General features: G+C 37.5%; 3 protein-coding genes and 1 long non-coding RNA gene across 12 annotated transcripts; 2 read left to right on the top strand and 2 right to left on the bottom strand.

The window, feature by feature from the left end:
• Window positions 1–479: 479 nt before the first annotated feature.
• LOC134475504 (uncharacterized) lies at window positions 480–19,026 on the bottom strand. 3 transcript variants are annotated; one of them, XR_010046655.1, is made up of 6 exons: window positions 18,833–18,918; window positions 14,978–15,029; window positions 14,535–14,675; window positions 13,857–13,904; window positions 10,746–10,968; window positions 480–4,099 (listed from the first exon to the last, which is right to left on the bottom strand). It is a non-coding gene; the product is annotated as an uncharacterized LOC134475504 (long non-coding RNA). The 3 variants fall into 3 exon arrangements; XR_010046654.1 differs by lacking the exon at window positions 480–4,099 and adding an exon at window positions 6,755–7,870 and having other exon boundaries at window positions 18,908–19,026; XR_010046653.1 differs by lacking the exon at window positions 480–4,099 and adding an exon at window positions 6,755–7,870.
• On the top strand, window positions 18,957–54,928 carry Slc25a14 (solute carrier family 25 member 14). 6 transcript variants are annotated; one of them, XR_010046652.1, is made up of 12 exons: window positions 18,968–19,093; window positions 19,225–19,470; window positions 24,610–24,703; window positions 25,856–26,003; window positions 29,180–29,274; window positions 30,863–30,948; window positions 37,187–37,282; window positions 44,577–44,701; window positions 45,503–45,638; window positions 46,714–46,785; window positions 53,141–53,221; window positions 54,477–54,928. XR_010046652.1 is itself a non-coding variant. In XM_005000095.3 (11 exons), exons 2-11 carry the CDS (start codon window positions 19,396–19,398, stop codon window positions 54,516–54,518), a joined length of 978 nt encoding a protein of 325 aa, XP_005000152.1. In that variant the 5' UTR covers window positions 18,968–19,093; window positions 19,225–19,395; the 3' UTR covers window positions 54,519–54,928. The 6 variants fall into 6 exon arrangements, 5 of the variants coding, with proteins under 5 accessions (XP_005000155.1, XP_005000152.1, XP_012997576.1 ...); XM_005000095.3 differs by lacking the exon at window positions 46,714–46,785; XM_013142122.2 differs by lacking the exon at window positions 46,714–46,785 and having other exon boundaries at window positions 19,225–19,461.
• Window positions 54,929–65,182: 10,254 nt separating this feature from the next.
• Gpr119 (G protein-coupled receptor 119) lies at window positions 65,183–66,190 on the bottom strand. Its single transcript, XM_003462242.1, has one exon. It carries the CDS (start codon window positions 66,188–66,190, stop codon window positions 65,183–65,185), a length of 1,008 nt encoding a protein of 335 aa, XP_003462290.1.
• A 13,385-nt stretch (window positions 66,191–79,575) lies between these two features.
• Rbmx2 (RNA binding motif protein X-linked 2) lies at window positions 79,576–91,573 on the top strand. Of its 2 annotated transcripts, XM_003462244.4 has the most exons (6): window positions 79,576–79,773; window positions 79,966–80,081; window positions 81,050–81,101; window positions 87,806–87,935; window positions 89,222–89,396; window positions 89,909–91,573. In XM_003462244.4, the coding sequence occupies exons 1-6, from the start codon at window positions 79,769–79,771 to the stop codon at window positions 90,430–90,432; spliced, it is 1,002 nt and encodes a 333-aa protein (XP_003462292.2). In that variant the 5' UTR covers window positions 79,576–79,768; the 3' UTR covers window positions 90,433–91,573. The 2 variants fall into 2 exon arrangements, with proteins under 2 accessions (XP_003462292.2, XP_063102488.1); XM_063246418.1 differs by lacking the exons at window positions 79,576–79,773; window positions 79,966–80,081 and having other exon boundaries at window positions 81,084–81,254.
• Window positions 91,574–144,179: the final 52,606 nt, after the last annotated feature.

Consider the following 144,179-nt stretch of genomic DNA (forward strand, 5'->3'; position numbering starts at 1 on the left):
AAGGGAAGTTTAATTTCCGGGACTGTTTGTGGCTGGGGCTGGGGGATGACGGTATTCCAGATAAGGAGACACCCTGGCCTCAGGGAGCTTTGTGCAATGCAGACTCTGGAGACTCTGCAGTCTCCTTTGCTTAGGGAGCAGAGTAGGGACCAAGGCATTATCCCAGCTTCCAGGTTCTTACTCTCAGTAGGGGGCTAGCCAGCAGCAAGTGGGAGGTGGCCAAGTTAGGGAAGAAGGTAGCCTGGCAACAGCAGGGCTAGTTGTCAGCCTATTTTCTTTTTTAAGTTTTTTTTTTTTTTTTTTTGTCCCTGGAATTGAAATCATGACCTCGTGCCTGCCAGGCAAGCGCTTACACCACTGAGCGAAATCCTCAGCTCTATTTTATTTTTTTTTATTTTTATTATTTTATTTTATTTTATTTAAGAGGAAAAAGAGAAAAACACAAAACAAAACAAAGCAGTGTAAGGTTACACATAATACAGAACTACAAAAAAAGAAAAACATAACAGTAAGAAATCACCCGTTAATAGATTACATATTATCATCTTGGAAATAGTTGCTCAAATCACAGTATCAAAGAATAGAAAGTAGACATTCAAACAGAGAGACTGCAAACAGCTGTGTTCAATGATCCAAAAACATTAATATAGTCAGCTATTTAACACCCCTAAACACACTTGCTGTTATATCCGTTAGAGCTCTTTTTTTTTTCCTCCCTCTCTTTTTTACAACAAAATTTACACATTTTGGATTTTATTACTCCTTAGTTCTTATTACTTTCTTGGGGGGGGAGAGAATAAAGTCAAATATGGCAAAACAAAGCTGTCAGTCAAAACCAAGGATGGAAATATTTGAAGCTATAGTATATGAAGTTTTATCCAAATATTTCAAGGAAAAAGACAGACACTATGGTAACTACTATTCTTTAAAAAAATTATTTAGTTATTTCTTATGTTTATTTTAATTAAGGGAAAAATTTAAAAAATTAGGATATATAATAGTAACTCTTTTTGATTTCCTATTAACTTGTTTTGAAGTCCTGTAATACTCCCACGATCTTGTTTTGACTGATTAGACTCTGTTCCATTCTGTGTGATAGTATCAAGTTTGAGGGTATAGGCAACTACTTTGAAGGCAATAAGATTCACTAAGATGCCTATTTTATTTTTAATAACGTGTCTTGGACATCCACAGCAGAGCTTTCTAACTGCTGGCACCCTGCTGGGGACGTCTGGTCATCAGAAGCCTCAGATATAGTTACCTGAGATCTGTCAGTTGTGTGGCTGCTGAGCAAGCCAGACGTTTCAAATCTTCCCTGGATGCTGCAGCTTGGCCAGTTGGAAACTGTAATGGCCATTCATTTGGCCTTTGTTTTGCGTGTCGCAGCTACATGGGGCTGAGACTAGTGCCTGATCCTGGTAGCATGGAGGGACACCTGGTCGGGCGCAGGCCCTGGACTCTCCGTGATCAAGCCAGGACTGCCTTGGTAATCTAGTGGAGGATGGGGTGGTTTTGGACATCAGCTCGGCGTCCTGAGTCTTACCCAGCCAATACTTTAAGCTTCAGTGGTCTCTCACTGACTCCTTTTTCTAGTGGCTAAAAAGGAATTCCAGAAGCAGCTCATGGGTGCCAATAGGGATCAGCAGAACTTTAGTGCAGAGAACTTTCTGCAACATCTTGAAATTCTGAGGAGTTTTACAAAAAAAGAAAGGAAAAGGAGAAGAAAGGGAGAAAAGGAGGAAGTCAGTATTTGAAGAGAGGGAAAGAGGAGAGAGTCCTTGTGGAGATAAGGCAGCTTTGAAGTACAGATTTCAGGCTGGAAGGCAGCTTCCCTGAATTGGACATCTGGATTTGTGGATTTAAAACTGTAATGCTAGAGCGGTCCTTTGATTTATCTAGTCAAAAGAAAAACAGTGTAATCATGAGCCACCCTTTGACCTTTATGTGTACTAGACATTGAGGAACTTGGAATTTTTATATAAAAAACTTCCAAAACCCTTTCCTTTGTTCTCAAGACGTAGTTGATATAATTTATTACACTGGAAAGATGTCAGTTATAAGACAGCCAGTTCAGAACTAGATTCAGCCCTTTGTCACTTCTTGGCCTTTTAGCTAAGATCACATGTAGATTCAGCCCTTTAAGTTATGCACATTTATGTTAAAAAGCATTTTTTTTATTTAAAAGGAAAAAAAAAGAAAAACCAAAACAAAACAAGACAAAACAGTGTAAGGGTACAATACAGGACTCCAAAAAAAAAAAAAAATAAGTAAGAAATCACCGGTTAATAGATTACACATTGTCATCTTAGAAATAGTTGCTCAAGTCACAGGATCAAAGCATACAAAGTAGACATTCAAACAGTGAGACTGCAAACAGTTCTGTTCAATGATCCAACAAAAACTCCGTAATATGGTCATCTATCCTAACACACCTAAACACACTTGCAGTTGTAATCTTTAGAGCACTTTTTTCCCTCTTTTTTTTACAACAACATTTACACCTTTTGGGTTTTATTACTCCTTAGTTCTTATTACTTTTTTTTTGGAAGAGAATAAAGTCAAGTATGGCAAAACAAAGCTGTCAGTCAAATCCAAGGATAGACATAGTACATGATGTAAAAACAGAGTACAAGGTTATCAACAATGGTTACCATAATGCCACTTGATTCCTTAAAAAAATTGCCTATATCATTAGGTATAATTAAGTTGAACATTTCTTTTTTGATGTGGGAGAAAATTTAATGTTTTAAAAATATAAGCTGAGATGATTGTGGTGATACATGGCTGTAATCCCAGCACTTTGGGAGGCTGAGGCAGGAGGATAATAAAATGCAGCCCACCCTGGGCAATTTAGAAGTTAGTGAGAATTAGTCTCAAAAATAAGAATAAAAATAAAAATAATAAAGGTCAGGGGACATAGCTCAGTGAGGAAGGTCCCGGATTCAATCCCCCATACACACAGCAGAAAGCAAAGGCTCACTGCCTTTACTCTCACTTATTCATTCATTTATTTATTGCAGTGCTGAGGATGGAACCCAGCAGGGCTTACCAGAAGTGCTCTGTTCACTGAGCTGTATTCCCAGCTCAGCCGGTATTTACAATGGAGTGAATTTTCAAAAATGACTTTTTTTTGGTACCAGGAATCAAACTCAGGACCTTGCGCTTGCCAGGCAGGTTCTGTACCTCTGGCCTAAAAATAACTTTTAAAAGATCATAATTTATAGAAACATTTCAGAAAAAGTGTTCTTTTTTTTGGTACCGAGGATCAAACTCATGACCTTTCAGTTACCAGGCAAGTGTTTGAGCTGCTGAGCTAAATCCCCAATCAGGTGTTCACTTTTAAAATGTCATAAAGAAGGTGTAAAAATAGTGTTTAGCACAATATCTGGAATTTATTAAGCATTCCATAGTGCTCATTTCCTTTTCACTTGTTCCCAAAAAGTTACAACTTGATTTTTACCTAAAAGGATGTTAACAACTTTTGAATTTTTGGTTGCTCTTTGAACAGCACCTGTTTTGAATTTCCACATCCTAAATCAGACGGACCAAGTATCAGTGTGTGTGTGTGTGTGTGTGTGTGTGTGTTAAGGATTGAACCCAGGGCCTTGAGAATGAAAAATCTGTGTTCTGATATTTAGTTATGTTATCAGTTTTTAAAAGCTCAACAAGAGGTCCTGCAAGTCAGAAAAATTAAGCTCTTTAATTAAAAATTGGAATTGTTGTAAAAGCTCACAATATCAAAACATTTTTAGGATTTGGAAATTACTAGGGGAACATTAGGGCAACCTAGGTTCTGACAGAATGCAGATCATTAGTAGAGGGGATGCTTTAGCTTCTGAAATCTTTAGAAGGGACAGGAATATTTACTTCATATGGTAGGTATGAAATCTAAGTGAGCTTATGTATGTCAGAATTAAGCAACATTAGTTTTTTTGTGATGTACTTTTGTTTTCTTTTATTCTAACATTTTTATTTTGAGAACAATAATTGTGAAGTGACTTACCAACATATACTCTCAGCTACTTGGGATGCTGAGACAGGAGGATCACTTGAGCCCAGGAGTTGGAGACTAGCTTTTGTTGTACAACGTAGAATTTTCCTGTTTGGACAACATATCTTTCATGAATAATGGGGGCCTAATGTTTTCCTTTACAATCTGAATGCCTTTTTTCTTGCCTAATTTCACTGGCTAGAGTTTCTTGTATTCTATATAATGCTGCTGAATACATGTGAGTGGTTAAGAGAGAACAGGTTTATTTTGTTTCTGATGTTAGGGGAAAGTGTTCAGTCTGCATTAGTGAGAGGTTAGCAGTATGGTGTTTGTTTGTTTGCTTTTTTTGAGTCGGGGTCTCCCTCTGTAGTTCAGGCTGGCCTTGAGGTCACTATGTAACTCAGGCCGTCCTCGAACTTGCAATGATCCTCCTGCCTTAGCCTCCTTAGCACTGGGATTACAGGTATGTACTACCAAGTCCAGCAGCTATAGGTCCTTTGAAGTAACCCTTCATTTTGAGGAAGATGCCTTCTATTCCTCATTTGCTAAGAGATTTCACCAAGTATGGATGATGCATTTTGTCAAATGTTTCTCTGTGTTTTTAAAGATTGAATTTTTTTCCTTTATTTTGTTAACATGGTGAATTGCAGTGACAGATTTTGATTTTGAATCTACTTTATATTCCTCAAAATCTTTGTAATCATGATAAACTATCTTTTAAAATATGTATGGTTAGATTTAACTTGCTAAAATTTTGTTAAGTTTTAAACAACTTTAGGGGCATTGGTCTTTAGTTTTCTTTGTGATATCTCTGTCTGGCTTTGGTATCAGGGTAATGCTTGATTATAGAATGAGTTAGGAAGCATTATATTTTATATTCTGGAATTGTTTCTACAGAATTGTAATTATTTCTTCCTTAAAGGAGTAAAGTCTAGGCCTAAATTTTCTTTGTGAGGCAATTTAATTCCAAATTCATTTTTGTATAGTTATGAAACTATGTAGATCATTTATTTCTTCTCGAATAAGCTTCGGCAATTTATGTGTTTTTAGAAATTAGTTCATTTGTTCATTTTACTGAAGTTGCTAAATTTACTAGCATAAAGTTGTTAACAATATTTCCTTATTTTAATCTCTGTACTAGTTTTTTTTTTATTTCTACAACAAATTGCTACAGTTTAATGGCTTAGGAAACACATATTATCGCACAGATTCTGCAAGTTAGAAATTTGGAGACAGTCTATGTGGTTTCTCCACTCAAGATCTCTCACTAGGCTGTAATTAGTGTTACCAAGACTAAAATGTCATTTGAAGACTTTTTGGACAAGCCTATATAATTGTTGGCAGGACTCACGTTTTTTGTGGATTGGTGGACTAAGGACCTTATTTACTAGTGGCTGTTGGGCAGAGGTTGTTGTCAGTTACTTGCCACACTGTCCTCCTCTCCAATATAATAGCTTGCTTCATTAAATCCACCAATGGAGACACTGAAGCAAGATGGTTGTCATTATTCTAATCACAGGTGTGATACTTCACTACCTATTGCACTGATTAAAAAAATCAAGTCACCGAGTCAGTGTACATTCAAGGGGAAGAGGATAATACAGGGGCAAAAACACCAGGATAGTGGGATCATTAGAGACTATTATAATTAAGCTCCTAGTATCATTCCTGATATTGTTAATTGTGTCTATGTCCCCCTTTATCAGTCTGGCTAGAGGTTTATCTATTTTATTGACATTCTCAAACAACTAGCTTTTATTATTTTTGTTTTGTGTTTGCTTTCAATGTGTTTTGAATGCTAGACATAAAGGTCAAATGTTATACGATTTTACTTATATGAGGTACTTAGAATAGCCATATTCATACACACTGAAAGTAGAATAGTGGTTACCAGAGACTGCAACAGGAGAAGGGAAGTGATTATCTAGTGGGTTTCTGTTTGAGGTGATGAAAAAGTTCTGGAAATGAATAGGGATGATGGTTGCAAACACGGTGAATATAGAGGACTTAATGTAACTGAATTGTACACTTAAAATAGTAAATTTTTTTTTTAACTTTTTTTTCCCCGGTACCAGGGATGGAACTCACGACTGCCTGCTTGCAAGACAGGCGCTTATGCCGCTGAGCTAAATCCCAGCCCCTAAAATAGTAAATTTTATGTGATGTTTATTTTACCATAAAACAACCATGTCCACAAAAATAAGGAGCCACAGTTTGCCTCTGTCTCATAGAGTGCTGGGCTTAAATGAAATAATTTGAATGAAGTGTTTGACATAGTGCTGGTTCATACAGAAAATTTAAGAAAGAAAGGACAAATGCTTTTCTAATAATTTAGGAGTATTTACAGATGTGTTAGTCTTCTCTAGGGATTGGAAAATGATTTACTTGTTACTGGTGGTGTTGAACAGGAGGCAGAACAGTTTCATGTGCCAAAAAATCATAACAACACTCCTAGGCATAGTATAAAACTGAAGATTCAGATTTAATTAGATCTTGGATGGGGCCTGAGAATATGCATTTCTAACAATTTGCAGTGGCTGCTGCTGCTGCCAATTGGCAACATTTGAGAACCAGGGAGCTGGATGCTTCTTTGGGAGAGATACTTGAGATGTCATGTGATAATTCATGAGGTAGACCTAGATCCTTTGTTTTTCTTTTAAAGTTTGTGATTTCTGTGTCATGGCTTAAATATTTTCTCTTTACAAGATGACACTGTCATTTGAAAATGAGAGGCTTTAAATGATAATGGCCAATGTATCATCATGCTTGCTGTGATGGTCCCTCATCACATGTGGCTATTGAGCGCTTGAAACATATCTGTTCTGAATTGAGATGTGCCATGAGTATAAAATACATGAATATATAGTACAGATGCCTACATTATCTCATTAACAACTTTGTGTTGATTACATGCTGAAATGATAATACTTTGAATACAATGGGTTAAATTTATTATTATTATTTTTTTTGTATCAGGAATTGAACTCAGGACCTTGTGCTTGCCAGGCAGGCACTTATGCTGCTGAGCTATATACCCAGCCCTATTGGGTTAAATTTAAAAATAAAGTTTAAAAAGGACTATGAGTGGAAGGAGATCCTGTAGTATTTAGAGGGTACAAAAGGTTAGAAGATTTTCTTTTTGTTGGTTTTGAATCTCTGGGACAAATATGAAGCTGATAGGAAAGATAAATGGAAAGGGAGCCAGTAGAGTCCAGGAGCAGCAGGGCGCTGGGTGAGGGAGGAAGCCAGGCCTTTGACAAGGTAAAATAAGGTTTATTTTATATTCATACCATTATTTGAAACACAGAAAGACATGAAAATTTTAAGGACAAGAAGATAAATTTAACTTAAAAATGTTAAAGCTGATATCTGGGTAGTAGAGGTAATAAACTGTGCTTTTGTTTTTATCTTTTTGTTTAAATTTTTTTCTTTTATATTTTCCTGCCCTTCTGTAGAGTTTCATAACTTTTAAAATCAGTAGAGTATTACTATGAGCGCAAGAGCAGGAAATTTATTTCCCAATATAGTAAGGCCATGAATTAGAGTAGATGGGCCACTGACTCCAACACATGAAGCCACCCTACAGGAGACTGTGACAGGAACACACACGTCACAACAACTACAGTACTAGCTTGTGTATGTGCATGGTGAGGACTAGAAGGAGGGTCTGAATACCCCCAAGAATGTTTGGATTTCAGGTAATTTGCATTTTCTTGTTTTTACTTTTGTGTATAGTTCGTTTTATAATGACTGCATTTTTCTAGTCAGAAAAAAGACATTCTGAGTTTGAAAATTAGGTATAATCTTCATCACAGAAAGTAAATAGTCTTCTTCTTCTCTGTGTTGATTAAACCTCATCTTAGACTGTCACTCTTGTACCTGGAAGAAGCAAGTGGTCTTGTGGTGAGCTGGAGGGAGTGTGGAGGGGGTCACTTTTCAGGAAACGGGGCAACCTCTGGACCTGAGTGGCCTCTGGCCTATAGCCAGCAAGAAACTGATGGCTTCAGTGTTACAGCCCCAAGGAAATAAATTCTGTAACAATTTGAGCGAGCTTGGAATCAGATTTTTTTCACCAGTCAAGGCTCAAGACAAAAGCAATCTGGTTGATACCTTGATCTGCAGGCTTGTGGGGCCCTAGAGCACAGTGAAGTGATGACTAGACTCCTGACCTACAAAAACTGAGACAGTAGATGTGTGTTGCTTTTGTCAGGCTGTATTTTGGCATGACTTTGCCAGCACCCAATCTGTTTATCAGCAGCAGCACTGTTCTCAGCAAAAACCCACCTCAACACTAGGGCTGTCCTCATCAAACACAGGATATCATAGAAGAGATCAGATAGAGCATGGAATCTTCCAAGCACCAGGCCTTCTGAAGATACCCAAACATTTACACTGGATTCCTCAAAGACTTTGCCCAGTGAGGCACAGAACATTTAGAGAACTTTGATCACTAATGTTTACTAAGGTCTTTCCACCTAATAATGTCCCTTACCTTCTTTGAAACCCTGTAAGGAAGCCCACCTCTCTTTGTTCCATCTGTAGATGACCCTTTTGCCCACAGTCTGCGTGTACCCAGGTATTTAATTGTATACCTTATTGCTTTCACAAAAGCCTGTTGAGTGGTCTCTGCCTTGAGCTATTCTTTACAGTTCTAAGCTGTTGAATCTGTGGCAGTTTTTAACCACAGCAATAGAAATGTAATACATGCTTTTAATAGCAATGCATGAGAATTTGAGATGATTCACTTCCCTCCCAACCTTTTGTACCATTAATCCTTTTCACTCTGGTGGTTCTGGGTGCATATGATTTTAATTTTCTTTATGACTAATAATGAACAATTTTTCATGCTGGCTATTTGAATATGATCTTCTATGAACTGCCTTTCAAATATTTCTCCCATGACAAAATTGTGTCACCTATCTTATTATTATTGAGATTTAGGAGTTCATTATATATTGGACATATGATTTCATGGGGTACATAGATTAAAAATCTCTTTCCTCTGTCTGGAGCTTATCTTTTCACACTTTTAATAATATTTTAATGAAAATTTTAAAATTCTCATTTTTCAAATAAAAAACACATTCTAGGTTTGCATATGGTCCTGGACATTGAACAGAATCCCAGTTCCCACAAGTTGGGAATTTGGTTTTGAAGGAGATTAGAATATGTCACTCCAAAATATGACACATTGATGAAAGTATTATTTTGTGTTAAATGCAATTATCATCTGAAAAGAAAGAATTCCCTACTCTTCTCTTACATATCTAAAAAAAAGCAGGACATAAATTTCCCTTTGAGAAATCCCTCCCCACTCATACCTGGAAGAGGAGGGCAACTCTTACCATGGAAGATGGGGAGTGGACATCAAGATGAATTTACATAAACACTTCATACTAAAATTAGCCTTGCCTTCCATTAGTTCCCCTGTATATTTTCTCTTCACTTCCCCACAATTTTTCATCCCTTGAACCTGAAACCCTCTTTCTTTTTTCATTTTTAAATATTTATTTACTTTCCTCTTCCCTTTTTAAAAAGGGTATCATGGTTTGGATCTTAAATGTCAATTAAAGGGTTATGTGTTGAAGGATTGGTTCAAACATGAGGGCTCTGATCTCATGAACGGATTAACTTATTTATGGATTCAAAACTTAATGGGTTTGGAGAGTTGGATTTTGTTTTAAAAATGAGTGCTCTCTTTGCTTTTGGCCACCATGAAGTTTGCAGCTTTCCTCTACCACATGCTTGTGCTGTGATGTACTACTTCACTACAGGCCTAAAATCAATCTGGCCAAGAGACCATTTACTGAAACCTCTAAAACCAGGAGCCAAAATGTAAGTTTCCTTCATGTAAGTTGTTTTCCTCAACTATTTTGTTACAATGATAGACATGTGACTTACCAAGGAGGGTATATAATTCATTGCTTTGATTTTCCTTTTTCCGTGAACTCCTAAGCATGTAAATATTAATGAAAATTGTCTATTCTCTTGTTAAATTATTTTTATTCAAAATATGATTCAGGGCTACTCTCCTCTTTAGCTATAAGCCCTAAGATAGTAGAAAGTTTTTGCCCTCTGACATCTGGAAGCAGGACAGATAGTGACTGCTGGCAACATCAGAGGCCTCCATGGAGAGATGCAGCAGTGGAAGGGAACAGTGGATGTGAAGGACTGTACTAGCTGGGATTTACCACTTTCTAGGATGTGTTTGACATTATCATTATTGTTGAGTGAGCCACTTTAGCCAAAGTGACATAATTGTTCTAACCAGCTATTCTTTCTGGTATTTCAAGACTGAGATTGCCTAAGGGTAATAGGAAATACTGTGGGCCAGTGCCAAAGAACCAGGGGCTGGACCAACCAGGGAGCAACTTCTCATTCCTAACAAATTGAAGGGGTAGGAACTTGCAACAGACTCAAAAACCCAAAAACCAGCTACACCTGGAAAATATCTCTGAGAAGCAGTCATTTCCTAAAGGCTCCAAATACTAGCAATAAAGCAACTTGCCATACGCAATTACAAGCATCACCCCAAGAATTAAACTAAAAAAGAAAATAAGAACTTAGGATACAACTGCAGACATCCAGTTCACCAAAGGCAAATCCAGGAGACAATGAGGTGGGACAAAAATCACCCACCCAGGGGCTGGGGATTTAGCTCAGTGGCATAAGTGCTTGCCTTGCAAGCAGGCAGTCGTGAGTTCGATCCCCGGTACTGAAATAAAGACCAAAAAAAAAAAAAAAAATCACCCACCTGGCGTCCTCTGAAGTGGTAACAACAAAGAAAATAAATGAGGCTCTAGAAAAAAATCAAATCAGAAATAAGTACAGCGATGTTGTCCACGATGAAAACTTGGTATCTGGTAGCACAGTAACTAAGATTGTGGGAGGTCAGGAAAGTATGCACTATGAAGAGAGGTTGAGGGGTATCAAGCTTGTGGAAGAAAACATTACTGGGATGGATGATATATAAAGACCTATTGAGAGAAAAAAGAAAAGGCAATTAACATTTATTAAGTAAATGCTAAGTTCTTAACTATGCTAGAAGCATTAGAAAATCTTCAGGTAAGGAAACTGATGCTCAGAAAAATTAAGCATATTTTAGAAAGTCACATAGCTAGAAAGTGAAGAAATTTGGCTTCAAATATGTCTTCTGGCAATTCCACCTGTAAGTATACACAGCTCCAAGGCATAACACTATTAATCAGATGCTTATATATGCATACACATATTCATTTAATGACCTACTGTTTATAGATTATTCAGACTTACAAACGAGGCATGCTGTTCAGACTTTTGACCCATTTTTTGGTACAATTCTGTACATCTTGTTTATAGATCCTCAATGTCTTTTTGCACACTTTTTTTTAACCGAGAAACTCATGAACGTGCACTTGCCAGGGAGGCACTGCTGCTGAGCTACATTTCCAGCCACCTTGTTTATAGAGTACTTTTTATATAGTAATTTTTGCTGATTATATTGTACTGTACAGTACTGCAGTTTTATGTTCTGTTTTATGTTGTAGTACTGCATGAGTTATGCAAACAAAAGCAAATTCATCAAGTTCGAGTATTCTTTGATAATCTCTTTGTTTGAATATTGTAATGTACACATGATATACATTTTCTCATTTAACAACCAAGTCATTTAATGACCTAAGCAGTTATGGAGCTGGGTCATTAAATGAATAATATCTGTATTCACAGCAGAACCATTTGTGATAGCCCAAAATTGGAACTAGCCCAAATGTTCATTGATGGGTGAATGGATGAAGAATTTGTGCTACATAAGTGCAATGGGATGACATTTAGCTATAAAAAAGAATGAAAGTACTGATACTTGCTACAGTTTGGATGAACCTCAAAAACATACTAAATGGGGATGGGGATGTAGCTCAGAGGCACAGGTGCCTTCCAGGCAAGCGTGAGGCTGTGAGTTTGAGTCCCAGTTTAAAAAACAAAAAAAATTACTAAGTAAGTGAAGCCAGACACAAAAGTTTGCATATTGTTTCATTCCATTGATATGAGACTTTCAGAATAAGTAAATCCATAGACAGAAAGCACATTGGTGATTGCCAGCAGTACTGGGGAGGGAGGGAAGGGAAGCAGTTTCTTAATGGATATAGGGTTGGAAAATGTTAGGTGATAAAAATGGTGGCAAATGCTGTCAGTGTACTAAATGCCACTAAATTGTCCACTTTAAAATGGTTAACTTTATGTCATCTCACCGTCACCTTAGTTAACTAAAGAAAAAGTTGTTCTTGCTCAAAATATAGTCTTATTTTCATGCAGACCAGTTGTCTTTCTGGAGTCAGTAGAAAATAGAAAGCATACTTTAGTTCAATATAAATTAAAACTTTCTAACAGTTATCTAACAGTACAGTGAGCTGACTTGTGCTATATACTTACACTAGAAGTATTCTACCAAAGTCCAGGCAACTGTCTATGATAAATATTATGGAATTAACTTCCTAGTTTCATTCCAGTGATTAGATTTCTTCATTCTATCCTCTTGAGTAGTTTATATTTTAGAGGGATCAGAGTTCAAGCTTAACATAAGACTGTCAAACACCAGTCTTTGTGGTAGAGATTACAAATGATACAAGGGAACTTATTTTTTCAAAGAATTATTTATTTATTTATTTTTAGTACCAGGGATTGAACTCACAACCTTGCGCTTGCCAAGCAGGAGCTTAGGCCACTGAGTTAAATCCCCGGTGATACAAGGAAATTTATAAGGAAAATGACCAACTTTAAGAGTGTAAGATTTTTTTCTTTACATAATAGATTTGGAAAATGTTGTGAAAATAAACTCTAAGAAAGCAACGAAAATGCAAATGTGTTGAATGTGGCATGTGTTTATAATGTTGCTTCCATGCATGCTATTTTACTCATTTATAATAGAACTTTTAAAATCAGCCATTTGAAAACAAGCTCATTTTAACAAAGTTAATGGGGCTGGGGATTTAGCTCAGCGGCATAAGCGCCTGCCTTGCAAGCGCGTGGCCGTGTGTTCGATCCCCAGTACCGATTAAAAAAAAAAAAAAGAACAAAGTTAACCTAGGTGGTCATGGGGTTAACTGGGGGTGGCAGTGGTTGAGAAGGCAAAAACTGTCCTGTAGAAAACCTAAGAGCGATTTTCCCGTGCAGGGGGCCATCATTCTACAAGGATGTGCAGTAAGCCAAGGCCACAGCTACACATACCATTCACCTTACTGGAGAAAGCATAATCATTTCAAGTAAGAAGCACTTTTAAACTAAGCCCACTTGTTTGGCTGCAAGGGACCACTCTGCTGAGATCTTTTTTTTTTTCTTCATTTAAATAAGCAGGCAGTTGTGAGTTCGATCCCCGGTACCGATAAAAAGGAAAAAGACAAAAAAAAAAAAAAAAGAGAAAAAAAGGCACAGAAAAGAAAAACAAAAAGCAAAAGAGACAAACAAACAACAACAAACCTAATACAATAACAATATAGGTTTTCAAAACAAGATGGTAGGAATTTAACAATGGTTATAATATTGCATACTGTTACCTTTAAAAGAGTTGCTTAGATTACCAGATATAGACATGCAAAATTGATCTAATCATATGAGTATTAATTGTTCTTTTTCAGTAAATAATAGAATTAGTAATATAGTCATCTTAGCTATTTTATGTATGTATATATATATATATATTTTTTTTTCCTTTTCCTTTGCTTCTTTCCTCCTTTTCCCTATCCCAGTTACTTTTCCTTTGAGCAGTTTCTTACACAATATTTATTATAGATTTTGGGTCTTATTTGCTCTTTCAGTTTCTTACACTAGGGAGACAATACGATATTTACACATGTGAATTTATTTCACTTATGAAGTCACATCCACTTACCTATAAAAGTCTTGATGCAATCCTTCTTTATAGCTGAGTAGTACACCACTGTATAAAAATACCACACCGTTTTTATTCATTCCTCATTTGAAGGGTTTTTGGGTTGCTTCCAAAATCTGGCTGTTAAAAATTGTGCTTCTATAAACATGAGTGCACATAATTACTGTGGTATGATGTTTTCAGTTCTTCCGGGAAAATGCTCAGAAGTGGGCTAGCTGGGGCAAATGAAATCTCTAATTTTAGCTTTTTGAGGAACCTCCACACTGTCGGCTAAGATCCAAATGGGAGAAAAATTCACGTTTTGGAATTCATATACATATTTCTTATATTATTTCAATTTTAAGTGAGGAAATTTCTGAAGTTAACAGAGGCCTTCTGGTATTAAAGTTGAGAGCCTGAGTTCAGAAGTCATACCTGAGCTTATTTTACTTTTTATTTGAGACACGGTCTTGCCAAGTAGTCCATGCTGGATTGGAACTCCAGGCTTGGCCTCCTGAGTGCTATGATTCCAGGTGTGTGCCACCACTTCTGGCTCAAACCCGAGTTTGCATCTCAGTGCTGGCACTTATCAAATTATTCTCAACTTTTTATGGTCACATTTTAAAATCTGCCATAAACAGAAAATAATGGTACCTGTCTTACAGAGTAGCTGTGAACATAAAAAACCCTTGGTATTACCTTTGGTATGTGACAAATACTCCATAATGTCAGTTATCATGGTATTGCCTGAAGAAATTTTTTGGGGGGGTACCAGGATAGAACTCTCGACCTCCCACTTGCCAGGTAGGCGCTTAGGCTGCTGAGCTAAATGCCCGGCCTCTGAAAAAAAAAATTTAAAAGTAAAAAAATTGAAAAATGTGAACTAAAATAAGAAAGATCCTTTTGAGAAAAAGAAACTCTAAATTTTGCACATTTAACAAATAAGCGCCAAGTGCCTTACACTGGCTGACTTCCACTTGTAATACAAACAATAAACCAAAAAGCAAATTGAAGACAATCTCAGAAAATGGAAAGACATCCCTTGCTCATGGATAGGAAGAATAAATATTGTGAAAATGGCCATTCTCCCAAAACTCTTATATAGATTCAATGCAATCCCAATAAAAATACCATCAACATACCTCATAGATCTCGAGAAATCAATCCTAAAATTCATCTGGAGTGAGAAGAGACCTAGAATAGCAAAGACAGTTCTAAGCAGCGAAGGCAAGGCAGGAGGCATCACAATCCCTGACTTGAAGTTATACTACAAAGCAACTGTAGTAAAATCAACATGGTACTGGAATAAAAACAGACCTGAAGATCAATGAATAGATTAGAAGATACAACCACAAATACCAACACACTCAACTACCTTATCTTTGATAAAGGAGCCAAACATGTTCACTGGAAGAAGGACAGTCTCTTTAATAAATGGTGTTGGAAAAACTGGCTCTCCATATGCCAAAAACTAAAACTAGACCCATGCCTATCACCATGTAATAAATTACAATCTAAATGGGTCAAAGATCTGAATATTAAAACAGAAATACTAAATCTATTGGAAGACAAATTGGGTAAAAACCTTGAAGATATAGGGGTAGGTAGAGAATTCATGAACAGGACTCAAACGACATGGGAAATACTTCCCAGAATCAATAACTGGGATCATCTCTTATTAAAAAGTTTCTGCACTGTGAAATCTCCAGCATAGTGAAAAGAAAACCCACAAACTGGCAAAAAATCTTAGTGAACTGTCCCTCAGACAAAGGACTTCTGTCTAAAACATAGAATTAAAAACAATCAGACCCCCCCCCCCAAATTCAAAGATCCAACCCAAAAATGGGCATCTGAGATGAATACACACTTTTCAGATGAAGAAATACAAGTGGCAAATAAATACATGAAAACATGTTCATCACCATTACTCATTAGAGAAATGCCAATTAAAGCTACATTGAGATTACATCTCACTCCTGGAAGAATGGCCAGGATCAAGCAAACCACCAACGACAAATGCTGGAGAGGCTGTGGGGAAAAAGGAACTCTCCTGCACTGTTGTTTGTGGGAGTGTAGACTGATGCAACCACTGTGGAGGTCAGTCTGGAGATTTCTCAAAAAGCTGGGATTGGAAGTCCCATTTGTTCCAGCTATTCCACTTCTAGGCATATTCCCAGAAGAACTGAAAGCATCATACCACAGTGATATATGTGCACCCATGTTTATAGCAGCACAATTTGTAATAGCCAGATCTTGGGAACAACCTAAGTGTCCATCAATTGAGGAATGGATAAAAAAAGTTGTGGTATTTTTATACAATGGAGCACTACTCACTTATAAAGAAGGATCACATTGAGATATTTATAAATAAATGGGCGCAGCTTGAGACCCATACTCGTAAGTGAAATAAATGAATGCATGTATGAATACTGAATAGTTTCCCTAGTATAAGAAATGATACAAATACATAAAAGTATGTGGTAATCATGATTCCCCATTATATGGTTTTGAAGCCTTATAAAGTTTTCACTCATTAATTGGAATGGTTTTATTCTGGGCTGTTTGATATTATTGTCTGTGATAATATGCACAGCTATTTTGAAGAAAACAAGACATAATAATAGCTAGTGCTGATTTAATATCATCTTGTTTTGAAGTCCCATCAAATTGTTGTTCTTCTGTCCCCATTGCTTTTATCATGTTGTATCTTATTGGATATTATTATATGTGATAGTATAAAAAATTTTTTATAGGCAAAGAGATAATATAGAAACCATTATTCATTTTCTGTTAGCTGGTTCTAAATACCTTGTAATACTTTCATTCTCTTGAATGGTTTCATACTGTCTTGATATGTTTGATGCTATAGTATACGAAGTTATACTCAAATATTTCAAGGAAAGAGACACTATGGTACCTACTATTAAGTTGGGTTATCTTGTGGTGAAACACTATGTTGCTTAAATTGTTCTGTTCTGATCTGTATTGCTACGTTATTATGACCTCTTTTATGTCAATCTCCCCCCCTTTTTAAAAATTTATTATTATTTTTTAATTAAGAGAAAAATTTAAAAAAATTAGCAGGATATATTATAGTAACTTTTCTGATTTCCTATTAACTTGATTTGAAGCCCCGTATTGCTCTCACATCTTCTTTTGACCTATTTTACTCTATACTGTTCTGTTTGATATTATCCTTTTTTTTTTTTTTTTTGTCTTTTTTTCCTTTTTATCAGTACCGGGGATCGCTGTTTGATATTATCAATTTTGAGGGTATAGGCCACTACTTTGAACACAATAAGATTCACTATGATGCCCATTCTGGTTTGACTATTATCTTCTTTTAAATTTCAGTAATGTTTCCAGTGTTTAGGTTTTATTGGTTTTGTTCTGTACTGCTTCGTTCAACTTTATTATACCTGATGATATAGGCAATTCTTTTTAAGGTAGCAAGGGGCATTACGGTAACCATTGTTGATTATCTTGTATTGTTTTTACATCATGTACTATGTCCATCCTTTGTTTTGACTGACTCTGCTTTGTTTTGTCACATTTGGTTTTATTCTCTTCCAAAAAAAAGTAATAAGAACTGTGGGAGTAATAAAACCCAAAATGTGTAAATGTTATTGCAAAAAAGAGCAGAAAAGAAAGTGCTCTAAAGGACACAACTGCAAGTGTGTTTAGGTGTGTAAGATAGATGATCATATTACTAAGTTTTTGTTGGATCATTGAGTACAGCTGTTTGCAGTCTCACTGTTTGGTGGGATTTTTTTTCTTTTATTGGTACCTGGGATCCAATTTATGACAGCCAGCCTGCTTGCAAGGCAGGTGCTTACGTGGCTGAGCTAAATCCCCAGCCCCAAGTCTCACTGTTTGAATGTCCACTTTGTGTGCTTAATTTTGTAACTTGATCAACTATTTCCAAGATGACAATATGTAATCTATTAACTAGTGATTTCTCAGTTTGTTTTTTTGAAATTCTGAATTACTTGTACACTTTTACTGTTTTGTTTTTTTTCTTTAAATGAAAAACAATAAACCTATTATTACTATCACCTGAGAGCAGCCTTCATGTGAGGATTAGAATTCGGTTGTAGTAGTCAGTATGGAGGTACACACCTGTAACTCCAACACTAGGGAGGCAGAAGCAGGATTGCCATGAGTCCATCTTGGACTACATAGGGAGCTCAAGGCCAATGTCAACTACTCATTAAGATATTGTCTCAAAAATACTAAATTCAGATGTGGCTTATTGGCTAATGGTCTTGTCCTGGCTTTGCGTTTATCAATTCTAGCGGCCCTGGCCACTAAAACCAGGCACTGGGTTCTCATTTTGTCCTAGATTGTGAGGTGTGGATTAAACCCGGTTAGGAAATCTCTTCTTTAGATTCTTTAACTTTCTATGGTCCCAATTTCTGTTTCCAATGTGCTCTGAAGTTTCTGCCTAAACCAACAGCTAGGAGTACAGGACCTGTAAGTTTTCAGTGACTAATCTCTAACTTTGAATAGGCGCCCAGCTTTACTTTCCTATCCTGATTTTCTTTCTGAGCCAAGTGCCTCGCAAAACTAGGTTCAGCCTTTATTCCTCATTTTCTCACTTTCGTTTCAAACATTTTGTGCCGTCTTCCTTTATCTTATCTCTTTTTTTACTCCTGTAACGTGACCCCCGCCCACCCTCCGTGACCCCCGCCCACCCTCAGCGACCTTTGTCCCTGCTAGCCGCCCTTCCCCCCCCCACCCTGCTGCTGGTGCCCCCATTTGCTCCGCCCCTCACGCCGCTCCGCCCGCCCTCACGCCACGCCCCCCTGCGCCCCCTCCCCTAACCCCTCCTTTCGCGCTCCTCACTTTGCTGTCCCTTCAAGCTTGCGCTCCACCAGTCTTGTACGTGCCAGGTGGGTGTGTAACGTGGTAACAAAGCGACACCTTTGCCCTAGCTGGTGAGCACAGAAACTGCAGATGCTGTCAAATTCTCACGCTTTAGTTCCCTTCCCGTATACCTTCCGAAAGTCGGGTTGCCCCTCAGAACTCTGGAACTTATCCTTCCAGGCCCCCGTAGCTTTCCAGAAGCTCACCTTTTGACCTGTGAAGCCGCTTCTTATTTCGCGCCTTCTTTTTAGTTCTCGAAGGGGGCGGAGCCACCGTTGCCCAGGCGACACCTTGGTTACTTCCGCTGGTATCAATGCTTCCGGGTTGGCGGTGCTGTGGCGTTTCCGGCTGTGGGAGCCTCGGCTTTCCAGTCATCTGAGGAGCCCGAACAGGTGAGGGGGAGCTCCTGGACTTCCAGGCTGGGGAGCGGGGGCTGGGCCGCGCCAGGCCGCGCAGGGCCATTCTGGCCTGGTTCCCGGGCTGGGAGGGGCTTAACGGTCCTTTGGTCTCTCTCTCCCCTCAGCCGAGTCCCTTCCCTGTCTTTCACTCTTCTGGCAACGGTGGTTTTACTTCTTCGATTGAGCCCTGCTTCCTCGACCCCCCGGGAGGCTGCCTCCTTCAGGCACCTCTCTTCTCTCCAAGGACTCGCTGTGACAGCTGAGGAACTGGCAAGATCCTGCTACCCAGAGGGTGAATGGGTATCTTTCCTGGAATAATCCTTATTTTTCTAAGGGTGAAGTTTGCGACGGCGGCCGTGATTGTAAGCGGAGTAAGCAAAAACCTCCATTGTATTAGTGTGAGGGATGCTGTTGAAAGATGCTCCCCTTCAGTTTCTCCCCTGCCACTCTTGATGTGAAGGCATTGAAGGCATCTATTAAAATGCAGTTCAGTTACTTGATTGGGATGACAGCTATTATCAACATGAAATAGTTTTCAGTCAGGCTAGAGATGCTTAGAGACGTCATGAACACTAATCTCATCTTCATTCCCTACTGCATTACTTAATGGTGTATTTACCTTTTTGTCTACATTTCAGAAATGTACCCCTGGGCTAGGAGTTTAGCTCAGTGGCATAAGAGCTTGCCTGGCAAGCACGAGGTCGTGAGTTTGATAACCAGTACCCCCCCCCAAATATATATATATATATGGAAAGAAAGAAAGAAGAATGCACCCCTAATCTCTCTACCAACAAGAATCCTTACCTGATTTACTTCACACCATCCTAAGCCAGACTCCCTGCCTCAACTGTTTGTCATCCATTGTATTTGCTCCTTCCATAGTAGCCTAATTTAATACGATGGATTTCCTCCAGTCATTTATCTGTAAAAATTTTATAACACCCCTATGCACCTTGGTTCCAAGTCTTTCAGTATAATCTACTTCTTATGCTGATGTTAGCCAACAAGTGAATTCTCTATTCAAGTTGGTTTTATTTGCTTCTTAGCAGAAACCATATTGATGCTTACCTCTACATTGTGTTTATTTTAACCACACTTGAGTGTCTGTTCATCCTGTCACCTCCCTTACTTGCACCTATTTGGAGTCAGCCTCCCCTCTGTTGTCTCCATAAGCTTTTTTGAATTCTTCAAGATTCTAATGATTGTTTCCCTTCCCATGCTCTCATTGTTCTTATAGGTTATAATACATAGTTTAGAATTTAACTTTTCTCTAATGAGGTACAGTACTTTGCTTTCTCCCACCGGATTATAAGCTCTTAAAAGGCAAGTATCATATTTCATACAACTTTCACCTCTGCTCCATCTCCTTAAATTATCCAGGAAAGCTAATGAGTGGTAAATATTGTTTTGGTGTTAGAATATATTTCTATGTTTTTAAAAATATCATGATTATTGCAGGTGTGAACATTTAGTATGCCTTCAATAAGTATTTGTTGGCTCTTCATTGTTACTTACTGAATGTGAGACTCTAATCCTTCCCCTTAAAGGACAGAGAAGAAAGGCACTCATAGTTTCCTGACTAGATCTTTGGAGTAGTGTAGGGCTATTTAAATTACATCATGGCACATTTTTTACTGTTGGATTATCAAATGTTCTTTAGACCTTCAGAATACATGTCTGCATTTTAAAGATAATTTTTATTGGATTCTTTTACAATAAAAATAGGGTATCAGATTTCTATTTTAACTTACATGACTTTTCTTTTTATCCATATCTGGGGTTTGCCTCTTCCTCCCTCAAATCCATCATTTTAAGAGGGGTTGGGGTATTTTACACCAGTAATTCTCTGTAACCAAAGCAAGAGAAGAGAATTCATAGGCAGAGCCTATCTGGGGAACATGACAGTGTTGTGTACATGGTGTTTAGCATTGACCAGATCCAGAAATTTACTTTTCTGGTTTCTCCCGAATCTTTTTATATAGAAGTTGAATATATAGGTAAAGGAGATCACCCTGGAAAACCAACTATTTAATGGATGTGCACTCAATTCTGTGTAAGCTATTCTTAGGGTTATAAAAATATTGTGAGATATGTCTGCCATCAGGGATCTTACTTGGTTAAGAGGGAAAATAAAAATAACATGGTGCAACTAGAACATAAACCTCATCTAAATGTGTATTTTTATGCCTGAATTTAAAAATAAGTGAAAGTTCAAAAAATATTGCCTGGCTATAAAATGAATTTGGCATAATGCGCATGTGTCCATGTATACAGCCTTACTAAAAAGACTCAGCAGCTTAATTTAATGATTCAGTAGAGTGTTACAGCCCCCTGAAAAACAACTGCTGTTTTCAGAAAACAGCCAGGGAAATTTAGCCTGATAAGAATAAGATTTAGGGGGCTGGAGATTTAGCTCAGCAGCATAAGCCTTGCAAGCAGGCAGTCATGAGTTCGATCCTTGGTACCGATAAAAAGGAAAAAGATAAAAAAAAAAAAGGATAAGAGTTAGGAGAACATGGTAACTTTCTTTAAATACTTGAAGGACTCTCTCACTAGAGAAAAACAATGCATTTGTTTAATATTTGCCTCCAAAGACTGGGTGAAAATAAAAGAAGACAGACATTTGAGCTAGTGTGAGAAAACATTGTTAAAAGTGAAATTCGGTCAAAAATTACACAAGGTTTGTTCACAATGTAGTATTCTTTTCTAAATAGTAAAACAAGTTTAGCTATCAGATACCAGTAGGGGCAGTACTTGATTTAGCCAGTGGTTCCCAGACTTGGATTTTAGGGGTCAGAAATACAGTCAAGCTAATTTTGCCAAGTAATGACACTAAACAAAATCAGATTCCAACTATTATAATTTCATACAAGAAATGTTTTTTTAATGCTCGAGGTATAAGCATAAGAAGTATAAGAAGAGGTATAAGAAGGTATAAGAAGTATATGGTATAAGAGGTATAAGAAGAATATGAGCTAATAATAGGTAGTACTTTAAGTACATTTAATTGAAAAAGGCCCAGATACCTATATTTTTTTCATATCAGCTCAGAATTGTAAATTTCATTAAGGAACCTTTGGTCTAACTGATCTTTCTGCTCCCTGCGATAACTCTGAACCCTCCCTTTCACTGATTCATTATTGCTCCCTGAACTTTGAGCACATTTTCCTTGTTAAAAGGCTAGATAGCATATAATAAAGTCTGATAGAGGCTTTCTCTGAAATTTAAGAGTTGAAAGAAGCAAAAATAAAATTCTGGGGAGATGCATAGGAATTGTCTGCAACATTTAAGAGTATTTCAAGAAAACTTTAAATTTGTTAATAGAGAGTGATTTTTTTCCCCCATAAACTCAGGGAATCTGCCATGGTCCTACTTTTCTGTCTCTATTCTCACACTGCATGTGTCACATTTTATTATTAATTCTAATCTTAAAATGTAGGCATAGCTAAAAATGTTGATGAGGTAGTGTTTAGACTTTCAAACTTACGTTAAGCTGCAGCTGATATTTATATTATCCACTTCTTTTTGCTTTTTGGAATTTCTCTTAATTTTATTTCAAAAGAGCTGTTTTCTACATTCTGTATGTCGTATTCTTGAAAGAACATCTTCACAATTATTTTTCTGGTCTGTAACTAAAACATCCACCTGCATGTTTGATATTTTGTCTAGAAAATTATTCTTTGCTTAGTTACAGATAATTTCTTATGTAGAAACAAAGCAAAACTTTGTCTCTAAGAAGAGATTGTGATTCAGATTTGCTAACCTCAGATTGGCAGTGGGGAGATGGGCAGCAAGTACTGTCTATTAAAATGTAAATTTGGATATTTAAATTTTGAGAAATGATAAAGTGATGGAGCTAAGTGTCACACATATTTCTAGGTGTTTTACATGTATTATTTAATTTTACAACAACCATATGATGCAGTTTTTTTTCTTCTCATAGTCATATAAACATTGAGATGTTAACTTGCCTAAAGTCACAGAACTAGCAAGTGATGGAGGAGGATTTGAATTTAGGTAATCTAACTTTAGAGTCCTCCTTCCTGACCATAAACCACTTGTAGTTGCTCCTGAAATTCAGAAGTGATACTCTGTTTTTTTTTTTTCTTTTTATTGATACCAGGGATCAAACTCACGACCGCCTGCTTGTAAGGCAGGCGCTTATGCCGCTGAGCTAAATCCCCAGCCCCAGAAGTGATACTCTGAATAAAGGATGTTGAAAGGAAATCTGAGAGCCCATTTTTAGAAAAGTTAGTGCTTTCTTCTGGACAAGGATTTAACAGGTGATGCCTAAGGCTTTAGTTCTTAAGTGTGCAAATATTAGCCTTATTTAGAAACTTACAACTTCTCAGGGTGAAGAACACCACCAATCGGAAACTCTGAGAAGAGAGGCTAGCAGTCCATGTTTTTCTTTTGTCTTTTTGATACAGGGTTACACTGTGTGGTTCAGGCTAAACTTAGGCTTACTTTATAGGCACACACTGGTCTTAAACTTGTAAAGATCTGCCTGCCTCAGCCTCCCTGAGTGCTGGGATTATAGGAGTGCGCCACCATGCCCGGCTAGCAGTCCATGTACATTCTAGATGATTGTGGTGCAGTTTGCTAAAAATCTGCTAAAATTGGAAAACCATTGGTCTAGAGGCCAGAGCTATACACAAATCATATCCAAGAGAGAAGGGCTGGGGGTAACAGAAACAGAGAAGAAAACTAAAATGATTGAAGATGATGGTCTAATAGGAGTGGCACATGAAAGGGGAAAAGGAAGCTGGAAACAGAAAAATTATAAAATAACTATTTGTATGTGCTTTAAAAAGGCCAGGGGGAAGAAAAAGGAGATCAATTAGATGGATGCATGTTAAATATTAGAGATATCATTCACATTGCTGTCATTTGTCTGGGGACCAGAAGGAGTACATGAAATACTTCGCTCAGCCTGGGCCTAGGCAGAGCGCATAGTTGTATGTAGCTAGATATAAATCTTAGATGAACTCCAACCCTAAAGTTTAGTGGAGAGATGAGAGGGCTGAAAACACAAGTAGGTAGTGGAGTGAATCTATGCTTAGTGTCCGAATCAAGGTAACTGAATGCCGTGAACTGCTTTTATGAGATGCCTCAGCCTATATAATTTGAATTCTGGGTTGCTTCCCTTGTAATTGTTTAGTTGTATTCTAAGTTAAGTGTGCTGGACCAAGTGAAGTCTCTTCTGTAGGTGGAGATGAGTAAAAACACATTGAAGAAACTAGAGAGAATGAAGGACACAGGTTGATCTTTGAATGAATCACACACATTCCCCTACAGAATGGTAGTAAAGAACAGATTCATGATCACCCAGCACATTAAAATACGATCTCAAAAAAATAAATAAAATAGGATCTTACTTAGTGTCATACCACTTGTGGAATTTTTCCTGCATGTTTTGTTTGTCAGATTTATTGATCTAAATAATTCGCTCAGATGCTAACAAATGGTCCTCACTTGTATGCTTTATTCTGATTTGTGTTTATTTTTAGTACCAGAAAAGTGCCACTGTAAGCCATGAGATGTCTGGTCTGAATTGGAAACCCTTTGTATATGGCGGCCTTGCCTCTATTGTTGCTGAGTTTGGTAAGAATGTGAAAAAAATGACAAGTCCATATTTTATTATATAGATGGCATATGATGCAGTTAATTTTTATGAAAATAGAGACAATGATAAGCTTTCTTTATTTTAAAAATTATTGTCTCAAAGATAAATAATATTTTGGAGAAAGTACTATGAATGGTACAGCAAATGAAGTTAAGGAAACCATTGGTCCAACTTTGAAAACTTTTTTGCTAGTTTAGTAATTTGTTAATTTGCTAGAATTAAGTAAAAATACAGAAGCAGTCAGACCTGTTGGGATTCTCCTGTGTTTCATTGTACTAATGGACTTTCTTTTATGCTGTTAGTTTATAACTCTCTTAGCATCCAAGCTTCTTTTTTAAAGTTCTGTCTTATTTTAGAATAAAACTAGCAAGATTGAATAAGATTCTTCTTTGTTTGATTTTAATTTTGAAATATTTTTAGAATGTAATGTTTTCATCTTCCGGGTTTCCTCTTTCCTAAACTAGTTATAAATGATCACAGTCTACCAAACTGTTTACTTTCTTGGCTATTCTCTGGTATTCTATCTAGGTTAGTTTTAGACCTTAATATATTTCTTGGAATGTACTTTGTCAGTGAAATAACTACTTCTGTGTACTGAAATAAGAAAAAGTCATTTGGTTAACGAAATTTTACCCTCTAAGCATTTTGTTACTATTAGAACTGAATTATCTAAGGAATAAAAAGTAATGGAACCAAACAGAGTATTGTCATTATCTTTTGTTTATTTTTTATAATCAAGTTTTTTTTAAAAAAAACCACAAATGTTTTAGTAGTAGATAAGAGCACCTGGAGCAGCAAACCTATGATTTCCTGTGTTTGTGAAAATTTGAGGACCTTTTAAGATGAGAAGTGGGAAGAGTTGAGCAAGAGACTGATAAAATGCCATATTGAATGTTATAGATGAAAATAAAACATTTAAGTTACTTTGCATTTATATTGTATTAGAATCATCTTAAAGCACTTTGTATATCACATTGGCAGGCATAGGATGGGCCAAATTGTGCTGCCTAGGTACAGTATATTACATTTTACTTTACAACATATAATTCTTGTCCTCTGGCAGTGGTATTCTAGTAGATATCGTCAATCATGAGTTGAAAATACTTAGAAGTGAGTGTGTTCCTTTATAGGAACTTTCCCCGTAGACCTCACCAAAACACGACTTCAAGTACAAGGCCAAAGCATTGATGTTCGCTTTAAAGAGATAAAATATAGAGGAATGTTCCATGCCTTGTTCCGAATCTATAAAGAAGAAGGTGTGTTGGCTCTATATTCAGGGTAAGAATGGATTTTTTTCTTATAAACAGAAAAGCTTCTTAGAGTGTGTATTTCAATTGTATAATAGTTTGTACCTTTATAGCCACCATTTCAACATGTAATTCTGTGTTAAAGGGGTGTCAGTTTTATTTTGCTTGATTACAAGCTTTAAATTTTGTGTTTAGATGGCTGTAAATGATGTGTTGAAATGGATGTATCATTGCAGCTAAGGCTTTCTATTGGTTTATCTTCTTCCACTTTCCTAGGCCATCCTAAATCTAAGCTACGAGTTTATTGCTCAGAGAATGGAAATCGTTTTATCATTAATCTGTGTTAGGTTTATTTAAAAGATAATTTTCTTGAAGAAAAATATCAAGTCATCATCCTGAAGCAAGTGATTCACAGATCATCTGTTTTACCTTGTTCTTCATTAGTATGGATAATCACAAGAGATTTTTTTTCCGTTATCAAGCAATAAAGTAGGAAACACACATATTTAGCCATCATTTATCAATCATATCCATTTAAGCTGCTTTCTATTTATACCTCCTGTATAGTTAGTTCCTTTGCAGGAATCTCAAAGGAGGTATGCATGAAAATGTTTCCAGTTTATGACCTGACTTAAATAGGTTGAGATCGGGGCTGGGGATTTAGCTCAGCAGCATAAGCGCCTGCCTTGCAAGTGTGTAGTCGTAAGTTCATTCCCCGTACCAAAAAAAAAAAAAGAAGAAAGTTTAATAGGTTGAGATCTTGGCTCTAGTACTTCCTTATTGATAATAGTAAAAATATATCTATAGCTGTTAGGCATAGAGGTTAATTGTTTAAAAAAATCTTTGCTGTGGGTTATACCATGTAATTCTTTTTGTATGTTGCTGGATTCAGTTTGTTAATATTTAATATTTTCTTAAAGATGTTTGCATCTAAATTTTTTTCCCTTTTTTGTGGTACTGGAGATTGAGCCCAGAGCCTTTGCAATGAGCTACATCTTTAGTCGTTTTTAAATTTTTAATTTCAAGCAAGGCCCCTGCCAGGCTGGGCTTGAACTTGCGATCCTCTTACTACAGCCTCCCAGAGTGCTGGGACTATAAGTGCTTGCCACCATGACTGAACTCCTGTAGCTTTCCCTTTTTCTACTATTTTTGTCTGGTTTTGGTATTAAGGTAATAACTTAAAGTCATGAGAAACTGAAAGTCATGAGAAACATTCCTACTTTTGTTTTCTGGAAAAGGTTGCATAAGATTGGTATTAATTGTTTAAATGTTTGGTAGGATTCCTCAGTAAAGTCTGGGCCTAAAGATTTTTCTTAAGGAACTTTTAAATTGTGAATATGAATTCTTACTTAAATGTTTCACTTTGACTACTATAACAAAGTGCCATACACTGGGTTGGGTTTTGAGAAGTTCCTTTTTTAGAGTTGCATACTGTTGGGGCTGGGAATTTAACTCAGCAGCTCAAGTGTCTGCCTGGCAAGTGTGAGGTCATGAGTTCGATCCCAAGTATAAAAAAAATAAAAAAGAATCTATATTGGGGCCAGGGATTTAGCTTAGTGGCGTATGTGCCTGTCTGGCAAGCACAAGGTCATGAGTTCGATCCCTGGTACTAAAAAAAAAGAGTTGCATACTGTTAACTTCTTATTTCTGTAGACACTGATCCCTTTGGTTCACTCTGGCAACTGAATTACATCTTAGAGTCCCTCACTTCAGTGTTAGGATTTCAACATGTGACTTTTGTGGGTTGAAGATATAAAAACCTTTTTTTTTCTTTTTCCTTTTTATTGGTACCAGGGATTGAACTCACAACCGCCTGCTTGCAAGGCAGGTGCTTATGCCGCTGAGCTAAATCCCTAGCCCCAAAGATATAAACATTTAATCCATTGCAATAGTTATGAGATTTACTGAGACTATTTACTCAGATTATCTATTTTATCTGGTAGTTGTGATTTTTCAAGCTCATTGGTAGGGCGCTTATCTATATGTGCAAGTCCCTGGGTTCAATTCTTAGTAGTACTAAAAAACAAAACAAAGCAAAAAAAAGAAGCATTTCATCAGGGTCTGGTGGCACACACCTGCAATCCTAGCACTCAGGAAGCTGAGGCAAGAGGATCACTGCAAGTTGGAGGCCAACCTTGGCCATATAGCAAAATCCTGCCAACCAACCAATAAACCAACCGAGCTAGAAAAAAAGCATTACTTCTAAGTTGGATTTATGAACATCATTTATTTATGCTATTCCCTTATACTTTTAATTACTGCAGGATTTGTAGCCCTCTTCCATTTCATTTCAGACATTGGAGATTTTTATCTTTTATCTTTTTCATCATTGTGAGTCTTGCTAGGGGTTCATTAATTTTATTCAGTTTTTTTGGAGAGCCAATTTTAGTTTCTTAAGTTTTTATTTTTGATTTATTGATTTATGCCATTTTTTATTTTCTTCCTTCTGTAAGCTTCAGGCTTATTTTCCTCTTCCTTGTCTAGTTTCTTGAGATAGCAACATGGATTATTGATTTGCGTTTCCTTTGTTTCTACTTTTTTTTTTGTTACTGGGGATTGAACTCTTGACCTTATGCTTGCCAGGTAAGTGCTTGTGCCATTGAGCTAAATCCCCAGCCCACTTTTGTTTCTAATGTAAGCATTTTTTTTCAGTAAATTTCCCTCAGCACTTCTTTGGCTGCATCCTATATATTTTAATAGACTGAATTTAAATTTTCATTTAGACCTATGTGTTTTTAAACTTCTTTTGAGACCTTTTTCTGACCAATGGATTTTTCAGAAGTGGTGTGTTCAATTTTCAAATATTTTCTCACTTTGCCTTATTTCTAGTTTGATTCCATTATGGTTAGAGAATATATTCCGAATTCAATTCATATAAATTTGTTGAGATATGTTTTATGACCCAGGGTATGTGCTATTTTGGTCAATGTTATATGGACACTTTAAAAATGCATATTTTAGGGCTGGGGATTTAGCTCAGCAGCATAAGTGCCTGCCTTGCAAGCAGGTGGTCGTGAGTTTAATCCCCTGTACTGATAAAAAAAATGCATATTTTGCTGTTGATGGGTGGAATGAGATGAGTAACAGAAGTGAGTAGCTGCATAGATACGTATAATCTGCCAATGTACCTTAGTAAAAATGTTTTCTTTTTCTTTTGTTTTCTCTTTCTTTCTTTCTTTCTTTTTTTTTTTTTTTTTTTTTGGGCAGTATTGCTCCTGCTTTGCTAAGACAGGCATCGTATGGCACCATTAAAATTGGAATTTACCAAAGCTTGAAACGATTATTTGTAGAACGTTTAGAAGGTCAGTATACTCCTCTTTTAAGGTGATCCTCAAAAGGATTATTGGAATTGTGCCTGAAGAAATGATGCCTGGAGAATGGAGAATAGTCACTGTAAGGACAAAGTAAGCTTGTACTTACTTGGGACTAATCCTTGCAGAGATGATACATGGATTACTGTGATCTGCTCTTCCAATTTGTCCTTTTCCTATTAATAAGGTTTCTGCCTGATGTGGTGGTGCATGCCTGTAATCCCAGAACTCTAGTGAAGCAGGAGGATTGGAAATTCAACCCCAGTCAGGGAAACTTGGTGACTTAATGAGACTCTGTCTCAAAATTAAAAAAAAAAATGGCTGGGGATATAGCTCAGTCCAAAAGCTCTGAGTTCAATCTGCAGTACCATTAAAAATAAAACAAAACAAAAGAAGAATTCTGATCATCCCAGAGGGAACATACAATAATCATGTCCAGAAAAATTAATGCTGCCCTCACCAGTAAGGCATTTTAAATGATAGAGCATATTCTAGCTACCAATTTTGTGTTTGTTTGGTAGATTAATTTTAGGCGATTACATTCTAGATTCTAAGGTACCTATGGTTACCTCACCCACATTCAGTGTTACCATATATCTCTGTATTTGCTGCTGTAGCATGTCCAGCTTGATATGTACTAAATGATTATTTTACCACAAGGCCTGGGGCTATAGATGGTTGGGAACAGATGGAGAATCTTTTGGTTAGTAATGTCTATGAATGACATTATTGTCCTGAATCAGCTTTTCTGCAGCCTCTTTGAAGATCCTGAAGGTTTCCCTTCCACCTCTTCCTAAAAGAATTTCCTTCCATAAATTCTTAACTTGAGTTTACTTAGCTTCTATTTGTAGGTTCTTCACAGTGAGGAGGAGTGTAGAAGATTGAATTTTTCTTGTAGAACAATATGCTCTTTTAGTTTCTGTGTTGTTTCTTTTAGCTGGTGGCATTGGTTCTAAATTATTGCTTTCTGGAATGAGGTTGAATAGCCCAAGGTCTCTATGCTTGCCTAAAATGCTGAGGCCCTGGGTTTAGTCCCTGGCATTGTGTAAATAAACAAGTCATTGATTTTTCACATTTGACTACAGAAGCCTTGTGTACATAAACACAGGCTAGATAAACTCTAGTGCCAGTCAAAATTAATACTTGGATATTAAGATTTTCTATTAGACATAAGATTTTATCTTAACATTCATTGCTGATTTTTTAGAGTATATGACTATCTATGAAAAGACTTTAAAATTATATACTTTCAGTATTTAAAGCGGTTGAAGAGGAAATATTACATTCTGAATTCATGTGGAATACTTATAGTTGTGTAGAATAGGATATGTTCCTGTGTCTTTTGCAGTTACTTTTTTAGAAATAATAATTTATATTTTATAATTTTTTGTATATTTAGTACAGATTTGTGATCTAGAATTGTTTGAATTTCTTTACTTTTTTACTTTGAGTAGCTTTTGTAGTTTATCCCTGAAGTCCTATTTCTGACCATGATTTTCTCTTCTTCTCATATTTCAGTACTCTGTTCTCAAAAATTAGTGCCTAATAAAAAAACAGAACTTTTCTATCCTTTTTGCAGATGAAACTCTTCTAATTAATATGATCTGTGGGGTAGTGTCAGGAGTGATATCTTCCACTATAGCCAACCCCACTGATGTTCTAAAGGTAAGAGAGATGTCTGCAGTGTGATTTGAGGAAAGCCCACGTTTTAAGTTAGATTTGGGTTTAGATTTCCACTCTGTCCATTGTCAGCTATAAAATCTTGTGTAAATTACTCAATTGCATTAAGTCTTATTTAATTTCTTCATTTGTAAAATGAAGATAATGAAGTTTTTAAAGCATAGTGTTGTTAAGAATCAGAGATACTATGTAAACTGGCTAACATGGTACTTGATAGTAAGTGGTGAATAAATATAGGTAGTAATCAATTTATTATGATACGCGTTAAATTCATTGGTCTTCAAAATGGGGTGTGGGAATATCTATAGGTTATTTTTTAAGGGCTGTGCAGGTTTTTATTTTGGTACTAGGGACTGAACTCAGGACCTTGTGCTTGCCAGACAGGTACTGTGCTGCTGAGCTATAGCTGAGTTATATCCCTGGCCCAGGCTGTGCAATTTTAAAGACATTAGTTTCTTTCTTTCTTTTTGTGCTGGGAAGCAAACTCAAGACCTTCGCTTATGCTACTGAGCTATATCCCTGGCCTGTCATCAGTTTCTAGATCCCTTACTTCCATATGTATTTGTTCCTAAAACAAATGAATCTGCATTTCTAATAAATTTTCCATTTTACTAAAGAAAAGCACAACTCTTACTCATTCCAAATCTTTATATACAGTAATACCCTGGCCTGAAGCGTAAACTGGAGTATCAAACAAGGAATAAATTGAAATACAGTTTTGGGGAGTAGCCTGCATTAATAACTGAGTTACGTTAAGTCTATATTGCCTCTCTCCTTGTCTTATCCATGTTTGTTTGAAAAGTTAGATTTGGCTTATTTTGGGCCTGGGAATTTAGCTCAGTAGCATAATTGCCTCTCTAGCAAGTGTGAAGTCATGAGTTCGATCCTCAGCACCAATAATAATAATAAATAAAATAAAAAACTTTAAAAATGATATATTTTGGCTTGTGTTGGGTAGGATATTCTGAATTAGGATATTCTGAATTTTAATTTTAAAGAAAAAGAAACCACAGGAAATACAAAAATGCAAACAAAAAAAAAACAAACAACAAAATATAAAACCCCCAAAAATAGCGATATAGGATTTCAAGACAAAACGATAGGAATTTAACAGTGGTTGTTATATTGCATATTGTTATCTTCAAAAGAGTTGCTTGGGGGCTGGAGGTTTAGCACAGCAGCATAAGTACCTGCTTGGCAAACGCAAAGTCATGAGTTCGATCCCCAGCACCACAAAAAAATAGAGTTGCTCAGATTAGCAGATATTGGCATGAAAAATTGATCAAACAATATGAGCACTAACTGTTCCTTTCCTTGAACTAATAGAATTAGTAGTAAAATTATCTGAGCTACCTTATGTGTGTGTGTGTGTGTTTCTGTGTGTATATATATATATATTTTTCCTTTTCCTTTCCTTCTTTTCCCCTTTTTCCTATCCTATCCCTATCCTGGTGGTCTTCATTTATAGAAATATAAATGCATTTCTTCATTTTTGAAGAAAGTTTTGGCAAGTCGTAGAATGAAACACTATCAACGTTCATCTTACTTTATCTCATAAAATGATATTATTTACTAATGTTTAAGAACTAAATATATGACTAAAATATGTTTGAAGAGAGGTTCCTAAGGTTTGAAAAATTGTTTCGGGGGCAGTATAGAAGAAAAAAGAAAAAGGACTCATGCTTTATTTTATAGCTGATGTAACTAACAGGTGGCTCGGTTAGTGAAGAAGATACCTACAATTCAGAGTTTTGAGAACAGTTAAAAAACAGCACACATGAGATAAACCACTGATGGTTCATGGAGAAAAGATGTGAGAAACAATATTTCTGAATTAAAGTGAGAGCAGTTTAAGTACAGAGCTTTTATATCTACTTTAAATTTACAAAGAATCTATTGATGAAGATAATGGACTGTATCCTAAAACTCTAGAATATTTTGAAGTAATGTGTTTGTTAAAATGTGCTTTTGAAGAAAAAGGATATTTAACTCTCTGAAACTTCTTTGTTATTCAATTGGATCCTAGATTTAATCAACTAAATGACTCACTTCAATTTCTTGTCCCTCTGACCTTTCTGACAAAATTAGAAGCATTGACCAATGCTTCAATCTACTTTTTCCTTTCTTGTACCTTAGTGTAGGACTAAGTGATGCTGAGCAGAAGAAAAGACAATTTTAGATAGGGACTATGCTAATATGATTTATAAAAGCAGTTAGGCTGTTTGGAAGATAGGTGTGATGGCATATGCCTATGATTCCAGCACTGGGGAGGCTGAGGTCAAGTTTGAGATTAATCTACTACATAGTGAGGCCCTGTCTCAAAAATATTGGGCTGTTTGGTCCTTTCACTTATCCTTGGCCAGGTTTTTCCTATCCTTAAGGACATCTTTAAGCCTTCCTTTTGTTACTGTTTCTCTCAGCAGATAGTCTTACTTCCTGTAGATTCACCTACCTCTCAACTTTGTCTTTTGCATTTTTCATCTATAAGTTTATTTATACTTATTTATACTTGTCTGTGCCATGTCTGTACTATAGTGATTCTCAAAAAGTATTTTTCTAGATCTGAAACAACATTACCTGGGAACATGTTCTCAAATATCCCATGCTTACTGGAATCAGAAAGTGTGAGGTAGGGCCCAGCATTGTGTGTTTTGGCAAGCTCTCTAGATTATTTCCATACGTGATCAAACTTGAAGTCATAGATTTGTTCTGATTTTATTCATTGCTGTTTCATTAGCCACCTTTCTTTATCTGCAGCATCTTTCTAATAATTAGCTCCCCTCAAATGATAAATGTGTTAAGGTCTATCTGTTCTAAAATAATTTCTCCTAATCCTCTGACCTCCTCAAAATACTACCTCTCTCTTTTCTCCCTTTATCTATATTTCACAAAAAGAGTACTTCTCATCTTCTACTCCCTCTATAACCTGCTGTAATCATGACTGCTGTTTGCTTGAAATGACTTTCCCTAGGGTTAGCAGCTGTGTCCACATTATCCAATCCAATGGATATTTTATTTAAGTTATTCATTTTTGAGACAGTATCTCACTATGTAGCCCAGGCTGGGCTCAAACTTGTAGCATTTCTCCTGCCTCTTCCTCCCCAGTGCTGGAATTACTGGCATGAGCTCTATACCTGGCCAAGTGGACGTTTTAGTTCTCAACTTGTTTTAACTAACTTCCACTGCTTAAAATTCTTTTATTTTTGATCCTTTTGCTATGTTTCATTTGTGGACATTTTTTTTACTGTGCACACCTTAAATCTTTCTTTTCTCTAACCCAAAGTTTCAGTCTTAATTTTCTTCCTATACTTTCTCCCTGGTTGGCCCTTTGTTTTTCATTTTCATTTGTTTTGTTTCCTTGAAGTACTGGGAATTGAACCCTCATCCTTTGCATTGCTCTACCCCCTTAATACATTTTTAATCTTTAAATTTTGTGATAGGGTATCACTAAGTTGTGGCTTGAACTTGAAGTCCTCCTGGCCTTATACCTCTAGAGTGCTGGGATAATAAGCATGAACCACCATGTGCGGCTGGCCATTTTCATTTAAGACTTTAGCACTCACTCTGTTGTTTAAGGTATAGGCTAAGCTGTAAAAAAGAGACTCTATAAAACATAAAGCTTCAAACAAGATAGATCATTTGCCTCTCATGTAACAGGGTCGAGTAGTTTGTGATAGTGGGTGGGCCTAGTCCACCTATTCATCTAGGTCCAAGTTTCCTTCATTTTTGCTGCACTGCCATCTTCTAGAGCAGGGCTGACAAACTACCATGTTGGAGCCAAATCTAACCTGTCTGTGGTAAGTAAACTTTTATTGGCGCATAATCATACTATTTCTGTATTGCCCGTGTTGCTGTTGTGTTTCTGTGACAGAAACAAATAGTTGTGACAGAAGCTTGTAAACCCTATGAAGACTGGTATATTTTATTATCTGGTTCTTTACAGAAAGTTTGTTGGTCCCTGCCCCGTGGTACTGTTTTAATCTGTTTACTTGAAATTGGACCACTAGCACTTCTATTCTAGCCCATGGGAAGACAGAGTCAGGAGAAAGCAATTTTTGTTCTGTCAAAAATAAAATCCAATTGAAGTTTGCTATACACTAAGGGAGTACAGATCATGAGCCAGAGACTTCAGACCAAATAGTACAAAGTTCACCTTACAGCAGTCACAGCACATTTGTAATGCATAAAGGAGAAAGTACAGCCATCCCTCAATATCCACAACAGGATAGGTTCCAGGACCTTGACCTCTCCACATATGAAAATCTTTGGATGCCCAAATTCAAGATTATAGCAGATGGTACAGTATTTGTATATGTATTTTTTTTTTTTGGTGCCCAGAATTGAACTCAGGACCTTACATTTGCCAGGCAGGCACTTGTGCCGCTGAGCTATATATCCCTGGCTTATATGTTATGCTATCCTCATGTATACTTTAAGTCATTTCTAGATTTCTACTTACAATGCCTAATATATTATAAATGCAATATAGTTATTATACTCTGTTCCAAGAATGGCAGGGAAAAAGTCTATCAGTGTTCAACACAAATGCAAAATTTTCCTGAATATTTTCAATCAGTGGTTGTTTGTGCAGATACATAACTGTTGATATGGATGACTTGACTATCTTTTGTTCTTTTTTGAATGTCTGTTATACATTGTTATTCTTGTTAAGGCAGTCTGAGCTGTTTAAGCTGATATTTCTATACTTGACTGGTTTCATTTTATTGAATCATGCTGACAAGGATGTAAAGCTTTGTTTTGTGTTTATGGGTAGTAATAGTATCTTGGAAAAATTAGAATAATTTAAGTTTTGTATGATAGGTAGTTGGTCTTGGGGTGTTTCTCAACTATGACCTTTTTTATTAGCAATTTAAACCTTTATGTAGGTTTCAATAAACAATTTCAAACATACACAAAAATAGAGAAAAGTATAATATGACAAACATTCTGTATAAAATCATTTATATTCACTTGCCTTCCTCCATAGAAATTACTTCCTTGAAGAAATCTACTTACCATAGGGTAGTTTTGATTTGTCTTTAAGATAGTTTACATCTTGATTTAACTGGATTTAGGTTTTTACTTTAAAACTCTTTGTAGTAGTGATTGACCTCTTGCATAAGATCATGCTGGTAGTGCTTTACATAATAAGGACCTTTATTGAAACCTATAAAATTAAAGTTGGGCTTCATAAAAACAAAAGGTCAGGCCTAAATTTGGGCCACTAGTTGTTGTGGTGTTTTTTCCCCTTTCTTCTTTTGTGGTACTGGGAATTGGACCCAGGGTCTTTGCACTGAGCTTCATTTCCAACCCTTTTTATTTTTATTTTGAGACATTTTCATGCTAATTCATTAAGTTGCCTAGACTGGGTTTGAAGTTGAGATCCTCCTGCATCAGGCTCTCAGAATGTCGGGGGCCACTACTATTTAATGATTAAGTACAGTGATTCTGTATATGTGGATTCTATGGGAAGAGACTCTGTGGCTATTTAATGCTATATTTTCTTGCAACACTCAAAGGCCACTTGACTAAATATAGTGTCATGCTTTTTATAAATAAAACTAAATTTAAGGTCTTTTGAGCATAAAATTACATGAGAAAACATTTTAACTTTTTATAATTATGTAGCGAATGTATGTTCAATGTAGAGAGAAATGAAGAGCAGAACAAAAACACAAGAGAAACTTGTAACCTTACCATTCAGAAATGATTCACTCTCAGTTTTGGGTGTGTATGTTTGTTCATTCAGCCTCCTTGCTGTGTTTATGGATATTTTAAAATTTACATGTTTTTAATAAAATATACACATACTGCTTTGTCACAGTTTTCCTATTTAGTAGTTAATCTTTTTTATATTTTCTAATGCCAATAAATATTGTACAAGAATATTTTATGGTTCTATCACATTTTTCCTTAAATGGATGTGTCATTTATGTAACCAATTTGTTATTTTCTATACTCACTGAATACTAGTTCTTTTCCCCAAATTTTCTTCCATCTTTATAAATGAACTTAGTACGCAGAATGTGAGGCAAATGAAAATCAACTTTAAAAGCTACTCTTTGACAAGCATTATTTCCGTATTCAGTTTACCTCACTAATTTCATCAGAATAGCAGATATTTTTCTGAGAATTCTCAAATGGTTTTATCCTAACTTTAAATGAATGAAACATTTAATTTTGGTTCTTTCTGTCTAAACAAAATGTTCACTTCTTATTTTAGATCCGAATGCAAGCTCAAGGAAGCTTGTTCCAAGGGAGCATGATTGGAAGCTTCATTGATATATACCAACAAGAGGGTACCCGGGGTCTGTGGAGGGTGAGTACTCCTTCTGGTATTGTTCTATCTTCTTGAGTCCCCAGAATTTGCAAAGAATATTTTTATATGAACCATAAAAACGTGAATTCTAATTCCTAAAACGAGGTAAGAAGCTCCTCATCACCTGTGAAAGAATCAAAAGGTTATATCAATGGTTTTTATGTCTGCTTAATATTGGGAGATGATATAGTGGGAAGTTATTGTGTTGAGATAGCCATTCTGATTTGCACAATTGCATAGTGAATTTAGCTCATGTGTGTACTTTTTGCCAGTTTTGTGCTAACATAGTAATGTTTGTCTGTGATGCTCTCTGTAGTGTTTATGTTCAAACATTGTTATCTAAAATTTTTGTAGGGTATTGGGGGTTGAACCTAGAGCTTCACTTGTGCTAGGCAAGCACTGTACAACTGTGTTGTACCCCTGGCTCAAAACAACTTCTTTAACTTTATGAAAAGCAAATGATGTACTAAAAATATTAACAGTATAAAGAAAATTTTAAAATATCAGTAATACAACCACCCAGAGATAATTACTGTTAACATTTTGTCATATTATGTTTCAGTCTTCTATTTATACTTTGCTATAGCATTGTGGCTATACCTTTTTAATTCATTCTAGTCACAGAATTCTGTAATAGTAAGTAAGACTAATGGAATATCAAGAGAGTGGAATGGGAAGTCCATTAATATACTTCTGAATAACAATGAGAGCTTTGTTGTTTTTCTTCCTTTGTCGTTTTCCATGACTACTTATAAAAAATCCAAACATAGGGGGCTGGGGATTTAGCTCAGCGACATAAGCGCCTGCCTTGCAAGCAGGCAGTCGTGAGTTCAATCCCTGGTACCGATAAAAAGACAAAAAAGAAAAAAAAAATCCAAACATAAAAGTTGAAAGAATTGAACCATGAACACTACTTACTCATGATCTAGATTAAATTACTGGTAAAGCTTGGTATTATTTTTGTGTGTATATACATATATACATACTTGTTTTGCTAACCTGTATGAAAATAAGTTATAGACATTATGGCACTGTCCCTAATACTTCATTATTCAGAATATAAGAATAAGAACATTCTCTGGTATAATAACAATACCAGTATTACATGTAAAAAATTAACAGTAAATACTTAATATTCAGTTCATATAATTTCCTGTATTGATGAGACCGAGCTAGTTTTCTTATAGAATGTTTCTGTGTATGATTAACTTGTCCCTCTATTCCCTGCGTTATACATTGAAAGTTGAGACCATTGGCTTGATTATATTTATGTTAAACTTTTTGGTGGAAAGCTTCATAGGTGACACTATGTATTTCATGCTGCATCACAGCAAGAGGTGCACAGTGTTAGATTACTCCATGATTAAATTTAATTACTCAATAAGATGAGCTCCACCAGGTCTTATTGTGTAAAAATGTTCATAATTAGCAAGTAATCTGTAGGGTGTTACTCTACAATATGTCTGCATCCTAATACCTAATAACCGAACATAATTGCTTTTATGATGTAGGCTACTTACATGATTCAGGTATATAGTAAGAAGAAGCAAAGTACAGTGTGCTACGTGTCCTTTTTGAGACAAGATAACCTTTTACCTAATGATCATATCACCCAGAAATGATTCTTGAGGTTTGTTTTTTGATAACAGCAGTGTGTACTTTGTTGATTAGTCTAATTCAGGGATGGCGAACCTTTTAAGCTTTCAACCATAACAAGCAGCCAGTTGTGGCACAAGTGCCATAGGTTCACCACCACTGGTGAAACCAGAAAGCAGAACTAACTAGAATTTTTTTTTTGTATAAATAGAGTGAAACCAGAAAGCATAATTAACTAGAATTTTTTTTTAAATAAATAGATACCAAGAGACAAAAATAAGGCAATAAATAGACTTGACGATGTTATCAGTGGAGAACAGCTATTTTATTTTTATTTATTTATTTTTAAATTTTATTTATTTATTTGTTTGTTTTGGCTTTTGGAGGGTTTTGGAGACAGGGTTTCATTATATAGCCCAGGCTGGCCTCGAACTCGGCAATCCTCCAGCCTCAGCCTCCCGAGGGCTGTGATTACAGGTGTGTCCCACCATACCTGGCTTTTAATTTTAATTCCACACATAAAAATAATTTTAAATGTACACATAAAAATCTACCCTCTGAACCATTTTAAGTGTGCAGTTGAATACCCTTAAATACATTCACATTGTTGTGCAACCAGTCTCTGTAACTCTTCATTTTGTAAAAGTGAAACTCTAGAGCAGTTAAACAGTAACTCCCAGTTTCCCCTTTTCCCTCAGGCTCTGGAAATTCCCATTCTAGTCTCTGTCTCTATGAATTTGACTAGTCTAGATATCTCTCTAAGTGGAATCATATGGTATATGGCTTGTATGGGATTTCACAGTATGAGGTCCCCAAGCTTCATCCAGGTGGTAGCATGTGTCAAGATTTCCTTTCTTTTTACGAGTGAATAATGTTCCATTATAAGTATATACCACATTTTGTTTATGTATTCAACTATTGATAACACCTGGGTAGCTTCAACGTTTTGGCTATTGTGAATAACACTGCTGTGTACTTAGATGTACAAATATCTCTTTGAGAACCTGCTCTCAATTTGAGGGGTTATATACCCAGAAGTGAAATTACTGGGTAATGTGATAATCCTATGTTTAATTTTTTGAGGAACTGAACATAGCTGTTTTTATGATATAGGCTACTTATATGTTCTAAGCATGTAACATAAAGAAACAAAGTATGTATTCTTTTTTTTTTTTCTTTTTTTTGTCTTTTTCGTTTTTTTATCAGTACCAGGGATCGAACTCACGACTGCCTGCTTGCAAGGCAGGCGCTTATGCCGCTGAGCTAAATCCCCAGCCCCCAAAGTATGTATTCTTTAGAGACAGACATTTTATTTCCCTATTGAAAATATAGGACTATTTCTTATTTCAACAAGGAAATATTTTTGTTTTTCTTTAGACACTGTTTTATTTTTATACTTTTTATTTTATTTTTTGAGATAGGGCCTTGCTATTCTCTTCAGGCTGACCTTGAATTCACTCTGTAGCCCAGGTAGGCTTCAAACTTACAGTGGTGTGAGTGCTGGGATCATAGATGTGTGCCATACCCAACTTATCTTCTTGCTTCAATATTAGCATGAGTACTGGATACATTTCACTTTCTTAACTCCATTGAAAGGGAAAACAGCAAGAATACAATAACAAAGTACAATGGGTACTGACTTGAGAGTTGGAGAGACAGTTGTAAGGAACTGGAGAGCACTTGGCCTGTTGAAAAAGGATAGTTGCTCCTCAGCTCTGGCCTGTTGCTGCTATATGCTGGTGGGGAGCCAGGTGTGGCCATATTTTTTGACCTGTCAAGAGAAGCAGGAAACCTGCATTTCTATGTGAAATATTCTGAGTTTTTGCACATTTGCCAGCTAATTCTTTTAGAAATATTATGTTAGCCATTCAAAACAGATCTGCAGCCTGAATTTGGCTTGTGAGCCCCCATTTGAGTCCTTAATATTCACTAAAGTAGTCTTGTGGGAAGGTTATCATTTTTTAACAGAGTGAAAGGAGGTGGAGGAGTCTGAGAAGTAGGCAGTATTTCTCCTGATCGGCGAAGCAAGCATCTCCTTTATAAATGTACTGTATAAATCGAGTGTAGAAATTTAAATTTAGTTTAGGGGTTGAACACTTTTAATATGAGTTATCTCAGGAGTTATCACTATGGTATGTTATTTTCAATTTTTAAAGTTTGTTTTCATTTGTCCCCTATTTTATTGTGGGATAAGTGACAAAAATTGTGCATACTTAAGCAGTATGGTGTTCAATTTTAATGATATTTAAGCAGTTATTTAATTAAAACACTCACAAAAATGTAAAAAAAAACCAGAAATGCATAAAAATGAGCAGTAACACATGATATCCTAATCTCAGAAAAGACTTTTAATGTATTTGTTTCTAATCCTTTCTAAAAATTTGGTTCATATAAATATATGTATACAATCATATATAATTCATATCTTATGTCTTAGTTACTTTTCCTCATTAGTGAGGAAACCTCCACAATTAAAGGAGAAACGATTTGTTTAGTCCAGTTTGTAGAGGTTTGAGTTCGTAGCTGGCTGGCTCCAAGGCAGGGTGCAATGGCAGAGGGGCATCATGGAAGAGGAACAGTTCATAGTGGGCAGAAGGCAGCAAAGCAGCGAAGTAGAAAAGCAGGAGCAAGTGACAACAGTAGCCTTCTTTCGGTCTCTTATATTCTGTCCAGGCTACATTCCCTTAGGGGAAGTAGCGCTCACACACAATATAGGCCTTCCCATTATTTACACCCAGAACTATGCCAAACCAATCAGTGGACTAATTTAGTAATCATATACCTTTGACCCCAGCATCACACAACCCCAGCATCACACACTCTATATCCAGTTACCACTGAAAATCTCCACCTATACCTACACGAGGCTTTGAGGGGATATCTAAATCTAGATACAAGCCATAACATCTTGCCTTTTTTTTCATACTGGCATTGAATCCTAGGGCCTTTGCACTAGCTAAATTCCCAGCCCTAATTATTTATTTATTTATTTTTGATTTTAAGACAGGGTTTTGGTAAGGTCACTGAATTCCCGAGGTTAGGCTCAGACTTGCAGTTCTCCTGCTTCAGGTTTCCAGAATGCTGGGACTACAGGTGTATGCCAATATGTCTAGCTTGTCTTGCATTCTTCTGTGTTATCTCAATAATTCTCTTTTATCTTTTATATTCTTCAAAAATATGTCTTTTAACACTCTAGCAAACCTGTGCTGTTATGTGAGCCATGATGGGAACATTGTAAGCACACCTTTGGTAATGTTATCTTAAGAAGATCTGTAGTGGAAGTACTACTTTCCCTTGGCCCTTCCATGGTTGTTTCATACCTTTGCTGTCCCCCTAGTATGTGTCCCTTCTGCATATTCTACAGCTCTGTGAATTAAACTTGGAAGATCTCTCCTCACTGATTTTTGCTTCATTATTTTACTCTTCATAATAACTTTATTGGGATCAATCACATACCACGAAACTCACCATTTTTACAGTATACAATTTAAAGGATTTTAGTATATTCATAGACTTGTATATAATCATTATCATGTTCAAGTTAAAAATATTTTCATTACCAAAAAAGCCCCCTAACCTTTAGTAGTCATTTCCCCTTTTCCCCAGTCCTCCTGCCCCAGAGAACCACTGTATAACTTTCTGCCTCTATGGATTTGCCTATTTTAGGTATTTCATGTAAATGGAGTCACACGATATTATAACTTGTACATAGATGTTTCCCCAAAGACTCATGTGGTTGGTCATAGATGGGGCTTTTAAGAGGTGGCTGGATCAGATCTAGGGTTGTAATGCTGGGATTCACTCATGGTGCAAAGCTAGGATTAAGGCTGCCCTACCCTGGGTGTCAGTGCTACCTGCCCTAAGTGTGGGTACCCTGGATAGGATGTGGGACAGAAAGTAGGTTTCTTGTGGTTTGTTGCTTGCTTCTAGCCACTTTGCTTCTTTACTACTTTGCTGCCTTCTGCCTGCCGTGAACTGCTCCTCCTCTGTGATGCCCCTCTGTAGTGCTGCCCTACCTTGGAGCCAGCCAACTGTGAACTGAAACCTCTATGAACAGTGAGCTAAATAACCTTTAAACACAGGTGTTGATTATTTTGTCTCAACAATGAGAAAAGTAACTAAGACATATGATATGTAGTGTTTTGTGGCTTAGTCATTAGTATTCTTTTTTCAAGGTTAGTCCATGTTATAGCATGTATCAGTACTTCATTTCATTCTTTCTTTTTGGTTTTGTTGTGCTGGAGATGAAACCTGGGGCTTGTGTATGCTAGGCAAGTACTCTATCACTGAGCTACAACCCCAGCCTCAGTACTTCACAGTTTAGTGGCTGAATAATGATTCAGCTGTATGGTTATGTTACTGGGTTTGAGGATGCTGAAGTCTCCTTTTTGAGGTGGTTTCTCTAGGTTCCTTCTGTCCTGAATGAATTGGTTAAGACAAATGCAAATGGTGATAAGGTTTTACATTTATTAAAGATAGGGAAAGTAAACAACCTCTGCAGAACATATTTGAGCCAAGTGTGAGAAGTACGCTCTACAGGAGCGATTGCGTTACAGTGAGAGAACATAGTAGTAAAATGCAGTGTGGACCACCCTTTTCATATCTCCCATGCCTCAGGCTGAGGTCAGGTCTAGGCCATTCTATCAAAAGCTGCTTGAGTTCCTGAGAAAAGTCCATGTGCAGGGCTTTGGGAACTGTTCTGTGCATGTGTCTTGTGATTTTGTAATTAACATGTCTACACATTTCCCCAGCCAGCTTTTCCAATGTCCAAATTTCTCTCAATTATACCATGTTTTGTTTTTCTTTCATTGGTTATTTTATACCTTTTGGCCATTATGCCTAATGCTGCTATGAATATTGTTTTTTCCTTTTTTAAAGAAAATATTTTCAGATCTTTAGGGCATATACCTCAGTATGGAATTACTGGGTCATATGGTAATTTTATTTTTAACTGTTTTCAGGAAATACCAAAATGTTGGACTGGGGATATAGCTGAGTGGCACAAGTGCCTCTCTGCCTGGCAAGTGTGAGGTCATGAGTTCGATCCCAGTTAAACCAGAAAAAAAAAAAAAGCCAAAATGTTTTCCATAATGGGTCCTCTGTTTTTACATTCCCAAATTCTTCACATCTTCATCAACACTATTTTACTTTAAAAAAATTATTGTCACTAGTAAGTGTAAAATAGTATGTCATTGTGGTTATGATTTGCATTTCTCTAATGACTTTCCATATGCTTATTGGCCATTCATATGTCTTCTGTGGGGCAAATGTCTTGAGACTTTTTGCTCATTTTTGATTGGATTGTTTTGTCTTTTTATTGGATTATAAGAGTTCTTTATTCTGAATATTAGTTCCTTATTAGATACATGATTTGCAAATACTTTTTTCTATTGTGTGGTTTGTCTTTACTTTCTGGATAATGTGTTTTTAATCACAAAAGTTTTTAATTATAATGAAGACAAATTTATCTCTTTCTTTTGCTTCTAATGCTATAAGCGTTATATCCATGATATTATTTTTAGTACAGCAAGTGAATTGGGTATTTATAAGTGTTCAAGTTATAGTCATTGATTTGAATGATCTCTATATTTCAGACTTGGATTTTTCTTGCACCTTTGAACTCTCAAGCTATATTTGTTCACTTTAATGCTTATGTCACTCTATTTCCTTAATGTCTAATGTCACTTGTGTTTTGTAGGGTGTGGTCCCAACTGCTCAGCGTGCTGCTATTGTTGTAGGAGTAGAGCTACCAGTCTATGATATTACCAAGAAGCACCTAATACTGTCAGGAATGATGGGTGACACAATTTTGACTCATTTTGTGTAAGTAGGATGGGATGTGCTCATTCTATTTTTCTGGAAATTTGAGCACAAAATGCCTCTTCTATTGACATACTCAGATGGAACTGATAATTGATAACTCATAAGTATATGGCCTTCCTACCCTTGCCACTCCTTTACAAGCAATTCAAATCTTTTGAACATTTTATACTTCACACAGATTCCAAATGTTATGGGTACTTTGATACTTGGAAGCAGTGTGTAATACAGTAGTCTACACTATGTCTCTAGGATTTGTACTTATTTAAACATGACTTTATATATATTCAGCACATCTGTTACTAGCTTTGGTTAATTTCATATCAGAAAATAAACTTTTATCAGTGGGAATCAGAAAAAAATGGAGAAATTTTTGAGCACAGTTTTGGCTGAAGACTGTTGCTAATCTCATCTTCTATTTTTTTTATCTTCTATTTTCTTTATCATGTAATTGTTACAATATTTTGCTACTCAAGCGCATTTGTTATATGATTCTGTGCTTTGAAAACTTTATGTAACTAATAGATGATACATGAGACTGCCTACTTCAGGATCTTGTTAGTATTAAAATTTGTCTTGTTTAAAAAAAAGAGGCCAAGTTCAGATTGAAAAACTGAAGAGGCAATCTTTGTGTCATGTCTCTTTAGAAAAAATTTCTCTTTAGATTTTAATGCAAAGGCAAGTGTCAGGGTTTATCTGATAGGTCTGAGTTAGTATACTTTTATGTTTCTATTTAATTTCTATTTAAGTTGGGCAGAAGTTGGAAGTGGGGGTGATCTGTTTTCTTAAAGTTTACATCTTCAGTTCCAGCTTTACATGTGGCTTGGCTGGGGCTCTGGCGTCTAATCCAGTTGATGTGGTACGAACTCGCATGATGAACCAGAGGGCAATTGTAGGACATGTGGACCTCTACAAGGGTACTTTGGATGGCATTTTGAAGGTATGCATATTGTGGATTTTGGTTACATTTCTAGTTTTCTTTGATGTCTCAGACCTCTCTTCAGTCCTTATTCTTAGTTGCTGTATAGCATTCTGAAGATGAAAGAACCATTATGTGTATTTTTAGTAGTCTCTCAGAGTTATCCTCAGGTAGAAATGTGTCTCTTTGGTAACCTGATTCACAGTAGTCCTTAGTATTTATTATTCCAATTTAAGTGCTTGAGAATGCAGGATGCTTTTATTAATAGCTTCACGTAGAATTATCAGCAAAGAAAAGCTTAATACAGCTTGTATTTTTCCACTTTCAATAAGATAAAGATCCCATGAGAGAAAGCATGTCACTTAAAAACTAAAACCCTGGTACTTGAGAGTTGTTCTGTTTTTCACAGTTCGCTTTGAAAGTTTCTGTTACTATGTTTTTAGGAAGCCAAATATAAATGTATTATATAATTTGATGATACTACTATAGAAACAAATTTGGGCTAAAATATGACAGTGTTGTTTAGTTTCTCTGCTGTTATCAGTCTCATTGAACAACTGTTTATTATATATCAAGAGCCATTTTAGTAGCTGCAGAGAAATTATAGCTATTGCAAAAGTGCCGTAGGTGTACAAATAGATAATACAAACAGGTAAGTCATAAGCTCGGGTCTATGGGATGAAATTATAACCTAATTTGGAAGTTTGAAAGACTCCCTGTAGATGGTGGTAAATTGAATAATAATTCACATCCATTGAGTAATTTGCTATGTGTTGGGATCTGTCCTGATGAAGCTTATACGTATAGTATTCACTCATTCATTTAGTCCTCACCATTACCCCATGGGTAGATGCTGAAGGGCTGCAGGATTCAGTAACCTGCTCAAGGTTTCACAGTAAGAAGGAATACTAAGAGTAGACTCAAACCCTTTGTCTTTTAGCTGACCTTCTACACTGTGATGCCTTCCTCAATTTGACTGATTAGGGTTGGCTAGTTTATAAAGGGTATTGAATGTTATACTAAGATGCTTGAACTTTTTAAATGTGATGACAAATACTGAAATATTTCAATCAGGCCAGATTTGTATTTTCAATAGATCACTCTGGCTTTCTGAAGATGAGTTCTACGACAGTAATTCTCAAACTTGGATGCATATTGGAATCAGTTGGTAAATTTTTACGGTTCATTTATTTACCTTAGCCAATCAACACAGAATCTAGTGTGTAAGAGCCAGGTGTCAATATTTTTAAAACTTCACAGGTGATTGCAGTGTTGATCCAACATAGAAGACCATTAATCTAAGGGGATGGAACTGTGGTTCTTAAAATGCCTCAGAATAACCTGGAGGGTTTATAAAAATTTCATTAGCTGTGCCCCATCTCCAGATTCTGATTCAGTAAGTCTTCACCCTTCTAACAAGTTCCCAGGCAGTAGTGATGCTGCCAGGTGGAGACGACTTTGAGAATCTTTGCTAGAGATAGAGAAGCTGATTGGGAATGCTTTTATTAGTAATCTGGGAAGGAAATGATGAAAACCTGAACTTCAGCATGATCATGAGGATGTAGAAGATGGGGCAAACTTCAGAAAAATTTAGTTCAGTAAGTCAGTAAGACTTTATTTAGATAGTATGGAGAGTCATGGGAGAAGGGAGATGTTAAAGATAACTTCAGGGCTTTGAATTTGTTGACCAAATGTTGACTCATTGACAGAAATATCACAAGATGAGGAACAGGTTTTGTGGGAGACATTGTAGTTTTCACCTGACACTGAACTTTTGGTTCAGTGTGCATGAGGAATGGCCAGTGAATACATATGGATATATTAGCCCTAAATTGGGAAAGTTTGTGGATGTAGATAAGAGCCTGGGACATTAGCATGTGGATGGTACATGACCCAGGGAGAGTGGTATAGAAATTCACGTTTTTGTCTTTTCAGCACACTAAAGTAGTATACAACTCTTTCCAGGAATAGTGACCCCAGGGACTATACTGGTAGTTGGTAAAAGTCCCTCTTGGTATTTTGGCATGCTCCCCCTCCATTTGACAGTTGCTAGGGTAGAGGGAAGAGTAGTGTGCCTAGGAAAAATACTGGGAACACCAGTTTTAAGGGTTTGGAGGTGAAGACCCCAGGAAGTCTAAAGATTGATAGTTCAAAAGATATGAAGAAACTTTGGAGAGAGTGGGATCATGGAAGACAAGGGAGTAATGAGTTTCAAGAAGGAATGAAAGTTACTTAATTATTTTGGTTTTTGAGACAGGATCTTGCCATTTATGTAGTTCAGGCTGTCCCCAGACTCACTGTGTAGCCCACGCTACAATTCATGGCAATCCCGCTGCTTCAGCCTCCTGAGTGCTGGGATTACAGGTGTGTACTACCACGCCTGGCACTAAATGGTTAATGTCATTAGGTATAAACAATTTCAGTATGTTATAACGACCTCAAGGCGTATGTTGGATTTGATATTTTCTAAGGGGTGTTTGTTAGTTGGATTTGTAAATGCCAGATTGCTGTGCACTAAAGATTATTTACCACATTCATGATGGCTTGAACCACAGGTAGTAGAAGTGGTATAGTCATGCATGCAGCAGTGATGCATGTACCACCAATGGTTCAAGCTGCCCAGCAGCTTGAACATTCATATGTTATGAATTACACCCCCATCCATTATGAATGTTATTCGTTCAGTATAAAATATTTGTGTCTTACATAATAGGCATTGTTCTATTTTGGTATGGATACACTGATGAACAAAGTCCTTGCCTTTTGACCCTTAAAATTTTTTTCAGCACTGAAGTTTTTACTCAGGGCCTTGTGCATGGTAGGCAAGCTTTCTACCACTGAGCTATATCACCACCTGACACTTAAATTCTAATAGTAGGGTATAAACACATAGGAAGTAAAGGTAAACTAGACAAATATAAATTACTCTTTAAAGAAATTTGACTAAGAGATACAAGGAACAATATATATAATCACTAGTATTTATTGAACGATTATTCTATGCCAGGCACTCTATATAGAGTATATCCTTTAACTCCTACAGCAGTTCTAAGGAAATATGTTGTGTTTTCCATTTTATAAATGAGGAAACTTTGTATTAGAGTAAATAACTTACCCATTGTCATACAACTAATAAATTGCCAGTCTAAGATTTAGTCCAGGGTCTGATTACAAAATTTGTACTTAAAACCACTATGCCATACTGTATCTTTAGAAATGTGTTTTATCTTGGTAGAAAACATTAAGTACTTATATTTGCTCATTAGTTTACTTGTTATTAAAGTTCTTTAAAATGACTTTTATTTTGTCATTATATATGATAGCATCATACATTATTATTTTGGATTTCATTTTTAAGAGTCTCAAAAAACTTCACTGAATGGAGAATGAATCCATCTCTAATATAACAAAGAACAGCTACAGATATCATCCTGTTACCCCATCTAAAACACTTTACTGGCTTCTCATTGATCCAAGTCCCTCTGTGACCATCTTCTACTTCTTCAGCCTTATTTCTACCACCTTTACTCTCCATTCTAGACTTACTTGAATGATTATCAGCCTTTGACTTTTTTATGCCCCAGGTGTTCACCAGTGCCATAAATTTGTTAGATACTGCCTAGAACACTCTAAATATGTCTGTTACTCAGCTACCACCTACTCTTTCTTCAGATATCACTGCTTTTTCACAAAGGCTTTCTCTAGGTTATGCATGTAAGGATTCTTGTAGTTCTACTGTTGTAGTATTTTTTTACATTTTAAAAGCACATCTTTTTTGAGGCTTATTTCACATATCAACTCAATCCATTCAAAGTACCACTTAGTACACTTAGTATTTTAGTATACAAGTCATATACAGTTATTACTCATAATTTTAGAACATGAAAATGACCTCAAAAATAATCTCTTTGTCCTTTACCTATCACTTCTTAGCACCCATCTATCCTGTCCTAAGAAACAACTAACATACTTTCTATCTCTAGATTTGCCCATTCTAGATACTTTGTGTAAACAGAATTATGCAGTGTATGACCTTATTTTGTGGGGATTTTTGTTGTTTGTTTTTTGAGACAGGGTCTTGCTCTATAGTTCAGACTGGCCTTGAACCTTGAACGCATTATGTAGCCTAGGCTGGCCTCAAACTCTCAGTGGTCCTCCTGCCTCAGCTGTCAATTGCTGGGATTACAGGCATGCACTATCATGCCTGACTATATAACCTTTTGGACTGGTTTGCATTATTTATTTATTTTTGCAGTACTGAAGATTGAACTCAGGGTCTTTCTACTGAGCTACATCCCCAGCTTTTTAAAATTTTATTTTGAGACAGTTTCTTCCTAAATCTCTAAGTTTCTCAGGCTGGAACTGAATTTGTGAGCCTCCTGTGTAAGCACTAATTCTGTTGATGTCTATACAGTAGAGTCTAAATTCCATGGAAATAGAGCTATAGTATCTTGTTGGTCATTTATCCACAACAAGTGATTTATTAAATGAACAAATCTATATCACTTCATGAATATTCTGTTGTTTATATTTTAATATAAAGAAAATTCTCATTTTTTTTGCTCAACCATCTCCAGCAAAAATATACCCTCCAGTCTTAATGTTTTGAAGAAGTTGATCACTGGGATAAGAGATTTCTACAGATTCAGATAGGTCACAGACTCAACACATATTGACCAGAAAGTTTAATGTGCTCAACATACTGTGAGGTGGTGGGGATGTACTGGTGAACAAGACTGGTCTGTTGGATGAAATCACACTCTAGTTGAGGGAGACAAAGAATACAAAGAATATATGTATAAGTCATGTATGTTATAATTTCCCATTCTTTTTTTTTTTAATCAGTACCAGGGATCGAATTCATGACTGCGCACTTGCAAGGCAGGTGCTTATGCCACTGAGCTAAATCCAAGCCCCCAATTTTTTTCCCATTCTTTTTTTTTAGTATGCTGTAATTTCACACAGAAGGAAATCCTATCATGAAAACCTAGTAATAGTATTAAATTAGTCAGTGGTAGGTTTTGTAATCTCAAATAATGAGTATTGTAATCCAGGTATTGTGGATCCCTTTTCCAATTTTCCTCACAATCCAAAAAGTTGTATTTGTAATCCCATTGAGATATTATTGGAATCCCAACAAGTTAATTCCAATCTACCACCTCCAGTGCAACCCATGACTGAGAGTAAATACACCAAGACATATTCAAAGTTAAGGGCAACCAAGGGGTCCTAAGCGCAATCCATGTGAGGATATGCAGACAAAGGCCCTGATCTAAGGTCTCTTACAGAATTGTCTTGTGAAGAAAGGAATGGCTTGAAGATGAATGTTAGTAAAGATGGTGGGAATTATGTGAGTAACTTGAGCTGGCTAGCCAGATAGGGAGAAAAGCATCTCTGCAAAATGCAGAGACAAAGATATGCAGAAGGATCAATCTGCATATTTCAATTAAGGTAGCAACTGAATTGTTTTAGAAGGCTGTTGCTTCACTTTCTTATATGTAAACTTTTGTGCCCTGGGGAATCATAGCCTCTTTATTTGGAGGCTCCTACCCAATTGACATTCCTGGAGCTTACTGGCTCTGCCATCCTGCTGTGCTCATATCTTTTACAGAGAGCACTATGCTAGGAAACAAGAGACTGTCTGATGGCTTTAGTGATTACATACCAATACCTCAGGCTAGCCTTATTTGCAATGCTAAGAGTCAGTTGAAGAGAGAAGGAAATACCATAATTAGCTTTGTATGTATCAGGATATGGAAATAAGCCTTGATATAATTAATGTTGCAGAAATTGTTCTGCGTTGCTCGCTCAAATTGTCTCCTACAGTAAGAAACTGTGAAGATCGTGTGAGGATGTGATTTTTAAACTGAGATGTACCTGAGAAGGAGGTAGTTGTATGGAGAACTTGAAGCAAAGGATTTCATCAAGAAGGAGCAGGTCATAAAGGGCCTGAGCAGGGAATGAACTTGGCATATTCAAAGGTTAGAAAAAAGACTCCTATGGCTGAGTGTGGTGGATAAAGGAGAAATTAGTAGGATGTGAAAGTGGAGAGGTGGAGTAAATCATGTAGAATCATAGAGGTTATTTTGGAGAATTCGCAATTAGAATGAAATCTACCAGGAAGCCCCCAGAGCTTGTAGCAGAAAAATGACATGATCTGACTTAGAATTTTAAAAACTGTTATGGCTTCTAGGTAGAAATTTTAGAACAATTAGGAGTTTATTACAGTGCTGCAGGTAACAGATGATGGGATTGGTTCTCATGTAGTCCTCAAACCATTTACATAAAATAGACAAGGCACTGCACAAAATTTATAATGATGAGACAGAGTCATGGAAGGAGAATGACTTGTCCAACTCCTTATTACCTTCCCTTGTGTTGGCTCTCTTTGTAGCGCTTATTTCTGGGTCATATATGTTACATATATGATTCACACTTAGAATAAAATCTAGGCTGGGGATTTGCTCAGTGGCACAAGCACCTGCCTGGCAAGTGCAAGGTTTGATCCCTGGTACCAAAACAACCAACCACCTAAACGAACAAACAATGAAATCTACCGGAAGGCCTCTGAGAGCTTGTAGAAGGAATGTGACATGATCCAACTTATAATTTTAAAAATTATTCTGGCAAAAAAATTAAAATTGTTCAGGCTTCTAGGTAGAGATTTTAGAACAATGAGTTTGCTGTGGTACTTCTGGCAAGAGGTTATGGGACTAGATTGTACCTCTGAAATCCCTTGTCATTTAAAAGTTTATGATTCTAGGAAATATATAGTATAATATTTGCCTGTCAGCCTCACTAACTATATACTGTATGCGGGCAAGGACTATATAAATGATCTGTCATGTAACAGATTATCCCCAAACTTAGTGCCTTAAAACAGTCAGTCATTATTTTGCAGTTTCTATGGGTCAGGAATTAAGAAGCGGCTTAGATGAATGATTCTAGCACATATGTCTGCTGGGCTTAAGTCTTCTAAAGGCTTGATTGGGCCTAGGTTATCTGCTTTAAAGATAATACGTCCTTGTTGGCTGGAAGCATCAGCTCCTTACCACATAGGCCGTTCTTCATGACACAGCTGAGTTTCTCTAGAGTGAAGGATCCAGGAGAAAACTAGATAAATGCCCTATAATATATAAATTATCGTAGCAATGGAAATGACATATGTTCATAACTGCCTTATTTTGTTCTGGTGACTAATCTTGATACGTTGTATGATGGCATGAATAACTGGAGATACAGTTCATTAGGAGCTATCTTGGAGACTGGTTAGTGCAGGTATTCTCTCTGTTTTGTTAATGTTGTAGCCCCACCATCAGAAGGAGTGTCTTGCATATGGTGGGTGCTCAGGAACTATTTGTTGTGTAAGTGAGTAGATAGATTTAGACTACATATAAATTTAGAGTATATCTTTAGAAAACGAGCACTCATAGAGCCATAAGTTACTGGGGCAAAGTGGAAGATGGTTGTCAAATGTAAAGAGAAAGAGTAATTCACTTTATTTTTGGTTGTCTTTCTCTCAGATGTGGAAGCATGAGGGCTTTTTTGCACTCTATAGAGGATTTTGGCCAAACTGGCTTCGACTTGGACCGTGGAACATCATTGTATCCTTTTAGGACATGAGAATAAGGTAGATGTTTCCAAATCCCAGGTAATTCCAGGTTATGGAAAGGAAAATTTCATTATTAAAGCTTTTAGTCAAGTAAGAAATTATCCCATTGGGGATTGTTGAGGATAAAAGTAAATAATCAGCCTTTAATTGTAGGCTAACACAAGCTGAAGGGAGTAAAACAGATGTGCCAAACTGTCCTCTTTTCTTCTTTGAAACAAAATGATAGTGGCAGGGGGTAAAGGGATATAAGGGGGGGTGATGGGATGGATGGATATGATCAAAATTGTTATATACATGCAAGAAAATGCTACAGCAAAACCAAGTATTTTGTTTTATATATATATATACCAAATGACAAAACACATCCAATGTGGAGGGGGCAAAGAAGTCGGGTGCTGTGACTCAAGTGTGTAATCCCAGCACTATGGGAGGCTGGGAGGCTCTTAAATTCAAACTAAAACTGCTAAACAACTCAGTGACTCAGCAGACTCTCTCTCAGATCATTTGCCAGAGGGAAGGGACCAACAGATAGAGGGAGAGGTGGAGGAGATGAAAAAAGAATTAAGATGAGTTATGTACATGTATCAACTGTGCACAAGGAGTGTAATCATTATGTGCTGTGCATGTACTAATAAAAAAATTGAAAAAGACTGAGGATATAGCTCAGTGTGAAGGTCCTGGGTTCAATCCCTAGTATCCCCTCCCCCTCAAAAAAAAGAAAAAAAAGAAAGAAAACTGATAGGAGTTGTGCTTATGGGTTAGTCTCCTTTAGCTGTGTTTGAGTGCCTCCTATATGCAGAGCCATGTAATGCATACTGTGTGTGGTGTTGTGTGTAAATTCGTGAGTACTAAAGGTTTGAAATTAATTCCCTGTCCTTGTGGGATCTCTAGGCAGACAGATAATAGTCTCTTTCCCAACCTTTTTGGAATTCGTCTGACATGTAACCACTACTCAAGCACTAAACTACATGGATATTCTTGGATATTGTATGCATGTGTTTGCTCACACTGAAAACTATTAGTTTTAAGCTCTTTATATTGCTGGATGACAATGACCATAGTAAGCACTTGGTAGTCACTCAGCACATTTGATTTGACAAGTGGTATTTTTCAAAAAGACTTTTAAGCCAATGAAACTTAGGGTAGTGCAAGCTAAATACCTTAATTTAATAGAATGTAATACACAATTTAGAACTGAGTTTGCCTTTCAGTATCAATTCAGACATTTTCCATGACTTACTCCTCAGTTTTTTATTACATATGAGCAGCTCAAGAGGCTCCAGATCTAAGAACTGGATATATGAGAGCCCAGTTCCATCAGCCTTTCTACTCTTTCTCTTTATTCTTCTTTAAAAGTTCTAATGTATTTTGACAAAGTTGTGTTTACCAAAGCAGTGGTCTCCCAAGTCCTCCTGATAGAAGAACAGTAAGGTGACTCAGTGTTGCTCATGCATTTGTGTTATCATGTTAACTTTTCCCTGAGAGGAAGTGTTAACATTGAAACTCTAGTGCCAGATTGGTATCTTCCATGAAGATGGATACTGATGGGTAACATTCAGAATGGCCTTCTTTCTAAATGTGGGCGAAATGTAGTTGGTTGGCCCTAGATCTGGGTAAAAGGAAAAGACCTAGGCTTCTGGACAATTATTGGAATGTGTGTTATAGACCTTGGTTCTCATTAAAGTATTTATTGTCAGAATCACTTTGACTTTGTCTTTATTATTTTCCCCTTTGCCAACTCTTTTAAGTCACAGTTCCACCAACGTGATTAAGAGAAGGTGACCATGAAATTGGTCCTAGTCTCTTCAAGTATACATTTTGAGGATAGAATAATTGCATTGTGCTTTCCTATTGTCATTTATTGACATGACATTTACTTCAAAACATCAGGCAAGTGGTTCTTTCCTAAGCATGAATAAATAAGCAGCCGGCCATTTGAAAGTTTCTGAAGATAAAATGGTAAGATCCAGGTGAAAGATTTTAGCTACTTTCTTGTACTAGGACAGTGCCTGGCACATTGTAGGCATCAAATTTTGGTGGAATGAATAGTTTAAATTATCTTTATCCATTCATTCATTTATTTGTTCATTTATTATGTGCTCATTATTTCCTAGAGGCTGAAATATTAAAATGCATAAAACAAGGCTGAGTGTGGTGGCACACATCTGTAATCCCAGAATTTGGGAGGTTGAGGCAGGAGGATTGACATGGTTTTAGTCCACCTTGAGCTACATAGCAAGACCCTGTCTCAAAAAGAAAAAAATCACAAAATGCATAAAACAGTATTTATTTTAAGCTCACATTATAGTGGGGAAACAGATATGTAAGTAAAGTATTACAGTGGGTTTTAAGTACCGTGTGAGAAATAAAGTGTTGTAGCAGCAGATAGGAATAACAGCCTTCCCTAAGAGAATTTGCCAAAATTGCATAGCAGAGGTGACACTGAGCCAAGTTAAGGTAAGAGTGGATGTTATGTGCAAAAGGCATTTTTCATTTTCATAAATGTTTAACAACATGTACATATCTTTACAGAATCATACAGAATGGTTTCACCACCCTAAGAATCCTCTGTGCTTTTCTTTGTTCCTCTCTCATAATCTCAGGCAAACACAGAGCCTTTTACTATCTCTATAGTTTTATGTTTTTCGTAGTGTCATATTGCTAGAATCCTCTAGTAGCATTTTCAAATTGGCTTCTTTTGCTTAGTTATATGCACTTAAGATTCCTCCATGTCTTCTCATGGCTTGGCAGCTCATTTCATTTTAGCTGTGAGTAACTATCTTACATGTGCCATAATTTATTTATCCATCCATCTACCAGAGGACATCTTTGTCCCTTCCAAGTTTGGGCAAGCAAATTCTTTTGTTTTTTGCTTTTCAAAACAGGGTCTTGCTGTAGTTTATGGTAACCATGAACTCACTATGTAGCCCAGGCTGGTCTCAAACTCACGGCAATCCTTTTGTCTCAGTTTCCCAAGTGCTGGGATTACATGTGTACCACCATGCCCAACTGGACAAGCAGTTCTGAATAAATCTGCTATAAACATTTATATGCAGATTTTTGTGTGGACATTTAGATGAATACTAGGGAGCATATTTACTAGATGGTAAGATATATTTAATTTTATAATAAACTTCCAAACCATCTCCCAAATATAATTTTATGTTCCTAGGAGCAAAGAACAAGAGTTCTTGTTTTTCCACCTCCTGTCTGACTTTTGGTGTTGTCATTATTTTTGGATTTCAGTCCTTTTGTAGTGGCATCTCATTGTTTATTATTATATTTGTTTTTAAATGCTTACTACTTGTATCAAATACCCTATTTAATCCCAAATAGATAAGCAAAAGATAAACTATTTTTCTACATGATACAGCCTGAAAAATAGTTTCTTGGAGTTCATATATATTGTAAATTGGCTGTTGTTCACCTCAATTTACATATTAAGGGAAACTTTGTGTTTTCTTCTCCCTTTGTCTAAATAACTTTCCTCAAAATTTCATATACTGTGTCACAGTTGATAATGACGTATTGTATTTGTGTGATTATTTGATTAATGCTATATCTCATCAGTCTGTTGAGAAAGATAAGAATTATCAGTTTTGTTCACTGCTCGGTTCATAGTACCTAGCATAATTACATGCACTCAGTAAATGCAGTGGTACCTTAGTTCATGAACTTAATTTGTCCGTGATCTTGGAAAAGATGGCCACATTTGTATTTGTGTGGGAAAGATGGCTGTGGTCGTGTTTGTCACCTGGTATAGAGTTTGCAAGCAAAGTCAAAATTTTGTCAAACACTTGTTTGTGAACCAAATTGTGTTCATGAACCAAGATACCACTGTATTTGTTATATGAATAAATTACTTGATTTGTAGCCAAAGGACTGGATACATTGCCTAAAAAGATAAAGGTTCAGCAAATACTATGGGATTTATATTGAATTAAATTTAAATTACTGGGTAGATTATTGTGTGCAAAGGATTATATCAAGCCTGAGCCACTAGAAGGGCTATATTGCTCTGGCTTTACATACTATCCATATGCTGATGACTTCCTAATGTACACTCCCAGACTACTCCTCCGCCCTGAACTCTGTAATTGTGTGCCTTTGTTAAATTTTAATAGGCACATCAGACTTAACATGTGCAAAACAAAATTCTTGATTTGTCCCCTAAAAAGTGTTTTAGTGATTTAGGCCTTCAAGTAATCCTTACCTCTGTTCTGTCTCTCACAACCCACATCCTATTCCCTAGCAAGTCATATTTGAAGGGATGAAGTGATCAAAATCATTATGCTGAAAAAGAGTAAGTCTGTAGGCTACAAGGTGGAAAAACTCTCAGCCCTCCTCCATTTTTTGAGAGGCTGGAAACAAGTCAGGTAATAATAGCTAAGGTTGGCAATGGAAGCACAATCTTTATTCCCAGCTACTTGAGAGGCTGAGGTAGAGGATTCCTTGAACCCGGAAGTTGGGAGCTAGCCTGAGCAACATAGTGAGACCCATTCTCAGGAAAAAAAATTAAAAACAAATGATAACTACTGATAATATGGCTCTAATTAGGTGCCAGGTACTGTTATATAAGATAATACTTATAATAAGGATATTATTATGTTTATATATATTATGTTTATAAAATGGTCTAAATCCTTACTTCTACCCCTAGGAGTTAGACACTATTCTAATTTTTCGGATGAGAAGCACAGAAAGGTAATGATTGGGTTCTACAAAGTAGCAGTCTGGCTCGTGAGCCCTTGTGTGTAATCACAATGCTAGAGATGGACTGACATACCTTGTCCTGAATTGCTAAAGTTTGTAGCAGGTGAGCACTAAAGAATATTGATTTCATTCCCCTATCTTTATAGCACCCCAAGAAAAAGAAGGTCAGTAGTTTTTGTGCTTTGTCACGGTTTGACACATACCTGTTTCACCGGATTTAGATTATTTTCCTGGTGGCCTGTGACTGAATATATTATTTCCCTGCTTTCTACTGCTTTTTTCTTATTCCATTGTCGGGCCCTTTTTTTCTGTTTGACCTCCTTCATCACTCCCTCACCCCTTTTCCTCTAGTTTAATTGACTACAATTCACCAGGGCTAGCACAGCAAGATTCAGAAAGGTTCTTGCTGTCAGACACAGCACATCAGAACCACACGCACTTGTTCCTTTTGATCATTAGACCTGTGGTATATATTCCACTAGCCTGAAATTTAGCAGTTTGGACACAGGCCTAGATTTGTTGCCCTCTTGCTGCTAAAGCAAATAAGTATTTTGATTTTAAGCAAACTTGTAGAACAAATGATTAAATTAGTAAGAACTTGATTATAATTATTTTGTGTTCACTATAGCATGTTGCTTAAGGTTTTGTTTTTGCCTAGTCAGGATATTACATATAAATTAAAGTAATAAAATTGCTTCTTTTAGTCAGATATCTTTATGTCACCTCAGTTAGAATGGCCATTCTTCAATAATCTTAATCCTAAGATTTCACTGCAAAGGGTATTTCTCCTCTATTAGGGTCTCAGTATAGGAATCCAGTTGTATTTTGAGCTGTGCCTCACTGATCAGTGCTCTTTATGTATCCTTGTCTCCCGAATTTAGTAAGTAGGAAAAACAATGTAATGAGTTTATTGTATAAGGTTACTAAAGAATTTGATAATCTTAAAGTCGTAGTTAGAGTTTTGTATAAGAAATGTTTGGGGGCTGGGGATTTAGCTCAGCGGCATAAGCACCTGCCTTCAAGCAGGCAGTCGTGAGTTCGATCCCCGGTACCGATAAAAAGGAAAAAGACAAAAAAGAAATGTTTGGATTATGAGTGTTATGCCCCCGCTCTTTTAACCCCTGAAATAACATCCTAGCCATTCTGCCATAATTTCTTGGTTTCTGTATCTCACTTTCCCCTGCCCCTTTGGCACTGGGGATTGAGCTCAGTGAGCATTGAGCTGCATCCCCAGCCCTTATTTTATTTTCAGACAGGATCTGGCAAAGTTCCCCAGCTTGGCCTCAACTTGTTATTTTCCTGCTTCAGCCTCCTGAGTAGCTAGGATTTTGCCTTTTTTAAAAAATAACCTTTGAGATGATACTACAGCTGTTCAGTTTTCTATCAAAATGTTTTAAAAGTTTTTTAGTAATTCAATAGACAAATCTGTAAAAATACTACAGGTGGTAAATGCACATTGAAGACAGCGTGACATTTTACTATGTTCTTTCAGTGTGTTTATCAGCTTTTTAATGCCTTAATAGCAATACAATTGAGACAGAACTGAAACTGATAGGGATTTATTATGGTAAAACTCTGAAAATAAATGAGAACTGTGATTAAATCATGGAATTATTGGGCCACATACTGAATAACAGTTACAGAAGCCTCAAGCTCTTGGCCCTCCGTTCTGATCTTAGTTCTTCCAGAGTGAATGCTGCCTGCTCCATTCTGTAGAAAGGGTTTCAGAAGAACAGCAACTGCTTTGTGCATTAAAACAGGCTCTCAAGCCCTCAGCAGCTGTATCAGTCGTTTCTAGGGTTCTTCATAAAAGAGCTCTTTGAGCCCAATGGCTGATTACAGTCCTAACAGCTTGCAAATCCAGTGAACATATGGCTGGGTAGTAGCATGTTAAGCAGTCATGCACTTTCATGGCACAGTTCACCCATTAGGTTGAGCACATCTTTGATTCAGCAGACTGCGGGACTATGGCTTCAAGGCTTCAGCTGCATCAAGAACTGTTTCCAGGCTCCATGTGTAAATGTTTTACCCTCATGCCCACTCAGCATTTTCTGATACTGCACAAAGAAACTACCTCAGAAAATTTAAAGGGTGGAAACATTGAAATTGCTATCAGGATATGGCACAGTGCTGTATCAATGATGTAGTTGTACCATGAGGTATTTCTTGAGAGCTTGTTTGTAGTTTTTAGCAGGGAAGCACAGCTACTTTATATACTTGTCCAAAGAACAGTCCTTGATCAAAGAAGGTTCTCTTCAATCTAGGGAGCAGCTTCAGGAGGGATGCACCTGGAACAGTGAGGGAGGAAGGGGTAGCCTGCCCCACTGGCTAGATCTGCTGAATCAGCCTGACGATCAGTAATGTGACAGTCATTGCAGCCAGATCCCCTCATATCCATGAGGTGAGGTGCTTTCTTAAACTGCTGTATTCTGTTAGATATTTTAATTTGTCAGAAACAGAAGGACAACACTAGTAGTAGGGCCTAACAAAAGATTTCACCTTGTTAAAATAACCAATTAACTTCCTCTATATGGTTTATGCTTTCAGGAATTCATATGCTTTTATTTCTTGGAGATGTTTCAGTGTAGCCTGTTGATATATGGTTCATTTATGACTTCTCTTTTATCTCAAGGAAACATTACACTTCAAGAAATCTTAGCAGAAGTCAGAATCAAAATTCTCATAAATGTTTAATGTCCCTTCATCTAGTAATATTGCTTTGGAGAATTTACCCTTAAGGAATTTGACATAGACATGTCAAAGATTTATATACAGGGTATTTATGGTGGTGTTATAACAATGAGAAGTTAGAAATAACCTCAATTTTCGCACAACCATTGGGAAGTTTTTTTTGTACTAGGAGTTGGACTCAGGACATTGTGCTTGCCAGGTAGGTACTGTGCCACTGAACTGTATCCCTAGCCCTGGGAAATTGTTCAGATATTACATGTTTGTTGAAAAAACATGCAACCATTACAAGTTATGATTTTGAAGAAGACTTAATGACATAGGGAAACATTGCACAGTATAATTTTAAGTGTAAAAAAGACAAAGGGGAATAACTGTCATTTCTGGTTAATTACGGGTACTTTTGGAATTTTTCATATTTTAAAAATTTTCTAAAATGAATAAAACTTGTTTTTATAATAGTAAAGAAATAATAAACCTCATTATACATTAATGTGTGTCTCTAAAAGAAATGCCATAAAAGATAGGACAGTTTTAGCACCTAGCTCTCAAATACTTGTGGGATAGGTAAGTGGATGGATGATTAGACAAATGAATGGTAGGTGACATTTTTAGGTACCATCATTGACTTTAAAAGACTGCAGAAATAACAAATGAGGATTTATTAATTAAAAGAAGATTCCAGACCCACCAGCAGTTTTTGAAGGATAATGTGAAAGATACTGAAGGCAACGTAAAACTGAGTGCCTGGTGAAAGACAAGGAGTTATGGTTTGTGCTTGAGTCCATTGCTATTCTTTTTGCCCAAGTATTGATACCATGTTTCCTCTTATTTTGCATGCCTTTGAAATCTCTATCATGCCTGCTCTTTTTGTTGGTCTCTATTCAGTTTGGCCAAAGACTAAAGTTGGTGAAAATTAAATCTGGGTCATGAGTTCAATTCCTATTTGAACCAGTTAATACGAGTTCATCTAAGGAAAAGGTATCCCAAGGCTAACTGGCTGGCCAGCTCCCAGAGATGGGCTTATTGGTCATGCAGGAAAGTGTTGGTAGGTCAAAGCAGCCTGCCTCTAACACTTACAAAAGTATTGACTTTTGTACAAGTATTGTACAAGGGCCTATGTGATCTTAGGTTCTTTAGAGTAGTCCTGAAACTGAGGTGTGATATGTATAACTAGCTACATAGGATTTAATATCTAACTTAGTATTGTCATAGTTTTTATAGCAAATCCATGCTAAGTTGCTCATGGAAACTATCAGTGGAACAGATTGACCTATATTGTATCCTACAGTGTATTAATATCTTGGATATTTTGATCAATTGCTGAACAGTATCTGTCTTCTTTGCAAGTCTATCAGAAGACACTCTGGATGCATGAGTAGATCCTTTTCAATGCAGTTCCTTATCTGCGAAGGAGCCTGTGTCAAAGAAAGCCATTAAATCTTTGCATAGAATATGTATCTCTGCTCTTGACAGCTTTTTTTGTACCAGGGATCAAATTCATGACTTGGTGCTTGCCAGGCAGGTGCTTATGCCACTGAGGTAAATCACCAGCTCTTGGCAGCTTATTAAACAGTGTTCTTCATTGTGGTTACTCTTTTTTTTTTTTGTCTTTTTTTTTTTTTTCCTTTTTATCGGTACCAGGGATCGAACTCACGACTGCCTGCTTGCAAGGCAGGCGCTTATGCCACTGAGCTAAATCCCCAGCCCCCATTGTGGTTACTCTTAAGCTCAAATGTCTGATATTAGTGGCAGTGCTTTATTTGTGTCTGCTCTGTGTTGATACTCCTGAGATATTAGATTTACTATTTGTCTTTTTCTATCTGAGTTATCACTTATTACTCATTCTGTAAAACCTTACTCAGAAGTTGAATAATTCAAAGTTATGAGAAAATTGTCTTTGTCTTGTGGATCATAATATTTAAATATGATGGACTCCCTTAAATGGGTCAGATGGCTATTTTATTTAGGATGTTTAAGGAAGAAAACTAACATTTTTCTGGACACCTACAGTTTTCTGTATAGTTTAGTAGGCATTCTCACATACATTACCAATATATGGTAATCACTCTTACCCAAATTTAACAGATGAGGAATTTAGTTTTGAGACTACAAATAACTGAATCATGATGTCAACCCTTGTCTGTTGAACTTCAAAGCCTGTGATTTTTCTGCACATACTGACTCCTGGAAGAGCAGCATTTCTCAGTCAGACTGAACCTAATAACACACTTTTCACCTAGCCATTCCCCCTTTTCTCCTATAACATTAAAACTCTTTAATATTTCATTGTAAATTGATAATAATTGTACATATGTAGGGGATACAATGTGATTTTTGATATGTGTAGAATGATTAAATAAGGCCAATTAAGCAAACTGCATTACATTTTGCTTCTGTTACCTTAGCAAGATGCATCCTTTGCAGCAGGCCAGGAATTAGGCTTTGAATGACCAATAAGAAGGTGCATTGGTTTGAGCCTGCTTTGTCAAAAATCCTGTTGTTATTTGTATTTTACCAAGTTCCCTGTAACTCATAACTCAGTATAGTGAAAGCAAACATGAAAGTTTACCAAAAGAAGGATGATGTGGGGAATAGATGAATGAGAAACAGACTATTAGATGGAGAGTAAAGATAGAAGGGCATTTTCAAGAGTACAGAAACTCAAAGGGTAGTCATTATCTACTGAATGGCTGATGAAAGAAAGCTGAAAGCTAATCTAAGACTAGAGGAAAATTCAGAAAACTCAAGAACAAAGTGTCATAGTATGGTGGTGGTCTTTTTAGAGGAGGATGGCTAGATTCCACCCAGGTTCTGAATACTTGAGATTTGATTGAAACATTTTGAGAGCCTCTTGAAATTAGCCATTATAGAAATATTGAAGGATTAACCTTCTAAGATTGTTTCAGCACCAAAATTCCAGTTAAATTAATCTGCATTGTTTTAGTTTCTTCTTGCCCTCTTTTGCTGTCAATGTAGCTTTCTGAGGAGATAATTCAATTTAGGACCTTGAAAGTCAAAATCACTAAGAATCCACTGTGGAAATCAGGAGGTCGAGAAAAGGGTTACACGGAAGCTCAGGAAAGCAGAATGTGGTCCCTGGATTTCTCCCCTATTTGTTCTTGAATTTTCCTGTCAGGGCTTTCAGAGGAAGCCCACCTGCCAATATTGACATTATCTGTACCCCACAGAAATTAAGATGAGGCACCTGCTCCCCAGGTGATCGCTTATGAAATTTTGGTGGCATCTTCTTGTGCAACTGAGTTTCTTAGGAAAATGCAACTTTGGGAACAAATGGAATAAAGTATAGCTCTGAGGAGCAGACTGGTCTGAATCTGGAGAGCTTGGCAGTACCTGCCGTGGTCTACCTCTTTTCCCGCTTTCTTCCCTTGTAGTGTCTCAGAATGTGTGAGTTAGCACTGTCCTCACCAGTAGCTACAAGTAACATACCAGCAACTGAAGGGAAGGGGCACAGGAGAGTGGAAAAACATGATAGGCTAGGAGATTAATAGCAGGCTCTTCTGCCCCAAAGAGTCCATATTATTTTGAATCCCTGAGCCCATGAGGTGTGGGAAAAGACAAGCTTTAGAGTCTTAACTCTATACAAAATACTTGATTCACATTAGGGAAGGCAGAAGGTAGAAGAACTTATATTACTGAAGCAATTTTTATGGTAAATCATTATAATATACAGTTACAAAGAAAATAACAATTGTGCAGTGTGGTCTTGTTTGGGAACAACTAGCTGTATGTGGCTATTGAACTTTTAAAGTATGGCTAGTTTCAGTTGAGATGTTCTGTCAGAGCAAAATATATACCAGATTTCAAAGATTTAATATAAAAAGGTGTAATTTTTAATATTGATCATATGTTGAAGTGATAATAGCTTGGATATATTGGGTTAAGTAAAGGATTAACATTAATCTTTAAGGGAATGGAAATTTTAACTACTCTGATTAGATCAGTACATATTATACACATGTATTGAAATATCACATTGTACCCCTGTATATGTACAATTAAAATTATTAAAAATTGAATCCTGAGACTAAAAAACATTAATTTTTGTATACTTCCTTTTTAACATGGCTACTAGAACATTAAAAATTATGTATGTAGCTTGCATTATATTTGTATTGGGCAGTATTGCTCTGAAATATTAAAAAATAGGATTAGAAGCTAAGTATAGTGGTTTATCGCTCTAATCGCAGCACTTGGGAGGCTGAAACAGGAGGATTGGGAGTTCAGAACATACCAAGTTCAAGCCCAGCCTGGGACTCTGCCTCAAAAAAATATGTTTTTTAGTAGTAATTATCTTTCTTTATACCTGGTCAAAATAAGGGCAGGGAGTGGTGACTTGCAAATAGACAAACTGATTAGAGAAGAAAATCAGGACCTTGTCTCAGTTACCCTTGGTTCCGGGGGTGAGGAGGTGGGGAGGTGGGGTGCTCAATTGCCTGAGGCCAGTTATTTCATTCCTCTAGCTCTGTCTCCTACTTGGGGCCCAGAGGGGAAGGCAAAAGCACTTTGAAACTTCTCCTTCCTTACCATCTTAGCCATCAAGCTCCAAGTGGGAGATAGTGACAATGTGACAGGAACTTTCCCTGGGCCTCTCTGGATGCCCATTCCTGGCTAGGAAGAGAAGAAGGAATGAAGTGAGCCCCTTCTTCACTCCCAGGGCCATGTGACAGAGCTGTTGTCGCACTTCCTTCTGCCGATAGGCATAGATGAGTGGGTTGAACAGGGAGTTGCCTACTCCAAGCAGCCACAGGTACTTTTCCAGCACCGTGTAGAGGTTGCACTCTTGGCAGGCCAGCTGCACAATGCTAGTGATAAAGAAGGGAGACCAGGATAAAGTGAAGCTCCCGATGAGAACAGACACGGTGCGGATAGCCTTGAAGTCGGTGGGATACCGTGGGGGCTGGTAAGCTCCAACCATGGCTCTTGTGTGTTCCATTTTTCTGATCTGCTGGGTATGCATGGAGGCAATCTTGAGCATGTCACAGTAAAAGAAGATGAAGAGGAACGTGGCTGGGAAGAAGCCAACGCAGGACAACATCAGCACAAATCTTGGGTGAAATACAGCAAAGAAAGTACAGACCTTGTGGTAGGTGGTTTGCTGAAATATGGAGACTCCAAATGGCAGGAAGCCAATGAGGTAAGACAGCAACCACAGGCCGACAAGGCAGGCCGCAGCCACGAGCCCATTCATGATCTGAAAGTAACGAAGGGGTTGCTTAATGGCAAGGTACCTGTCCAAGGCAATCAGCATGATCGTGAGCACAGAGGCAGCTGCAGAAGAAGTGATAAATGCCATTCGAAGGCTGCATAGAGTCTTCTGTGTGGGCTGAACAGAGCTGAAGAGCTCATCTGAGATGAGGCCCGAGATAGCCACACCAATGAAGATGTCAGCCACAGCCAAATTCAAGGTGAAGCAGAGACCAACACCATCACTTTTGTGGATTGACAACAGCACAGCCACAACCACTAGTGCATTCACGGCAATGATGAGGAAGGCCAGGACAGCAAGGACCACTCCAAATGAGGCAGATGACTCCATGTCTTGAAGAGGCAGGACTTCCACTTACCAGGGCATGCTGGCTCTTCAGCTCAAATTCTGGGCTGTGGGAGAAAGAGATTTAGAGTCATAGTACCATTCTGGGCTTCACTGGCAGTCCAGGCTGGCAGCTCATCATCTTTGGGATCCTGATGCCTTTAAGAATTACTGTCTCTTTTTCAGTTCTCAGCCTCTTGTCTCTCTAGCTTTCTGAAGTCAGAATCCTAGAACTTCCCCTGGGCCCTGAGCTAGTCCCTCCCCCTCCAACAGCAAGTTACTAGACGACTCTTAAGTACCTGGCACATGCTGTCTCCAGGCCCTTCTCCCTTCACTGAAGCTTCAAGAGTTTTGGAGGCATGGATGCATTCAAAAGCTTGCCTGGATGACAGAGATATAATTGACTAATTACACTTTTACTTCCCCCATAGCTTGATATTAAATTTCCATTTCTTTTATTCCTAAACCTCAAGTGTCAGTTTAATAACTGATGTAGCTTAATTAAGCATTTGCTTAATAAATAAACCTCAGTTACTATTATGACTGCTTTTAATCAAGCAAATGATCATAATCAGTTGAAGTGGGAAATGAGCTATTTGAGGGGCCCAGCATTAGCACCCTTTAAGGGTATTACCACACATTTAAGCTGTTTCTTTTTTTTTTATTTTGCAGTAATGGGGATTAAACCCAGGACTTTGATACTGAGCTACATCCCTAGCCCTTTTTATTTTTTATTTTGAAACACAGTCTCATTAAGTGGCCCTGGCTGGGCTGAAGGCTGTGATTCTTTTGCCTCAGCCTCCCAGAATCCTGGCATAGCAATTGTATACCACCATGCCCTGCTCCATGCTTTCTTTAGGCCTATGTTTATGTGTCAAAGAGTGTGGACTTGAAACTTATTGAATTTCTTGAATTAATACTTTCCATCACACTTGGAAAGTTTTATGCCATAGTTTCTTCAAAAATGAAGGGTTTTTATTCTGGGGATTGAACCCACAACCTTTGTATTGAGCTACATTTTTCTGTCTCCTCCCCCCTTTTTTTGGTACAGGGGATCAAATTCACAACCTTGCGCTTGCCAGGCAGGCACTTACACCGCCAAGCTAAATCCCCAGCCCCCTTCTATTCCCTTTTTTAAAAACTTTGAGATCTTATTAAATTGCCCAGGATGAGTTCGAACTTTTGATCCTCCTAGAGTGCTGGGATTATAGGCAGGCATTACCACACACCTGTTTAAAACTGTTTCTTGTTTTTCTCTTTCTAGAACCTCAAATACTAGTTCTCTCCAAGAGAATATGTTGTTCTCTTGTTTCTTAATCTGTTGACACTCCATTCATTGAGGATGCAAAAGGACAGGAAAGACTCAGTAGATAATCTAGAGCTCACTGGCTGTCAAGCTGTTGTCTTTTGCCTAAACTCTTTGGGAACTGTTTATACACCATGGTGGTCTGTGTCTCTGGTTAGTGAGTAGTGGCTGGTAGGCTTGCCTTTTTTTATACTGTAGACCCAAGATTCTCTCTAAGGAGAAGAGGAAGAGGAGATGGGCTTTACTTAGGAAAGTGTGTAGTTTGGCAGTGGAATTTTCCAGGGATAGAGCTCATGCAGGTTACACCAAAGGGTGGCAGTATTGCTGAATCAGGTAAGATGCGGACAGGGTGAGCAGCTGTGGAAGTGACTCCAATTTAGGTTATACATCCATTTGCTTGAGTACACTAGGGCTAACCTTTTGCCTTCTACTCTCATCTTGGATACCAAGAAGAGAGGGGTGGGGAGAAGGGTGGTTAGAAGGTTATTTACTCAGTTCAGGTGAGAGCACAAATGGGGGAGATTAGTGTTTTAAGTGATAAGAGTGCAGAGCCAAGGTTCAGAGCTAGAGGCAAATAGTATTATATTTCAGGATGTTCTGACAGTTTGAGAGAGCCTTGGCAGATGTGTCTCCCACAAAGGCTCAGAAAAGCTGGGTTATAGGGACTCAGTATGCTAGTAGCCAGCTTGACAACAGTTACTCTTTGGGACATTCCTGTAGTAGGTTGATTTCGGTTGTTTAGAACCTGTCCTGGACTTAAGGTGTGCTTTTGTTTCCTCAGCTTTTGATTCCATCCATAGCCATTCTTAAGCCTATGTTCAAGCTTGCAAGAGCATTAGTGTCACCTGTAAGGCTTATTAAAACCCAGCTTCACAGGCCCCACCCTACAGTTTCAGATTCAGTAGATCTCAGTGGTTCCCTAAATCTGCATTTCTAACAAATTTCCTACTGCTGCTGTTGGTGCTGGATAGGAGACCAGCTGGGTTCTTAACCTAAGCTGTACATCACTTCTATTTTCTGTCTTTTAAGGAACACCTAAACTGACTAATCTAAGTGGTCTTAAAAGATAATGATCTTGTCATTGAACATATGCAAGCAGATGGTGTATGCCCATCTGTCAAAATGGTTTTAGAGGGAATTTCTACAGCAGTACAGAGCATTAATATTGCTATTGATTTGCCTTTCAGTCCTTATGCAGTCTTAAAAAGTTAATTTAGTTTTTCAGAAAAAGTCTCACTGTACAATTCAGGTTGGTCTTGAACTCATTATATAACCAAGGCTTGCCTCAAATTCTTGATTTTTTTTTGCTTCAGAGTGCCAGGATTACAGGCATGGGCCACCACACCTAGGTTCCTGCAGTCTGTTTTTGATGGGTCCTGGCAGTCTTTTCCCTCCCTGATCTTTCTCCTTTGTTTCTTTTTCATTTGTTTGTTTGTTTTTGGTACTGGGAATCGAACTCATGCTTGCCAGGCAGGTGCTGTGCCACTGAGCTAAATCCCCAGCCCTTTCCTATCCTTCTTATCTACTCTTACCTCTGTGTTCCCTTAGTTTTTTACATTCCCTTTCCTGTAACACTACCACTATCATGTCACATCTGTGTGTCCTGGGAGTGTGCTAATGTTGAGAGGTCAAGGCCACAGGGAACGTGACTTGTCCTTGGAGGATTGGTGGTTGGTCTTTACAGTTCTGCTCAACTGGAGTAGGGTGAGGGCTGGTGGGGTCTTCAGAGTAGAACATCTGAAAAAGCAAACAAACTGGCTTGAGAAAGAGAAGGAAAATATAAAATGAAAGGGATTGTTCTCTAGTCAGAATATCTCACAAGCTGGGCATGGTGGCAAATGTCTGCAGTTCCAGCACTCCAGAAGGCTGGGAAAAGAGCATCAGAAGTTCCAGCTCATCCTGGGCAATTTATCAAGTTAGAAAGATCTTGTGTTTAAAGAAATGTAAAAAGGACTATGGATATAGCTCAGTGCAAAAGGCCTTAGTTTAATCACTGGCACAAAACAAACACACACTATTTCACAAACATATTAAAGCCTGGTAATTGTGGGCTGTCACTAGGGATGCAGCAGGACAGTTCATCACCCTAAGGGCACAGGATACAGGAGCAGAGGTCTCAGTAGGAGGAGGGGTGGAGGAGAGGACAAGACAGGTTAAAACAGAGGCTGCCATTAGACCCAGGGCCCTAGGAAAGGAGCTCTAGGAAGGCAGCTGGGATAAGCCATACCTCACTCTGTTGTGCCTAAGGCAGCTGCCTACCTCCAACCATTTAGCTGCCTCTTGCCCAAGAACAAGGAAAGCAGTGATAGTTCATATCTTTCTGAATGACTAGACTGGTACATACTTTACCATGAAATAATAGGCAGCAGTGTGAAAAAATTGGTATAGGTTTATATGTACTGACATAGACTTCCAAGACATATTGTTGATTGACAGATAAGGTCACAAATCAGTATGTAGTGGCTTGGTCCACTTGAGGAAACAACTTCCGAAATCCAAATATCTGTAATATAAATGCATAGAATGCATAGAAAGGAGATTGTACACAAAGAATGAATAACTTCGAGAATTGGTGGGGAATGAAGAGTAACAGTGTACTTTGTTTTTTTTCCCACAATGTACTTTGAATACTTCTTGTTATACAGTTTCACAGTGAGAATGTGTTTGTGTAATTTCAGAAGGAAAACTTTCTTCCCAACTTCCTGAATGTCAACATACAGATACATTATATAAACATATATATTTTATATGTATGACATATATATATATATATATACACTGTATATGTGTGATATATGTACAGCATATATTTGGTTCCTTTTGCTCATATTGATTTTACCTGCCTCTACTGCAATTGCAGAGAGAGAGGTGAGTGTAAATTTAGAGAAATGGTAGGGCAAGGCAGGTGCTGAGAAATACAGTATTTGAGGCTTTAGTCTGTTCTTGGAATGGGAGGTATTTGAGGAAATAGCACTAGACTTCTGGGTCATCAGGGCCTCCTTGTAGCAATGATGAGACCAGTTAACAGTTAATGGGGCCTTTGGTGCAGAGGCTATAATAAATATACAACATGGATTTACATAATTAATCCTCATGATAATTCTATAAGGTAAGTGCTATTAATGCCCCAATTTTACTCATGAAATTAACTCACACAAAGAGGGTGACGTACTTGCCTAAGGCTGACTAGCTTTTGAAAGAGAATGTGGGATATTTGCAGACAGGCCAGCGGTTTGCGTGGGACCTGTGGAGAGCCATCAGAAGTTTTTCCTGCCTTACATCAACCACAGAGACTACGTGTTGTCCCCCTTTCTTGCCAGTTTGTATTGTTGTGCCTTTGCATGGCTAACAGTCTTTTCAAAGGTTTCTGGGCCAAGAATAAGTAAAAGTGTTTCTTTGCTGATAAAGTCTAGTGATCACAGAAAATAAGAATCATTTTATAATTAGAAGGGTCTTTGTAAGAGGGAATTGGGAGACCTGAGTGAACTGTATTGGCAATGTGACAACAGAAACCATAGGTTGGAGTGATACAAAGAAGGGGTCATCAGCTAAGGACTGCAGGTAGCTGGGTGCAAGGCAGGGTGGCATGGCTGTGGGGCAGCTGTTAATGGCCACTGCAAACAGCAATGCATCAACCAGCAAGAGAAAAAAAAAGACATGCCTTCTTCCTGCCCTTACACTGTATACTGGCTCCACCCCTGGGTGGGTGTAGCTCTTACACCATCAATCCCAGTGCTAGACAACAAAGCAATCACAAATGCTAGATTCAGCCATGTCCATGATTAAATGAGACTTGATGAGGCCACCAACATAAACCATGACATCAGTGAAACTGACTTCAGACTTTTGATATCAAGAACTGGAAGATAATACATCTGTGTCCTTCTGAGCCACTAAGTACTTTGTCCCACAAGCAATAAAAACTTAGCCAGGCATGGTGGTACACACCTGTATTTCTAGCACTCTGAAAGGCTGAGGCAGGAGGCTTTCAAATTGGGAAACTTAGTGAGACCCCATCTCAAAAAAGAAAAAGGGGAGAGAGAGAGAGAGACAGAGATAAGGAGAGAGAAAGGGAGAAAGAGAGAGAGACTGGGCCTATAATTCCAGCATCTGGGAGGCAGACAGAAGAGGATGGTAATTTGAGTCCAGCTTGGGCAATTTAGAAACTTAGGGAAACTCTGTCTCAAAACAAAACAATTAAAAAATAAAAAATAAAAAGAGTTTAGAGAGCTGGTGACAAAGTTTAATACAAAGGCCCTGGGTTCAATCTCCTATACCACAAGTCTCCAGTAACACACACACACACACACACACACACACACACACACACACAGAAAATATAATAAACTAATACAAGGGTTTAGAGGGCTATAATGAAAAAAAGTTAAGAAAAAACTGGATCCTGCCAATCGGGACTCAAAACCTTCTTTCCCCTTTAAAGAATATATTTATATTGTTGGAACTGGTATGCCAAAATACTTCTCTATTCTTCAGAGCAGGAGATGGATAATAAAGCATGCACATTTTTGGTGACTGTCTGTAGCTTATGGAATGGGATGGGGTGAGAGAAGAAAATATTCAATTAATATTTCTTGTTTTTTTCATTGAATATCTTTCTTAAAGTGTATTCAAGAAAGACTGTACTCAAGAGACCATTTTAACCTGATTTTTTTTTTTTTTTTGGTACCAGGCGTCAAACTCATGACCATGTGCTTGTCAGGCAGGCGCTTATACTGCTGAGATAAATCCCCAGCCCTTAACCTGAATTTTTTTATAGTAGTATGACAGTGACATTTGCTACTGTCAGACAGATATTTCTAATGTCTTCCTAAGAAAGAACCATTTTAGTTCATTAAGGGGTTACAGATGGAATGGTGGCCTGTAGCAATGGCTGGGAGTATTTGGAATTTGCGAAGACTGTTATTAAAGTCCTTGGAGAGGTGATCTTTTCACGATCTGATAACTTGAAAATCCCACCACAAAGAAATTAATTGACACTAATTTAAATTGCCATGATTCTATAGCTAGAAAGTGGTGAAACTGGGATTGAACCCTGGTCAGCCAAGACTCTGAGGCTAACTCTGGCATCAGCTTTCTCCAGGATGTAAGACTGCTGACCAGATATAGAATGAAAGTTGAATAGTATAATATGGGAGACAATTTGAGTGACTCCCCTTGAATGTAGAACAACTGCTGCAACTTTGATTATATGAAGACGTATTTCCTTATACTGATAAGTTTACAGTTGACTATGATATTCCTTCTTTCTTCAATTGGCTCTAAGCATTGCAAATAAGGCTAGCCTGAGGTACTGGTATGTAATCTCTCTCTTTTTTTTTTATTGGTACTAGGGATCGAACTCATGACCATGTGCTTGCAAAGCAGGCGCTTATGCTGCTGAGTTAAATCCCCAGCCCAGATATGTAATCTCTAAAGCCATCAGACAGTCTCTGGTTTCCTGGCATAGTGCTCTCTGTAAAAGATATGAGCACAGTGGGATGGCAGAGCCAGTAAGCTCCAGGAATGTCAACTGGGTAGGAGCCTCCAAATAAAGAGGCTATGATTCCCCAGGGCACAAAAGTTTACATATGAGAAACTGAAGCAACAGCCTCCTGAAACAATTCAGTTGCTACCTTAATTGAAATATGCAGATTGATCCTTCTGTATATCTTTATCTCTGCATTTTGCAGAGATGCTTTTCTCCCTACCTGGCTAGCCAGCTCAAGTTACTCACATAATTCCCACCATCCTTACTGTCATTCATCTTTGAGCCACCCCCTTCTTCACAAGATAATAAATTCTGGAAGAGGCCTTGGATCAGGGACTTTGTCCACATATCCTCACTTGGATTGGGCTTAGGACCCCTTGGTTGCCCTTAACTTTGGACATGTCTTGGTGTCTTTACTCTCAGTGATGGGTTGCATTGTAGGTGTTAGATTAGAGTTAACTTGCTGGGATTCCAATAATATCTCAATGGGATTACAAATATAACTTTTTGAATTGTGAGGAAAACTGGAAAAGGGATTACGATACTTCGATAACTGTACTTGGTATTTGGGATTACAATAGTATAAGCCTATGACTTTGTTTTGTTTTTGTTTTTTGAGACAGGGTCTTGTTATGTAGTCCAGGCTAACCTTGAATTCACTATGTATACCAGGCTGGCCTTGAATTTATGACAATCCTCTTACCTCAGCCTTGTGAGTGCTGGAATTACAGGCATATGCCACCATGCCAGGCTAATCCAATGGATTTGAAAAATCTATGCCCAACCTCATGAAGGATACCAATCCTTACTCAAGAAGAATGCTGATAGCTTCATATAGTCATCATGACCTGAGCCAAGCAAGCCTACCCTGTGCTTCCTTTCCCAAGGCTTAGTTTGCTCCTTAGTTTGTCTCTCCGAGCCTCAGCTCTGTTTTTTACAGTACCATGTCTCATTTATCTGGTTCCCTTCCTCCTTGGCCCACCCACTCTTTTTTCCTAATTTGCGAACTCTTTCCTACTCCCTGGATTAATGTTTTGCCTGGTCCTCCTGGGAAGTAGGCTATTCCATCCTACAGACCACCCCAGGAAAAGCAACAGAGAGACCCCAGGACCACTGGCTCACGGCAGTGAAAGTGAGAGGATAGTAAAAGCTGCCCTTGTAAGGGATCTTTTGGAGAACAGAGGTTGGGCATTTGTCAGTGGCTTGGAGCTTGTTCTGCTTAGGTGAAACTGTGATGACCATTGAAGTCCTGCCCTAGGCAGAGTTTGTACTATCCCATGAACATGCCTTTTCACTCATTTTCAGTTAAATTGGCCCTGCAGTATTTCTCATCTCACCTGCTCTGATCATTCCATTCAGTTTTGTCTGGCACACATGTTCTTTAGGCCTGCATGCCAGTGAATGAGGACTTCACATTATGAATTTAGAGAAAATGTGATTTGTGATCACAGGTGGCTCTACTTGATGAGAGCCATCTGCTCCCCTAGAAAAAAATTTGTCCTCTTTCCCTGTCTTCCCTGGGCCTGGATTCTGCTTTTTAATCGGCTCATTAAGAATCTTGGCAGCTTTTGAAATTTCTGCTATTTGAGGTGTAGAAAATTGCTGATTGAGTTTGGGTAGTAGAGGAAAGGTAAACAATGACAATGAGGTGGTAAATACAAATACACACACACACACACACACACACACACACACACACAAACATTTCTCCCCCTCATGTGTCTTCTAAAAGGCGTAATCATCCCTGGGAACAACTTGTCCTATTCTTCCTCAAGAGTTAGGCTTCTCTGTCCAGCCCCTTATGATTCTAAATAAGCATCAACTTGCTGACTCCAATAGCTCATACTAATTCTCTTGTGACAGCTGCTTGCTAAACTTTGCAAACTGCACTTAATTATCTGTAGGTGACAGTATTCATGGGTATTATTTAAAAGCAGTGACTCTTAGCTGTTATTTTTGAAACAACACTCTTAGAATTGATGTAAGCTATACACCTTCTTGAAAATGCTCATAAATTCAGACATCATACAAACAAATTAAGGGTATGAAACTCATGCATGGACCCCAAGTTAATATCCTCTCTGTTAACACAATGCATCATTTCTTATTCTCTTTCTAACTTCAGCCAATCTATAATTAAGAAACAGTCCTGTATACCAATATCTTTAGGCTTTTTAACTAAAGGAAAGTGGGGCCTACAGCTACCCTTTTAGACTTGTATTTTGCTTCCTCAGACAGCATTACCCCCATGTCTCCAATGGGAGAGCAGGTAAATTCAGATAGCATGCACATGAGAGTTATAGGTCATCTTGAGTTAACTTGCCTGATGGTGAATTGTATTGAGTCAGTTGAAATGAGTAGGTGAAAACATTAAAAAATTAAAGGTGGTTCTGCCAAAAAACCCTTTTGTTTAGTATTTGACAATAATAACCACCTTCCACTCTCCTTTTTGCACACACTTTCTCTGGATTCTGCATTTTTCTCTGTCATCCTCCTCCTCAGTCTTCTTTATGGACTCGACAGTCACTCTGAGTCATCGGTTGGACAATGGAATTTATTTTTTCCCTCCCAAATCAGTCTTCCTGCCTTTCTTTACTTGGCAAAGATCATTATGACCCAATTAGTCTCTCAAAACAGAACCTCAGCCTCATTTCAGATGTTTCCTTACTACACATATTTACTTTAATCATGTCCCTGAAAATATATTGAATGCCCTGAAATATATTGATTTTAGCCTGCCCATCACAGCCAATAGGTCTCCTAACAATGATATAGGGAAATTGAAATTCCCAACCTATTACATGTCCAGTACGAGCTTGTGTTCTCTAAAATTGAATGAATTTTAGGAACAATGGAGGTTAAGCACAGAATATATTTATTGGGAGAAAGAAAGCTTCTGTCTGAGAGACAGAAGGAATCCCGAGTATGTTGCCAAAGACTGTCTTTTTAGGGACTTTTATAGAGCAAAACCACAAGGTGAGATGAGTCCAAGGTGGGGAAAACATGGAAACATGCATGGTGGGCACGAGGTGAGACAGAACTATACTCAACCGATAAGATTAATTGCTTGGGTAAAATTGACTAAATCAGGAACAAATGGGGAAGTGAGTCATGTAGCAAGTGGGCATGCTTAAAGAGCAGGGACTCTTCCCATAGAGAGTTGGAATGGTGACTCCTGGCTTCCTCGGGATGATAGAGACCTATTTAGAATATCCTAGGATGTGGGTACACTTGTTTGATCTTTTGTCTTGAGGCCTGGCCCACAGTGGGAGGTATCTGTCTCCTCCCAATTTTGCAAGGTATCTGGTTTTCTGCACTGGCTCCTTCAAGAACCTATCCCTGTCTGACTGCCTATAATATTTTTATCTAACTCAGTTGCCTGTAACAAGACTTGTGCTCCTTTAATCCATCCTCTACATTGCTTCAAAAGTGCTCAACATGAAAACTGACTTTTGTCATTCACAGGCTCAAGGATATCGCCCTTCATATCACCCTTAAGGCAAGCCACCATCATCTGTTGCATGCATTAATTCATCTTTCTACTTACACCCTAGGCATCCCTGCATTTCTATTCCTGTTACCAACCTGGTAGCTAGGATGATCCTGCTAAAATGAAAGCCTGATCAAAGTCTTTGGTGACTTCCTATTTCATGTGGAGTAAAATCTAAAGTCTTTACCTAACACATCATGGCCCAGTCTGCTCTCCTTATTCCATTAATTTGGAATTATGTTCAAGAGTGCAGACTTCTGAGCAATGCTATTGGATTCAAATTCCGGCTTTAATTTTACCAGCTATATAACTTAGGGTAAGCGACTTAAAGTCCCTGTGCTTCTGTTTCCTAACCTGCGGAATGGAGATAACCATACCTGCTTCACAGTGTTGCTTTCAGAATTCAATGAATCGGTGTATATAAAGTACCTAGAATAGTGCTTTGCCTTCTCCTCTCCAGCCACACTGGTTTTCTTACTATCTCTTAAACATAGTCCTGTTGCAGGATATGTGTACTTAATGTTCCCTCTGCCTGTAATACTTTTCTCCCAGATATTCCTGTGGTTTGGTCCCTCTTCTTGCATATCTCTGCCTCAGATCACTTTGAAAGGCTGCCTTTTAATTTCCATGCTCCCTTTGTAAAATAGTAACATCTCACTAATCTATCCCTTTTTCCTACTTCATTTTTTCCTATACCACTTCCCGATATTGTATGTATACTTATATGTTTATTTTCCTTCCCCAACAAGAATATAAGCCCTGTGAGAATAGAAATTTTGCTTGTTCTGATGTATGGTGTTACATCCCCAGCACCTAGAATAGCATCTGACACTTCATAGCTGCTCATTAAAAACTTGTTTCATGAATGAGTAAAAGACAGAAGCAAGAAAACAAAAAGACATAAACACTCTATCAAGATAATGTGACAATTAAAATATAAGTGCTATCTGGATAAAGGTAAGAATATTCTAATAGTATAGACAGGAACTAAAGGAAAAGAAAGTTATCTCCTATCTTCATCTATTTCCCAGAGGTAACAACACACTTGCAGGGCTGGAGATTTAGTTCAGTGGCATAAGCACCTGCCCAGCAAGTGTGCGGTTGCCAGTTCGATCCCCAATACCACAAAACACACACACACACACACACCTGCATGCACTTTATATTTCATTAGCTAATAAGCATATTGGTTATATGCTATGGGTTCAGGAAGTGTTTCAGGTTTGAGGTACTGAGAACATATAAATGGAAAGCTTTTATTTGCCAAGATCTTACTTCTATGTAGAGAACATAAAGGAGATTTTTGTGCTGCAGAATTTGGAAGTAGGAGTTATTGTCAGGAAATGGAAAGGTTAGAAAAGGTTTCTTGCACTAGGTATGACTCGATGCAGATTTGGAGTTTAGGCAGGTTTCGATCAATGTAGGGAGATGGCTCAGAAATAAGGGGCAAGGTGATGAAAGGGGCTCTCAGGGAATGTATACACTTGTAGCCTGGCTGAAGTTAAAGCTTGCTGTAGTGAAATAATGAGAGAAGAGACTGGAGAGTTGGGGCCGGTGGCAGGGGTAAGAGTACTAAAAGAGCCAGGAGACATCTGACATGACACATATTAGGATTGTGACCAGAAGACATGCATTTTATAGATACTGCCTCAGTGCAATTGTTGGACTTGGGTGATTAGGTGAATATTTTGAGGTGAGGAAAAGCAAAGACTGAGATATGATACCCATGTTTTTGAGCTGGGAAACCAGAGGAAGGTGATTGTATTTCCCAAAATAGAGGAGTTAGCAGGGAGGGGAGTGTTTTGTGGGGTGGTAAGTGCAAAGCGAAGATAACATTGGCTAGACTAACGGTTCAGCCTTTCTTTGATTATAGAGGTAGCCTTTGACTTCCTCAGCACTGCACATAAAAGCTAGGATTAAATGCTGCACACAATAGGTACTGAGTGGATGTTATTAGTGAAGACAACTAATAGCCACTTTAGATGGGAAACCCTGTTTCTCTTCTCAGATGTTAGGCTCACAGAGCCCTCTATCCTTATCCCTTTCAACTAGACGTACATATTACTTTATCTTCTAATTCCTACTAATTGAAGTGCATCTGTGAAGAATCTGACTTCCTTATTGTTTTGGTTACTTTTCTCTCGTTGCTGAGACAAAACATCTGAGGCCCAAAATGAAGGAAGTAAAGATTTATTTAGCTCACAGTTCTTGGAGATTTTGGTCCATAATCAACTGGCCTCAAGGCAGGGTGGCATGACATAGGGGCAACACAAACATGTAGTTTAAAGAAATCTGGGAATTTACAAAAAACAAAACAAAACAAAACCTTGTTATTTTTCATTTTAAATTCCTCAGAATTTAAATTCTTCACTTATTAAGGAGCAGGAATTTAAATTATTAATAATTAATGATGAAATTAAATTATTAAATTCCTTAATAACAGGAATTTAAATTCCTCACTTATTAAGGAGCAGGCACTTAGTAGGGAGCAACTACACCTCCCTTTAGTAGGGAGTGGGATGCATTCCATGCCACCCAAGGAAGTATGCTCTTTGTCCTAAATCCTAATTCACTGTCTATTCTTAATTTTCATCAATGTGGTGCGTCACCTAACTGTATCTCAGGCCTTCACTAGCTAGATTTTCATAAAGCAACTAAATCTAATTTCTACATTGTGATGAGGGACAACAAAAGATTTACCCTTTCACCCATCTTCTTCACTTTTCTGCCCACTTCCCTTTGAAACAGTGTCTCACTATGCTATTCAGGCTGGCCTCAAACTCTAGGAGATTCTCCTGTCTCAGCCTCTCGAATGCTTAGATTGCAGGCACCTGCTACCATGCCCGGCTTGCTCTAATTTCTGCACAGAGGTTTGATGGGACTGTGTGAGCAACTGACTGGGAGTGAAAGTCCCAGTGGAGCTTGAGATTGGAAGCGCTGGCTGTAACTTAAAGTTGCCGCTTTAAGCATTCTTTTCAGTTTTCATTGTGTAAACTAAACTAAACTAAACTAATCAACGTCAGGGATTTGCCAGGAACTTAGGCAATAACTCATACCCTTGCCTCTTATCACAGCACAGAGTTGTGAGAGCGTAGGGAGAAATTCTCTCTAGCGAAGGGGCAAGGGCCAGCAAGCAAGAAAAACCGCTTTGGTGCTTCTGCGCAGGCGCCCTTCCTGGCGGCGACTGAGCTCTTTCCGCTTCACTTCCGCAGACGTCAGTGGGCGGTGCGGAGGTCGTACCGCGCCTGCGCTGCGCAGCCTAGACCGGAAGCTGAGCGCCGAACGCGAACCTGCGCAAAGATGAAGTAAGGTTTCAGTTTGTCGCTGAGGAAGGGGGAGTGGGCCACAGGGGGTAGCCCGCAAGGGGTTGGGTGGTAGAGTGTCTAATGGGCGAGGGAAGGTAGCGGCTTGGAAACCACAGCATCTCCTTCCCTAGTTTTGCTTTCTTCCCTCAGGCGGGCCTGTCTTACTTGCCCGCTTCTCTGACCCCTGTATAGCCCTTTAACTAAGGTGAAGCTGATTAACGAGCTGAATGAGCGAGAGGTCCAGCTTGGGGTGGCGGAGAAGGTATCCTGGCATTCTGAGTACAAAGACAGCGCCTGGATCTTTCTAGGTAAGGTCCACATCTTTCTCCAGCAGTGCTCCCAAGTCTCTCCTAGACTGCTTCAAGTTATTTGGAGCTCCCGCCCATCATTTCTCCCTACATTTATCACGCACTTTTGTATCCTGTCTGCCCGTGAATCCATCCGCCCCCCCCCGGCCTTTTGGCCTGTTTTAGTGTGCTGTCCCTACCAGTCAGCGCTCCTGGAAGTTACTGTTTGCTGTTCACCATGCTAAGAGTCTCTCTACTTGGTTTCCAGAGACTTGTCATCTCTCTCTCACCCACTCACCCATTATACAGCTAAGGAAAACGAGGTGCAGAGGAGTTAATGGACTTCCCTCGCGTTACACAGCCAAAACTAGGGGGTTGTACAACTCATGGTCTTAGCCACTATCCTGATTACTACAGACTGCCTTTTCCCATCCCTCTTTCCGCAGAATTTATTTTTCTCTTTCACTTAGCTCCTGCTTTCCATTTATGGCCACATTGCTATCCCGATATTCACTTTCACAACCAGTAATTCTGCCATTTGTTTAGAGAGGTTATTGCGCCCATCACATAATGTTATAATTAATTCTTAAATCAGTCCTGAGAAGCAAATATACTAATATCCCCATTTTACAGAGAAGAGGAAAATTTGGAGAAATTATCTCCTATGAAATACTTAACAGTTGTCTTTATGATCTTTAATTTATGTTCAGAGGGAGTTTGTAATAACATAAACTGTTATATTTGTATTTGTCCATAGGAGTTTGGATATGAGGACTGAATAAGATTTCTTTGGTTAGTGGTAAACCCAGCCCTTCTACTCAGTTAACCATTTTTTTGTATATTACTGACATCTTATATGTACTTCTGTCATTGCATCAGACTGATTTCTGTGAGGGCAAGGCTTGTGGCATATTTAGTACTCTCAGTGCACAGTATATGCTAGACATTCAATTAATACTTATTGAATGATAATGTATTTTCTTTTCTAGGAGGGCTTCCTTATGAACTGACTGAAGGAGATGTCATCTGTGTCTTCTCACAGTAAGTTCTGCCAAGCAGCAACACAGACTGGAATCCAAAAACCAATGCAGCACTTTTTCCCAGGACAAACTTCCAAAGCCTGATCTTTACCTGCAGGATTTCTATGTCTTCTGGTCTTTTGAGCTCTAACCAGAATCTCCCATACAAAACAGCGTAAGACATTCCAGCTCTTCTCTTTCAGCTAGTAGCTCTGAACTTTTCCAAACTTCCCACAAGCCGTTGGCGAAGGCTCTTAAACCACATGGTCAATCATAGCAGCAAGCCCACTTCTCTGGTACCAAATTCTGTATTGGTTACTTTTCTCTCACTGCTTTGACAAAATACCCAACACCCAAAATTCAGGAAGTAAAGGTTTATTTAGCTACTGTTTGTGGAGGTTTCAGTTCATAATCGACTGGCTCCAAGGCAGGGTGGTGTGGCACAAAGGGAAACTGTTCAGGGCAACACAAGACACCAAAAGAAGGATAGCAAGCCTCTTTTCCTCCCTTACATTAAAAGCAAGCTACCCAACACCAGGGTGGATGTAACACCCATACCATCCCTTTGCCCATCTCTTGCACAGGATGAGGATATTTACAATGTGAGCACCCTGGCATCCTGCTGAGACATTTAATTAAACTTCTAAACTTCTTAAATTAACACAATGCATTGATGGATGTATCATTACACCAGATGTCCTGGAAATTTCCTTTATAGCAAAAGAAAAAAACTGCTTTCTGGTCCTTTAACTGTGATATAAATATTTTTCTCCTAGTTGGTGATTTATATTCTGACTTGGTTTATTGGGATTTCTTTGCTGAGCAAAGTTTTAAAAAATTTTTATTCATATATTTTAGTAGGTAAAATTGAACTTCTTAGGGGAGTATATAGCTCTATGAGTTGTAATTCTTGTATAGATTTGTCTAATCACCACCACAATTAGAGTGAAAAACAGTTCTGTTACCCCCAAACTCCCTTATGCTTGCTCTTTATAGTTTCCCCTCAGTATTTTATTTTTATGTGCGTCTATTTATCTTTCATTGCTTCTAGATTTTGAGTTATGATTAGAGGATATTTTTCCCTATCTACCCATTTGTATTCTTGTACCTGTATGACTTCAGTTTTGTACATTGAAGTCTCTAATCTATTCTGTTGTACATTGTAAGGCTTGGATCCAGTTTTATAGTTTTTTGTTTTGTTTTGTTCTTTTGTTTTTTTCAGACAGGTTCCTGTTGATGTAGTTCAGGCTGGCCTTGAGCTTACTGTGTAGCCCATGGCGGCCTTGAAGTTGCAGCTAGGGTCAGGGGTCAGCTCTCCCTCAGCCTCAGGCCTGTGCCACCATGCCTGGTTTATAATTCTCCAAATGGCTATCCAGTTGCCCTAACTACGTGCCAACTTTATCATACACTAAATTTTTTCCTACATACAGTACTTCAGTTTCTCAGCATTTTGTTCTGTTAGTCAGTCATTTTATTTGTCAGTACCACACTAGTTATTTAGAGAAGTTTTTCAGTATATTTAATATTGTATATGGTAGAATTATACTTACTATTCTTTATTAAGTTTTCCCAGAGATTTCTACATGTTCATTTTTTCTACAAAAATTTAGAATCAACTTACTTAGCTCCAGGAGAAAAACAAACATTTTTATTAGGGCTATATTAAATTTATTTATTAACTTGTGGGAAGATCTTGCTATCTTTATGATACTGAGTTACCCAATCCAAGAACAAGTGATGTCTTTATATTTGTTCAAATTTATGTTTGTGTCTTTCAGGAGTTTTAAAAATGCTTACTATATATAGAGTTTATACATTGCTTGTTGTTAAGTCCATTTCTAAACATGTTATCTTTTTTGTTGCTATTTTGAATAGGATTTTCCTTCTATTATAGCTTTTGCTTATTTTTTGTATGTAAGAGGGTATTGATTTTTAACTATGTCCTTTATTAAATTTTTAGTTTGTTTTTATTAATGTTTTTAAACAATAAAATTCGTGGTTGTGTTGGCACACATCTATGATTCCAGTATTCTGGGAGACTGAGGGAGAAGGATGGCAAAGTGCCAGTCCAGCCTGCATAATTTATTGACTTAGTAAGACCCTGTCTCAAAATTTAAAAAAAAGGACTGGGGATGTAGTTTAGTGAAAAGCTCTGGATTTATTCCTCAATACCCGCCCCCCCATACACAAAGCAAAAACAAAATCAAAACCAAAACGAACAAAAAACAATAAAATTGCTTATTTTTGTACAGAGACCTGAATTCAGGATCTTGTGCTTGCCAGGAAGACACTGTGCCGCTGAGCCATATCCCTGGCCCTGAAATTCTTTAAAGTTACTGATTTTTCTGAGTATGGCTTCAGTCAGTCACCTCTCATAAATTTTCCTATATGTTTTTCTGATTTTTGTTCTGAGTAGTCTGCCATCAATTTTTTTGTTTATTTTGTTTCATTGTTTCATCTAGTTGTTAGCAGGGAGAGTAGATTTCCAGTTCTAGTTAGGAGGGTGTTTTTTGTTTCAAATATTATTTTCAGCTTTATAACATAATTTGAGAACATAGTTTTTTCAATTGGAGGGTTTATTAAGATTTACTTTGAGACATAATCATAATGTATAGTCAGTTTTAATGTTTTCTGAATTCTTCAAAAGAGATACTTATATCCTTGTAGGGTTAACAGTATTAATATTTTTTTTTATTTAAGGAGAAAAAAAACCAGTAAAAGGGTAAAAGTTATACAGAATTTCAGAAAAAATAAACAGTAGGAAATCACTAGTTAATAGATTACATATTGTTATCTTAGGAATAGTTGTTCAAGTTACAAAATTAAAGCATATAAAGTGGACTTTCAAACAGTGAGACTGGAAACAGTTTTTTTCAGTGATCCAACAAAACTCAGTAATATGGTTATCTGTCTTATACACTTAAATATATATGCAGTTATATTCTTTAGAGCACTTTCTTTTCCTTTTTTTTTTGTACAATGACAATTACACATTTTGGGTTTTATTACTCCCACAGTTCTTATCACTTTTTTTGAAGAGAGTAAAACCAAATGTGACATAACAGAGCAGAGTCAGTCAAATCAAAAAGATGGATATAATAGATAATGTAAAAACAAAATACTAGGTGATCAACAATGGTTACCATACTGCCTCTTGCTATCTTAAAAAGAATTCCCTATATCATCAGTTATAATAAAATTGAACAAAATAGTAAAGAATAAAACCAAAACATTGGAGACATTACAGGACTTTAAAAGAAGATAATAGTCAACCGGAATGGGCGTCATAATGAATCTTATTGTCTTCACAGTTTTGCCTATACTTTTGAACTTGGTACTATCAAGCAAAGCAGAATAGAGGAAAATCAGTCAAAGCAAGATGGTGAGGGCTATACAGGGTTTCAAATCAAGTTACTATAATGTATTCTGCAATTTTTTTAAATTTTTCCCTTAATTAAAAAGATAAAAATAAAAAGTAAATAATTAAAAAAGGAGATTTAGATAAAAGAGGGCATAACAACAAAACAGCGCAGGTCAAAGCATAACCATTTAAGCAAAATAGTGTTTCATCACAAGATATCCTGACATAAAAGTAGTTATCATAGTGTCTCTTTCCTTGAAATCTTTGAGTATAACTTTGTATACTGTAGCACCAAACATATCAAGACAATGTAAAACCATTGAAGAGAATGACAGTATTACAGGGTATTTAGAACCAACTATCAGAAAATGAACAATGGTTTCTGTATAATCTCCTTGTCTATAAAAGTTTTTGCTTATATTATCACATATAATAAAATCCAGTAAGATACAACCTGTTAAGACCGATGGAGACCGAAGAATAAAAGCTTGATGGGACTTCAAAGCAAGATGATACTAAATCAGCACCAACTATTATGATGTCTTGTTTTCTCCAAAATAGCTGTTCCTACCATCCAATCTTCTCTGCCTCATTTCTGTTGAGCTCTTTTTCTGTCGTTTGTTGTCAGTTTGTCTTCTTCATTTTGCTTTCTGCTCCATTCATTGTGGCCTCTCTGCCACTGTTTCTGGAGTCTTGGTATTTTCCTTTTTTAGAATATCCTGCAGTGGGGCTGGGGATTTAGCTCAGCGGCATAAGCGCCTGCCTTGCAAGCAGGCAGTCATGAGTTTGATCCCTGGTACCGATAAAAACGAAAACGAAAAAGACCAAAAAAAATTTTAAAAAAAGAATATCCTGCAGTATTCTCTGTAGAGTTAAATTGGTGGTTGCAAATTCCCCTAGTTCCTCTTTATCTTGGAAGCACCTTGTTTTTCCGTCAATTTCTAGGGACAGTTGTGTAGGATATATCAATGTTGGTTGGAGGTTGTTATCTTTCAAAGCTTGAATTATTTCCCCCCACGCTCTTCGTGATTTGATGGTTTGTGCCGAGAAGTCTGCTGTAATTCTGATGGGTGTTCCCTTGTAAGTGATCTGTTTCTTGTCTCTGACAGCTTTTAGTATTCTGTTCTTATATTGGATTTCTGGAATTTTGATTATTATATGTCTGGGTGTAGCTCTGTTTGGGTTGTAGTTGGCTGGGGTCCTGTATGCCTCATCCATCTGAGTATCTTTACCTTTTGCTAAATTAGGGAAATTCTCTTGGATTATTTCTGTGAATAGCTTTTGTAGTCCATTTGTTTGTGTCTTTTATGTTCTTAATTCTTAAGTTATAGATCCTTTTATCGTCTTCTAGCCTTTGTATTATTACTGTTTGTTTTCTTATTTTTAAGAAGTTTTTCATTTCATGCTCCCACATTACAAATCTGCCCTCCAGTTCAGATAACCTATCCTTAGTTTCTTTCAAGCTGTTATGCCAGCTTTCGATAGAGTTTTTAGTTTGTTGGTAATCTCTTTGAACCTGCTTCACGTATTCTATGTTTTCTCTATTTTCTCCATCAAACAATTCTCCCCTTTTTTTCTGTTCTTCCATTCCACCATCTGTTCTTTCTTGGGCGGTGTTTAGCATTTCTCTTTACTTATATCTTGCTTTATTTATTAAATACTTCATTTTTAAACTCATCTAAGAGGCTCTGGAGATAGCGCTTTATGTTTATTGGTGCCATGTCTGATGTTACATGTTTTCTGTCTTTCTTTGCGTTTCCCTTTCCTGGATCAGTGTTCTCAGGCTTGGGGACTGAGGACCCTTTCTTGTTGCTTCCTCTTCCCATACTTTTTGTTCCTTCCTACAAGCGAATGTAGGAGGCCCGATTTTTTTCTCTTTATCGGTTACAGTTTGTTTGAATTGCGCAGGCTAGGTGTTCCTGCCCACTGCAGTGTACTAGGCAGACACAGACCTGGGCAGCCTCTGCTGGGCCCACCCCTCCATCTCAACGTACCAAAGGCTTCACTGCTAGAGTGCACCTTCAGGCGCTGGGACCTGGTTTAGGCTAGCCTACTGGGTCTTAGTCAGCGGCGTCATGCAGGCCAGGCACGCCCCACCAATCCCGCTTGAGAGGGGAATATGCGACTAATGTCACTGCAGAGTCCTTTTCCAGCAAGTCTGCCCGGTCCCAGTATGTCCTTTGCTGGAGCCTCCTACTCTGTGAAAGGGTCCCCGTCCACTCACTCGCTGCAAGTCAATGTAGGGTTCCCTGCTAGTCCCGCTCTCAACTCCATTCACAGATTCCCACTCTCAGAGCTTTCATGCGTCTCTCTCCCTGCCCAGCAGATTTGGACGCAGCAGTGGCAGCAGGAAAGTCAAATCGCAGCTTCCAGTGGCACAGGTTCCAGCTTCCGTGCTGAGATTTTATCTGTTCCTGTTATAGCACCAGGATTGGATTTCCAGTTAGTTTCTCTTAGCTTAGTTCATTCCTGAGTCGGCAGGGTGTATCTCCCCTTGCTTAGGACTCCTCTTACCGCACCATTCCTGAATTTTAAGTGGGGTATCTCAGAGAGCCTCTGTAGCTGCCGCTATCTGTCTGCCATATTCTTCCAGAAGTCCCAGTATCAGTATATTTACTAATGTGACAATATTTGTGTTAATAAAATTATTTATTTTATATTTTATAAGTTTATCTTTCTATGGTCTTATTTCTGAGTGTCAAGTTACCTCATACTATTTCTCTTCATATTTCTAATAGTGTTTTTAATTAAAAGTTTTGATTTCTTAACTGTAACGAAGGTTCATGAATTATGCCCTTTTATGTATTAGAACCTTTTTTAGTGTAAAATAATTCTCTTAGTCCCACTTAATATTTTTAATTTTGCCATGAATGTATCCCCTGTATGCTCACAAACTGGGAATTGAATGGAGGACCTTTGCTCTGAGCTATATCCCCAGATTCCTAGTCCTCTTTTTTTCTTTGGTGCTGAGAATTGAACTCACAACCTTGTGCTTACAAGTCAGGAGCTGTGCACTGTGCTGCTGAGTTATATCCTGTCCCCCCACCCAACCATTTTTGGTACTGAAAATCAAACTTGTGCTTACCAGGCCTCCCCGTCCTTTTTTAAAATTTTAATTTTTTATTTTGAGAGAGGGTCTGGCTAAATTGCCCAGGCTGGGCTCAAACCTGTGATCCTCCTGCCTTAGGCTTGAAGTTGTTTTTGTTCTTAATGTTGTTTTTGCTGATTTAGTTTTTTTAGTTTCAACTTTTCTATGTTATTTTGTTCTGGAAGAGTCTTCTGTATAGACTTTGTTATTTGAATATTTATCATCCAATCTGAAAGTTTGTACAATTTAAATCATTTGTGTCTTTTTAATAAAATAGGTATGGGGAAATTGTTAATATTAATCTTGTACGAGATAAGAAAACTGGGAAATCCAAAGGATTCTGTTTCCTCTGTTATGAAGACCAGAGAAGCACAATTCTGGCCGTTGACAATTTTAATGGAATTAAGGTAAGTGTGTTTATAATGCAGAATTTGGCTAGCCTTTTCCTGTGCATAGGAGTTAGGTCTTCCCAGGTGTAGGGACAGTGCTGATCATGGGTGTGGTGTGAGGCCTGCAGAGATATGGAGATAAACGCATTGGGAAATGATTCCAGAAAATAATTCAGTTTCCTTATGGGCTTTCCTGGGTTTGTTTCTTTTCCTCATCTGTTATCAAACCATCTTCCCAGAGTACCTTTCTCCCCACCTACCATGCAGGCCTCCATTTTTTACCTTTCCCTTTTCCATTCACATCTCTAGTGTACTAGGGAATGAAGAGACTAGCAAATACCTCTCTTCTATTTTGTCCTATGCCAGGCAACCTAGGAATTCAGTGGCCTTGTGAGTTAGGACATAGCCATGTGTGTCTGTTGTGTCATTCCTGTGACGTAGCATATTGAGCCCTGGAAATTCTCTAAAATCATCAGAGACAAATTCTACAAAAGTAAGTCATTCTCAAATTTTAAGGGAGCCAGCAGTTAATAGTCAAAGAAAAAATATTTTTCAAAAAGGAATAGGGTAGATGACAGAAGTTTCTCAGGTTTAAAAAAGGTAAGAATAAAAATTTAGTTTTGCATTGGGACAATAACAACTAAACATTTCAGATTTCAGATGGGTTTGCCTATGGAGTAAGTCTGTATCTACTTGCAAATATTTATGTGAAGGGTTAATTTTGTTGTTTACTTGGAGAATCGCAGTTTACAGGTAGGAATCAGTTTGAACTATGTACCAGTATGGTGGGGGTAGAGCAAACTGCGAGGAGTTTAGAAAAAAGAAAGTAATCTGTTTTCAACCCACCCCCCAACTGTTGGTCTCACATTGCCTTTTCCTAATTACTGTCTTGAAAAAGCAGCTGTAACTGAGGCAGATTTCAGGAATTCTGTGTAGATGTCAGATTTTTCTAGGGCATATTTTACTGTAAACTGTTACAGGTTGAGGGTAATTCATTGTTTTTGCTTCTAAATTATCAATCTGTCTTGATCCTTGTATTTGAGAGTAGTCCTTCCCAGATTTTTTAACTTCATGGCACACACACAGCCTGTTGGTATTTGCATGGCCCCACCTGACTGCCTTGAATGTATTAATAGCTAGATATGTATCCTTTGACACACCAGGTGAGCAGGTCTGCTTTACTGGTTTCCAGAGAAACAGCATGGAGATAATGGATATGGTTCAAACTATGGTTCTCCATAGCTTGGGTTCGGATAGCTTGATGTGAGGATTCTCTTTGCTGAAGGGTTGCCCATCTTCCTTAGATTAAAGGGAGAACTATCCGCGTGGACCATGTGTCCAACTATCGGGCTCCTAAGGAATCAGATGAAATGGATGATGTGACCAGACAGCTCCAGGAGAAGGGCTGTGGGGCTCACACACCCCCACCAAGTTCGTCTGAGGGCTCTGAAGATGACAAACCCACAAAGAGTAAAAAAGGTAAAGTGTTACTATTCAAGAGGCGATTCCAGGCAGTCTTAGTATCTACCCTTCCTAGTATTCATGCATACTATTGATGATCAACTCGTAAGTGCAAAAGGGGAAGATGCGGGGGTCCTTCTTTTAAATGGGAGAGGGAGATGTCAGGAAAGACTAGTAGTTTAGGTAGAAGTATGTCCCCTGAAATTGATACGTTTAAATTTTTAATACCCACTGTCTCAGAAGGTATTTGGAGATAGGATCTTTAGAGAAGTAATTCAGGGTGGGGATTGCCTTGTGTACTGACTTAACATGCCAGAGCTGATGGACACTCAAGTTGGCTTCTCAGAGGCCTGTGACCATGTCACACTGCTGCTGGGGCTGTTTTCCTCATGCATATTTTCTATCTGCTAGCATGAGAACATTTTGAATTATGACACCTTGGTTTGACATGATGTACTCAGAGAAGAAAGGTACTTTTTAGGCAATTCTTTTTGTTGTTTGCTTATTTCTTGCCCTCTTTGTGTTTCCAGACAAAAAAGAAAAAAAGAAAAAAAAGAAAGAGAAGACTAACCAGGAGGAACAGGCAAGGCAACCACCTTCCTCTTCACCTCCCAGAAGCAGAATGGTAAAGGAAAAGGATGACTTTGGCCCTAAGAAGTATAGCAGCAAGACCCTGGAGAGAGAGAGGGTTCAGAATCCGGAGTCCAGAGTGGGGAGGAAGCAGTACCCAGGCTCCCTTGAGGTCAGCACTTCCTGCCATGGTAGAGCAGAGGACCCAGAGAAAGTGCCAAGAAAGGAGAAACTGAGGCATGAGCACAAGTTCTCGAGCAGGAGGGAAGTGAGAGAAGACAAGAACAGGGATCGAGACAGAGGGCGAAGCTCAGATACACATTCCAGCCGGCGCAGCGGGTATTCTGAAGGGCACAGACATAGAAGTAGAAGTAGGAGTCGAGGTAAATCCCATACACATAGAAAGGTCCATCACTCTCAGGATCGGGAGGAGCAGGAGCGAGAGCGAGAATCCTCTAATCCCAGAGACCGCAGGCGTCACTGAAGTCTCCTTTACCTGCCCAGTTGATTTAAATATGTAAGGAAGTTCAGTGCTGCTGTTAATATTTCTATATATAATGAATTCTTTTAATCTCATGCATAGATTCATTGAGAGAGCTGTAGTTTCAACAGCCATACATCTGAATTTTTTTTTTACTCTGAGCAGTTGTCCCTGGGAATACCCCGGGAACTTTAGAGTATGTGTCCTAAATTCTGGTTTGTAAACATGGCACTTGAACCCATAGACCCTAGTTTTAGATGAAATTACCAGGAAAGGGAAAACACTAGAATTCTAGTCTTTATGTTAGATGTTTAGAACTGAACAATAGAACCTTTCCAGTTAGTAAGGAAGTGTGGCTTACTAGGTTCAGGTTCTTTCATGTGGCTGTGATAAGATCTTAAGAACAGCCAGTTCCCAACCCTTTTGAAAACAGTTTTTTATTAAAAATAAAAGGCAGAATGAAACCAAAAACAAATAGAAGAAAATAATAAAGACCAGAAAATGCAATCCCTTGTCAATCTGTCAGCATCATTTTTCATATAGATTACATTTTGATTCTTACATTTCTGTAAAAATACAAAAGACTCAGAATAGTCTAAATAACTTTGATAAAGGAACAAAACTAAAGCTTTAACCCACCGCAGTCCCACAACTTAGCACAAAGTTACACCAATGATGAGAAAACTGCATTGATACAAAGATAGACAAACTACCAGAGTACCAGTGTAAAATCCAAAAATAGATACCCACATAACAGACAATTGATTTCTGGCAAAGTTGTAAAAGCAATTAAGTGGAGAAAGGATTGTACCCTCAAATATACTGGAAGAGCTGGATATCCACATGCAGAAAAAAGTATAGCACATCAAAAATTTCTTAAAACATTCAAAAGTCAACTCAAAATGGCTCACAGTGGGTTAAAGTGAAGGCAGGTATGGCCTGAGTCATTGGCTGAAGTCATTCTGGGACAAAATTGAAAACAGTTTCTAAATGTTTTTTTTTTCATATTGTGTGTGTGTGTGTGTGTGTGTGTGTGTGTGTGTGTGTGTGTGTATTTTGTTTCTGGTTGATATATTTGCATTTTTACTTTTGGTTTATTTATTGATGTGAAATTTGTCTAAATAAAAGTAACCATTTTAATCAATTCAGTGGTATTTGTTTTGTCAATAGTATAAAATCACCACCTCCATCTAGTTCCAAAACATTACATCATTCCCACCTTATGCCCATTAAGCAATAACTCCCCATTCCCTCTATCAATCTGCTTTTGTTTTCATGATTTACTTATTCTGGGCATTTAAGTGAAACCCTACAATAGTGGCCTTTTGTGTCTAGTTCTTTCACATAGTAGAATGTTTTCAGTGTTAAGCCACATTGTGACATGTGTCAATACTTTATTCCTTTTTATGAGCACGTAACATCTGCATTGTACACCAGAAAGTGGTGCCCTGGATTATGAACTTGATTTATGATTTTGGAAGAGATGTCTGCATCTGTGTTTGTGTAGGGAAAATAGATGGCTGTGGTTGTGTTTGTCACCCAATGCAGTTTGTGAATGGGGAAGCAAAATTTCCCTGAACGCTTTTGTTTATGAATCAAATTGTGAACAGAAGCATTTGTCATCCGGGGTATTACTATGCTGCATTTTGTTGATAGGTGGACATTTGAGTTGTTTACACCTTTAAGGCAGAAAGAGGAAAAGTCGTACTGTGTAATCCAGTTCTAAGTCTGGTTCAGCAAAGCAAATGTGCCTGTTGGGAGAGGCAGTGCATGCTGGGCCGTGAGCGCCCTCTCATGTTCTTTGTGAGTGTCTTAAACTGCAAGACTCATCTGTTTCCTAATACTGAGCTATTACAGAGTCAAACAGCAGCGAAGTAGGGCCAGGAGACCCGTGTGACTGCTATTTAGCTATTCACTTCCCAGGGTGAAGCCACTGGCTCATTGCCTGAGAAGTTCCAGGCTCTTGACCCCAGATTCCTCAGCTTCGGTGCAGCTCCTACCCATGTAGCATACATCTGAACCTGTTGCGTTGCTGTGGGACTTGGGGGCAGGAAAGCTGAAGAAACTATGTGGATGCCAAAATTTGCTATGCTAAAATAAACTGACTTGTTCTAACCCATGCAGACTGTCTACTTTCTATATTTGGAAAACAAATGGCAAGTTTACTCTGCCATCCTTTGTGAGGTTTGGAATCTTCTCTGGCCCAAAGTTGCCTGTTAAGGGAGTCCCATGTCTTGCAGAAATGGTCTGCCTTAGTGACTACTACACTGAGAGATGCCCATGGGAAGTCTGGGCTTGTTGAAGATGCAGTGATACGTGCTGGTTTTCAGCCTTGTTGGATTTCGGCTATAGCTCAGAAGGGTTGGATTGCAGAGTTCAACAGCTATGGCCAGCAATCATGCTGTCTGTAGTGAGAGATCCTGGAGGCACTGATACAATCTACAGTAGGTCCAGCCTGAGACAAGCCATTAACCTTTGGCTTTTGTTAACCTTTGGGAACAGTGAATGTTTCCTTGTTTATTTCATAGGTACACTTCATAGAGAGCAGTTTGAGTTCATTGGCGGCTAATTTCCAGTGACCTGAAAATAAACAGCTACATGGAATGAAATACAAAGATTGCTTTTTTTTTTTTAGTTCTTAGCATACCTGATTTATTGATGGGGCCTAATTACTGCATGAGTCTGTCTGTTCTGCTTCCTCTAACCTACTGGAGCACTTACCTTGTAAATACCTGTCTTGGCAATTTATGAACTCATTGACTCTTAAATTGTCAGTCATCCTTATCTGGTACAGACCGTCCCTTCTGTAAACATGTTTTGAAGCTCTTAGAAAGGAATAACCTGATCATCATCTAAATGATGTTTTAGTGAAGTGTAAACAGCTCTGCACGGCTGTTATGACCAAAGAGTAAGTCTTGATGCTTCCTGATATTTCATCTGAAAATGTAAACTGAGAAGACATAATTTTGGGTGTGATTATTTGCACTATGAAGGATTTAACCTATACTTTTTCCTTTACTAAATAAGTGACTCCTGACTTCTGCAAGTGTTACTGGAAACTGCACTGTAAAAGAGATGATAAAAATAGGCTCTATTTCTTTCAGTAGGAAATAATCAACAGTTACATTTGTGATAAGCATTGGGCATCAATATATTAAGCATGACGAGTAGTATATCATCCAAGATATACTGATCCCCGAATGAATCACTAAAAATAAGCCTTTAAGGCTTTCATTCTTGTGTTTTGATTGCTTTTATACTATTTTGATGTGTATTAACTTATTGTGTGTGAAGGTATGGACAATTATTTTGAAGAAAATTAGGCATATTATGGTAGCCACTGTTGATTTCCGGCTGCCTTTTTCTGAAATCCTGTATTACTTGCATTGTTTTACTCTGTTTTACTTTGTTCTGTTTTGGTTTGCTTTGTTTTGTTTTATTCTCTTTAAAGAAACGCTGAAATCATATACCAGGTTCTCTAAAGGGCTAAAACCTTATGACACATGCTAATTATGTTACTATAAGGCATTTGTCAAACAGATGTGGAACTGTTGTATATTTAATCTCAAGCCAGTATGCTCTCTATAAGGAATATCGGAAAAAATTGGGTAGTTTTTACCAGCTTAGAATTTAGAAAGGTATTTTGGGAGTGATTGAAGATGATCTACCTTTTTTAAAGAAGCTGTTTAAAGAAGTGTTATGATAATGCTTTCTTTTCTCTTGTGCCACATGAGCAGCTGACTCATTTGATACCCATTTCACTTCAGATTTGGATTATAATTTGCTTAAATGGTGTTGGTGATTATGATTGTCAAGAGGAAAGCGGTTATTGTCAAGCAACTAGCAACAATAACAAACACTCCATATTAAAATCCCTAAGTGTTTAGATTTTTATTAGCATATTATACTACATAATTGGTAAAATTTACTATCGTAATGATGAGTGCACACCTGACTTTGTATACTGTTTTTCACTTATATGTGCATTTCTATGTATTCATGTTGTCATGCTATGACCATATAGCATTCTTTCCTAGTATACAATACCAGTCTCCTACTTTAATTGTTTTAATTTTTCATTGTAATAAAAGTTATTTTTATGGAGGTTTTTATATAGTCCTTTAAAATTTTTCCTTTCCTTTTTAAGGTTTCTGTGGACTATGTTCCCTAAAATGGGGTGACCAGCTCCAAAATTACAGATCCATAGCTTGCCTTATTGTCATATTACTTTTCAGAAATACCAAATTTGTAGAACTGTCAGCACTATAGAGCTCCAGTGTGATTTTTTTCAACCATTGTGGGGAGCCTTGGATTGTATAATTTTATTCCTTTTTTTCCTCTGAAAGGTATATTTTGATACCTTCAGGTTAATCTAATTTGTATTTGCTTTCTTTGCAGGCCAGCTGTGCATTGTTACTTACAGTGCTTTAGTGTAGTCCTTTGTATTTAAATGGTACTTTTTTGTGGGGCCAGGGGTCAGACCTGGGGCCTCAGGCATGCTAAGCAAGTGCTCTCCCAGTAAGCTATATCTCCAGGCCCTGACTTGCATTTTTAATATATTTTGGTGAACAGGATTTGAATAGCTGCAGTAAGTACATTTCCTCCTTATTCAGTTGCTCACCTTTGGATATTTGTTTATTATGGAAAAAGCATTTTGTAAAGGAGGGCTGGCTGACTTTATTCAAAGCTATAATTATGCAAGTAGAAACAAGTGCCACCAGGGTATAGTGGCTGTCAAAGAATACTTATGTTGTCTATCTCATCCCATTCTCTATTCCTTGCCTGTTTTCTGGACAGATGTTAATATACTTTTTATTCCACTGACTGTCTTAGCAAGGATACTCAATCCATTAGCCATAGAGGTTGCTTCTGGAGAACAGAGTAGCATCTGGCTGAGGGAACTTTGATGGGAAAAGGGTTACTTTTCACTGTATCTTTTTGTACTTTGAGGTTTTGTACTGGGTGACTGTTACTAATAAAAATGAATTAATGCCATATAGAAGATCAGTGTCATTATTGTGTGCCTTTATTAAAAATGAGTTTATAAGTTATGCTGCTGCATGTAATGAACTTCAGTGTGTGAGGGCAGGTAGGAGTATGTGAACAGATGAAGACAGTCAAATTTGGAGGTAGGTGATAATTGGGTGACAGAGATGCCTGCCACTTTATTTACTAAAGTTCAGTTCACCTAACATTTATAGAATGCAGGTACAGCACAAAGAAAATTTACTCACCTACAACATTACCCTGAGGCATTTTAGATAAGGCTGGGATGTTCCTCTGACCTGGCTTGTTGGATAAAAGGCTCTGAGAATAGCTGGTTGAGTTTTCATTCTCATGTTTCCTGAGTGGCTGGAGGGAGGCCAGAACAGTTTCAGCACCAGAGTGGTGGTTTTGTGCTGAGTGGTGGAAGCCATTCCTAGCTAAGCAATGTTCGAGGTCCCCTGGAGAACGCAGGTTCTGGTTTTCTCTTTGTGATTACTTGACTTGGGTGTTTTAGATGGGGCCTATCTTTTTTCATTAATTGTATTTTGGCAATTATGGGATAAGAGGTATGGCTCAAAAACCCAAATTTGCACTGGGTGTGGTGGTGTGCACCTATAATCCCAGCACTCAGGACCCGCTGAGGCAGAAGGATCACTTTGAGTTCAAGGCCAGCCTGGGCTACAAAGTGAGCTCTAGGCCAGCATGAACTGCATAGTGAAATCCTGTCTCAAAAAGACAAGCAAATAAAAAATAATTCAAGCTTTCCCCTGGTTATGTGATCGGTATACATGTTTTAAATGGGCCAAGAGTATGCTTGGAGAATTCAAAACCACTCTGAAGAGTTACATGTGTGCACTGACTTAGATGTTTGGGGATAGACCTTGGAAATGAACTTTCAGGGAACCCCTCACCTTACTTGAATTGGCTTGTACCCATGAAGCCATGGATTGGCTAGATCTTCATTGTAAAATGAGAGAGCCACTAGGTGCATGTAGCTATTAAAATTGAAATAAAAACGTTATATTTGCTTAATTGCACAAATGACTCAGTAGGCAAATGTGGCTTGTGACTGTTAGATTAGACTCCATATGTAGACCAATGCCACCATCACAGAACAGCCTGTTAGCACTGAACTGGGTTGTTCAGATGTGGCACAATCTAATGTAGCTGTGATCCCATTTGTGACAGCCTCTTTTGACGCTTTTTATTTCTACCTAAACCCACCGATCTTTTGAGATTTGGGTTAATTCTAGCTCTTCCAGGAAACTTTTGCTGGCCACTCTATCTCATAGCAGTGACTATCTTTGGGATCACCTTGAACCTCCATAGTACTTCAGGACACACTGCCTTATTGGTATCACACTTTTGTCAGGCGATCTTCCCAGTAAAGCTGCAGGGCCCTCAAGAGCAGAACTTAAAACCCCTTAGGAGATGGGTCTATATGTGAGGGATCTATGTGTTAGCCAAAGCATTAATTAAGGTCTCCTTGTCTTCAGTATAAGAATCAACAACTAGGACAGACACCATGTCACACTTCAAAACTATTTTTAGAGGTAGGTCAACATTGTTTCAGGTTTAGCAGTTTCAACTTTTGTCTTAGTAGGGGTCAGGATAAGAAATGTTTAGAAATACTGGCATTAGCTCTTAACACCTTTGGCAGAGCTGATGATGCCTTCATCACTTCAGAACCTTGATTGAAAGTACTGAGTTTAGGGTCATGAACCATCTGAAAGAGAAACATAGACATTTATTAGACTTTCTGATTGAGTCTCTCATGTTAGATCATTGATAAGTTAGGATTCAGCAGCATTTACAGAGTAACTTGAGATTTTGAAATGATTTTACTTTGTTTGCTCCACTTGATATCCCCATGCATGAAGCAAAAGAAGTCAGCACAGTCAGATGCCTTATCTAAGGTTAGATGGGTAGAAAGTGGCCCAATTGATACTAGGGTGGCTTGTACAACCTGGTGCTTTTTGAACCAATTATGTAGAGTCTGTCTCCTTCATCCTAGCATATAGCTGTCAAAAAGTACTGAGTTTAGGAAAAAAATAACTTTCAACTGTGCGGTGTAGGTATCTACTTCAGAATTTCCAGGTAAAAACAGCAGTGCAACTTGGGCCTGCTGGCTCACACTTATAATTCCAGCACTTAGAAAGTTGAGGCAGGAGGGTTGCTGTGAGTTCAAGTCCACCCTGAATTACATAGTGAGACTCTGTCTCAAAAACAAACAAACAAACAAAAAAAACCAAGACAGAAACCCAGCAGCACATTGAAAAAATCCATAATTTTTCAGCCAGTTAGGGAAAATTTTCAGCTGATTGACCCTAAGTGATCTGTTTGCTGTGTGAGCTATAAAGGACTTGTGTGACCAATAAGAGTTTCCATTTGGACTCATTTTTCTGCGCCACTTGTTTTGTGCATTGGGCTTTTAAAAGCATACCCTAGTTTACATTAGCAAAATGATTACTGTATCTATAAAAACAGAAATGAGCACTTATCTATGTTGCTGATGCATCAGGACAGGATGTGCTATCACAAGAAATGACACAGGGTAATAAAATACATGCTTTGTTCTTTCCAGCAAAAGGCAAAGTTCTCTTACATCTCTTGTGGCTAGTTGGTTTTTATCTTCTCCAGAAAGATAATCTTGGCGACCTCAAGAATCTAGGGTGCAAGCTAACAGTTGATAATTTACCCTCTAAATAAAAGGAAAACTTTAATTTTTCAAATTAGTAATGCAGTACTTAGAATGTGCATGGTGGTTTAAAAAGAAGAATGAGTTAGAAATAAATGAAGAAAAAGCCCAAATCTACAAAGGACTTGTAGACAAGGGACTAAAAAGGGAGCTCTACAGTCTGAAAAAGCAAGACAAGACTTATTGATAAGATTGAGGCATGCATTACAAGGTTATATTCTGAAAATCTCACTGGAGTGGGAAGAAAACATTTTTTGGAGTCAGTTTGTCACACTTCTTAGTATAGGCCAGCTTCAAACTTGTGATCCTCCTGCTTCGACTTCCTGAATGCTGGGATTATGAGTGTGTGCCACCATGTCCAACTTGAAGCTTTTCTTTTGAAATTTGGGGATCTTGTTAAAAATGCAGGTCCATGCACCCTATTTCCAGGAGATGCTAAGCAGGCAGGTCTAAGGATGGGCCAGGATTCCACACTGTTAATAAACATCCTGAAAGACATTTGAGACACTGCCCCTAATGCACAGTCACTATGTGATTCTGCATATTGCTTCAGATTGGCAGGTGGCTGTTATCCTAGGATCTCAGAACACATGAAGATTATCCTGAGAAGCACAGTAACCCTTTGGATACTTCCTCCTATTCCTTTCAAAGCCAAACTGCTGAAAAGAGAAATCAAGTGGTAGGTGTGGTATTCACAGCATGCAGAAAGTAGGTGAGTTAGGCATTATGTTAAAATGAAACCTGCTTGGTGAAACCAATTCTCTTTGATGCAGATATCCCAATGCTGCTTTTACTGGTTCCTAAGCAGAAAGGTGGAGTTTGTTTGGTCGACACTTGTCACTGTGAAGAGATATGTTCCTAGGATGTGGATGGTTGAAGTGAATGGGCCATAATGCACACTAAGGGCTAGGGAATGACACTTCATAATCTGAACTGATTTAGCTTCCCAGTAAGATTGTAGATTTCCATGTGCTGGTCCAGAAGGTTTTTTTCTTGTGGGTTTTCATAAGCAGGCATCACTGTAATTCTAAATAAATTCTTCTCTGTGGGGTTATTTATTTATTTAGCTATTTTGGGGATCTCAGCACAAAGTTGGTCATTGGTGTATTCCCCCAACACTCCTTGTCATGGAGAAGAAATAAGTGATTTGACTTTGTAACTACTATCTAATGAGTTCTTGTACTGTGCAGAATGCAGGGTTGGGGACGAGGTGTGTCCCTGCCAAACTAAAGATACAGAAGCATGTGATTTTACTGCTTGGTTGGTTGTGCAATTGGAAACACAGCTGAGATCTTTTCTCCTTGCCAATAAACTCCACAGGCTCTCCTTGGTCACTGTCCAACTCTGGGAAGCAGCAGTGACTAGATATGGCCCTGAACCGGCAGGAAGAAGATGTATGGGATGAAAACCACTCACCCTGTGTCTTTTGAGTCCCAGCTCTGCCATTTGCTAGCTGGCTGTGCAACCTTAGGAAGATCATGTCCCTTCTTTTTTCTCTTCTGTAAAATGGGATGCAACTTTCTGTGGGAGCACAGAATAGTAAGCTATTTCACTTCTGAGACTGTTTCCTCATCAATAAAATGGAGATAATGCTTCATAGGGGATACGGGAGAAAAGTGCTTAACAGAATGCTTGACGCACAGCTAATATCTAATAAATGTTCTGCTACTTGTTTCTCCTCTGCTGTGAGAGGTTCAAGTCAGAGAACTGCATAACAACCTGCAAATCACACTGTGTGTTCACAGTGAGTAACATTATCTCAGCAACGCACTGGGGGCAAGTGGTGGCATTGCAAGACAGGGGTCACTCACTCCGGGGGGTGAGCAGGTAAAATATCTGTATTCAAAATGCTCTAACTCAGCTGTATTACACAATGGTATGTTTCCTGAAATAGGGTTGTAAACTGCCAAGACAAAAGGAAAACAAAGGCTATCATAGTCCTCTGCCCTTTGTTGAATGGAAACCTTCAAGGGGTAGAGCACTACTATAGCATTGTGCCCAGTAATTGCTTTGCTTTGCAGTCTCAACGAATCATTCTCTGGGGCTTGGTTATTCCTAGGCTCAACTTTCCCTCTCATCATTTTCACTAATTATGATACCCAGCATTGGCCTCGGACTTGGATGCAGACTGAGGCTCCCTCTATAGGATTACGTGAAGCACTCAGCAGTCTCAGGTCGCAAAATATGTCAGTCATGCCTGACCCCTTCCCACTGGGGATTAGAGTAAATAAAACAGTATGGATCTTCTCTAAGAGAAGGGAAGGATGGGAGTGGGAAGGTCTTAAAGGGAGTAGGAGTAAAGGAATGTCTGTTTATCTGCCCAAATTCCTTTATTTGTCTTTGTGGTGCTGGGGATCCAACCCAGGGCCTCATGCATGCTAGGTAAGCATTCTACCACCGAGCTGCATCAGCAGCTCTGCCCAATTTCCTTTTAAAAGATTCTCAACAACTGTGGGATTTGGAGCCAGACAGTGACAGGCTGGGGTTGCAGGAGCAGGGAGGTGGCGGTAAGGTGTGGAGACTGGCTCAGGCCCTGGCTTTCCTCTGTGCAGTTTTACCACTTCTTGGAATGCAGACGCAGTATGGCTCCACAAGACACAAAATGGACTGGGGTTTAATGTGACCCAAGACCATTTAAAGGTGATACAGAATAGAGAGGAACATGTCACTTCAGCCCTCATGAAAGATTTCTTAGGGAGAAGGAAGGAGAGCCTTTCTGGTGTTGCGTTGAGGAATTGCTCTGACTACAAAAGCAGCTTATAAAGAAGCAGTCCTCGGGGCACTGGAAAACAGTTGGAATTAGCACTCATCTCCCTCAAGCAGGGCTGCTTCCTTGGAAGCCTCTGTTCCTCTCTGGTCCTACCACGCTTCTTTCTGCGTGTCGCTAGAAGGGCCAAATGTCTCACTCTCTTTTTCCTTTTCCCCAGAGGCTGTGGGAACAGAGCAAATGAGTGAACTGTACTAAGGGCTACTCTGTGTGCTTAGACCCCAAGGAGACAACTTTGAGGAAGGTATTTTTAGGTATTTGGAGCCACCTCCAGGTGAGAGAGATTGGCACATGGCAATGGTGAGCAAAGTTCCCGAGGAACTCCTGGAACCCCAAATCCCACAATTGGGTCCTTATTTTACCTTGGCATCCAGGGTGTTTCTGTCAGGGTCCCACTGCATTGCAATGAGGAGCCAGTGAAAACTACTTACCGTAGTAAGTAGTTTTGCTTGACTGTGGATCTAGGTCTGTCATACTTTCTGTCATAAAAACACAATATTAGCCAAGAGTTATTTTGGAGACATGTATAAATTACTGGAACAAAAATAACATCCATCAATACTTCCATCAAAATCATAGCAATTAGGTACACAGAAAAAGCTGAAAGAAGTGAGATTCACAGAAAGCTGGGCACAGGTCTTGGCTCTTTCCTCCAACACTGGGAAGGACAGAGTGATGCAGTAGAAAGAATATAGGCCAGAGTGCCGAGAGAGGTGGGATCTGCGGCTGGCTAGCTAGCACCATTGCAATCACTCAAACTCACTGTATCTTTGTTCATGTGAAAAATGAGAGATTAGGCTGTAGATGATTTCCAAGAGCCGCTCCAATTCTCAATTGTAAATAGTTTAAAAATTAGTATCTTGGTCTTTCTTATATCCTAGGCCTCAAAGCCTTTTCTTCCAGATATTTCTGTGTCTGACTCCTTGTCATTAAGATCAAATGTTTCTAGGCTTGAACCAAATAAACTAATCTAGCTGCCACTCTCTACCGTGTTTACTCTTTGTTTTATTTCATACTCATTCATGGATTCCATACTTATTTACTAGTACATATTTCTACTGTGGCAGTGAAGTTTCAAGGTTTCAGTTTATTTTATTTTATTTTGATTAATTTATTTTTTGGGGTATTGAAGATTGAACTCACAACCTAGCATTTGCCAAGCAGGCACTTACGCTGCTGAGCTAAACCCCCAGCATTTTTTTTTATTTTAATGAGAGAAAAGTAAACAAAAATAAAAATAATACAGGATTTCAAAACAGGATAATAAGAAATTAACAATGGTTAATATATTGCATATTGTTGTCTTCAAAGTGGTCACTCAGATTACCAGTTATAGCATGCAAAATTGATCAACCAATATAAGCACCAACCAATCCCTTCAATGAGCTAAAAGAAATTACTAGTATAATTGCGTTAGCTATTATATATAGATTTTTTCTTTTCTTTTCCCTACCTTTATTTCTCCTTTCATCCCAGTTATTCATTCCTTGTGAGCAGTTTCTTGCCCTTTCTCAATATCTAATGCAGATTTTGTATCTTATTTATTCTTTTAGTTTCTTGCACTAAGGAGACAAGACGATGCTTACACATGCGTGTTTGATTTATTTCACTTATGAATATGGTCTCTAGCTGCATCCATTTACTATAAAAGCCTCAAGTTTGTCGAGGTTTCAGCTTTAACGATGGTGCTCAGGGAAGGCTTTCACTTAAAAGATGACATTTGAGTAAAGATTTGAAGGAGCTGGAGCGTGAACTGTGCAATATATCTGGGAGGAGAATCTTCCAAGCAAACTAGCAAGTGCCCAGCCTCCATGAAAGGAGTGGGCTTTGTCCGTGTGGCTTTGAGTGGAGTGATTAAGAGGGACCAAAAAGAGAGATGGTCAGAGAGGTCATGGGGAGAGGGAGTGGTGTCCAGACCTTAAGTGCCTTATAAGCCTTTGTAAGGGCTATAGTTTTACCCTAGGTGAAATGGGAATTTCTTCTTGGTATATGGAATTTTTGTGCATATGTATCCCTTGCTCCTCCCACATTTCAAGTACCATGAGAGCAAGGACTGTTTGTCCTACTCACAACTATATTCCCAGCACTTAGAATGGTGACCAGCACAGAGAATGTACTCAGTGAATATGAATATGTGCTGAATGAATGAATGGGTTGTGCAGGTACAGTATTACCAAATGATATAGGAACCAACCATGCCTTAGTTAAGCAGTGAAGTAGAAGAAAACACTGACATTGGGTTCAAGTTTAGGAGACTTGGAATTTATCCTCGGATTCATTACTATGTGACCTGGACAACGCTTCCTCACTCTGAATCTTATCTTCTTCATCTCCAGGATGAGAGAGTTGTACAAAATGTTTTCTTTTAGACTATAACAGTGCTTGTTTCCATGCCCATGTGTGTGGTGTTAGAAAATATATGGAGGTTTAATATTTAGCTTTAAAAGCTTTTTTATATATTTTAGAAGAGATATGCTAGGTATACCAAGTAAGCATACATTCTTGATGGTTACATCTTAGTAGTATAGGCTCTGGTTACCATATATTGATATGACAAATCTTTACTTGCTGATTAGTTTTCACAAGAGCACAGTAAATAAATAAAGACTCATAATATCTTATCATTTACCATGTCATTAATCATTAGCAAAATCACCCAAGTCAATTAAATCTTAGTAGTGACTCAGAAAAACCTAACTACCTGCTTCATGTTAACTAGGTAACTGATCTAGTACTTCCCCAAGTAAGTCATCCTATTGAAAAATCCAATATTAACTTCAGGTTTGATAACAGGAACATATATCAATGCAATGAAAAAAGAAAGTCTCCCTTTAAATACTAACTTGTTTAAGAAAAATTATCAAGCCAACGTTCTGTTAATTTGGCACTGGGAACTGAGAGACAATCATCTTCATCACTGTTAAAATTAAAAGAAAAAATGTAGTTTTCTGTGTATTTAATATACGAAAGAATACTGGTTAAGTTAAAAAAAAGTCTGTCAAAGTCATAATTCATATAGAAGCACACCTGAAATGGTTATGTATGTGAGTTCTCAAATCAAATGAAAATGATTCCTACACTGATCGAAAATTTCCTGCATTACCAGTCCTGTAAATGAAAATCAGAATGAGGAGAGAAAGGGCCGATAGTGCGCCAAGAGTAATTGTCCTACAACAGCATCAGGAGAAAACTTAACTTCACAGTGTCAAGTGGGAAAGAACGTAGATACGAACAAGTCAATTTTTCTTCTTATACTTGGCTTCTCTTTATGAAACAAAGTGCTACTCTTCCCTCCATTTGTGAATTCTTACTAATGTTAAATGTAATTTTAGACATGTTTTGGCCATTTGAATAAAAAATATTAACCACATGGCAAGTCTACAAAGCACTTTGATCCTTCCTGCCCCCTTTGCTCCTAGAGACTCTCCCAACTTAGATGGGCTTCTTAATTGACTATTATTCATCCTTAAAGGCTTAACCCAAATTTTACTGCTTTTGGGAATTCTCTGAAGGCTCTGGCTTGCACCATTTCTTCTACTCTTGGAATTCTTCTGACAGTGGTACTTAGGGGAACTAAGTGGGACTCCAAGGGCAAGCCGTTAGTGCAGGGAGTATTGTTGACCCAGCTTTGAGAAGCTAACACATTAAAGACCTAACCTAACTGCATTAACTCGATACTAAAAAACAGAAAAAGTAGAGGCCAGATAAATAGGAATGGGAGAGAAGGTGGGAAAGGAAGTTCAGGGAGGTAACCACAGCTGGGATCCAGGGAAGTAATCCAGGGAAGATTGAGACCTAAACATTGGTTTCCTTATAGCTTAATTCAAGGGTCTAATTATTTCCACAAGCATAATTTCTTTTCAAATTTCTATTTTCTTGGCCAAAGCTTTAACTGTACCTTAAATATAAAGATGAATCCTCTTCATCATTTGAGGAGAAACTCATAATTTGGTGCAAGAAGAATTGTAGTGGTTATGTGGTAGATCTCATTTCTTCTACCTGGAAAAGTATAAATGGAATTTTACACAAAGTAGGGTTTGAAGTTAATCAAGTAAAATGTCACATTTCCTTTTTTATCTGCACTTCCTCTTAGACAAAAGGCACAGAAGCAATCCTTTGTTATCCATATAGCCAATATTTCTGACTAGGCACACTGTTTGGCCAGGAAATCTCAAATGGCTTCTCAATAAATAGAGCAGAGTGGTCTAGTGATCTCCTGAAGTGACCAGAGTTATATTTCTGTGATGTCTTCTCTAGTTCACTGTTGTTTCTAGCTTAGTTAACCTGGGTGCCATTGCAACTGGATACTCTCAGAAATTCTCTCACTAGAAAACCCTAAATTATGTGTAGTCTCTAAATACATGGTATGATATAACCTTTTGGGTAGGGACAACCCAAGGAGTCAGTGAAGCCTAGACCATCACTAAAGAGAAATGGAACCAGGCACAGGAGCTGCCCGTCGTGGTGATTGGGAGATTCATAGGCTGACAGTAAGAGGAATATTCAACGAAGTTTAACAAACGCACTGCATTTCAGAAAATTGGCAAAATAGTTTTAAAGGAAAAAATTTGGCTAGGTGAATTGGACAAAGGTCACATAGTAAGTGGTGGAGCCAAAATTCTGACCTAAGTTGGCTGAATTTGCATGTTTCTTTTGATTTCCTCCAGCCCATCTTCTGTCTTATCCCACTGGCATGGGATTTCTGTGTGCCAAACTTATATAGTGAGTATTTACCAGCCAGTGAACAAGATAGAGTGAAATCTATCATTTAAAATAATTTGCTTGCATCTCCCCTAAGTGGTTTCTATTTTCTGTTTTTCTTGTGCTAGCATTTAATTTAGGTCTCTTTCCATGATCTATTTTCTTTTCCCCTGCACTAACAGCTTCATCTGTTAATCACTTCACATTTACAGCAAGCAAATATCAGAATTGGGAGAAATGGACTGAATCCAGTTTACTGCTCTTTTCTTCCTACCCAAGGTACTTTCTTAAGAAACTCTCTACTTATGCTTCAGAAATCTCATCACTAATAGTCACATTTCCCACCTACATTAGATTGTGTCCTTTCCTCCTGTGAGGTAGAATCTATGCAGGTTGCAGATCTTGAAGTGGACATACAAGCATCAGATTCTGTCCCCTGGCTTCGGATTGTTTCAGTACTTTTTGTAGAACTAGATTCGGGGTAACAGCATTTGCTTAATGATAGCCTGTCCACAGTGCTCTTGCTCACTGATGACTTGAGGGAAGTCGGTATGTTTGCACTGTGCTTTTTGTCTTTTCTGACTGGGTCTTTAAATGGGCCTTCTGGAAAGCCTTCTTTAATAACCTCTTGCAAAACAACTTTGTCTTTATCTGAAATATGCCTCACTTCTACCTTATTTTCTGACTCTTTTTGATCAATATTAGGAGCTACCAATTGATCTTTTTTTCTTTTGTGTATCTTTTAATAGTTCCACTTTAGTAATAACAGGTTTTGCTGCCTGGAATTGAAGAGACAAAACAATTGCTACAGTGATTTCTCTGTGGTTCAATTTTAATAAGACAGTTTCCATGTGATTTCTAGCTCCAACCTAGTAAATTATCTTCAAATTCTATTTACTTACATATTGGTGATGTACTTGAAACAAAAATAAATGAACACATTAAGCATTATTCACATATATATGAGCATAAATTTATATTTATATATATTTTTAAATTTTATTTAAAGAAAGAATAAACAAAACAGAAAAAGGGTAGAAATAATACATAATTTCAAGGAAAAAATAAACAGTAAGAAATCGCTAGTTGATAATTACATATTGTCCTATTACACATAGTTGTTCAAGTTACAAAAGTGAAGCATACAAAGTAGACATTTCAAACAGCGAGACGACAAACAGTTCAGTTCAGCTATCCAACAAAAACTGAGTAATATGGTTATCAATTCTTTACACTTAAACATACATGCAGTACCCATATCTTCATTTATGTTGAGATTAAACAAACCAAAGCAGGCTAAAATCTCTCTGAACAAAGAATAATAGTATTGCTGGATTTTACATTATGATACTACGGGGTCAGCACTGGGTACTGTAGTGTCTCTTTTTCTTCAAAGTAGTTGTTCATTTCATCATGCATTATAAGATCAGTTCTCATAAACTGTTTATAAGTTCTATACATGCATGAGCCTCTACATGTATTTCTATTCTTTCTATATTAGAGGGAGAAACAAAACAAGGAAGACAAAACAAAACATATTCCTACAAACACATGAAATGAAAAAGTCATATAAAATCACAGTACAAGGTGTTCTACAATGGTTACTGTGTTGTCTCTTGTTATCCTCAATAGAATTGTCCATATCATCAGGCATAGTATAATTGAATATAGCAATACATACTAATATTAATAAAAACAAACATTATAGATAGTATAAAACTGCAAAGGCAGGTAATAATCAAACCAGAATGGGTATCGTAGTGAATCTTCCGTATAGTTGCCTATACTCTCAGACTTGATAATATCAGTCATATCAGTTTTGAATAAAATCCATCGATACCAAACAGCAATCTAACAAAACAGATTCAACTAAGATCAGTCATGGTAAAACAGTATAAGTTATACAGGGCTTCAGATTAAGTTAATAGGGAATTAAGCATGATTACTGTACTATATCCTGCTATTTTTGAGATAGCTGTCTGTGCCCTCAGATCTAGTGCAAATAGACAAACTGGGACAGAATATAATCTCTTTAAACAGAGCAGTGTGAGTAACTGGGTTTTAAATCCTTTTTTAAAAATTTTTCAGTGTCTCCTGAGATCCATGCCATGTTGGAACTTAGGACTCTGGGAAGCCAAGCAAGCACCTCCCCTCCCTGGTAAGCGGAGGCAGGGTGGCAGACTGCAGTCCTTCCAGGGGGAGAACCAGCAGTGTCTCCTGAGATCCACCGCCATGTTGGAACTGAGGACGCTGTGAAACCAATGATCATCTTGCCTCCCTGCTAAGCAATAGTGAACCTACTGCTACATGGCCTAGAGTCAAATATCCCACTTCCCCTATCCTCCTTCTCCCCACCTCCCCGCCCATTAGCAAATGGGAACCAGAAATCTGAGTGTCTCCTGGCATGTTGACCATAGCAAATAAGGGGGACTTCCTTCTACCATTTCTTTGAAGGCAAATAATTTTATTACTGTTTTACTCTTTTCTGATTAATGGTACTGCTCTATTCAATATTCTGTTTTGATAAGGTCTATATTTTTAATATTTTTTTTGTATTTTGTATTTTTACTGGTACTAGGGTTCGAATTGATGACTGCCTGCTTGCAAGGCAGGCGCTTATGCCCCTGAGCTAAATCCCCAGCCCCTTGATAAGTTCTATAGTGTTCTCTAGTTCATCTCATTTTGATATACATGATTGAAAGAACAACTATTGTGAAGATAACGAAATATACTGTGATACCAAAACACAACAGAACAAGTCAGAATAAAGCCAACTAAGATCATAAAGTGAAATTGGTACAGAACTTCACAGCAGGTTACCAGGATAACAGTAATAGGTATCACAGTATATTTTGTTATCTTCACAATAGTTGTTCTTTCAATCACATATATCAAAATAAAATGAAATACAGAACATTATAGAACTTATCAAAATAGAATATTGAATAGAGCAGTACCATTAATCAGAACAAAGTAAAACAGTAATAAAAATATTTGCCTTCAAAGAGATGGTAGAAGGAAGTCCCCCTTATTTACTACAGTCAACCTCCCGAGAGATGCTCAGATCTCTGGTTACCCCCTTTGAGGGGCAGGGGAAGTGGGATGTTTGACTCTAGGCCATGCACCAGTAGGTTCACTATTGCTTAGCAGGGAGGCAGGCTGGTTGCAGGTTTTAAATCCTGATACACTATTAACAATATCCTCTGCCTTCTTTTCTTAATTGTTCCTCCCCTTTCACTCCCACAGGGTTCACTGTGCATTTTTGGGTTCCACCAACTCCCTCAGTTTTTAGATTGACGGGACAACCTGCTATTTACCTAAGTGGTTCTGAACTTTCTCCCCTCTGGACTTGATCTCAAGTTGTATTCCTTTACCTACAAAACCTGTCTTTCCAACTTATTTGCAGGTGCTGGTACAAGTTGCCTCTATTATTCTCTGGTTCCCTGTCATATAGACCATTGTTTTCTCATATTTGATTTTCAGTCTGTAAATCCTTTTTCAGGTTAATTGTATTTCCTATATAGAGCAACTTGGTGGACCCTGCTTCCTGATCTACTCTGCCTGTGATTCTCTTTTTTTTTTTTTTTTAGTGTGTCAAGGACATCTATATTAGAGATTATAGCCAACCTTCTTGCCTCATTTCTGTATGCTCTTTTTCTGTCATTAGTTGTCTGCTTTTCTCCTTCATTCCACTTCCTGCTCCATTCATTGAGGCCCCTCTGCCACTGTTCCTGAAATCCTGGTACTTTTTTCTCTCTAGAATGTCCTTCAGTATTCTCTGTAGGGTTGGATTGGTGGTTGCGAATTCCCCCAGTTTCTCTTAGTTTTGGAAGCATCTTGTTTCTCCATTAATTTCTAGAGACAGTTTTTCAGGGTACACCTATCTGGGCTGGAGGTTACTTTCTTTCAGGGCTTGGAATACTTTGCTCCAAGCTCTGCTTGATTTGATGGTCTGTGTCGAGAAGTCTGCTGTAATTTTTTTTTTTTTTTTGGTCTTTTTCCTTTTTATCGGTACCGGGGATCGAACTCACGACTGCCTGCTTGCAAGGCAGGCGCTTATGCCATTGAGCTAAATCCCCAGCCCCGAAGTCTGCTGTAATTTTGACGGGTTTTCCTTTATAGGTGATCTGTTTCTTTTCTCTGACAGTTTTTAATATTCTGTTCTTATATTGAATTTCTGGGATCTTGATTATTATATGTCTGGGTGTAGCTCTGTTTTGGTTGTAGATAGATGGAGTTCTGTTTGCCTCATACATCTGGATATCATTTCCTTTTTCTGTGCTTGGGAAGTTTTCCTTAATTATTTCTGTGAATAGCCTTTGTAGTTCCTTTGTTTTCACTCCTGCTTCTTCATTCACATTCTTTATTCTTAAGTTATAGATCATCTTGTCATTTTGTAGCCTTTGTGTTTTTATTGCCTGTTTCCTTCTTATTTCTAAGAGATTTTTCCTTTCATGATCACACATTGCAAACCTGTCTTCAAGTTTTGATAGTCTATCCTTAGTTTCTTTCAAGCAGTTTTGCCAATTTCTATGGAGTTTTTTTTTTTTTTATTTCCTGGTAATCTCTTTGAACCTGCTTCATGTATTCTAGGTTTTCTTTATATTCTTCATTGAATGTTTCTTTCCTCTTTTTGTGTTCCTCCATCCTTTCATCTGTGTCTTCTTGAGACATTCTTAACATTTCTTTTATTAATCTACTTATATCTTGCTTTACTTGATTAAATATTTCACATTTGAATTTGTCTATGAGGTCCTGAAGATATCTCTTTATGTCCACTGATGCTGTGTCTGATATTGCATGTTTGCTGCCCTCAGTCTCTTTTGCATTTATGTCTCCTGGATCAATGTTCTCAGGGCTGGGGGCTGGGACTTTTTCTTGTTCCTTTCTCTTGTCATGTTTTTGATTTCTTCCAAACAGTTGTATAGAAGAGGTCCCAGCCCTTTTCCTTGTTGATTATGGTTCTTCTGAAGCATACTGGCTAGGGTTTTCTGCCCTCTCCAGTTTGCTATTGGTCACTGAGGTGCAAGTAGGGGTTCCTTACGCTGGCCCCTTGCCTCTGGGTCAGTCAGCCAGCGTGGACCTTCACTGCACTAGTGTGCGGCTCTTATAAGGAATTGGTTTGGGGTGACTTATTGGATGCCAGCCAGAGGCGTGACCCAGGCCAAGCATATCCCACCAATCTGGTCTGGGAAGGGAACAACTGACTGAAGTCACTGCTGTTCTTTGTTTCTGCCCATCCTGCCAGATTCCAACATGTCATCCAGTTGGTTGCCCCTTTCCCGTGGGAGGGTCTTATCCTAGCACTCAACGTGGGTAATGCAGGTCCTTTACCAGCTCCGTTCTCTGTTGGGCTTGTCAACCTCTGAGTTCAGCACCACTGCAGTTCCAGTGCCTCACAGCAACAGGAGTTCAAAGAGTTTGGGTGGCTCGGCATGTCATAGCCACGTGAGTTCGGGCACTGTGGTGATGGCACCGTGGCGGCTAATCTTAGCTGCTCCAGTGGTAGCCCCAGGACTGCATGTCTGGCCAGTTCTTTTTTCCTTTAGCTTCTTCCTGGGTCAAGAGGATCCATCTCCCTCTGTCTGGACCTCACCATGATGTTTTATTCCGGCATCTGAATTGTCTGTTTCAGGGAGCCTCTGTATTCTGCTGCTTTCTATCTGCCATCTTTTTGAGGTCTCATTATATTTATATATTTAATTCACGTATCATTCCAGCCCAAAGAGCACCAACTGAGGTTCTTTATTTTGCTTCAATGTTTTCTTTTTACTTTTTAAGAAATAAAAACTCCACATATATTTCAATTAATTATATTTTTACCACTTAACTTGGAACATTATTTTTGAGACAAGGTCTGTGTAGCTCAGACAAGCCTTGAACTCACGGTATAGCCCAGACTGGCCTTGAACTTCCTGCCTCAATTTCCCAAGTACCGAGATTACAGACATGCACCACCATACCCATACCTTGAAACTGTTATAGCACTCTTATTTATGATTAACATGTTATTCTGAACCAAGTAACAATCTGAATACAGACATCTTCAGAAAAAGACAAAGCATTTATATTTTTACTGGTACATGCTTACAATACAAAAGAATTACATACTTGTTGGGGAGATGGTACATGTACGTAACACATTTTAATTCCTTTTACATCCCCTTTCCCTCCTCATGACTTAAATTTTTAAAAATGATAAATAACAGCCAAAACTGTGAAGGACTTTGAATAATAGCTCTCTTCTCTTGAATATATTTTCTAAAGAAACTCTAAAGGGTAAAGCTTCATCTTTCCTCATCTCCCTAGTCAAATGTCACTTTCTATTTTACAATGTTAAAAGCAGCTGAAGGGAAAAAAGCATCTGAAGGAAAAGTGTTGAAATAATTGACTTCCATTTCTGTACCCTTTACTGATGCCACAGAACCTATAAATTGAGTTATCAATCTTAGATCTGAACACTTCTTTGTAACACAGCAGATTAGTTTTGAAATGTCTGTTGTGCAAAATAAAATGAAAGGGAGAAGTCTGGAAGAAATGGAAACAATCCATTTTGATTATCTGTGCTGATGGAGGGAGACAGAAGTTCAAAGGATTAAAAATAATCATTTTGTATGGCTTTGAAATTTGTCACCATATGGGCCATTAACATGCATGCATCTTGTGTGTGGGAGATTTGGGTACCTCAAAGAGGAAAATGAAAGCCTGCTGGTGATTCAGAACTCAAGACTAACCTCCAAATTGTCTGTTTCTCTAAGCTCATGTACTATTGTTTCAAAAACCTCCTCCTTCATTCTGAGGATGGAAAGGGCCTTGCTATCCAAATCACTGAAACCATCTGTTCTAGCTGAGCTGCCTATGTCAAGTTACTTCCCTTAAGACAGTTTTTGCTCCTGTTAGGACTGGCAGGGGTAGTTGCTTTGAATTAAATATTTTCCTCCAAATTCTTCTATGCTGTAAACAGATAGTGGAAGTATTAATAAAGGATGCAAGTAAAATTAAAAAAAAAACTAACAACAGATAACCATGAATAAGAACTGTGACAGTTTGACCTATGATTAAGTAGAGTTGGCATAGCATTCTACAGTTTAGTTACACAGGTCTGTGTCCAAGGAATCACTTTTAAATGAAGAGTTTCTAGTAATTACTAATGCAAATTTGAGTACCCAGAGAGAAAAAGATCCTTTAATGCTGGAAAGAACCTTCATCTGGTCCAAGAAACAAAAGATCAAGGGCTGGGAATTTAGCTCAGTGGCATAAGCGCCTACCTGGCAAGCATGGGGTCATGAGTTTGATCCCTGGTACTAAAAAAAAGAGAAAGATCAGGAGATTCCATTAGTGCCTTGGATCACAACAATTTCCATATTTGGGACTGAAAATGTATCCATTGATGTACTTAGCTCTGAGACTTATTTTAGTAGGTTGGAAAATATGCTAAGAAAAACGTATCCCTAGGCTTATGCTCCAGCAGGCTGACTTCATAGAATTTTACGTAGTTTTTGTTGTTGATTTGGGTTTTTTTTTTTTTTGGATTGCTGGGGGTGGAACCCAGAGTTTCACACATACTAGGCAACTTCTTTACCACAGAGCTACACCCCCAGACCAAACTACTTAGTTTTTTTTTTTTTTTTTTTTTTTTTTGGTACCGCGCATCGAACTCACAACCTTGTGCTTGCCAGGCAGGTGCTTGTGCCGCTGAGCTAAATCCCTGGCCAAAACTGCTTAGTTTTTAAATCACAGGTTCCAACCCTAATATGAATGTAGCACTGTCAGTGCAAGAGGCTCATTCATACCAAGAGGCTTGTTTTTTATGGTCTTGGAGATTGAATCAAGGGCCTTCTCACTGAGCTATGGCCCCATAGTTTCTATTTTTTTGTTTTGAGACAGGGTTTCACTAAGTCTCTAAATTTCCCAGGCTGGGCTGGATCCTCCTGCTTCAGGCTCCCAGCCTCGCAGAGTGCTAACATGCTTCGTTCCAAGAAGCTTTGCTATAAAATGAGAGTGTTGGGCTAGATCATCCTAAGTTTGTTTCTAGGCAAAGTCCTCTTTAATGAAGGTGATTAAGAACAGTAAAATTTAGAGTTTGAAGTTTAATGTTTGTTGTTGAGTGTTGCTACGTAAAAACAGAACTGCTGCAGTTTGTGGATTTAAATGTCTACTGGAGGCTGATTTAGTTGATCTTCTAACTGGCCCATTTATACCCCTATTGTACTAAGATAATGTATGTCCATTATACAGGACTAAAGGAAGCTGGGCTTGGTGGTGCACGCCTTCATCCTAGCATTTGGGAGGTTGAGGCAAGAGGATCACCATGCATTCAAGGCTAGCCTTGGCCACATAGTGAGTTCAAGGTCAACCTGAACTACATAGCGAGACTCTATCTTAAAAAGCAAGCAAACAGGGGAGAACATGGCGGACAGATAACAGCATCTACCGGAGGCTCTCTGAAAAACTAGGCTCAGAAGCCAGGTATGGTGCGGACTAAAGAGACATAAGCAGGTGGAGTTATGCTCTGCTGACTCAGGAACGAACTCGGCTGAGAGAAACCAACTTGGAATGCAGTCCTGGTGCTAAAACAGGAACAGAAAAGTCTCGCTGCTGAGGCTGGACCCTGCGCCATTGGAAGCCTCGATTTGGGTTTCCCGCCGCGCGGCGGCTACATCTACATCAGCTCGGCAAGGAGAGAGACGCGCGGAAACTCTGAGAACGTGAGTCTGCGAACGGAGTCGAAAACAGGACGGGCAGGGAGGCATGTTCTGATTTGTGGCGAGGTGAGTGAGAGAAACTGACACTCCACCACAGTTTGACTCCAGCGGACTTTCTGGGCCCGAGCAGTCCTGCGGGAGCAGGGCGCGCTGGCGACTCCAGCCACACATTCCCCTCTCGGGCGGGATTGGTGAAAAGTGCCTGGCCTGCGTGATGCTGTCGGCGGACCCCGTAGGCTGGCCCAACCCAGATCGCAGAGCCTGACGGAGGCCGGGAGGGGCGGGCCCCCGCGTAGGCTGCCTGGTGCGCAGCGGTGAGTGGGATCACCTAACCGGCGCAATTAGATCAGACTGTGGCTGACAGGGAGAGAAGCTGGGCCTCTCATATAAGCTTGCATATATAAGGAACAGAGAATATGGGAAGAGGCAGCAACAAGAAAGGCTCCTCGGCCCCCAATTCTGAGAAACAGGCAATAGCGGACACCTCACCAATACACATAAAGCACCATATAGAGAACCTCATAGACCAATTCAGGAATGAAGTTATCAACGACCTGAAGCTAGAAGTATGCAAAATAGTTAGAGAAATGCTAAGCCCCACCCAAGAAAAAACAGATGGTGGAATGGAAGAACAGAAAAAGAGGGGAGAATTGTTTGATGGAGAAAACAGGGAAAGCATAGAATACGTGAAGCAGGTTCAAAGGGACTACCAAGATACCAAGAAGTCTATAGAAGACTGGCATAACAGCTTGAAAGAAACTAAGGACAGACTATCTGAACTGGAGGGCAGAATTGTAATATGGGAGAATGAAATGAAAAACTTCTTAAAAATAACAAAGAAACAAACAGCAATAATACAAAGACAAGAAGATGATAAGAGGAGCCATAGCTTAAGGATTAAGAACATAAAAGAAGAAGTAGGGACACAAACAAATGAACTACAAAAGCTACTCACAGAAATAATCCTGGAGAATTTTCCTAATTTAGCAAAAGGTAAAGATACTCAGATGTATGAGGCATACAGGACCCCAGCTACCTACAACCCAAACAGAGCAACACCCAGGCATATAATAATAAAAATTCCAGAAATTCAATACAAGAACAGAATATTAAAAGCTGTAAGAGACAAGAAACAGACCACTTACAAGGGAGCACCCATCAGAATTACAGCAGATTTCTCTGCACAAACCATCAAATCACGAAGAGCGTGGGGGGAAATAATTCAAGCTTTGAAAGATAATAATCTCCAGCCAAGATTGAGATATCCTGCACAACTGTCCCTGGAAATTGATGGGAAAACAAGGTGCTTCCAGGATAAAGAGGAACTGGGGGAATTTGCAACCACCAATTCAACTCTACAGAGAGTATTGCAGGATATTCTAAAAAAAGAAAAATACAAAGAATCCAGAAATAGTGGAGGCCACGACTAATGGAGCAGAGAACAAAGTGAAGAAGACAAACTGACAGCTACTGACAGAATAAGAGCTCAACAGAAATGAGACAGAGAAGATTGGATGATAGGAACAGCTATTTTGGAGAAAATGACATCTTAGTAGGTAATACTGATTTAGTATCATCTTGTTTTGAAGTCTCATCTAGCTTTTGTCCTTCTGTCTCCAATGGTCTAAATAGGTTGTATCTTACTGGATTTTATTATGTATAATAGTATAAGCAAAAACCTTTTAAAGACAAGGAGATTATACAGAAAACATTATTCATTTTCTGTTAGTCGATTCTAAATACTCTGTAATGCTGTCATTCTCTTAAATGGTTTTACATTGTTTTGATATACTTAATGCTACAGTATACGAAGTTGTACTCAAGGATTTCAAGGAAAGAGACAATATGGTAACTACTTTTAGGTCAGGATTATCTGGTGGTGAAACACTATTCTGCTTAAATGGTTATGTTTTGATCTGTGCTGTTTCGTTGTTACGCCCTCTTTTATCTCAATCTCCACTCCATTATTTACTTTTTTAATACTTTTTTTAAAAATTTTTATCCTTTTAATTAAAGGAAAAAAATAGCAGGATATATTATAGTAACCCACTTTGACTTTCCATTACCTCGATTTAAAGCCCTGTATTACTCTCACCATCTGGTTTTTAACTGATGTTCCCCTATTCTGTTTTGCTGGATAGTATCAGGTTCGAAAATTTAGGCATCAGCTGTGAAGATAATGAGATTCATTATAACGCCCATTCTCGTTGACTTTTATCTACTTTTGAAGACCTACAATGTCTCCAATGGTTTGGCTTTGTCGGTTTTGTTCTTTACTGTTTTGTTCAATTGTATTATAACTAATGGTATAGGCAATTCTATTAGAGATAGCGGGAGGCATTATAGTAACCATTGTTGATCACCTTGTATTATGTTTTCACATTATCTATTATGTCCACCCTTTTGACTTGACCGATTCTGTTCTGTTATGTCACATTTGGTTTTACTCTCTTCCAAAAAAAGTAATAAGAACCGTGAGAGCAATGAAACCCAAAATGTGTAATAGTCATTGTACAAAAGAGAGGAAAAGAAAGTGCTCTAAACTATATAACTGCATGCATATTTAAGTGTATAAGATAGAATATGATATCACAGAGTTTTATTGGATCATTGAACAGAACTGTTTGCAGTATCATTGATGGAATGTCCACTCTACAAGCTTTAATTTTGTGACTTGAACAATTATTTCTAAGATGACAGTATGTAATCCATTAACTAGTGATTTCCTACTGTTCATTTTTTTTCTGCAAATCTGTATAACTTGTACCCTTTCTCTGCTTTTTTTTCTTTTCTCCTTAAATAAAATTAAAAAAAAAAAAAAGAAAAAAAAAAGATCAACAAAATCAAAAAAAAAAAAAAAAAAAAAAAAAAAAAAAAGCAAGCAAACAAACAAACAAACGGCCAAAAAATAAAACTGAGGGAAACCAGGTAGGCTAGTGCATGCCTGTAATTCCAGCAGTCTGGGAGGCTGAGGCAGGAGGATTATAATTTCCAGACCCCAGGCTGACCAACTTAATGACATAGCAAGACCTTGTCTCAAGATGAAAAATACAACTAGGGATAGGGATGTAGTTCAGTGAAAAGCCCAGGATACAAAAACAACACAAACAAGCAAAGAAAGAAGACCTCCAAACCCTGGAAATTGGGAAACACTGCGTTTCTTCTGAGTTACCATATGAAGACTATTTATAATTCCCCTCAGTCAGATATGCTGTAAAGGGCATATTCTTATGTTCCTACATCCCAAGAAATGGTAGGTCAATTGGTTTGACTAATGAAAAACAGTTTTCACATTTACCCTGAGCCATGGAGCTGAATGAGGAAGTCTTAGGAAGATAAAGGACTATACTGAATGAATCACGACTGTTTAATTCTGTTGGACTAGGCAAGAGAAAATTGATTATATTTTATAAACACAGTTCATAGACCCGTCCAAGGAAGGCAGTCACAGGAAAACTACCAAGTCTCACTAGCCATTCATTGCCTTCACTACTTCCTTTTTGCACTTAATTCTAATGACTTTACATTCAGTTGTCCAGATGTGTCCAGTGAATACATCTTAGTTTCCTCCTCTTTTTGAAAGTAGATGAGTCTGAGGAGTAACTCCAGTATACCCACTTACTAACGCACTTCTTAGTGCTTCTACACCATGTCCAGTCTTAGCTAAGCATTCCACTTGGAGTTGTACAGAGACTTCATTTTTATAGAAATGACCCCCAAGTATTCAGCGACAATGTTTGGATAAATATTGATTGGGTGCTTCCTGTGGTGAGGAATTGTTTTACCTGGAAGCTCTTCTTCAATTAAATCTTGATCAGTTGCTAATTTCTCTAGTTTGGACTCCATTTTAAAGTGATGCTCCCATATCTTTTCAACAATTTGACTGACATCCAGATCACCAAAGAAATTAGCATGTAAATCTTTTGAGCCACACTAATTCTCTGACTTACCAACATCTGAGTTGTGAACTTTCATAGATAGGAACAGATCTCTCATTAATGAGCATTCAGAAATGTGAGCAAATCGCAGAAATAGCTCAAGTGCCTGACAGACATTGTCAGAGTTGTGCTGTTTTGTGCTCAGGGTACAGTGTGACGTTGCACAGCAATGCAGTGCTCAGAGCCCAGAATGTCCGGAAGGAAGAGGAAAAGCAGTGGTGATGTGCTAGGAAGTGCAAAGCAATAGCCATGGAAGTGAAAGTGAAATTAATTGGAGATTGGACCGAGGTGAAAAGACGGTAGACATCACTCATTCTTGTAACATGAATAGTTCAATCATTGGCACAGTTCTAAAGAACAAGGACAAGATCATGGAACACATGAAATCTGGTGCCAGTGTAGTCAACAGCAATATGCAAAAAGCGTGGTAAAGTGATAGAAGAGATAGAGAAACTGCTCAGTGTGTGGACGCAGGATCAGCATCAGCGTTGAGTCCCACTCAGCTTAATACTTATTTGAAAAAAAGAAGCTAAAAAGCCTGTTTGAAGACTTAAAGAAAAAAATGTTTAGCAGGCTGCATCTTTTACCTGAGACTACTTTGCTGGACTTTCGAGTGAATTCAACTTATAAACATTCTTCCGGAACAGAACGTATTTGTAAGTTGGGAACTTACTATACAGCATTTGTTTCTAATGGAAACTTAAAACATTACTAATAATCAAAGAAGCCACATTATTAGGGAAGAAGAAGTTTGTACTTTTTATATCGTAATAAGGTTCTTTATGTGTTCCACCTTGTAGTACATAATTATACACAGAATCAACAAGCTGAGAAACACATTTCTGTGCTTTCCATACTTAAGTGTTCATCAAGATTAGCAGCTATGACACAATTGTTATTTCTGAGATTTCAGCTGTCACAGACTGTTAAATGAGACGCAATTTAACTCAGGCTTTGGTAAGTTTTTAGCATCTCTGCCTGAGACATTTGGCAACTTCACTAGTCAAAAACAAGGCCAATGTTTCATCTAAAAATGTGGCCTTTAACAGCATCCTTTCTGGGTGAAGTCTTCATTGTTTTTGGATTTTTAAAAAATTTTATTTTAAAGAGGATAAAATTAAACATAACAAAGCACAACAAAACAGATCAGAAGAAAACAATGTAAGAGACACAGATTTCAAAGCAAGACAACAGGAGATCTTCACTGTCTATCACATTGTTTATTGTTTTCTTCTAAATAGTTGTCCATATCTTCACACACAATGAATTCATACAAAAAAAATAGTATTAAACTGATCAGAACAGGATGATGAAGGCATTTTAGGTCAAGACCAGACAATAGGGTATTCAACAATGGCTGCCATAATGTCTCTCATTTTCTTCAAAATAGCTATCCATACCTTCAAGTATGTTGAAATTAAACAATACAAAACAGACTAACATCACTCTGAACAAAGAATAATAGTATTGCTGGATTTCACAGCATGATGTAACGGGATCAGCACTGGGTACCTTAGTGTCCCTTTTTCTTCAAAGTAGCAGTTCATATCATCGTGCATTATATAGTTGATTCTCATAAACTGTTTAGGAGAAGTCCTACTCATGCATGCGTCTCTACCTGAATACCTATTCTTTCTGTATTAGAGGGAAGAACAAAACAAAACAAAAAATTCCTAGAAAAACATGAAACAAAAAAGACAAATAAATAACAATAGCAAAGAACCCAAAAACACTGACAATATAGGCCTTCAAAACAAGGTGGTATGAGCATAACTAGGGTTGTTATTTTACATAATGATCTTCAGGAGTTCCTCAGATCACTATATAATAATATACGCAATTGTTCCAACCCTATGAATGTTAACTATTTTGTTCCAAGAACTTATAGCATTTGTAGCACAATCATGTTAGCTATCCCAAGTTTGTTTATATAATTTTAGATATTTTTTGTTTTCCCTTCTTTTTTCTTTTTCCTCATTTTCCCTGAGATGATATTTTCCCCCTTTAAGCAGATTTTTATCTTTTCACTGTATTTATTGAGTTTTTTGTATCTTATGGTCTCTACTCCCACCAACAGTGCAGAGTTCCTTTTTCCCTGCAGCCTCTCCAGCATTTGTTGTTGTTGGTTTTCTTGATCCTGGCCATTCTTTCAGGAGTGAGATGGTATCTCAGTGTGGTTTTAATTTGCATTTCTCTAATGAGTAATGATGATGAACATTTTTTCATGTATGTATTTGCCACTTGTGTTTCTTCATCTGAGAAGTGTGTATTCATCTCAGATGCCCATTTTTGGATTGGATCTTTGAATTTTGGGGGATCTAATTTTTTTTAGTACTTTATATGTTCTACACAGAAGTCCTGAAGGCTTCTTTTTTTGACTTGTTTATCAATAATCTTAATCACTTTTCCTGTAATTTTGACAGCTTCCAGAACTAATTCTGAACTTGATGGTTCTTTCTCCACTTTAGGTGGAAATTCTGAACTGAAAATTTCCTTCACTATTAAAAACCCTGTTACATCTGAGAAGACACTGCTATCACCTATTAAATCCTTATATACTGCAATATGTGAACCAGAATGCATTATAACAGTGTTGCAAACAAAGCACTTTTTCAGTAGGTTCACAGTCTGCTAAAGATATAGCACATGATTCTTTGGCCTGTGGTGTAAATTTAATCTGACTTTAGACATATATTCTTGCAATGAATCTAATATTTTTGTGGCTATTTTTTACATTTCTTCATTTACAGACCTTTTGGGTTCCTTACATACATTTGGAAAAATAGATAAAAGCTTTGAAAAACTTACAATAATTTTTTCTATTGGTTGAAAGGCAGTTTGCAAGCCCAGGGTGGCTGATGCTAAGGAAGCTCAGTGGTTTGAACAACAGTTCCATGGATATTTTTAACAGCACTGTCAATTTCTACACATTGATGTGGACTTAGCTCTCCAGAAAAACAGTTTTGCAACTGACAACCACTTCTTGCACAAATCAATTAACTTTGGTTTTTGGAAAGTCTGCAACCCTTGGTGATACAATTTTGTATGCTCTTTTGAGGCTCAAATTGTAGCAAGATGTTAATATAAATAGTCTGAACCACTAGTTGAATTATTCCATCATCATTAAGATGCAAGGATTCTACATATTGTATGTTCATCTTTGGAGACCTGTCATAATTGTACTAACTGACTTCATTTGAAAATAATCCAGTTCTGTGTAAAAAGCTTCAGATATTTCTGCTTTAGTGTTGGCTATTATTGAGAAAATTTTTGACAAGAGAGACTACACTTTGTGGAAATTCTTGAGGCACTATTTTCGTATATGGGCAAGATGTCTGGCATTCTTTGCAAGATGTTTGGGGAACCTTTTGAACTTTTCTCAAAAACTTAGAGGCAAGGGTTCTGAACTTGGAACTTCATTGCAAAGTAAATTTAGCAGCTGCTGATAAAGTTCTTCAGTTACTGTCTCTTGCTGCCTTTTTGCTAAAGTTTCACGGTTACTATATCTGTCCTTACAGATACAGTCTTGAAGTCTATATTCCTGCAAAATATCACAGGCAGAGGAATGAACAACTTTGTACTGATGAAGGTTTATCAATTGATAGTGTTTGGGGGCATTAATGGTACATGACCTAAAGAGCGTGTGGTAGTTGCAAGTGGTATTTTATGCATGGATGGTATTTTATACAGAATTATCATTTTAGTGTCAGGTGATGCTTTACTCACACATCTCTGTTTCTGCTTGAGAGGTACTTTATGAACTGATGACACTTTATTTACAGACAGAAAGGGCTGATTTCCCTGATATGGGTTTAATATTTTAATTCATGCATCTTTAACAGGGTATCAATCAGTTTCATAGCCATGTATATGTTATTGGTCGCATTTTGATATGTGTCATCTATGACTGGTTGGGGAAATAAAAAAATAGATTTGTTAACTCTTTCAGAGATAAATGCTTCTAAAATATTTGCAGGCAAAATTCCAAGATTCTCTCCTGGTGAATTCTGAGGACTGACTGGCCTACTGGGCTTACTTTTAATCTCTTTAACCTTTTACTTCTCATTTTCTTCCTTGGGAGCAACAACATCTTAGCTGCCTACATTTGTTGAAGCAGACTGTACCAAATTCTTATCATCCTCTAGAGTTACATATGCTTCTGTATCAGACTTTAGGAGTTTGAATCATCTGTTGGTTTGTGAAAAGAACTACGCTTACATTGTTGCTGTAAACACTTTCAGTGATATATAGGACTTATTTAGTATGCCAGATCTGTTTGTGATCTGTAACTTTGGAAGCTGTAGAATGTCTCCTCTTTCATTTTTAACTTCTGAGATGCAGGTTCAAAAGGTATATCCTCTTTTACTAATAAACTGTCTATTTTTTCACTCTTTTCATTGTCTTTTATTTTTATTTTCATTGTCTATTTTAAAGTGTAGTACCTATACAACATTGTCACTTTTTGTGTCCTCATTAGCTGGTGAAAAACTTGGTATCCTTCATCATTTTGCCTTTTGTCATTTTTTCTAGATAAGCTATCATTCTTTTTGATTTCATTCTTTCTAAGTGCTGTTCTTTGAGTATCTTTACTTTTCACAATGGTTGTTGCAGAAGTAACTTTGCTAATTTCTCATAATCTTTTCCACTGGAAATTACTCTTTTAGTTTTATCTTTTTTGTTTGCTGTTCTTGCACCTCTGATGGAGGTTGCTTTCTTTGCTTTTCATAATGCTAGTTATAGAAGTACATAGTGGCTAGTGGGTAGTGGGTAGTGCCTTTTTTCATTGATGTCTTTTCCTTTTTCAAGTCTTTTTCACGGAATATTCCTCTGTGTATCTTTTTTGTTTTTGTCTTTTTCCTTTTTATCGGTACCGGGGATCGAACTCACGACTGCCTGCTTGCAAGGCAGGTGCTTACGCCACTGAGCTAAATCCCCAGCTCCTTCCTCTGTGTACCTTCAGAGTACTCATTTTGTTTTTTGGGCCCGAGGCAGATGACTGTGCTTGTGAAGAAATTGGGTTTTCCTTGAAGAAGTTTTCTATTTTTTGTATTTTTATTTTTGTTTTTTTGAGACAGGGTCTTGATGTGTAGTTCAGGCTGGCCATGAACTCACTATGTAGCCCAGGCTGGCCTTGAACTTGTGGTGATCCTCCTGCCTGATTCTCCTGAGTGGTGGAATTACAGATGTGCACCACCACGCCTAGTCTAGAAGTTGTTTATCTTGTTAAAATTTTCTATGGCAAATGTTTAACTCTTTGGATGATTTTGCCACACCTAGAAATGAAAAGGTGGAAGACCGATATCCCCTAAAAAATGGTTGAATTTTTAAAAGAGATTGCATTTGGGGCTAAAGCATCAATCATCTCTAGCAGAGTACACTTACCATATTTCTGAGCATTGTTAGATCCATATAATTCTATGACTTCTTCATACACACAGTCAGATATCTTATCAAGTGCTCGTTTTTGAGATTTAAATTTTTTTATTTAAAGATTTTTATTTTGTTGGTAATTTTAGATATAGTGGTAACATTCATCATAGGGAATTTGTATGTGTACATAGTATATCTTGCTTTTTTCCCCATTCATCTCTCCTCCTTTCAGCCCCATCAAATGTCTCTTTATCTAGTGCTGAAAAAGAGAAAAAACCCTGACACAACTGACTTTTACTAATGTAATAATATCAAGCACAGTGGCTACTGCTTTATGTGAGTTTTCAACAGCCAAGACATTATGTGGGAATACATAAAGTGTTCTGCAAAGAAGCTCAAAACTTACTTCATCCAAAAGGACAGCTATATTCATAATGAAAGGCAGTTTTTTTGTTGTTTAGGATCTCAATTTACCTGAAGGAAGAGTTTTATCTCTAGGTAAAAATGAATGAAAATAATGGTTAAATATATCTTTTATTATACAACTCACTGTCTCTGAAACAGGTATATAACCTACGCTTTTAAAATATTTTGTAAGGGAATGGTACACATTTGAATGAGAAATATCAGTATAAATGGCACCAACCATAGCCTGAGTATCTTTTGCTGAAGTCAAATTTTTATTTTCATATTTAATGATGCATATTACATGCTTAAAAATTACTGACATGATTTTATTGTCTATTTCATAATTCTGTTACTGAATTCTGATTGTGAGAGTTCTGGGTCGTCTGCACTGAAGACCAGCATACTTATCTGTGGTAAAACCTGAGTGACTATTTTTCTAAATATGTATGTGGCAATACAGTGATATATTTTATACAACTCTGTCTCGGGAGTATTGATTTCCTTACATTATAATGAAGTCTCTTTATTAGCACATCAGGACTGAGTTTTGAGGCTAACTTAAAAGGCATCTTTGATACAAAATCTGGATGAATTTGGAAATCAAAAATGTTAGCCTGGATAATTTTAATTATCCTCTCAGCCAAAGTCTTGTGTCACTGAGGAAATCTTTAGGAAGTAATAGTTCCATTCATGTTCTTGTGTAACTTTGCTATATGCTATGTTTGTGATGTTGGGAATTGTATTTGTGCATTTTGTTGGTAAACACAATTGTTCCTTAGTATTTTCTTTTTTTTTTATTTTAAAGAGGAAAAAAAACACAGAAAAACCAAAGAGCAGTCAAACAAAAAACAAATGAACAAAAACAACAAAAGTGAAATGACAACGACAACAATGACAAAACAGTGAGATAGGCATTTTCTAAGATGGTAACATGGGTTTTTGTAAATTCTTCTGTTATCAAATATATGAGTTCTTCAGATATTTCTAAAAGGTCTTCTATTTAATCTAACTCAGTTTTTTGCACAATTCCTAACATACTGCAGAATGTTTTGCCCAAAACCTTACGGATCACACCTTTCAAAAAGGATAAAGGGTAAACCTGGGCAAAAAGGGTGCTTTCTTGCATCATAGTATGTACATGATCAAAGAGGTAATAGATTTCTATATGCAAATGGATGCATATGTTGTTGGCAGGTATTTTTAATGATAAAAACCTGCTATTGAATCAATAAGAACATCATTATGACTTGTGATATCACACCCAATTGCTTCCTGAGACTCAGAGTTTTTCAAAAATATCTCTGAATACTGAATCAATGAGATGCTGAACATGATTATCTGAACAGACCAGATTAGTTCCTTTGTCATTTAAAAATACAATTTCATGTTGAGAAATTTTTGTCTTAGTATTATTGATTAGTTTTGAAGAGATTTCATGGAAATTAATTCCTGATCTATGCCCCCCAAGCTACCCTGCATGAAATCATGCACAATGGAGAAGCAAAAATTCTAGATAATAGTACTTTTATTATGTCTTCTAAAATATGTGATGGTAGTAAAGTGTTATATGGAGATAAATGCTGGCTTGACATGGTAGATTTACTGATACCATTAAAGATGTTCTCAATAATACTCTCTGCTGTTAGAGTGCCACAGGAAGATGCTGACAATTCCCCAGAAATGGGTGGATGAAAAAGATAGTGATAGATTTCACAAGTAAATTGGTCAAATTTTCTGCAAAAAACATCACTTTCAGTTGTTTATTTTTAACTTCAGAGGACAGCCCACACTGTTTCAGAACAATTGTATAAACTGAATTGACAAGTCCATCAGCAGTGTCTGTATTAATGGCTAGAAAAGAGTGCTTTTGGTCATCATAAAAATGCAGATTTTAGCTTTGTCAAAATGTTTATTTACTGAATCGACTCCTTAAGGGATCATGTTACCTAGTTCAATTCCAGTTGTAAAGTTTCAATGGAAGATCTTTGAAGTTCTTACACTTGATCGTAGCCAAAAGGCTGAGAAGTGATTGAAGTTCTTTTTAAAATTTTTTTATTTTATTTTAAAGAGATTAAGACAAAAGAGGACAGAACAAAACAGATCAGAACAGAAAAATGTAAGCAACACAGCACTTTACCACGAGACAATCAGATATTAACAGTGGCTACCATGTCTCTTTCTTTGAAATAGTTGAGCATAACTTCATATACAATAGTATCAAACATAACAAAATAGTATAAAACCATTCAATAGAATGAAAGTATTACAGGGCATTCAGAATCAAATGAAAAACAAACAATGGCTATTATATAATCTCATTTTCCATAAAAAATTTGTTTATACTATCACACACTAAAATCCAATAAGACACAACATGATAGAACCAATGGAAACAGAAGAACAAAAGCATAGTAGGACTTCAAAGCAAGATGATTATTAAATCAGCAATGGCTGCCATAATGTCTTGTTTTCTTCAAAATAGCTGTTTATACTATCACACATAATAAAATCAAGCAAAACAGAATAAAACCATTCCAACTAATGAATGAAAACATTATAAGGCTTCAAAGCAATGTAATGGGGAATCATGCTTACCATAAAATCTTAGGTACTCTTACCATTTCTTACACTAGGGAGACTAAATGGTATTTATACATGTGAGTTTGATTTATTTCGCTTATGAGTATGGTCTCAAGTTGCGTCCATTTATTTATAAATGTCTCAATGTGATCATCCTTTATAGCTGAGTAGTACTTCACTGTATAAAAATACCACAACTTTTTTATCCATTCCTCAGTTGATGGACACTTAGGTTGTTTCCAAGATCTGGTTATTACAAATTGTGCTGCTATGAACATGGGTGCACATATATCACTGTGTTATGATGTTTTCAGTTCTTCTGGGAATATGCCTAGAAGTAGAATAGCTGAGTCAAATGGGACTTCCAATTCCAGCTTTTTGAGAAATCTCCAGACAGACCTCCACAGTGGTTGCACCAGTCTATACTCCCACCAACAGTGCAGGAGAATTCCTTTTTCCCCACAGCCTTCCCAGCATTTGTCGTTGGTGATTTTCTTGATCCTGGCTATGCTTTCAGGAGTGAGATGGAATCTCAGTGTGGTTTTAATTTGCATTTCTCTAATGACTAATGATGGTGAACATTTTTTCTTGTATTTATTTGGCATTTGTGTTTCTTTATCTGAGAACTGTGTATTCATCTCAGATGCCCAATTTTGGATTGGGTCTTTGAATCTTAGGGGTCTGATTTTTTAAATTCTTTATATGTTTTAGACAGGAGTCCTTTGTCTGAGGGACAGTTCACTAAGATTTTTTTCCCAGTTTGTGGGTTTTCTTTTCACTATGCTGGAGATATCTTTTGACATGCAGAAACTCTTTAAGAAGACGTGATCCCAGTTATTGATTCTGGGAAGTATTTCCCATGCAGTTTGATTCCTGTTCATGAATTCTGTATCTACCCCTGTGTCTTCAAGATTTTTGCCTAATTAGTCTTCCAACAGATTTAGTGTTTCTGTTTGAATATTTAGGTCTTTGACCCATTTAGATTTTAGTTTAGTACATGGTGATAGGCATGGGTATAGTTCTAGTTTTTGGCATATGGAGAGCCAGCTTTTGCCAGCACCATTTATTAAAGAGACTATCTTCTTCCAGTGAATGTGTTTGGATCCTTTACCAAAGATAAGGTGGCTGAATATGTTTGTAGATGTGGTTGTCTCTTCTAATCTATTCCGTTGATCTTCAGATCTGTTTTTATTCCAGTACCATGTTGATTTTACTACTGTTGCTTTGTAGTATAACTTCAAGTCAGGGATTGTGATGCCTCCTGCCTTGTCTTTGCTGCTTAGAATTAATTGCCTTTGCTGTTCTAGGTCTCTTCTGGTTCCAGATGAATTTGAGGAGTGATTTCTTTAGATCTATGAGGTATATTAGTGGTATTTTCATTAAGACTGATTGAATCTGTATACCAGTTTTGGGAGAATGGCCATTTTCACAATATTTATTCTTCCTATCCATGAACAAGGGATGTCTTTCCATTTTCTGAGGCCCTCTTCGATTTCTTTTTCAGGGTATTATATTTTTCCCTGTATAGATCTTTTACTACTTTCGTGAGATTAATTTCTAAGTATTTCATTTTTTTGGATGCTAGTGTGAAGGGTGTGGCTTCTATTATTTCTCTCTCAGTGATTTGGTTTTTAGTGTATCAGAATTCTATTGATTTTTGTATTGAATTTGTATCCACCTAGTTCTTGAATAAGGTAAGGCCTTTCCACTAAAAAGGGCCCATGATGATTTTCAATAAATATAACATTGGCCATCTGATCAACCACAGTTGTATTTTGACACTGTATTATTCTGTATTGTCATTTGCAAATATTGCCATAAATAGAATCTATCATATTCTGCAGCATTTTTTCTTTATATAGATCTTGGTGATCATATTTCTTGGTGAGCCAAATATTATGATTTGAAGTGGTTACCATGACTTTTTTTTTTAAAATACAAATGAACATCTCTTTAAAACACAAAGCCATTAAGTTGTTCTTTCCCAAGCAAGAAGCCTTGCTGGATAGAGGAAGAGTTGAGATAACAGCTTTCTGACGCCATCTTCCAAGAATGAATGTGATAACATGGTAGTAATTAGGTTTCTTCACATTATTTTGAAGTTTCTACAGTATATCTTCTTCTTTGACAGGGCAATATGAATAGATTTGAGCCTTTCTATCATACTTAAAAGGAACTGATAGTCTAAAATCTCTATCAATATGCCAAGTTTTCCATTCTACTATTGACGTAATACTATGTGTCAGATGATAATCATTTACCACTTGCATTTCTTATTCTCATATAAAACATCATTATAAACCAAATCAACAATCTTACTAGCTTTCTTTCTTTTTTTCTTTTATTTTTGTCTTTGAGAGACAGAGTTTTGCTATGCAGTTCAGACTGGCCTTGGGCTCATTTTGTAGCCCAGGCTGGTGTTGAATTTGCAATGATCCTCCTGCCTCAACCTCTTGAGTACTGGGATTACAGGAGTGTGCCACCATGCCTGGTTCTAACATTTTCTTTAGACAATGATGGAAAATATCTTTTCTTCAACATCCCATAAAGCAATGATTCTAGCATTGTTAAAGTCATTCACCATGAAGTTCTCATGTAATGTATTATTTGAACTGGGCCTCAGTGATATTTATATTTTTGGCCCACAGTGAGGCACAGAGGCTAAGGAAAATGCTTGAAATTATTCCTTCCAAAAACTGTGACAGACTAAACAGTTGCACTCATTGCCTTTTCCTCTGTCTTTGGGTAGGAGGTAGGCAAGAGAATTTTCTTGGAAATTGCTTACCAAAAGGAGCTTGTCTTTTGGGAAAAATCACCCTGAGATTATTCAATGCCCCTGTCAAAGGATCACTGTCATAACCGGCAAATCTTACAGAGTCTTTAGTCTGCCTTGATTGTCTTAATTCCCAAAAGCCTTTTTGCTTTTGGGAAACTGGAAAATTTCTTTCTTGTCCTACATGTTACACACTTGCTTGCAAAGGACAGACTTCTCAGAGGTTGTTGTACACTGTATGACAATGTTTCCGTTAAGGATTTTACCAAACTATAGGAAATAACATTACCTATAGATTCTTAATTTATTTCTTCCAGATTTCCCAAAAGTTTTGACATATTATTTTCTTCAAATAGTGACCATATCTTTTCACGTATGTTAAACAGTTGACATTCTGCTAATATTTCATCAGAAAGGGTCGTTTGTGAGAATATATTCCTCAAAACCATTTCAGTAAGTTTCTCACAACATTTAGAACAAAAATGATTTGGGGGAAAACCCTAGGTTTTGTCTACTCAGGCTAAGTCTTTGTTGGTTTCCTAAAGATGGGTACATTCCTATTAGTATTCTATCACAATAAATGTCCCAGTTGGGGTATTTGTCTGACCAAAACAAATCTAAAACATTTAAAAGTGTATTAACTACTAATTTGGATTTATGAGTTCTTAGGCTACCAATTAGGGTGCCTAATTTACATGCCTGAGAATTTAGCTTACAGTAATTTTCCTGTATGAGTTGAATCATTTGAGGAGAAAGAATAGACTGTCAGTCTCTGGGGCTTTTCTCTCTTCTTAGTTTTATTTTTGTTGTGAGTGGCCACATTACAGATTCTAAGCATGGAAAATGCCTTGTATCTGTTATTGCTGTTAGGTTGGTCGTGTATTTTTATTTCTTTGAGCAAAACATGAAAATATGAATCACTCCTATTAAGAGATCTTGAAAGAGACCATTAAAATTTGTTACGGCTACTCTTGGGCAGTAAATATTTATTTTCCCCAAACTATTTGTTGCCTATTGTCTGCCTTTAAAAGATCACTATTAAAAAGGATTTGAATAGTAACTTCAGAAATGTTTAAGGCAAGATGTCTGATAGATACTGACATACTCTTATACTTGACAGTGAATTAAAATTAACTTTGTTAAAGCTGCATCTTGGGTTTCCAAGGATTTCTGTGTTGTTTCATTGTCTTGGATGCAATCAGAAATTCTTGAAATTATATTTGAAATAGCTGATTCTGTGAGATACTAAAATTCATTAAGCAAAGAATATTTATGCTTCCTGGAGACTGTTCAGATTCATATTTTGTCCTTAACATCATGGTAGTGATAGATAGTTTTTAAAATTAATGCCTGTTTGCAGTGCATAATGATTAGATTTATCATGGGGAGTTTGTACAGGTACATAAGACTTTTTTTGTCTTTTTGAGTCAGGGTCTGGCTATGCAGTTCAGGATGGCCTTCAGCTCACTTTCTGGCTCAGGCTGGTCTCGAACTTGCAACAATACTTCTGCATGTGCCTCCCATAAGAATTCTTAATTCCTTGTTAAAAATACCTTTTCATCATGAGCATCTTAAAGTAGGAAACATTGCTACTTTTAACATGTGTTATGGAAAAATGTGGAACAATCATTCAAAATACAAGCAATATTTTTGTATGAATTTTGGTTGTGCCTTACTCAAGAAGTAAAAAGATCTAGTTATAAGGAACTGAGTTTTCTCTGAATGTCTATTTCGCATCTGCAGAATCTTCCTTTAGCTAGGAAGTTAAGAAGAAAGCCCAGCAGAATTCACCTTGCTTCAAGGAAGGTGAAAATTTGCGGCAGAGAAATTTCTAGCCTTAGTATTGATATGCCCTAGTCCGATGATAGTGAACCTATCAGAGATGAGTGCCCAAACTACAACTCAAAACGCACTTATTTATGGCCAAGTGCCAATACTGCAATTAGACCTGAATACTGAGGTTTTAGCTTAGAAAGAGTAATTCCTACATTGACATCTTTTGTCTTAAAATAAAATCAAATAACACAGCTGCCATAGACTCACCTCCAGTATGCCTAGTCAGACTCCAGTAATCTCTAGAGACCTCAAATAATCCTAGAAAAAAACTTTCATGGTCAGCTAATTATCCATTTTACTCTCTACTGAATGGAATAAAACTTCTGATGTTCAACAGTTTTTGACAAACAAAAATGGCTATTTTGAGCAGTTTAGTATGTGCATTCAGAGAAATGGAATGCAAATATCATCTCTCTCAGCATGGGTTTAGAGTGTTGTACCTAAAAAGAATTTAAGTCATGCACCAGAACAGAAGAAGAAAAAGAAGTGTGATGCCATTATTCACACAAATTGAGAACAGTAATAGCAGCAACTTTGTACACTGGAAAATAAAGTTTGCCATTACTTTGCCTCCAATTACCTATGCATGAAGTCTGACTATAAAGTAAGAAGATTTTTTCTTTGAAAATAAGTTTTAAAAACCCTCTTGAAACATTCTTTAAAGAACTGTCTTTAGACCAGTTGTGTCTCAACATTTCATAGATATACTTCATGCCCCACCACAATCTCCTGTTTTAAATTTCATCTATTTAATCTCCTTTGTAGATGCGGAAGATGTTATGCAAATGCATGACATTTTTTCCTTTTAGCATACAGGCCAGTGGGTAAACAGTGGCCCCAAATCCATGGTGATTTTCAGAGAAGCAGTGATTGTAGCTTCTTGGAGGTGAGGCTAAAAACAAAATTCTTAAAATTATCATAGACTTTTAAACAAAATAATGCCAAATCTTTATAAATCATCTCTCACTCCTTTCTGGTTTCAAAGTTCTAAAAGTTTTTTGGGACCACAGGTTACAGAGAGGCCACATTGACTCCACTTTGTCCCAGACACATCTGGCTGACAGTGTCTTGCCTTGTTTCAAGTGCAGGCCTTGAAACACCCCCTCAGGATAAAAGCATGGGGTCCCGTAAGGACAAGAAACAAACAAGTTATATAATGTAAGCATGCACAATTTGAGTTTCTTTGTTCTTTATTTCAGTAAAAGCTGCTTGCCTACCCTGGCTGGGCGGCAGCCATTTTGCTGACCCTTGGTGTGTGTGCCCTTTGATTTTCTCTTTGCTTATAGAACTCCTCCAACAGATGTAGTGACATGTCTTGCTCATTTGTTCCTATTTCCCGATCCATAAAATTAATGATTTTAGCCTCTTTGGAAGCTGTGATTTTTCTCTAATCTTGATTTATTTTTTCAGTTTTCCAGTGAAGTAAAATTGTGTTTTCTCAAGGGTTTTGTTTTCTTTCCGTTTTATAACCAATTCTTTTTTGCCATATTTTAAGCAAACTTCTTGTGTTCTTTTATTCTGCAGACATCACATACAGAGCCTTCTCCTTTGATACCAAAAGTGATTGAGCAAAATAGAGTGATGGTAAATCTAAAAAGTTTATGCTCTGATCCACTCACGACAACAAGTGAAAGATTTAGTGCAGTTTTGCAGGGATTATACACTACTGAGAACATTATGGCTAACTCAATAAAAGCTTAGATGTGAATAAACTCAAACTTTCACAGAACAATTTAGGTAAAATCCCTTTTTCACTCAGAATTGTTTCTACAATATTACTTGCTACAGTTTTGGCGTACAATTTTAGTTCTGTGCAGAGTTTTGTTAGCACTGAGAGACTTTTTGGCATTTTCTGTTGATAGCAGTTGTTGCAGCCCAGTGTTGCTTCCTGGTGTTTTCTTTGCAGGACCTGAATTGGTCTTGCTTTTGGTCTTCACACTAGGCCTCAGCTGTGGTCTAGTCCAATTTTAGACAAGGAGGTAGCTTTTGATTTGTTTTGAATTTTTTTTCTAAAGCCTGCCTTAGTGCTGCCCTCAGGATTAGCTTCAGAACTGCATTTAGCTTTAGAGTACTCAGAGATAATATTGCATCAGACTGACCTTTAGGGGATGAACTCTCTTCTAGATACAGCCAAAAAAATTCAGGGATCTTTTTGAGAGACTTTCGGACCAATTCTTCACCCACTTGTAACGGGAGGAAATTCTAATAATGTGATTTTGAATGAAGTGACACTTTTAAAGTGTATGGAAAGAGAAACGTGTCATATCATATGTTCATGGAAGACACTTCTTTTTCTGCTTGTTTCAGTCCCCTAAAGTGTGATACATTTATGAGTAATTCATTACTCTTAAGTGCTTCCATTATTACTACTTGGTGCTTGTCTTTATTTTCATACAAGAATGATTCAATTATTGAAAACATTTTCTCCAAATACTTGCAACTATATAATTTGTGATGTTGTTTGCAAGTGATGAGGGATTTTTTTTTTGCATTTTTGTTATTTTAGTTTTATAATCAGATGTAAAGTGAAGAGTTCTTTAAATGGTGGTCAATTTCCTTTACCCTTCTCTATACTCTCTTTAAAATTTCCTTTACTGTAACTTAACAAAAGGGTTATTTTCTTGTCTGGACTCTCCACTTCTAAATATTTACTATAAAACTCTTCTTAGATTTTTCCTCTTCTAATATAATTTGGTTTTGCTGGGCATTTTGAAATTTGAGAGATTTTAGTGTTGTCTTCCATTTTTCCTTGATCTGACAATATTTTTTTTCTACAACTTATTTGTTAACAGACCAGAATTCTATTTTGAGTAAAAACTACTGTCCTTTAAAGATAACTTATCATGCAAATTCTTCAAATATTGTTGATAGTTTTACTTGGAATGATTTTTTCTCAGGAATGGAACATTGTTTGACTATGAATGCATTTTTTAAAAATTTACACATCTACATAATGCCTAATAAGCATAAAAATGATACTGGTAATGATGTCAGCATATTCCTTAAGACTACCTTGTGATACATGAATTTTAGGCTCATGTTTTTCTCTGTAGTCATAAAATATGTAATTTGTGTCCTCTTGATTGAGATTAATTTCATCTGTCAGGATATTTAGGATATTCACATCTGATGACATTTGATTTAATTTAAAAAAACGCTATCATCTTGTTTAATATTTGTAAATTCAGGGCTGACAAATAATTTTCACTTAATCTGGGAATCAAGAATATATAGAAAACATTCTTTTGTGATAAAAGAATTTAAATTATCCAAAATAGTTTTTATAATAAAGTTAGCATTTTCCTTACATGAGTCAGGGGCAGATTGCTTGGTATCTTGTTTCTAAAGTGTAGTTATCTGATTATCACCAGAAGAATCTGATTTCAGCAGTGTATCTTTTTTCTTTCTTGGGAATGGAAAGTTCTCTCTTTTGTTTTCATATGTTGAGTCCATAACAGGAGATGGCTGGCACCCTGCTTTTGTAAATGTGCCACACAGTATCATGGATAGTCTTGCAGAAATAGAATCCTTTGTACTTATGCCAAGCATGACAGCAGAACTGAAATTTTGAAGAACAATATTGTTATGATTTGTGTCTGGGTGTCCCTGCAAAGCCTCATGCAGTCATGGGGGCAGGCTTACAGAATTTGTGATTGATTCATGGTCCAATGCTGGGATTATGAGTGTGAGTTAGAGTGGGTGTGGCTTACATACAATATAAGGGACTTCAGAGATCCTTGAAAAGGTGTTTACTAAATTGGAGGGTTTGTCAATAGGAATTTTAAAACTTTAGAATCTGTAATCAGTGAAACTAAGAGCAGCAAGACAGGTTAAGAAGATGAAAGTGACCGTGAAAGGATAAGAAGTTGCTCAAAGGGGAAAATAATATTTCAGGGAAAGGGAGGAAAAAGAAAACATTTTTTGGGGTTCTTTGCTATTGTTGTCTTTTTGGTTTTGTGTTTTTCTAGTAATGTGTTTTGTTTTGTTTTTCCCTCTAATACAGAAAGGACAGGTGTATAATTAGAGGTTTATACAAACATAAAACTTCTCCTAAACAGTTTACGAGAATCAATTATATTATATGTGATGAAAGGAACAGCTACCTTGAAGAAAAAGAGACATTATGATATCCATTTTGATTTCCTATCATCATGCTGTGAAATCCAGTAATGCTCTTATTAGTTGTTCAGAGTGGTTTTAGTCTGTTTCATATTAATTTCAACATACATAAAGATATGGCCAGCTATTTAGAAGAGAACAAGAGACATTACAGAAACCATTGTTGATTTTCCTATTGTTTGGTTTTGAAGGCCTGTAATGTCTTCCTCCCTCTGTTCTGATCAGTTGTATACTATTTTGTTTTGTATGAATTCACTGTGTGTGAAGATACAGACAACTATTTAGAAGAAAACAAGAGACATTATGGTAGCCACTGTAGATGGCCTGTTGTCATGCTTTGAAATCTATGTCACTTACCTTGTTTTCTTCTGATCTGCTTTGTTCTGTTTTGTTATGTTTAGTTTTGCCCTCTTTAAAATAAAATTTAAAAATGAAAGTGTCAATGTTTGTACTAACACACATGAAGAATTATCATATTCTGCTTTACATGTGCACACAAAGGAGGTATCGAGTACTATTTTGAAGACTATTTGAGCTGTAACAAATGTGTGCTTGCCAGATTTGGAAACGTACACATGAGCCACTGCAAGAGAAACAAATGACTCATGTATCTAATCAATTCACTTTTAGATGAGTGTCTCCAAACATGTTTAATGAGAATGAACTAGAAGAGGGAGACATGGAAGGTTACAGACACAGGCCAAACTATGGAAGTTTTCTCCCTGGAGGAGCTGGACCAGAGTTGAATCTAGAAAAGCCTGAGGGAACAGAAAAAGTGATGGAGAGAAAAGATCACTAGAAGAAGAAACTAAATCAGGCTTTTAGAGCAGCAAGAGCTAGAAAGAACATTGAAAAAATTTGAATTAGAACTCAAAGAGCTGCAAAAGTCCTCTATTGTGCCTATTTTAAAAAATATTTGGGGGAGTACAAAGATTTAAGATATATCATGTATGTGTATCAATATACCCACAAGGAATAAGGGGGGTAAGGGAGGGGAAGAAAAAAATATTAAAATATAATATGTACATGTACCCACTTCCTAAAGTCAATGTAAAGTACATGTATTGCAAACATGTACTAGTAAAATAAATATTTTAAATGAAGTTTTTCAGAGTGATTTAATTGATCGATTAAATGTACTTTCTTTGCCACAGCTCCATTTATGTGACATCATTCATGCTGGTGATAAACCACTTGTTCAAACATGTGTTAGAATTCTGAATAAAACAATGAATCTAAAACTAATGGTCATAACCCTGTTTGGTCATGATATTAATGTTTATACCTAGACTGCTCCTAAGAAGTTAATACAATGTGTCTTTACAATGTAGGTTAATACAATGTGTCTTTACAATGTAAGAGCCTATCTTTAAACTGAGAAATCACATTTCTTAGTTTTCACATAAAAGTCTCATATTATTTATGTTTGTATAAACCTCTAATTATACACCTGTCCTTTCTGTATTAGAGGGAAAAACAAAACACATTACTAGAAAAACACAAAACCAAAAAGACAACAATGGCAAAGAACCCCAAAAAGTGTTTTCTTTTTCCTCCCTTTCCCTGAAATATTATTTTCCCCTTTGAGCAACTTCTTATCCTTTCACGGTCACTTTCGTCTTCTTAACCTGTCTTGCTGCTCTTAGTTTTCCTGATTACAGATTCTAAAGTTTTAAAATACCTATTGACAAACCCTCCAATTTAGTAAACACCTTTTCAAGGATCTCTGAAGTCACTTTCCTTTCATGTCCCCTGTTGGGAGCAGTCGTTGCTCCCTCGTTGGTAGTCAGTCACCTCTTGGCTGCCTTGCAGATAACACAGGGCATCATGCTAGAGATGATGTCCAAGCATCTGCCATCTCCTCAACAAGTGAGGCCGTATACTCACTAGTGACTTTAAATTCAGAACTGCTTTTTACCTCAGTGCTACATAATTTTTGTAATTTTTCTCTTCTGGAATTGGATAGGAAACGAGCCATATGTCCAGCTGCAAGGCAGTGGTTATTCTCCAATTCATGCCAGTGCAGTCACTGACTGATTGTTAGATGGAAGGGAATGTAAGTGGTCTCCTACAAAATGAGTGACATCTCATATAATGTATCTCCACTTCTAACACTTGAAATCTGGCACCTCTGGGACTTTCTTCTGCTTAGAATACTGATGGAAAGGAGAATATATTTGTTGATTGATATTAACCGTGTCATATGAGATTTCAGAGTTTATCTCCTTTGAAGGGACTGGAATGTTGCTTTTACCTGTCTTTCCACTTAACACCTCACGAGTACAAGTTACTAATTAATTTATCATAATGTCATTGTTTAGCTTTCCGACAACAGAATCTAGTTTCTTTTCAGCATTAATAAGAAATCTTTAATGATTTTTAGAGGTTCTTTTACCCTAAGATTTTGATTTTTGGATAGCATTCATAACACTTTTTATCACCTTGGCTGTGATGTACTAAATAGAGATTGAAAAAAAGATTTAATGTCAGATTCAGGCTTTGAACTGGCAGCATGACTTTCTTGCTTGAAACATTTTTGCAAGTTTAGACAAATAAGTGACTAACTTTTTAAAAATTGCATGAATTGCTGGACGTGGACGAAGCCCCAGCACTTGGGAGGCTGAGGCAGTAGGATTGTTTCGAGTTCAAGATCAGCCTAGCTTACAAAGTGAGCTCAAGGTCAGCCTGAACTGAATAGTGACACCCTGTCTCAGAAACAAAAAAAAAAAAAAAAAAAAAAAAAAACAGAAAAAAGATAAAAGTTGTATGAATGATTTACCATCACTATGATCAGTAGGTTCAAATAATGATTCACTTTTTCTAGTTTCTAAGCAGGAATGTTTGGGTGGATCTCTACCATGTGCAGCTAAAAATTTCTCATCTTTTTACTCTCAAACTATGTTTCTACTGGATCTTTTCAGTCCGTTAGCATTTTCTAGGTAAGTATGATGTGCTGATGAGAGCAATGGAACATTTGGTGGCACTGATCTGACTAGACGCCATGTGAAGTACTTTTAATACAGCACCTGCTATTTCTTGAGCAACAGGATGGATTTCTGCCACAGAGAACATCTGGACCACCTATTCTTGATGTGACAAAACTCCTGGTTTATTGAGGTAAAAAGTGAAGCTTTCTTGACCATTTTTATTGATAAAGTGACCAAAGGACATGGGAGGTAGATCTTTGAACACTTCTGCTAAAATACTTGTAATTGTGTTTTCTGAAGCCTTTTGTATTTCATGTACTTCATCTTGGTTGAAAATCCTAATGCAGCTGGGGATTTAGCTCTGCAGCATAAGTGCCTGTCTGGTAAGTGTAAGGTTGTGAGTTCGATCCCTGGTACAAAAAAAAAAAAAAAAAAAAAAAAAATCCAAATGCCGTCATCCAAACACGGCATAACCTTAACAAAACCTTTATTGTAAGCTGGTCAGTATTTAATCTCCATTTTTGAAATGTTCCTTGCTTAAACAAGCAGACCCTATAGATAAGTTGACATTTCTTTTGTATTTAAGACCAGAATTTTTCCTTGTTGACAGATGATCAGGAACTTTTTTTTTTTTTTTTGTCTTTTTTGGGACGGAGTCTCGCTATGCAGTTCAGGCTGGCCTTGAGCTCACTTTGTAGCCCAGGCTGGTCTCGAACTCGCAACGATCCTCCCACCTCAGCCTCCCGAGTGCTGGGATTACAGGCATGAGCCACCATGCCCGGCTCTAGGAACTTATTTTTGTAATTTTCCTTTTTCATCTTTGAAACATGAACTCAGTACTCTTTCTACAATTTTTTTCTTCATTTTCATCATGAGAATAAAGGACTATGCTAGGGATATTAATAGGTGGAGATATTTTCCCATATCTGGAACCACCAGCTTTTTTAGTACTGGCAAGTCAGTTATTATGTTTAGGGCCAGACTGGCCTTAAACTTGCAGTCATTCAACTGCCTCAGCCTCCTACATGCTGGGATTACAGTTGTGCTCCACCACTCCCAGCATTTTCAATGAATTTTAATTGTAACAGAATACACATGACATAAAATTTACCATTTTAAAATACACTTTAGCAACATTAGGCACATTCACAATGTGCCTAATTCACAATTACCACTACCTAGTCATTTTACTACATTTAAAAAATCTATATCACATACACTAGAAAATGGCAGATCGAGACAAACTTTGAGGTGACAGTATATGGTTGCAAAATACTTGTTTTCTATAAACATATGCTAAATTAAACACTTCTAAGAATAACAGCTAAGCATCAGTGGGGAATTATTCATCATCTTGGTCTAAATTGTTCTAAGAAGTTTCCATATATATCATTTTATTATTACCAGAGATCATTATAACAAATCTTTGTTTTCACTCAGGATTGTTGAATAGTTCTTCACATGTAAAGTAGGGCATGCTTAGACTTTTTAATGTAGTATAATATGATGACTGTCATTTTCCCGCTTATTTTCACTGTACTATTGAACCAAAAAATTTTTTTGGTGCCAGTTTGTTTTTGTGCTTGTTACATGGTCTATTAATCAAACAGGCATACTTGTGAAAGTGTGTGAAAGAATGTGTCACGGTCCTCCAAACCCTTCTCTCATACATGTTTTTGCTGTCTAGCCCAAGTTGGGGTTCATCGAATTCACCTAGTCCATATTGAAGCTGTCAGGTGACCAGGTGCTTTCTTTTGATGAAGTAGCCAATTTAAGATTCTTGTTACTCTTCAGAAAGTTAGGATACAGATCCAGGAATCCTGGCTTACCTGTTTGAGAGATAGGATGCTCAGTCCTGAGCTAGGTCTGCAAAGGGATTTCCATGAATGGTTTCCTATTATGGTGTAAGTTTATGATACCTGATGCTTTTCCTGTGTTGATTAGACATCCCAAGACTCCGCAGCCTACTCTCCCAAGGGCCCAACACTGTCTTTTAGCAATAGCTTTGGATGCCTGAAAACCCCCAGATGAACTCGGGATGAAAGCTGAAGAAGGGAATAAGGTAGTAGAAATATCAGTAGATGATTGCTGGTTATCTAATTCATAGATTTTTCTCATAACAAATTAGACAATATTCTTGCTATGTTGCTTCATCAATACATTTCATCACATATACCTTTTCTTGACAATGATGTTGATAGTAGGTCCGTTGTCTGAAAGGTAAAAAGAAATTGGTTTTCATTACTCATGGTGAATAATTCATGAAATTTTCCCTCAAATTCTGATTACATGGCTTTTCTCCAGTTTAGTTTATCTTGCAGTGAGCTGGGAAAACAGACAGAGAGAGAGAGAGAAAGAGAGAGAGAGAGAGAGATCCTTTTACCTCTTTTACTTGACCAAAACTTTGTGATAATTTACATTCTATCTATGTCGTCAAAACTCCTAGTCTCCTTTTAGAATAGGAAAAGATTCAAGATGACGATTAAAATTATGGTTTTTCGGATCATAGTGCCAAATTCAGTGTAACTCTATGAGGTATAATGTTCTAATGAAAATTACTATCACCTATCATAGAAACAAAAATATATTTTACTAAATTGTAACAAGAACAATGCAATCATGTAAATCATAAAAAAGTTCAAAAAACAGTCAAGTTTGAATTCTGATTTACTTTTACATTTTTTTCTGTCAACAGGACCTTCTTAAAGGAAAAATGATATTCTGTCTTCATTTTTCCTTGGAATGGATCTTACGTTATTGAATTTATTTTTCTCTAAGGCCTACAATTCAATTTTGAGAAATACAGTAACACTGAGAAATTACAGCCTGACTCTGTATGAAAAAAATCTTATGAGTTGTAGCTCAGTAATAGTGTTAGGTATCAATAGTTTACCCTCAGATGAATACCTTTTTGCAATGTAGAACCTGAAGTCTGAAATCTGATGTCAATGACATAGTTTTTATCCTTGGCTTCATTTACTTTTTTAAGACCCAATTTGTCAAGCTACCTCTGGCATAATTTTGTCCTGTTGGTCCTCTGCATTCGAAGGCAACTGGATTCTTTGTTTCTGCTCTATATCATACCACAGGCAGCAAGTGGAACCCAATGATTCCTGTGTATTTTATGCTACTTGGCCCCATAGGCTTTCTGCCATAAAGACATGCATTTAGATAAAGGGGGGAGGGGAGAGAGAAAATACTGGAGTAAACGCTAATTAACAAAGGAGTAAAGCTCCATGTAAGAAAATTACAAATGAGTTATAACATCAGATATGATCTGGAATTTTAAATTTTTAAACGACAATCATTTGGAGTCAATTGAGCAGAACCAAGCAAAGGAATAGGATGTTATACTGGGAAGTTCTATCATAATTTCAGGGGTGCCAATGTAGTCCGCCCAGTATTTCCTACTCTGAAGTGATTCTTCCTGCTAAGTCTCTGATGATGTTGATACTACTTAAAGTATTTGTCATGCCAACTTTCTACTTCTTAAATACACAAGACAGTGACAGTGAGTTCAGAATCCCCCCAAAGGGGGCACATTTTTCATAGTTTAATTTACCATGTGGTAAAACTATAAATACACCTTTCTACACCTGATCTTTCCCTACACACAGCCTCACTTGCTCCTGAAGATATCTTCACTTGGCTGGCCAGCCACCACCCACACAAGATTAATGTAATAAGACTAAATTTTAGTCAGTTGGCCTAATTCTTCTGAATGTCTAAGTCTTAAATTTTATTGGTTTAAATTAAATTCTGCCTGTATATTAAGTCTATACATTTGTCATGATGTCTGACACTTTTTGATTATCCAAACTACCTATTCTATGCTTTTGAAATTTTTTTCTTCACATAGTCTATTCTGTTGTCAAATCATTTACTCCTTAAAGCAGCTGGGAGTATAAAGCATTTGAAAGCAGCACCTCTGTGTCCGAAATCAGTTTTCTAAGCAGTTCTATGGGTGACTGACATTTTAGTGACCACTATTTCATCCTCAGCTCACTCTGGTATTGTTCATGTCTTCCTGGCTTTTCTCTTGATACAATGTAGGACAGCAGTAAGGCCAGGGGAAGTGCTTCATTGATCTTGGTACCCAACTGACACCCAGAACAATGCTGTCAACAAAGTAGGCTCCCAAGAAAATTTGGTAAACAAATTTCCATTTAATGTTTTAGATCTACATATATGTATCTTTGCTCCAACACTGAGGCCTTTGTGCAGATGACAAATAACTATTGAACTTGTACAACCAGCTCCTGGCAACTGTATTCCATTTGTTCTACATGTTATTGGCAGAGGCATTCAGCAGGTTATGTTGATTCCAGAATATACCATTCTCGTAACCACCAGACTGTCACCCAATGAATAAAGTACAGTCTTTAGGGCACAGACCCTTATATTCTTGACTCTACTTCTCCTCTGTTCCATCTGAATCATAAGAACATGCTCATTGTCTAATGCAAAGCTTAGTTGTTGCAACTGTTTATCCTTACCACTATTATAACATTTTCTTCCTCTTGTCCTGATTTTTTTGGTCTTCATTATAATTTATTAAGTTAACTGTATGTCTTTTTGTGCTAGTGCTAAACAAACAGAGAACTGTGGAGATGAAGGATTAGAATAGAGAGGATGTACATGGTGGACCATCTGTGATGTGTCCACTGTTGAGCCTTGTGGAAGAGCTGCATCAAATAAGACTACAAAGGCAAACACCTTGAAACCTGCATCATTGTCTATTTCCCTGCGGATGCAAGGGGAAGAGCCAGATGAGATGAGATTGTTGTTAGCTAGTTTTTTGGTGTGTGTGTGTGTGTGTGTGTGTGTGTGTGTGTGTGTGTGTACATGAATTCTGGTTGATGCTTCCTAGGTATGGCTAAAGGTATTTGAACCCCATATATCTCAAGGGAATGGTTTGAAAGCTCCTGGTCACACGTGGATTTCCCTTGATTGAGTTTAGCTGACCTCTAATTTTAATAAAATCATATCTGGGATTTTTTTGCCACTAAAAGACAAAAGTGATTTTGTAGCTCTGTGGTTTAGGGTAGAGGGAAAAGAGGAATAGAGAGACAGGATTAACATTTTATAAACTGCATGTAATTATTGCTTTACCACATTTATATATAAACTTATCTGATATTTGGACAAATCAGTTTATTTTTTATGACATAGTTGAATCTCATGATCATGCAGTAAACTAGAAAAACTAACTTCCATCAGTCCTTAGCTCAAACTCCTTCTCTAGGAAGCTTGGTTGACACAATTTATTACCATGCAACCTACAATTTGTATTGTAATTTGGGATTTATAAGGCCTATTCTGTACTTCGTTTATTGGGGATTTAAAATATGTGTGCATTCCATTGAGCTATTTCATGTGCATGAAATATTATTCCAGGTTGAAAGGCATAGAATATTAGCAAAACAGGTGTTCATCAGGGCTTGAGGGCAGAAAGGCCCCTAGGCTAGAAATAAAAACCCTCCCAATTGGCCTTTATTTTCCATCATTAGAGACTGATTATTTTAGATTATAGTGCAAATAGCCTCAGGATCGGTTAACATTAATTAATACTATAAATAGAAGACTATTTTATTGTCATTGGGAAAGCAATAAATTCAAATGGTATAAGGAGTGATGCACTTTTAGTCAGGAAAGGGAGAAGAGGATAGATGCAAATCCTGGAAAGCTATCTGGAGAGGAGAAGTAGTGAAAGGGAGTGAAGGCTCTGGGTGCCAAGAGAACATAGAACCGAAGTGAGTGTAGAAAGATTTGCAAGAGTGTGAATGACTGCACTTTTAGCTTGATCCTGGCAGGTTACAAAAGATGGGAGATTCACTGAATATATGCAGAACTACAAGAATGAAGGGAGAATGAGAGAAATCTGCTCCCAAGCAGCATTCTTTTGAATTACTAAAATAATTTTTTTTTGTCTTTTTGAGACA

The sequence above is a fragment of the Cavia porcellus genome, unplaced genomic scaffold (assembly GCF_034190915.1).
Source record: "Cavia porcellus strain 051 isolate PalLab524CR breed Dunkin Hartley unplaced genomic scaffold, mCavPor4.1 scaffold_3, whole genome shotgun sequence".
In the NCBI taxonomy this organism is placed as follows: Eukaryota; Metazoa; Chordata; class Mammalia; order Rodentia; family Caviidae; genus Cavia; species Cavia porcellus.

Excerpts from the sequence above, each read along its gene's own strand:
- Rbmx2 (XM_003462244.4), top strand. Across the intron at positions 87,936-89,221 it reads ACAATTTTAATGGAATTAAG|ATTAAAGGGAGAACTATCCG; the intron begins GTAAGTGTGTTT and ends CATCTTCCTTAG. Across the intron at positions 89,397-89,908 it reads ACCCACAAAGAGTAAAAAAG|ACAAAAAAGAAAAAAAGAAA; the intron begins GTAAAGTGTTAC and ends TTGTGTTTCCAG.
- Slc25a14 (XM_005000095.3), top strand. The coding sequence starts at position 19,396 with ATGGGTATCTTTCCTGGAATAATCCTTATTTTTCTAAGGGTGAAGTTT. Across the intron at positions 29,275-30,862 it reads ATTTGTAGAACGTTTAGAAG|ATGAAACTCTTCTAATTAAT; the intron begins GTCAGTATACTC and ends TCCTTTTTGCAG. Across the intron at positions 44,702-45,502 it reads ACAATTTTGACTCATTTTGT|TTCCAGCTTTACATGTGGCT; the intron begins GTAAGTAGGATG and ends TTACATCTTCAG.
- Gpr119 (XM_003462242.1), bottom strand. The coding sequence starts at position 66,190 with ATGGAGTCATCTGCCTCATTTGGAGTGGTCCTTGCTGTCCTGGCCTTC.